Source organism: Calidris pugnax, unplaced genomic scaffold, assembly GCF_001431845.1.
Source record: "Calidris pugnax isolate Ruff unplaced genomic scaffold, ASM143184v1 scaffold18, whole genome shotgun sequence".
NCBI classification, from domain to species: Eukaryota; Metazoa; Chordata; class Aves; order Charadriiformes; family Scolopacidae; genus Calidris; species Calidris pugnax.
Window position 1 is genome coordinate 16,825,554 of NW_015090812.1, and position 116,080 is coordinate 16,941,633.

Here is a 116,080-nt window from a genome sequence, read left to right on the forward strand (position 1 = left end):
GGGTTTAATATTTTTCCTAGAACTTTTTTTTTTTTTTTTTTTTTTTTTGGGTGTTTTTAAAAAAAACTAAAAAAAAAAAAAAAAAAAAAAAAAAAAAAAAAAATTAGGGAAATAAACAAAGATGGTGATAAGAGTTAAATGAGGATGACAGGATATAAGGAAAAAAGCTCCATTGGCTTCATTGAAGATGGCTCATAAGACAGATGAATATAAAATAGCAGTTTTGAGGCTGGTTAAGAACATACTCTTAAGGTCTGTTATCAAAATGAGGTAACTGCCTTTCTCAGAATGAAAGGCAGGCACATGCCAGTTCAGTAAAGTATGACAGAATTGCAGGAGGGAAACTGAGCTTAAACATGGAGAGAGGCAACCGTTAGAAAAGCACATCAGTTAATAATATATTTTGTTTTGTTTTTTGAAGGCATGAGATTATACCATATTTATATAGTGTATCAAAAGAAGTGAGGAGACTAAGACCTAATGTAAAGATCAAGAGAGATCAGCATGCATGGAATGAGATCAGCAGGCAAGCTGGGCTGCTACCAGAAGTGATAAGAGCATAAGAGAAGACAAACATCTGCTTTTGTGGTAGGGGCAGTGGAAAGGACACTGTATATTCATCATTTTTCTCTTAGAAAAACTTGCTGTCGAACCAGATGATTATAGAAAAATTGCAGTATGATATAATCATAGTATTACAGAAAAACACAAGCTTGAAGGGACCTCCAAAGGTGTCTAGTTCAACCTGCTAAAAACAGAGGTAACCTCAAAGTTAGGTGAGGATGCTAGGGCCATATCAAGGTCTATAGCATGTAAAATGGTAATAAAGACAGCAGACAGGAACTTGGTGCTCACCGCAAGTAGTTATTTGAGATAAAAAATATAATAAAACTACTTTGGGTATTGCTGGAAAAGATTAGTAATGAAGTGCAAGAAATATGGCTTGTTTCCAATATTTTTAAGTTCTGGATTATGTGTGATCAAACTGTATGTGTTTAATAATCTTATTCCACACTTTTTAAAGTTTTAAATTATTTCAAAATTACAGTGAATTTTTGAGTTTGCAAATTTTATTATTATTATTTTGGAGGAACTGGTGGGCAAGAGAGCTTCCCATGTTTCTCACACAAAGACTGTCCATAGGATCTGTTCCCTTAGCACTGTCTGTCTCAGCTTCTTTCAGGGGATATGTAAAAAAAAAAAAAAAAACCACACCTGTTCTAGGCACAGATTGCAGGAGGCGATTTAAAAAATTTAGTATATATTATTGCCATCTGGAAGATAATTAGTAGCATGTTCATTCTACTTTGTTCCAGAAAATCTAAACCTTTGCATGAAGGAATTTAGAACTGCTATTATACTGTTCATCTGTTGCTCAGAACCAGGACATTTAAGAAGTTGCCTGATTTTGCTTCCACTAATGTCAAAGGAAACACTCCTGTTGACCTCAGCTGAAGCAGGTTCAGGGCTTACGTTTGTTAAATGCATGTACTAGAAATGCTATTTTTCCAATATATCTATTTCATAGTTTTCTAGTTTTACTCTACTGATAACATTGTACAATTGTAGATGTGACAAATTGCAGCTAGAAAGACTTCAATTTAGAAGTCATAATTGTATGTATTTTGTTAATATTTCATGAATGGGGTGATTTAACATTTGTACATTGATAGATGACATTCTTGCCGGGACTACACAGAACTGAGGATAAAAGAATGAGAAGCAGCAGCTTTGTTACAACAGATGATTCCATAGAAATAGGCTTTTAGATTTGAAATCCAATATAAGCTTTCATCTCTTGCAGAAAATCCATACTCGTTTTCAGCTTTATCTCTTGAACGCAAGCTATATATACTATTTTTGAAAAATAAGCTTTAATGTGTTCAATTTTGGAAAAATTACAGCTGAAATCTATTATTTGGCTAATTTAAAACCAACCTATCAAAAATTACTATGTGTGTTTAAGGAAACTAAACCTGTAACAGAGGAAAGTGATTTGTATAAAAAGGGGGTATCAACTTGGGGAAAATACTGGGTTTGATTTTTTTATTATTTATTTTATTTTCTTAACCTTTGGTAATTAATAACTGAAGAAGCTATACAGTCCATGCATGCACAGACACCTGTTTATTTCTTGCATTTGACCTTCCTCTTATACTTTGCTTTGCAATCTATACTGTATAGTCAATTAGGCCACTGTTCTGCAAACATGGGAGTGAAACCACTTAAACATGTGTGGATTTGCTTTCAGGTTAACATTCAGTTTCCAGAAAGGGTAATGGAACTGGCACTGGGGGCAGGCACTGTGCATACTTGTGTTTTTATATGGTACTCAACTTAATGAGATTCTAATCCTGATGAACCATCTGGATGCAGTTAAAGTATGAAATAATTAATAATGGAATTCCATTAAGTTGCTTCCCTGTTCTCCTTGATTCTCAGCTCAGAAGACTGCTCCACTAGAGAAATCAAAGTCCTAAGAAATCTAACTTTTTGCATTACATGCAACAAAAGCTATTTCACTATTGCACAGTGAAATATGAATACTGATCAGATCTTCAATAAATGAAGCCTCAATGTTTGAGGGGGTTGACTATAACTCAGTAACTAGATATAATTAACAAGGACATTGATGGTCAAAATAGGCTTTGTATGTTAATGAAACATGACTGTTAACTGGATTAAAGTGAGTACATATTCTGGTGAACCTGAACAGAGGCTCACATGTACAAATTTGGGAAATGAGCCCAAATGCATAGGTAGTCTGTCAGGTTTTATATTTATGCATGCTAGTAAAAGTGACTCTGACTTTTTCTCAGCTCCCACTGAAATTAGCGTGAATTGTATCAGATCCATATTTATAAAAATCAGGATATTTTTAAATGTCTGAACAGAAAGACTGGTAAACAGAGTAAAAAATGTTGGCTCATGTAGCTTACTTTATAACTGTGTAAGCCAGTTTCAAGACTAATCTCATCAAATTACTTCAATCTACAGCATCCTCATTTATGCAGTCCATATTTAGTCATTTGTATGATTTTCTTGTGTTTAATGAAAATATTTTATTTCTTCACTTCTTTATTTTATAACCCTCTTTTGAGTATGGCGTGGCATCCTGCCTTTTAGTAGAATTATATCAATATGCTTAAAATCAGTATAAATAGGATAAACTATATGTACATACCAGATTCAGCATAAGCAGCGTAAAACTTTTTGTTATCCTCATAGAATGAGGTAATTTTCATGTCCATGAACATGAGACCCACCTATAAATCAAACTTCTTACCTGTAACAAAATGTCCTCCTGTATCTTTGTTATTAGAGAAGGAAACTTCAATCTCTATTTTCTGGATTATCGTGTTCTAGTAACCAAGATTAATCCTATATATATATATATTTATAATGGGTATATATATATATATATATATATAATGGGATGCATTTGGAGAAAAGTTTGAGTCACTAACTGTAGTCTATGGCTTTATGGTTCTAGAATATTTTGACCTCTCAGTCTTTGTTTGAGAAGGTGAAGCAGGGGGTGTTAAACTCTCAAACTGAATGCTTGCATGTTTTCCACTCGATTGCTTTTCACACCTAAATAATAGGCTGGGGCCTAAGTAACCATATTTCAAATGACTCCTTGTGAACATGGTCTTCTTCTGTTTCCAGAATCTCTGTACAGTTGCATAGTCCCACAATCTTTCTTCCCCATGCTACATACTGAAGATTCTTAGTTGATTTCTGTATGACAGAAAATAATAAATGCTATGTGTAAATTAAATGCTGAGTCATTGTACTTCATTGAAATAGTGGACTGCTGCCATCAGTTTTTATTTGTGCTCTGTAAACTGTGAAAAAAGTGTTATTTTCTCCTCAATCTGTTTAGTGGACCTTCACACCTTTTTCTTCTCTAAAAGGAAAAAACCTACTTTTTATTGGATCATGTCATCGGAGAACAAGACAGGTGATGTGTGTGAAGATGAAAAATCAGTTTTCTCATAAAAATCCATAGAGAGATACCAGATACCTGTGCAATTGCCCTAGAAAATCAAGAAATGATCCTGATTTAGAACATACAGGATGTAGCCCAGGAGAGTGTAGAGAAACATGAATTTGATGAAAGATTTTGCCTTGTCATAAAGTAGTTATTCATCCACATGTTTAAGCCATTATCTTCATCATACGGGAGTTCTAATCCCAAAGTCCTTCTATCCCTGCCTAAATGGGGTTCTCTGCTCTGCTCCCAGGAATTATTTGATATGCTGCCAGAGATATCCCTGTTCTTTCTCTCTCTTGCAGCTTCACCTGTATGTGAAAAGTGCCATGTAAGTATGTGGAAAAGGGATGCTTTTGAGATTAAAAGCGAAGACTAGAAAATGTCAGAAACTGTCACAGCGGAGATAACTGTAAGTAGTGAAATAAATTTAGCTCATAATACCAGGTAGGACAGCATTCTTCAAGGTCACTTTTTGAAAGGGAAACTACTGGGGAGAAGAATACTCTGAAGAATATGCAATCCAGAAAAGCCCAAGCTCTCTTTAGCTTTCTGACAGTAGGCTCATAAAAAGAGAAAGCCGTGGTAAGATTCAGATTCAGACTTAAGTGATGTTGCAAAACAAGCTACTAGCCAATTGTCCCTTAAGCAGTTCCTAGCCTGGGGGCTCAGCATGTCCCATTGCATAAGACTTGGACCAGACCAGTGTTAGGCTGGGGTGGCTCTTACACAGGAGGTAGTGGGGTCTGTTCCTCTCAGAACTTTCTCACTCACAAAGAGTCTTATTTTTATTTCAAATGTGAACTATTGTCAAATGTAGTGACAGGCAGAAATGCATTCAGTCAAATTTCCAGTATAACTTTTTGCCAACTGAAATTAAGATACACAGAATTTACCCAAGTTAAAATACAACAACTGGAGTCAAACTACTGACAGGAAGAAGTTTCTGTTAAGGTTCTGTTTTTTCTCATTGTCCTGTACTTAACCATCATTATATTTTGGTACCAATCAAGTGGCTCAAGGTTATTTTGAGTTGGGGGGTGTTCAACTTCATGTACCATAAACAGCTATAGAGGAAAAAGGCATCTGCTGGTATCCCAGAAGCCTAAATCCAGTGTTTTTCTGTAATTTTTTGTAATGTAATAATTTATCCTTTCTTTTATGTACCATACATTTCTAACAGTATTATACTGAAGGAAACAAAAGTCTACTCACCTGTTAAGGATATTTACATTATGAATTGTCTTTTTGTTCCATTCTGTTCCCTCCTGTTATTTTTTCTCCATCTGAATTGTTGTAATTCAGTTACTACATGTACATATTAGACACATTCCGAAATATGAATTCAGATAACACAATAGTGCTATAAATCAAGTATAACCACTACAACAAACCAGCTCCTACTCTCTACCACTGGGATTTCTCTAGTACTGAAACACAAATTCATTCATAATGTGCATGAATTCAAACTTCGTGTCGTCAGATGTCAGTGAGATCATCAAGCCTCATTATAAAGCTGCCTTATTATTTTAGAATTGTATTTTAAAATAATTCCTGATGTTCTTCCTGATTTTGGTATGCAGTCAGAGCATGTGGCTCCACTGTGTTACAGGAAACAGCTTCATAGTTTGTTGGTCCTGTCACAATTCGCCAGAACACTGCAGCCAGGATACCTCATACATCTGTTATTTTCCTTTAATTTGCTGTATTTCATATTTATACTCCACAGAAACTTAAAAATTCATTAGTAGAAATATCTGACTTACTATCAAAAGTAGCGTGACGTTTCCATACCCTTACAGTGAGAGGTAACTGTAACTCAGATGCATTTGACCAACAGAAATAGATCAGATATGAATCCACTTCGTATTTGTCTGAAACAAAAAGAGTCATCTTTAAATCATTAGGATGTCTAATTCTTTCTAATCAAGCTAGAAAATTTGCTATGTAAATGTATCATTTTAATATATAAGCGAGGTCAATTTCTTGTATTTCAAAATGCTCTAAAAAGAGTTTAAAAAGGAAAAGCTTTTACTATAGTTTCAGATTTTCAGTAAAAATACTGGTTTCAGCAGATAGTCATGAGCCTGGATTCTTCTGGATGAAGAGCAGAGATTGAAATCAATGCTCTTTTTCAGCTCTTTTAATGACTCTACACTCCAGCTCTTCTTTACCATATAAAAGAAGCACTGTTTCCTCTTACGTGACAAAAAAAAAGAAGCTCCAACATTCTCAGTATTTCTCTTTCACTGAAAGTGGTGCCAGTTCTTGTTTCCACATTTTTGTACTGTATACCTTCTATATTTAGAATGTTATACAAAACAATTTGGAGTATTCTTCTCCAGAAATAGCTGCAGAATTAGCTGTCCATTAACAACACTCCCTCAAGATTATTTTTTTCGTATGCAAAAGTAGACTTATTTAACGATCATTGTTTATTATGCCCACTTGTTCTGCCTGGTGCCCTTCCACATTTTTGTCCTTTCAGTCCTTTTTATCATCTAAAAATGCCACACCATCTACACTTGTACGGAAGCAGTCTCTCAGGCCAACACCCAGTTTCTGGACTACTTTTATGGGGACACTTACAAGCAAACAGGGCTTTCAGCAGCATCCCAGCAGAAGCCAGTCCCTGTATGCTCCAGGGCAACACAGAGGAGCAGAGAGATGCTTCCTCACTTTCCACCAAGGCCCGAGTTTTTTCTTAGCAGTAAGTGATGTGCAATTCATTTGGGTGTTGGGAGATTTTGTTTTCCATCTCTTAATTCCTCAGACCTGTGAGGCGAGGTTGGTGAGGAGAAGCTGTGGTTCCTCCTGAGGGCCATGGGAAGAGGCCCTGGCCACCAGCCATGCCGAGGACAAACCCGCTCCATCCTCTGCGGCACCACCTGATGCCGGAGGGCTCCGTGCCCAGCTGCCAGGCTGTCCTGCTGTGAGCAACACAGGATTCATTTCTCTTTCGGTAATTTTACTTTTCAGTAAGGTCTCTTCTAACACTAGAGGAAACTGCATTTTTAGAAGACTCTAGTGTCTGAATTTGTGAAAATATTTACTTCATAGCCAGCTATCATATGTGCAATTCAAGGTCTTGGTGTTTTTGAGCCTTGCCAGGTGCAGGGACGAGGAGGAGCAAGACCCGGGCACTTGACCCAAGCTGGCCAACAAGGTTATTTCCTACCTTGAACATCACATTCAATATAAATTACAAAGTTTGCTGAGAAGTTCCCTCTCTTCCATGATGGCTGCCATCCGGAGAACTTCTTGCCCCAGTGCCAGACCCCTGAGGCCTCCCCTTCCTCCCAAAGCCATAGCTCTCACAATGTCTGACAGTAAATTGTTGTGGGTTCCTCAAACCGTACCACAGGCTGAGACACCAGGGCACTGGAGGGCGGGAAGCGCGGGATGGGCGGTTGCTGGCCCCCACTACTAGGGCCTTGCGGCCTTGCTCAGGCTGAGGCCGCTCAGGGCTGGGCAGGAGGCCTGGGGCTGTCTTCCCAAAAGTACCGGAGTGTAAAAGGTGCACAGTGACAAATGTGCCCTTTGGAAGCAGGACAAATTTATATTGGGGACCAGCTGGCACAAGGGTTTTGTGGAACCCAGATCTCCCGCCCCCCGGCGCCTCAGGGCTGTGAGGTGAAGCCTGGCCTAGCCCCCAGCTGACCTGTGCTCTTGCCAGGGAGCTTCAGTGTCCCCAGCTGCACCACAGGAGCCTTACTGAAATAGAAATGCCTGTCAAGCTGGATATCCAGGAATATTTTCAGAAGAGTGAAATGCAAACGTAGATGAAAAAAGCTAGTGCTCAGGCTGAGGCTGCTCAGGGCTGGGCAGGAGGCCCGGGGCTGTCTTCCCGAAAGTATCTGAGTGTAAAAGGTGCACAGTGACAAAGGTGCCCTTTGGAAGCAAGACAAATGTTCCTTTGTTGTTTTAAGTTCTTTTAGGAATGTTTATCTGAAGTAATTGGTTCATTATGCTGCTCTCTCTGGGATTCTGCCTTTCAGATGCAGATTCTTTAAAGGCTTTAGGGGTCTAATTGCTATCTTAAATTAGTTCAGTGGAAGTGGGCACCTGTATACATTTTGGAGAATTGGGTAGTGCCCTAGGTTTAATCAGATCTTTAATGGAGCTGTGTGCCTTAAACATTTCACCTCTTTAATTGGCAGGTAATATTTGTCATCTTTCCAAGCTGTTGAGAAGGTGGCAGCTGAGATTTCACTGCGGAGCCATTAAACCCTTGAAAAAAATGACAGCAAATGGTGGGCAAGAACAGTCAAGATGGATAACAACAGTTATTATGAGTACAGCTCTGCAGGTACAATACCACTTGTAAAGAACAGCACCTGACTCACTAAGAAACACTGAAAGAAGCATTTCCTCCAGTCTATACATGGAAATATTTTATGCCATGTCAATGAATATAGTTTTTTGAGCATAAAACAGTGACATTAGTCTGAAGTTGTTTCTACTATAGTACTGTTTCTTCTTTTGTGTGTGTAGTTTTTCCCCTAGCAACTTCTGAATCTACTTAGTATTCTTGCCACCTGCTATTCTGAGTTATATTGCTTTAGGATTGTCCTCCTGACTCATCATTTTTGCACTGCACTAATGCTGTTTTCAAATTAGCACTATGAATAATTCCATCAGAAATGTTTTTAAGTTTCTGAATTTCTCCCTAAACACTTTATTTTCTACTATACAATATCAACATCGGGGTAGATGATTATTCAGTAAGTGTGCAATTCAGTTTAAAATACTGGGTCTTACAGATACTGAAGTATATTTATATCTGTTAATTTCAGAAGCCTGGACTGTGTTTCTCAGTAAAGTGAAAGGGTATGTCAAGGAGCTGGTAATTATTTCCTGCAGCTGAGACTAATTTCATGCCAGCTGGGGAGAATTTACAGGCAAGAGGGCTTTGATTCATAGGCAAGGATATCTTAACGTTAGCTTGGCTGACAAGGTTATCATTCCATCTCCGCTGTATAAATGGGTGAATGGTGGTAATTCCTGAGTCACCTCAGTTTAAAGCCTGTTCTTATTTGCCTGCTTGTCTTGGAATATCAGCCTGCAAACTGTTCCAGTTTGGGGACTGCTTCAAGAGCAACTTGATCCATAATATAGTGAGAGGTATTGGAGGGCAGTGATCTCATTAGCTATGCCAGCATAACTCACTCCTATAAATAAGAGCCCCAGCTCTACTCAAAACTACTGCTGTTGGTAAGGTCTCTCAAGAAGCAGAGACATAGAAATAGCTGAATACAAATCTAAGATGGCTTTTCTGTTACAAAGGCATTGCTTTGTATCAGTTTTGGTTATGAGCTTTCTATTTTCCCTGTGCATTTATGCTTTTCTTATAGCTGTTATTTATATTTGTGCATTAAATAAAAAGTCACTGTCAGCAGTGGCTTTGAAGCAGAGAGTTTTTCCAAAATTGTAGTTGTACCTCATAAGCAGCTGTCATTGAGTATTCCCTTCCCAGACCAATTGAAAGCATAACATTTCTGGTTACTGTCTCCTTCAAGGTTCACTTGCTGTCCTAACTTTATTTTGTACTCTTCCACTAAATCATACTTCCCTATACAGACAGGTAGGTTATGTTTTAAATGGGCTGGTTAGAGAACACACTACTAGCTAAAAAGGATTCAGTGATCTAATCTTTAAAATGTGTGTGAGCAGCTTCTGTAGAACATACTGCAGAAATGCTTTTTGCAGGCTGAAAAATATATCTAAACCAGCCTCATTCTGTAGATGATTATGTTGCATAGTGCCATGTTCTAGTTTTCCTGACTGAATTGCATTCAGTCAAAAAGCTTTAACCATGTTCCATACAGATTTTCTGAACTGGGTTCCAAATGAAATACCCCTATCTGTGAAAATAATGCAGTTTAATTAACTGGAGTAATACAAACACACTACTGTATCTTCATTGCTTCTCCAAATCCTCGTTTAGCACATCTTACAAAAATAGACTGTAAAATGTTTGAGCTTCTTTATGTATTATGCAAGAGTTTCCTGTGGCAAACTGAATGTATGCATATAAAATTGTCATTCAGGGTATGATAAATTCCAATGCAAATATTTAAAATTTTCATTTGCTGAAAAAGTTTAATTAACTTTTTAAAATTTATTTAGAATCATGAAATTTCTACAATTCTACAGAGGCAACAACACCGAGTTCGATACTCAGAATCAGTGGAAACTGGATCTGTGATTTTTTCTCTCTCTGGTAAAGTACTTTGAAGTTTATGTTTTTAAACTCAAAAGCTGTAATGAGGTACAAGATCAGGCCCTGTTGTAAGCTACGATAAACTGAATAAAAGGTACCTTTTTGGAATGTCTTGCAATAGTGGAAGGAGATGTGCTGTCATTGCACATAAATCAGAGGCTGGAGCAGAGAACTCTGAGGATGAAACATTTTCATTGGTTTATACTTTTTTTGGATGTACTGTAGAACGGCTACATGAGATTTGGTGACATTGTTAAAACGTTGAGTGCTGCTAACATGTAAGACAGTCATCAGGGTTTTAAGTATTCATGGCTGTAAACACAAGAGTGAACCAGGACCCTTGGCTTTCATCTTCCAAGTTGAGTTTGCAGACCTGGTGATAGCAGAGGAGTTAGGGAAAGAATTCATGAGCAGGTTTGATTAGGAAATCACTGAAACTGCAAACATGAAATATCTACTCTTCCTTTTTAGAGCAAAAGATGCTTTAGGCAAGCAGATGAGATCCTTAAGCTGAAGCATTCCTGAATTATAAGGATTAACGAGGCACACATTGGCCTAGTCTTTTGTATCCTCCATTGTTAAGTTTCCTCAACATCAGCTGCCTTAATTTTCGCTTTCAGATTAACTTAGTTGATGGGGTTATAATGGTTTTCATGGTAGATGGTTAAGCTTACTTTTAAGATGTTACAGGTGTGTTTGTTTATCTCATTTAGAAAAGGGACTTGCTGAGCCCTTCAATCAGACTTTGCATTTGCCCTAAATTCATTCCATTATAGCAGTTGCTTACTCCTGAAGCATTTGCTTTCAAAGGCATTCAGATGTCTGTACTTTGAGTGGATTGAACAGTTGGGTTTTTTTGATGTTATGGTCAAAAATAACCTCTGAGTTATTGTAGTTTTATCTTAAAAATACTAGTCATCACTGGCCAAATCTCAGGACTGCATTTCGCTGTCAAGATGTGTAAATTCATTCATGTGTTCTGTTCCAATTGCCTTTTAAACTGAAGTTTGAATAAAAATTCTGCTTCCTGGTTTATGGTGAGAATTTAATCACGTTCTTGCCATCATGTATACATTTATATCAATTTCTTCAATAGGTGTTGCATTTATACTGGCAGACACTCAAGACTTGCTTATGACAAGGGAAGAGATGTTTTTCAAAAGAATTCAGAAGTTCATAAATATTCATCGGAACAGTTTTTTGGTTTTGTCAGCTGCTCGTCATGGACCAGAAGAATGGAACATCATGTTTAGGATTCAGAGAAGGTATGATTTCAACATTAAACCAAAATTTTTATTGCTAGGGAGAAATGAAGTAGCAATCTTAGATTGGGCAATGTTATTTTAGGAATTATTTTCAGGGATATGAATTTTCTTTTGCCAGTGCACTGGAAAATTATTGAAAGCCTACGCTTATTAATGGCAAATGAAAAGTGAATCAACCTGACATGTCATAGGTAATAAAAGGGGACGTTCCTCAAAACGTAGCAAACAATCACTTTAGGGCTATGGAATAGAATTGTTTTTAAAGTTTTCCCTTGAACTGGAAAATTAGGTAGTTTTCTTAGCTCTGTCAGTACCTTTTCATGGTAATTTTTAAAACAGAACAGGCAAGTTTCCTTTATGAGAAAAGGCTTTATTGAAAAGTACAGATTCTTTACCAGCTTTTAAAATCTGTTTACTTGGAGCAGTCTATTATACAGAGCTAGAACAATTGAAATAATTAATATTCCTTTACACCAAAAGTATGAAACTGGACATTAAAACTGGTTTGTTTAAAACTTTATCTGTGCTTTCTAATGAAGCCTGAAAACTTGCATGGTTCAGTACAAAGCTGCTGACAGCAGTTATCAGGTTGTGCTCCATTCTTGTAGTTAAAACTTTTTCTGTAGGCACAGTAGGCCTAACTGCAGTTGATTTTCACTCTTGACATCAAAGAAGCGACTATTCTAATGGAGTCTTTGATCTTTACCTCCTTGAAACTAGCACCGGTTTCGTTAAATCCTGGGCATGCTGCCAAATGCTGATGAGTAGCAGAGTGTATGGGATGAAATGTAGGAAATCTATTACCATTTGTGCAAATTCCATAAATTTTCATGAGAGGTCGTAAATGCTCTGCCACTGTTCAGTGAGAACATGTTATGCAGCTGATGGCAATGCTAATTTTCAGTCATCTTTGTGGTTATGTACAAGGGGGTTTGTGCACGTGTTGATCACTAACAAATGTGATGTTTTGAAACTATATTCCATTTGCTAAGACAGTATTTTTATTCAAATAATAGTTTTTTCATTGCAGGCCATACCAAATCGATGTTGACAAGGCGTAATTGTATTTTAGATGCATGTGCTTTGTTACTACCTGGCAGCTTGGAGTTCTGCCAGTGTATGTACATCACCGACTGAGCTTTTGCATTGGTGGGGTTGAAACTTGTGCCATATTCTCTCAAACTACAAGTCACCTGTTGGACTTGTTAAAAAACAAAGTCCCTTGACATGTTACAGGATTGTTGTTCAACACTGTAAACACTTTATGTAAGGCTGTGTATATGATGGGAGAAGGAGGAGAAAAGCAATCTTTATCATCACAGCTCAAATGAGCATTCCACTAATAGGCTCAGTAAATCCTTATGTTAAAGTTTACACACCTTGGAGCAAAAACCAGCCTTGTGTTCTAATGGCCAGTATTCTGCCCATTGATCAAATTAATTTTGATAAAATACAAACTAAATTTAGGCCTGCTGTAATTAGCAGGAAAACTATTGATAGAAATTGATTTTCATGGATCTAGGTAAGTACATGTAATTGTTTCTTTGTTGTCCCTTGTTTGCTCACCCTTTGCTTAGCCCACTGCTAGCATTAGCAAAGTTGCATCTATTTATTTCCCAAATCCCTAAATGTAAAACAGTTTCTGCATCAGATTTTAGCAAAACTGTGACCCGAGTACCTGCTCTTAGGGAAGGACACTGCCTATTACATTTATTTTTGCTAATTAGAAGAATGGGCAGCCCAGCTTAGATCAGGCATCCAATCAGCACAGGTCTTAATGTGAATGAGTCCAAGTCATCAAACAGATTGCGGGAAGAACAGGTGGTAGTCACAAGGGGAGGTCACAGGGGAGTATGCAACTGAGCAGCTGGCACTTTCTTTGGATTAAATTTTTGATTAGTTAACAACAATGAATGAGGAATTTTAAGTCCCTATCACGTTTCAGCTCTACAACAGTGAACGGCAGCAACGCTAACTTTCTTGTCATTGTTACAACACACTTAAGGTACAAGTCTTAAGGAAAGGCTCTGTGCTTGCCTGAGCTTTGATCTCTCTCTCTCTTCCACAACTGCACTGAAGGGCAACTGATGCTACTATTTTAAATCTTCAGATTCCGTTCTCAAGAATGAATGCATATGAATAACACTATCTGTAGAAAGAGATTAAATTTTAGGTTAAATTATTTGAATGAACAAGTCTTTCATTAAATTCTTAGCAGAATTATCCCATTATCCTAATCACATCTGATGTACAGACTGCTATATTTAGCTAGTACGCTGCAAAGATTTAGTTCAAATTCTGAAGTATTTTTAGCACAGTGTTTATAGATAATTTCCTGTGTTCTTCCAAAGCCACAAAAAAACCCAAACGTTTTTTTACTGGCACTGAGAAAAGTCAGTCTTCAACAATATAGCATTAGAGGGTTTAGTTCTCTTTGAATGTACACGTGCTTAGGAAGTGTTGACTGACTGATTGCCAAAGAGCCCTAGAAAAAGAAATGAGCCCTTCCAAATCCCACCTAAACAAGTGGTACAGAAATGGGACAGATGGTTATACAAACAGCATGAACTCTCCAGTTGCCTTTAAAAATAAAAGCAGTCTTCTATGTACTTGTGGTGATGGCACAGTAAGAAGTTGTTTATATCATATGGGAATGCTTTTTGGTTTTATGGCATAACAAATTAAACGTGCATTCTAAAAGTAATCTTAACCTTTATTTATTTTGATGTGCAGATTTCTGGGCAGTAATTTACGTATCATACCAGTTCATAATACTGCTGAAACTGTTAAGTTAATGCTAACCATAGCTAAGGTAAGTCTAGTTGCATATACTTAAAAAAATTAGTTCTTCAGAAATATATTAGCCAGGAATATCCAAGAACTATAACATATTTATTTTTCTTTAATGGAAACTTTTGGGTCATATTGACCGCATCTATCTAATACATTGAGGTAGGACTCCGATGCTTTAGCCAAGTCTTTAAATTATTCTTAAAGGTAACTTTAAAAGCTCTTAATAGCATCTATGAAGACAAATTAGATGACCTTTAAAGGTCCCTTCCAACCGACTATTCTATGATTCTAATTCAGCTCTTATTTACCACTTCATTTAGTAGCGCAGAACCAGAATGAAATCTAAATATGTAATAACTTCAAAGTAAAAATGCCAATCTGAAAACTCTAGTTACTTGTGAATTTTAATGATGTACATACTAGTATATTATTTCTACAGCTTAATAAGTGTAATTTGTCTGTGTATCCGCAACATACTCTGTATGCATCGACACATTATTACTGAAATCTATTTATTGAACCTCTTTAAAGAACACTTTTTCTATGAAAATTCTAACTTAAATACTAACTACAATAGCACTAGCAGCATCCCATGTACCAAAAATGAAAACAGGAAGGTGAATGACATGTTAGAAAACAATTACGAATTTACATTTTATCCTTTCCTGAAGTGGGCATCTCAAAATAATAATCATTAACCTATTCAGAGTATTCATCATTTTAAAAGTGTGTAAGTTACATCTTGCTTATTATATGGCAAAAGCTCTTAAATACTTATTACAACGTTGAATGTCGTACATAAACTTTTTATGGAATCTACTGATGTTTGGCCCAGTCTCTTAATAGAGCATTAACCTAAAAAGCTTTTAAGATTACTGCTGATCCTATAAACTTGAATTTTATTTTATACTTGTTCAGAATGATTACAGTGGATTTCAACAGGAGAGCCCTGAAAGGAGTGATGATAGTATATGCCACAAAACCGTCAGTTGCCATTTCATTACTTCTTACTGAAGCCAGTTTAATGAGCTCATCTTTTATCAGAGAATCCCTAACTGGTACAAGGCCTAAATACTGACATTTCTGCCCCAGGTTAACAGACATGGCTAAGGGAGCAACACCACCCAACTAATTCTGAGCTGCCCATATCCAACTCTTGTTGAAATACTACCCAGATAATCAGATGCAATGCTGGCAGGAGTGGTTAGTTTAGGACTGGTCTTGCACCTAAAGGGATACATCCAATCACCTCTTTGTCACCCTTCCTGAATATCTATTTCAGAAACTATGACTCAAATTTCACTGCTGAATAATTTTACATTTGTACTATTTGAAAAAATAAGATGTTGAATAGAGTTATTGTGTCCTACTCATAATATTTTTCTTTCCTCTAAGGTAACTTCCAAGCCACAAGTAGATGATATTCGTTACCAAATGGCAATGACAAAAGCCCAAATAATAGAAAACAGTCCAGTTTGGAAGATGCTTCAGGAGTACCGGTCGCACTGCAATTAATTTAGTATTTGGGGTTTTTATTCATAAATAGAGTGGCTACATTTTAAACAAAATACAGAATGTTCTTAAAAATATAATTACATTTCAAAAGACTGTATATACAACTTATGACTTTGGAATGAAAATCTGTATTAAATAGCTATACAGTGAAAAATAGCATACATTATACCAAATGTACATTCTAAGAAAAAACCAAAAGTCATCCATGTTTGGCCAAAAAAGCCATCCTTGTTTTAACTTGATTCTGAACTTAGGAGCTCATATAATAATTTCCCAAAACATTTAATATATCTTAAGGAAAATTTTGTAAGGATGATCAAAATAATGCCAAAATACTTATGCATATGCATGGCTTTTCCATGCATAAACAGGTGTATGTATGAAATCTTATACACTGTGTTTCTTAAACATAAGTGTTATCTGCTGTTTTACTAAGTTTTAGCATCTTATTTGGCTCCAAGTTGATGTATTTTTCTTTAAACCTGGTTTCATTTGCTATAGCGTTTCTACTGTTATCTTTCTGGAAATATGGAAGCTTGTTTGTCAACATTAAAAAGTGCCAATAAAAAATACCTTGTGCTTAAATGGTTCTTTTTAATTAATGGTTCTCCAGTCACTTTATAAAAAATTTTTTATAATTCACAGCACAAATCAGCAACTATTATCTAACAAATTTTGAAGATGAACAGAAAAATAAATGCACAACCATACCTCCTTGCCACAGCATAACAACAAAAAAATCCCCTTGTTTTTAGTTTCTAAACTTAAGAAAAAGCATTGAATTCTGAAGAAGAGTACTTTAGTAAATAGGTCATCTCTGTGAATTACACAAAACAACAGCAAAAGAAAATAAAAAAGAACAGCAACAAGACATGAAGAGCAGCATTTGCAATTCTTCTAGAGGCCACTCTAAATTGCTCTTTGGTTGGTAGGCTCCTTTTCAACTAAAGTCGGAGTCAAAATGATCTTACAATAAATACGTTAATTCAAATACTTCAGCTGACCTAACTGTTTTCATCCATTCCACCTTTTATTTTCACTTCAATGAGTTCTTCTACTCGAGCTAGAACACTTTCTATTAAATCAAATGTGAAGAGTGCTGAGTGTAAAACCTGAAATGACAGAAGAGATTAATGTTATTTTTATTAGAAGATTTTTTTAATTTTTTTTTTACCCACCGTACATACATGTTTGTCTCCAGATTGATAAAAAAAATTCAATACTTCTGAATAACTCTGAAGGAAACGCAAACTCACCTGAAGCTGCATTTCAGTAGTCATTGCAGGCATCTTTTCCCCACTAACAGTTACAGAACAAATTGTCTTCGAACTTTGTGCCTCTGCAGAATAAAATAACCAACCAGAGATCAGGCTGCTGTTTTATGTAAGTTTTAGAATGAAAAAAAAAAATTAATATGTTTTTAGACAATAACTGTGAAAACCCACAAACTTAAGAATTGACCAAACATAGAAGAGAAGGTGCTGAACCTTATGAGGAAGACAGTTTGAGCTGGATGCTATCACTACACTTTCTATATCCTGTTATGTCTACATTACAGAACTGGCAGTATCTGCAATTTAAAAAAAAGACATAGCTAAAACGCTCCTTAAAAGAAAAAAAAAAATATTAAATCTGATTGATTTGTGATGCATTTTTAATATTTCCACATCCAGAGAAATTGTAGAAGGTTCTTTAGCTTGACTTAATGAATCCAGACATGAAATACATATTTAATTAAGAAAAGGCTGCAGGCTCCTCTGTTTCAGGCAGATTACTTGCAGCAGGCAAAACTACAAGGACAAGTCTGAAAACTAAGGGAAAAAACTCTTACATTCAGACAACATGTTTGAAATTCAACATAATGCTTACAAATACACACTGGGGGGAAAAGGCTAAAGCATTTACTATTACGAGTTAGATGTTGTCTCCTGAACTCGCCTCTTTGTGCTTTTTCAAAGGCTGGAGAAATGTAAGAGGGACTTAAAAACAGAAAGCTTCCCGATTCATTTTAAAGGATTCCCTTTAGAAAGACATCCACAGGTTGCCTTTAGAAAAATTTCCCCTTCTCTGCCTCATATAGTTTACAATAACAGAAGAGGATAAGACCAGGGGCCAAAAGCCATACTGACATTTTTGGTAGAAGCATCAAGTTCCTTGGGCTGTCTTAATTATACTGGAGACCACAAAAGAGCAGAGGATCGGACATACAGAGAGAGCCTAAAGCAGCTATAGCTCTTATGCCCTGTGGAATGTGTCTGCTTAACCCACAGCAGAATCTGATTCTCTGTGTCACATTAAAAAAAAAAAAAAAAAAAGTAGTAAAAATTCCAGAATGTAATTCTTCAGGCTTTAAGACAGTACCTACTTGCTGTGTGAATTCTTTCTTTTCTTGTTAACCTCCCTACATCTACCATGAAACCTAAGGGCTATATATTCACAAAGATAGCTCCTGTCTAACCTTAAAATCAAAAGTATAAATGCAGAATAAGCTTTGAAGATCTTCATGTGACATTTTACATGTGACAGGTTTACAAATTCGATGAGAGATAAACAAGTTCAGTTTTTTCTGACCAATTATGAAAATTATTAAAATACAGAAACTACTGAATTTTTATTTGTAATTTGGAATAGCGTCAACAGTTAAATAAAACATGATCTATACAGCACTCCCCAATTTTCTGTTTCCAAAGAATTTCCAAAGTTTCTAAATATGAACAAAGCTAAGGAAAAAAACCCAACTAACCTCTTCTGTTTTCTTTCTTATTCTTTATTTCTGCTTCATAGTGTGCTTTTGACATATTGAGTCCTACGTGCAGTGGTTTTAAAAAATTTTGCTCGATCTTGGCAAGCATGGTCCATACACCGGTCTATTCAAACAGAACAGAGAAGGTTAAAATTAACTTTTGACAGAGCATTGCAACGCTAAGTATTTGAGCAGAAGTTTTTTAGACTAGTCTTTATAACATTCAATTCTGTGCTAGGAGAAAAAAAGGCTCATCCATTTCAGCATGAATAGCAGCATGATGGACATTTAAGCTCCTCTCTTATATTTTCAGCATGGTTTGTCAAAAATTTGAGTCAAAAAAAAACCCAACAAAAGGAGGGAGCCAAACTTAGTACATAGGCTCAGAAGCACAGCAATAGAAACACACATTGTCAGCTTGTTCTTGTAAGCAAAGCTGAAAGGATGCTGGTACGTGTGAGGGGGTGTACCAGCCACCTTCTCAGGCTAGAATCTCTACAGCGAGTAAACAGCAGTTGTAGATTCTCTTAAGATAATTCAGCAGCAAAATGGCACAACTATTTAAATTCACATTCCCAAATTAACACTGTATTGCATTGTCAAATGAAAGGTCCGATAAATGTCATGCTCCCCAAATACATAAGGGTCTTGTCTATACAGCATTCGGTTTAAAAAGCAAAAGTAGGAATGTTACTGGGTATGCTACTACCCCGTCCTTAGGCACAGCAGCCCAAGTGACACATGAACTTCTCCCCAATTTGACAGGGGTGAAAGAAGGAGTTCACAATAACTGCACTCAGGAAGCAAGAAATACAAGGAAAAGATGCTCAAGAACAAGGCTGTTCAAGGTTACACCACCCAAAAAGAAAACTTCTCTGCCTTGGCACCTTAGAAGCTTGTAGTTACAAAACTGCTGTAGAAGGAAACAAATATAAATCAGTCTTTGTGCCTTCAGATATAGGAGCCATTTAAATGACTCCTTTCTTCAGGCAGTATTCTCAAAGGGCGGAGTAAGGACAATAAAAATAAGAATTCTCAATGTTAAAGAGTACTGTTAATTACAGCAGAAAATTCAACAAATCTCAATGCTAAATGACACAAAGTTAAGTGGTCAAGTAAGAAAACTGGTAATTACTTCCACCAGAACAGGGCTAAAAATGAAGAAATAACTTTCCAGAAAAATACTTATTTTTAAACTTGATTAATGAAAGTGCTTGTTATTCAGCAATCAAAAAATCTGAACTGACATGAAAGGAAGCATTTTCTTTCTGCATCACTTGCACTCTATGAAGGGAGACGGGGAGGAAGTCAAGAACTGGCAGTGGTTAAATTTAAGGGAAAACTTCAGAAGACGTGATGTTATTTTCTCCTCAAACTGTAGGGACATTCTTTATGCCAGGTACTAGACAGCACTGTTACAGCAACTTTGTGCTACTACAGATAAATTTTTAATAATAATCAAGAGGAATACTCTCTATTTTTACAAAGCTATGCATTTACATGAAACTGAGTGGACGATAATGAGCACTTGAATAGTAATCACTCTGTAAATCTGAGAACAGATACAGTCTATCAATACTAACTAATTACATAAATAGTAACATAGAAATGCACCAATTGAAAACTATTTTTACTATTCCTTTTCATTATGGTTTGGGTAATCAGTGCAAGCCATATTATTATTCTACTTAGACTAGTAACATCATTAGGCACTTATAACACTTGTATTCATACATCTCAGTGTGGTCTAAAAGTATATCGGATTTTTTTTGGTGTATTCTAGAAAACAGAAAATTATATGCTGAAGTGTATTACTTCAAATCATAAAGAAAGTCAAGGAACTAGAGGAGAACAACAGAATGCCTCAGAATACTTATTGTGGGTTAGAATATTCCTCTGACCACGATACTGCTTATTCAAGTCAGGAAAGGCTTTACTGTACTTGAAAACTGAAAAGCAATTTTTCTTTAAACTGTGACTAATTTAAACAAATATTTTAATGCAAAAATCAAAACATTTAGTACTAAGGAGAATATTTGGGGTTGGAAGGGACCCTCAAAGGCCACCTAGTCCAACCACCCTGCAATGAGGAGGGACATCTTCAACTAGATCAGTTGACACTTGTTCGCCACATGATACAGTGGATAAAAAGCTACGGAATTGCATAAATTAGAGAACAAAATGATTTCAAAGAGTCAACAGAAGATGCATTTTATTGCATTGCACTATTAGAATAAGCAGCCATTTGGTAGTGAAATGTAATTGGAAAACTAAACACAAATAATTCCATTGGCTCTTCAATACTATAATGACATAATGCAAGTCAGAGCACTAATAAAATAATATTATAATAAAATATTATATTATTATATTTTTATTATAAAAACAGCTGGTAGAATATGGAATCCATATATTAATCCAGTTGTGAAATTCAAACAAGGTTCCCCTTGAGTATCCAAGAACACATTTTCATCAACTGCAGGTGGATGAGACCAGCTGTACACAAAACCAGCAGATCCATCGTAATATACGAGACTGAGAAGCCATAGAGCAGTCAAATAACAAGTACAGTTTGCACTGATCTACCAGTAACAAATGTTGTTGACTGCTTCCGACAGAAAAGAGCTAAACAAAACGGAGAAGAAAGAGGTGGGGATTACAACTAAAGCTGTAAAATCCTGCTTTAAACTGAGGTAGCATAATATTATATGGGTAAAATACATAAAGGCAGCTTTACATTTTTCATATGCTGCAAAGTTTAAATAGAGTATTTCTGAAATAGCTACATTCCAACACCCACACACAGCAGAAATGAAGGTAAAGAGGTATACCTATAACACAACATAGGTAAACTGCAGTGGTGGGCAGTTTGGGCTGGCAAGTTATGTTTGTGCATAAAACATTCCACTCTGTATCTCGTAAAGCAATGTAGCAGAAAATTGCACTGGTCTGGCCATTCCTTTTGTTAGTTCAGCAGATGGATCTTACAGACAAGAGTTTTTTTGATGCTGATTCCTAGAGAAGCTTTTAACATGTACCTATCATGTAGCTGCACAGTTGCTGTAAATATAGCACACTGCTTTGCACAGCTAAAAGCTATTTAAATACGAGTATTAAATACGTTTGAGAAATCGTAATACTACTAACTTTTAGTGTATCACACAAAAATTATTTGTGTGGATTATTATTATTATAAAGAAATCCACTTGGATGCTTGAGGTATACCACCAAATAAATTAGCAGTATTAACAAGTACTTTTTTCTCCTGGGAATACTTGATAGAGATTTTATTTTATGGTGACATACTCTAAAATTATGGACATAGACCACAGTTCATCAGGCAGAGTAAAAGGATTAGCTTGTTTACAGTAACAGTCAAGCATGAATGCAATCAAATTTCATCAAAATAAAATATCACATATCTCCTGATGTAGTTAATAAAAACATCGTTTCTGCATTACTGACCACTGCAAAGAAAAATGCAAAAAACATGTTTTTGAATCAAAGAAAACAGCTTTCACATGAATCCAGCCCTCAGCCCTTATGTAACTGATCATTTTTAAATCAATTAGTACTTACTTGATTATCACTTTCACAATCCTTAATGACTAAGTATCTCAGTAGATTGAGTGACGCCATAATCCTGTGAATAAAAAATACACTATTATTTAGAACACAGAATTATATTACAGGGATAATAATTTAAATTGTCCATTAGCTAGCCATCCTAAAAATATTGATTTGTACAAAAGGCAACCACTGATGTGCTGAGCATTATAGCTCAGCCTAGAGCACCAGCGTGCAGTAACGGCCATGTTACAACAGTTGACACTCTGCAAGATTAAAACTGTCAGCAGATTGGAGAAGGCTGGTGATTGTGAGGGAAAGTTCTCTGAAGAGAGAGAACCTCATTACAGAATTTGTAATATACGTCCATCACTGGTGACCTAAAGTTGATATGAAACTAGCGCCAGTTTGCTTTATTACTGTATTGAATTTTTGAGTGTTTCTTAAAAATACGGGTTTTGCTTTTGTTTTACCATCCATTTTAGCAGAAACTCTCTACTGCTTTTTCCAGATAAACAGTAAAATCACAGATCACACATCCGGGTTTTTAAGTAGTTATGTGTCCAACCTGGATACTACCACCCTACTGACTTAGAAGCCCAACTTTTAGTCATGATATAGGAAGAGCTTGTCCTATACAGGAGACTTTCAGAGACTTTTTCAGTAAATGCTATATTATTTAATTACAAGTATTTGTTGTTCAGGTGGCTCTGTATTCCCACTCATGAGAAACTGGATTCCCAGCAGCAATCTGTAAAATAGCTTCAAAAAGGCTGTGCGCTACAAGTTGTATCTGATAATTATTATTCCTCTGTGTCACATAAGACAATATACCACGTTTTGTTCCTCCAATTGCTTCTGCAGAAAGCTGACAAACCATACAGTCATAATGAAATAATGCTTTACCAATTAGTTTGGTAATCTGAGATCTGAGGCCTTATATCCTCAGGGAATGGAGGAAGAACTCCTTTCTTATTGTTAAAAATCAATGCAATAGCACTGTGACATTCTTCTATACATTTAGTTGAAAGAATGGCTGAAATAACTGATCATTTCCATTTTTAGTTCCAAAAATTTAAAATACATTGATGCTGTCATCTCATTAATTACATGACAGCATAACTCCCATCGTAGTAAGGTAATTTGAAGTCTTTTTGAAAGATTAAAAAAGGAGAAAAGCCTCTAACTGTGATTACAACTCACCTATCTGAGTTTTGCAGAAGATCTGTCTCAGCACCTTCTGGAAGTAAAAGCACTAAATCTAGAAGGGAGATCAGGTGATGTCCTGTAAACCAAATGTTGTCACATGCCTTCTGAAAAAATAACGCAAGAAGTATAGCTGAGTGCAAAATTTAAATTTTAAAGATATCTTAAATAAATCTTAAATAATTTAACAAATATTTGGGGAAAACAGAAAAGCAAAAGACAGTAATAATCAAACACTGGAAGAAATATTTTTTAATTACTACATGTGATTGATGTATACAAACTAGCCTTTTCATAATCCTCCCTACTTCATGCCAAGCTGTTCTTTTCAGTCTCATCAGAATAGATTCTCCATCATACCACCATTTATACAGTTAATATTTGTTTACATAAACTTTGCATATCATACTAGGGACTCTTTTTTTTATATTGAGTTATGAAACAATTAGCTATCTTTACCAGAGCCTCTGTTCATTTCATAATAGCACCATCACAATTTTTTTTACAGATGATCAAGTGTTTTAAGTTTTCTTTCCTTATTCCTAAATCCACAACTCCTAGCAATGCTTGTAAGTAAAGCACACCTCCACCTCTATGGCTCTTTGACAGGGGAAGGGCATTCAGTTACTTTCTTTTGGAAGAGGGGAAAGGACAGAAGGGAGAACCATTTAAGCATAAGATGGAGAGTACCAGGTTTTGAAGTGGCAGAACATAATTACTCTGATGCCCTCCGCATCACAGACAGACCACTCACTATTTTCACAAAAGTTCCCCTAAATTACAAAAAACTATGAAGAAGTGAGGAAGGGCAAAACAACAACAAAACCTTCTCTCACTTGCTTAGCAGAAGTTTTTTTTTAAAGCCTTGCAGCTAAGACCCCTGAAAATTCTCTCAGGGGTATGCCCATCATTCCCAAAGAGCAAGTGAGCACACTCCTCTCTGAAAGTGTCACGGCCTCTAAAAAGAGGCTATTTCATGTCAGTACAATGAAGCTGAGAGCATGGAGTTGTTGCAAAGATCACCTGTTGGCAAAGTCCTTATCTTTGGGATAAGATAAGGTAGGAATAAGGTTGAGAAAAGAGGGATCATGCACAGGGCAGAAGCCAGACAAGAGAGGGAGCAGGGACAAAGCCAGGAATGGACTGGAAGGAACACTGATACTAAGTAAGGAGACAGGAAGTGTAACTGTCTGTTCAAAGTCATCAGATGAGGGACCTGGAAAGATGAAGATTAGCAGGGCGCAAAAACTAAGATGAAATAAAAGGATAGCAATTGGAAATTGTTACCATTATGTCGGTAGCAAAATTCTTTGCAACAAACCTAGAATATTCAAATTAATACAACATATTTTTCAAATTATTTATCTTTTTGACAGCCAGGGAACTCTACACGGAAGAAATGTATTAAGATAACTCTGAAGCTGCATAGTCAAAAAATTAATTACTAAGGAAATTTCAGAATATACCTTTACTTATTCAATTTTAGCGCAAGCCCCTTTTGGAACAGTTTTCATATTATCATCTTCTTCACCCGTGCTGATTCAATATACAAGACAGACTATGATCTAATAAATAAAAATTCACTGCTTTCAAACATAACTATGCTAGCATAAAATATGCATAAATTTACTATATTGTCCTATTTGACAAAAGGCAGTATCCTCAAGAATCAAAATTTGGTTTCGAAAGGTCCTAAGCAGTTTAAAAAAGAGAAAGGGCAGTGAGGAAAAAAAAAAAAGCATGAATAATTTATTTTAATTATTTTTTGCAACTTTCTGGTATAAACCCGCCTGGATGCAGTCCTGAGTAACATGCTCTAGCTCTAGGCAATCCTGCTTCAGCAGGGGAGTTGGACTAGATGATCTCTATGGTCCCTTCCAACTCTAGAAATTCAGTGAAATTCAGTGAAATCATTATAAAAAAAGAGATTTAAATGGCTTTGATCTAGCTCAATCCTTTCTGATGAATTAAACGTTTGTGAAGCACTCATAATGCTGACTGTCATAACAAAACCAAAAAAAATTTAATAATTCTGTCTGGACTTTTCAAGCACAGAAAAGGCAATAATAACTTCTAAGAAAAATACAATAAGATTGTGCAACTGAGAAATACATTTTTAAAATAATAAAAATACATATGCAGAAAAAGCCAAATTAATATTTTAATTAGATAATTGCCCAATCTTAGGGTTTTTTTCCAAGTAGATTTTTTAACACACCACTCAAAGCTTAAGCTGTACACATTTTTTCAATATAATACTAGTAGAATTTTGAGATGACAACTTGTTTTCTGGTGGTAATAGACTCACCGTCAACGATAAATGAATCTGATCTTTTATATTTTTAATAATGTATCCTTCCACACCAGCATGGTTGCTTGTCTTCAGTAAACACCTTCAAAGAAAAAAAAAAAAAGCTCTTATCTCATTAAGGCTGCCTAAATAGCTCAAAACTTAGATGACATTATTCACTTATTCGCTAAGTGGGAGTTTTACCACAGAAAAATAAGATAACTATGTAACCTTTGAACACTGGCTTATGTAAGACAGATGATTTTATGTGAGGCAATTGGAATTCATTATTTATCCAAAAATTATCATAGTAAAATTAACGTGGTTTACCAGATAGAAACTGTCAGAAATCATTAACATCTATGCAATTAAGCTGCAATAAGGCTGATATTACACAATCTACAGTAATTTGGATGCATACCTGAATAATGTATATTTTCCCTCTGCTTCGAACTTGTCTATGAACAACTGCAAAATATTTAAACTCTTCTTTCTCTAAAAAAATAGAATATGTTAATTAGATTAATTCTAATTAAATAAATTCAGCAGTTAACTGATTCTGTAGGTCTCATTACATACCAGATGCTCCATAGGACAAAGGGTCATAACTTTCACCAAAACCTGCAGTTGGACAAAGAAAACATAATTTCTAATTACATACAGATTACATTACATCTGACCAAAATCTACTCAAGACATTAAAAAAAAACCCAATCTCAACCAAAACCAAGAACCCACAGCCCACAAAACCAAGCCTACGTGAAGATTCTCATCAGAGAAATTCACATCAGCTTCACTGGTTGAAATCCCAGGGCTGATACGCAAAACCACTATTCTTGTACTGTTGGGACCAGATAAGAATGTAGCCAAACAGCAGATTTGGAGGGAAGAGACAAAAATGACCAGGCATCACCTTTCAACTAAGATCAGTGCCCACCTGCCTCAGTGGCCCGTACATACACTAAGTATGTTTCAGTTGTCACTGAAACTTAATGCTGTAGCAGGTAGAAAAGACAATTCTGTATAGAAAGACATTGAAAGCTTCAATTTAATGACACAAGTGTATACAGGTACAGTAGCATGTCCTCTCTCAAACACCTAGAAGACAGCTAGGTATTATTTATAATCAAACTTGAGAGATTTTTGTACATTGCTTCTTATTACCTGAGGCACGTTAATAAAATCTCTGAATTCTAAATACTGATGTAGAAGGCTATTGTCTTCCATTTTCAATAAACAGCTCTCAAACAGATCCTGCAGGTGAGGGAAAAAAAAACAACTAGCCTTTTCATAATCCTCCCTACTTCATGCCAAGCTGTTCTTTTCAGTCTCATCAGAATAGATTCTCCATCATACCACCATTTATACAGTTAATATTTGTTTACATAAACTTTGCATATCATAGTAGGGACTCTTTTTTTTATATTGAGTTATGAAACAATTAGCTATCTTTACCAGAGCCTCTGTTCATTTCATAATAGCACCATCACAATTTTTTTTACAGATGATCAAGTGTTTTAAGTTTTCTTTCCTTATTCCTAAATCCACAACTCCTAGCAATGCTTGTAAGTAAAGCACACCTCCACCTCTATGGCTCTTTGACAGGGGAAGGGCATTCAGTTACTTTCTTTTGGAAGAGGGGAAAGGACAGAAGGGAGAACCATTTAAGCATAAGATGGAGAGTACCAGGTTTTGAAGTGGCAGAACATAATTACTCTGATGCCCTCCGCATCACAGACAGACCACTCACTATTTTCACAAAAGTTCCCCTAAATTACAAAAAACTATGAAGAAGTGAGGAAGGGCAAAACAACAACAAAACCTTCTCTCACTTGCTTAGCAGAAGTTTTTTTTTAAAGCCTTGCAGCTAAGACCCCTGAAAATTCTCTCAGGGGTATGCCCATCATTCCCAAAGAGCAAGTGAGCACACTCCTCTCTGAAAGTGTCACGGCCTCTAAAAAGAGGCTATTTCATGTCAGTACAATGAAGCTGAGAGCATGGAGTTGTTGCAAAGATCACCTGTTGGCAAAGTCCTTATCTTTGGGATAAGATAAGGTAGGAATAAGGTTGAGAAAAGAGGGATCATGCACAGGGCAGAAGCCAGACAAGAGAGGGAGCAGGGACAAAGCCAGGAATGGACTGGAAGGAACACTGATACTAAGTAAGGAGACAGGAAGTGTAACTGTCTGTTCAAAGTCATCAGATGAGGGACCTGGAAAGATGAAGATTAGCAGGGCGCAAAAACTAAGATGAAATAAAAGGATAGCAATTGGAAATTGTTACCATTATGTCGGTAGCAAAATTCTTTGCAACAAACCTAGAATATTCAAATTAATACAACATATTTTTCAAATTATTTATCTTTTTGACAGCCAGGGAACTCTACACGGAAGAAATGTATTAAGATAACTCTGAAGCTGCATAGTCAAAAAATTAATTACTAAGGAAATTTCAGAATATACCTTTACTTATTCAATTTTAGCGCAAGCCCCTTTTGGAACAGTTTTCATATTATCATCTTCTTCACCCGTGCTGATTCAATATACAAGACAGACTATGATCTAATAAATAAAAATTCACTGCTTTCAAACATAACTATGCTAGCATAAAATATGCATAAATTTACTATATTGTCCTATTTGACAAAAGGCAGTATCCTCAAGAATCAAAATTTGGTTTCGAAAGGTCCTAAGCAGTTTAAAAAAGAGAAAGGGCAGTGAGGAAAAAAAAAAAAGCATGAATAATTTATTTTAATTATTTTTTGCAACTTTCTGGTATAAACCCGCCTGGATGCAGTCCTGAGTAACATGCTCTAGCTCTAGGCAATCCTGCTTCAGCAGGGGAGTTGGACTAGATGATCTCTATGGTCCCTTCCAACTCTAGAAATTCAGTGAAATTCAGTGAAATCATTATAAAAAAAGAGATTTAAATGGCTTTGATCTAGCTCAATCCTTTCTGATGAATTAAACGTTTGTGAAGCACTCATAATGCTGACTGTCATAACAAAACCAAAAAAAATTTAATAATTCTGTCTGGACTTTTCAAGCACAGAAAAGGCAATAATAACTTCTAAGAAAAATACAATAAGATTGTGCAACTGAGAAATACATTTTTAAAATAATAAAAATACATATGCAGAAAAAGCCAAATTAATATTTTAATTAGATAATTGCCCAATCTTAGGGTTTTTTTCCAAGTAGATTTTTTAACACACCACTCAAAGCTTAAGCTGTACACATTTTTTCAATATAATACTAGTAGAATTTTGAGATGACAACTTGTTTTCTGGTGGTAATAGACTCACCGTCAACGATAAATGAATCTGATCTTTTATATTTTTAATAATGTATCCTTCCACACCAGCATGGTTGCTTGTCTTCAGTAAACACCTTCAAAGAAAAAAAAAAAAAGCTCTTATCTCATTAAGGCTGCCTAAATAGCTCAAAACTTAGATGACATTATTCACTTATTCGCTAAGTGGGAGTTTTACCACAGAAAAATAAGATAACTATGTAACCTTTGAACACTGGCTTATGTAAGACAGATGATTTTATGTGAGGCAATTGGAATTCATTATTTATCCAAAAATTATCATAGTAAAATTAACGTGGTTTACCAGATAGAAACTGTCAGAAATCATTAACATCTATGCAATTAAGCTGCAATAAGGCTGATATTACACAATCTACCGTAATTTGGATGCATACCTGAATAATGTATATTTTCCCTCTGCTTCGAACTTGTCTATGAACAACTGCAAAATATTTAAACTCTTCTTTCTCTAAAAAAATAGAATATGTTAATTAGATTAATTCTAATTAAATAAATTCAGCAGTTAACTGATTCTGTAGGTCTCATTACATACCAGATGCTCCATAGGACAAAGGGTCATAACTTTCACCAAAACCTGCAGTTGGACAAAGAAAACATAATTTCTAATTACATACAGATTACATTACATCTGACCAAAATCTACTCAAGACATTAAAAAAAAACCCAATCTCAACCAAAACCAAGAACCCACAGCCCACAAAACCAAGCCTACGCGAAGATTCTCATCAGAGAAATTCACATCAGCTTCACTGGTTGAAATCCCAGGGCTGATACGCAAAACCACTATTCTTGTACTGTTGGGACCAGATAAGAATGTAGCCAAACAGCAGATTTGGAGGGAAGAGACAAAAATGACCAGGCATCACCTTTCAACTAAGATCAGTGCCCACCTGCCTCAGTGGCCCGTACATACACTAAGTATGTTTCAGTTGTCACTGAAACTTAATGCTGTAGCAGGTAGAAAAGACAATTCTGTATAGAAAGACATTGAAAGCTTCAATTTAATGACACAAGTGTATACAGGTACAGTAGCATGTCCTCTCTCAAACACCTAGAAGACAGCTAGGTATTATTTATAATCAAACTTGAGAGATTTTTGTACATTGCTTCTTATTACCTGAGGCACGTTAATAAAATCTCTGAATTCTAAATACTGATGTAGAAGGCTATTGTCTTCCATTTTCAATAAACAGCTCTCAAACAGATCCTGCAGGTGAGGGAAAAAAAAACCAAAACAACTGCCAACACTTTGCACATATATAAGACACCAGTCTATATGACTAACATTTCATATGTTACAACCTTCACTATAAATGCTCATTTGCATGTCTAAAGTTCCTAGGAGCTAGACATTTACGTGATAATGGCAATTTAAACATTTATGAATGTATGTAAAGTTCAATAAATAAAAGTGTTTGTAAAACTAAAGAATACCTAATTAAACCTCAAAATATTTCTGAAACTATTATTGGAACTATTATTTGTACCTTTCTTAGAGAGGGAAAATAAAGTTTTACCATTACTTTAAACTGAAAAAAAATAAACATTCTAATATTGAAAATTTGATTAAAAGAAAACTTACGAGTCCTTTAGATAACATAGATTCTTCTGTTCTACAGAAAAAAGAAACAGTATTATATTTAAGTTGTTAATTAAAGGGACACTGTTGATAGCTCAGAAGAAATACCAGAACAGAGATCAAAAAGAACTTTTCCTGCAACAACTTTCATTCTATTTTCTAAATATAGTATCTGCATTACTCCTTTCCAAGATTTTTTTAGGATAAACTGGCTGGTGAAAAGTTGAGAATTAGAATCATCTCCTCAATATTTATAATTCTGCCCCCTCCTCAATATTTATAAATGCTCAAAAGTAGCATTTCATCTCACATGTATCAAGACACCGATCAACAAAGAAAATTAAATTTTTCCCAGGTGATTCCATTTGCATAGTTCTGCAAACCTAAATAAAACACAGCAGATCCTAGTCTGAAGAGACCAGAAAGTTTTGTTTAAATTTTACTAGGAAATAGTAAGCAGTCATAAAGGGAAACTTCCCTTTTATAGCAGTGTTAGAAACTATGTGGTCAACACTGCTGCTTATGGAAGGTAAAGTTATCACAAGATATATAGAAAAGTCTGGTTTTCTTTAGAAAGCCTGATCTTTATTCACTTAAAAGTGCATATACTATCAGAATACACTCAAATAAATATTATCACAATAGCCTTCTCTAGTAATAAACTAACTGTTACAGAAGTACAAGTAAATATAGGCTCTAATTATTCTGCATGTGTTTAAATGATATTAATTTTCATTTCAGAATAAAGTTTCTAAAAATAGTATCACAATACAAGCTGAAAACAATAAATGTTTAATACAGCTTTTTATACTTCTTAGTAATAGAAGCCATCCTGTTGTGGAACTTGCCATTTTAACTCTCAGGTTTAAAAACCTACTTTCAACTTATCTGCTATATTCAAAATTTGATTCTAAGAATTACTATAAAAGATCACACCTACTATCCAGAACTCCAAATACCGTAAATCCTACCTTTTCAGTAGCACTTCGATATGCGTCATATTGCATTGCAGAAGGTATGATGGACTAAAAGAGAAAAATTTACTTTAAACTGCATAAACCATATACATTTGCACATAGTTAATATATGACAGGATTAGTCTTTTTAAAACAAATATTAAAGTATCTTTATTAAATCAGTAATTTTGAAATAGAAACAAAATATTCAAATTGCTGTTAATAACTCCTATGTGGAAACTGTCCATAAATGTGTGATTGAAAATCTAATACATATTAATTTTCAGCATGTAACTAATCCTATCAGTTTCTCTAAAAGCACAGCTCATCTAAAATGAAACCATTCTAGAGTAAACTGTAGGGCTGGAGTACATTCTCATGTATATAATATAAGCTACATAAAATATAAATGCCTATTGACATAAAACAAATAGTAGTGAAATACACAGTTTTCATTCATAACTATTCACAAAGCTTTCTTCTGCTCGGAAAGAATCTTCAAAGCACAGTTGTATGATAAGTGAGGAAGAAGAGTTCTTACCTAAACACCACTGGAAAGTAATCAATACCAAAATGCTGAACAAACACCAAATATGACAGACACGCCAGAGAATCTGCAGAATTCTTTCGCTCTATGTCTGCGAACTCCTCATTCTCCCAATGTGGACTTTTGCCTTTATGATGTAAAACCACCAATGGTATCAATTCTCTTATATTCCACAAAATGTCCTAAAAAAGAAAGATAGATCGCCTATAGTTGCCTTTAAAAGATCTATATGCCAACTAAGTTTCCAAGATTTAATTGTATTTACAGCTAATTCTCTTATATAGCATATGTATATGATATATACACATACACAAAAAAGACCCTGCAGAAAAAATAACTACTGTTAGAAAAATATTACTAAGATAGCAAAGACAAGCACTCAAAAGTTAGCAAAAGACAAAATAAAGTCATCCTGCAACACCCAAGTTTGGCTCCCTTATCCACAATGCTATAAATAATGACAGCTTCATGATCACATTATGCCACAGGACACCTGTGTTTTCCAGATCACAGAATACCAAGTGTTTTCTGCTCACTAATCAACATGTAACACAACATTTATCTGCTGAGGACAAACCCTGCTTTAAAGTTAGAATTACCCTGTGTGGCCTTTCTTTCCAGTGATGCACAACACAGTGACACTTGAGTATTTCACAAATACTAGTGTGGTCTTCCCCCCCAAAACACATTCATGTGAATTAGGAGGTAGTGTAACTCCTGTCGTACATACTATGAAGGAGCAGCAAGACCAAGGATAACTTTCTGTTCCAGGGTTGTCCAAATTGAATATCTGGGATCACACTTTTTGGAAAAGTAGGATTACACAAGAAGTCATATAGTCAAAGCATGACTTTACTGACCTTAGCTGCAGCTCTCATTACTCAATTCCACAAACAGCAGAAGTTAATTTCTTGAGAAAATGAAGAAAAGGTAATTCATAATTCACATAAAAAACATGTTCTCAGACTGTACCCAACAGGAGAGGCAAGATAAAAAGCCAGTTTTTCAGAGCACCTTTCAACTATCTTAACTATGAGATAATCTGGTAACCCCTGCCTCCTTCACTGCACACCCTAAAAGTCCTGCAATAAATGAAGTAGAACTCTCAGAGACAAGATTCTCTTTCATTGCACAAACCTGGTTGATCCACACAGCAGTTCCATCCTATGCTGAGACATGATGTAGAAAAAACTGGATGTGACCATGACAGAACACCTAATTATGGTTGAAAAGCAACCAAAAGTTTTGCTAACTGCTTGGTGTGCTTCACTTTACAATCTTAACATTTGGATATAGAATTTTCTGTGCAAAAATGCTTAGATTTTGGAACACAAACAGGAAAAGAAACAGAGTTGCATCACATGGCAACTTCCAGACTTCCTCTGCATGCAAGCACCTTTGCACACACTTACATGTAGTACATTTCTGTGTGCTTTCCTCATCCCAGCTGACTCCAGGTCTTCCTTCTGAAACTCACCAAGTCTTGGCATGCCATTCCCTCCCCCAGAATCATAGAATGGTTAGAGTTGGAAAGGACCTTAAAGATCATCGAGTTCCAAAACCCCTGACCTGTGCAGGGACACCTCCCACTAGAGCAGGTTGCTCAAGAATGGTACCTTAACCAAGTTTCTCTGTTGTTCTGGGACTAATTCCTTATCTGTATCACCTAAAAATCTGTCTTTCTTCTAACTCCAGTTACTGTTCAGTGTTACCCAACTAATGGCCCATTGGCTATCCTGAACGATGACTCCGTTCAGCACTGAGAATATTTTCTACCCTTATATTTTGTTATAAAATTTACCAGCTTGCTTCTGAATAAAGCGTTATAAAATAATCCAGCACTTGGCTGTCAAGAAGGTTCCTTCATTTCATCAGCACAACACAAATAATTGTATAACCATGTATCTGAAAATTAGAGACAACCAATATTTACCGATATTTATATTTTAAATTTGGGTCTGGATGGCGTGGAGTTGATTTTCTTCATGGCAGCCCGTATGGTGCTGTGTTTTAGATCTGTGACCAAAACAGTGTTGATAACAGACCAGTGTTTCAGCTCTTGCTGAGCAGCGCTCACACAGCATTGAGGCTTCTGTTTCTGACTCTGCCCCTCAGCGAGCAGGCAGAGGGAGGGTGGGAGGCTAGGAGGGGACAAAGCTGGGACAGCTGACCAGAACTGATCAAAAACATATTCCATACCATATAAGATCACGCTCAGTGACAAACTGTGGTGTCGTGAAGGTAGTATTTTTCAGATTAACTGCTGTTCAGAGACTGGCTGGGCATCGGTCTGCTGGCAGGAGGTGGTGAGTGACCTCATCACCTGTAGGCATCAACTGGGTTTTTTTCCTTTGCTTATTAAATTGTCTTTTTCGCAGCCCATGAGTTTTTCTTGCTTTTGCCCTTCAGATTTTCCTCCCCATTCTGCTGGGGGCCCTAAGCTAGTGACTGGGTGGGGGCTTAGCTGCCAGCTGGTGTCAAGCCTCTACATTTGGATTTGTGCAAGAGAGGAAATATTCTTTATCACATTCAAAACACAAAGCACAGCTCAACTCGCTATAACCTTATTCATCACACCTAGTCCTATTTCTGAAAACATACATGTACTGTGTGTTCCAACATATGCATGGACTGTACCCAACTATCTCCTTATAAGGCTTGGTTTTGCTGCAAATGTAAACAAAATTATCTATATCCACAATAATCCTGCTCTAATAAAACACAACTGCTACGCAAAACATTACCAGAGTAACTGCACTGGTAAGATGGAGTGGACATGTTCCTACTGCATTTCCAGCTATAGCATCAGCAGCAAACACCAATTTATATTCTTTAACAATCAGCTGGCACCGCACAGGCACATTAGAGGTTTCTCTCTGTGCAACACTTTGATTAAAGGTAACATGTAGATTTTGCCTCGATGTAATACCGCAGCAAAGACAATCCTTTGTGTAATAAATTCACACATCACCAAGAAAAAGCAGCAGTTACAACAAAGTAAGGGCTGCTGATTTACAGAGCAGTCCAAGCTGGTTTATAATGAGCAAAACTATGTCTGCAAGATTTGTAATTTCCAGAGATGGGACCTAGAACCATTCTAGACCTTTATCCACCTGCACTATTTACAAGGCCCAGTAAGTCATCCCACTAACCAATAAAGGAAGCAAAATGAGCTCTAGAATGAATTATAGGTGATTCTGAAATAGACCACTGGTTTTGCAGACACTGTAATTAATTTTGACTGCACTTACTATAATTTCAGTTGCAAAACGTCGAAAGGGGTGTTCTTCAATGCCTTCAAGTTGCTCAAGCTGAGCTGTCAATAACGGGTACTTCAGGCTTTTCATACAGCTGAAATAAAAATGAGTGAAACTAAATGACCAATAATGTCACAAATACAGACAGATACAGGCCACAAATAGGGTCACTGATGACCAAGAATAAAGTCTATATTCATATTAGCTGCTGCTCTCCCTGATATTCCAAGGAGAACAAAAAAACCCAACCAAAACATCTCCCAAAGAAGCATTCCTTAGACTTCATTCCCAGAATATGATTACCCTCACTGTTGTAAATTTGAGAAGACGACTACCAAAACAGCTTCACAGCAGAGAGACTGTTATTTCTTTACCATTTCCCTGTACTAAAAAAAATAATTGTTTTGACCTTTCTTTTCTCACTTCATAAATATGTAAGGCATGTTTAGGGTTTTTCTTTTTCGAAATATCACATTAGTTAATATAAGTTGGCAGCATTATAAAACACTAATAAGATGATTTATGTATTGCCTATGTAATAAATGCCTACTGTTCATTTTGTTAAGCTATAGGAATTTATTACACTAACATAAAATGCTCACAATTTTAATAATTCTTCTTTCAGCTCCATGTCATTGTATTCTGACGACTTTTCCATGTTTTTAACAACTTCATTCACAAAAGGTTTAGTAAAGTCCACCACTGCATTACAACATTGACAGAGGCCAAGTTTATCTTCTTGTATTTGTTGTTTTGTATAAGGGACAGGTAAGGGAGTAAGCTGATTCATAATCATGGCCAAAGATAAACCCACTGAGTAGGCCTTCTTGTTCTGAAGTTTCAAAAGCACTGAGAGAAACGAAAAAAGAGAGAGAGAGAAGAGAAGATTTTGAGACATTAAGTTATTACTTGCTTAGTAGAGGAAGACGTGATGAAAAACAATGATTACATATAAAAGCCTTTATTTTCAGGTAAGGAGGGACTGATACCTGAAAACACACGAGCAAATCCAGGAAGACTAAACATCATCACCTAGTTTAATATGCTCTAATTAAGATGACTATATATTTGGGAATGACAAATATTAAAACAGTTGTACATTTCAACACATTCTTCCTTTCTCTGAAGCACCATGATGAGGGCTGAAAAAAAAAGGTCTTTCTAGAATTAGTCTAAGTGAAATAATATTAATTTATCTGATCTGGGAAACTGATTTATTCTTGCTTTATTGCTTGGCAAAACCAGAGACAATGGCCTTTCTGCTGAGATCTGACTCCACCTGAAGCAGCTCAGAACTGTTCTATACTCCATGGCAGAACCAACAGAGGGGCACTGACACCGAGGCAGGAGCACAAGCGGCTCCCCACTTAAACTGCACTCAGTGCAGGCTGACTGCAGATGGGCTACCCAGAAAGCCACATACTTCTAATTACCAAAATGCTTCTCATGTTAATTTTTAACATAATTCACGTCTCAGACTGCTATAATCAGAACTTAAACTTGATACAAGGCACTTCATTTAAACTCACATATCAAACCAGAAACTACTACTTGTTACCTACTTAGTGGGTGTCCAAACCCAACATTTTTAGTTTTTATATGTAACCAGAAGAATGCTTCCCCCTACATCAATCAAATATTTCAACCTGCTTCAATCTGAAATAAAAGCTTTATGCTATGAAAATACAGAATTGTATGTTTTAAAAGTTTGTTAATGAAGAATTTCACAATTCTTATCTAATTATCTGTAATTATCTATTTCTGTAACAACAGCATGAATGGTTCACACCTCTAAATATAACTGTCAGAAAACCACATTCTTGTAAATGATGAAAAATATCTGAATATTACTTTTTCAACTGGTGCTATTAATCCCATCTAAAATCATTTTCTAACAGGCCAACATAAGCATGTAAATTACACCTTGTGTTATTTTGCAGAATAGAATAGTCTGCAAAGCCTATTAGGACAGACATTCTGAAACTATTCCAGCAAAAGCTAAACTCATTGAAATGAGTTAAATTAATGAGAAGATAATTTAATTCGGAAATCACATGAGAAAGTGCATCTTACCTGTCTGCAAAGGCTGAAGCAATAACATGACCGTTTGGCATACTTGCTCTCCAGAGGTCTGCTCGATCTGCTCGAGTAAACCCAAAAAAAGTTCCTTTGGATTGCATAGCTGCACAAGAGGAACAATGCGTATTTTTTTAATCACCATGGTCATAAGCTAAAAAATTCATTACTAGCAAACTACAATACAGAAGTTCTTGAACGTTAAGAAAGCAGATCTGACCATCCAAGATAATCTTTAAGGAAACAAATATGAAACACTAAGTACTTCCCTACAATCAATGTCTTCTATAGAGTGTATATATGTGTACACTTTCATACAACCTGAAAACATACCATAATAAATAATGACACTAAACTTGATTTCTGTGGTCTACAAAAACCTCACAGTACCTTAGCAATGAAATCCTTATGAGTAGAGAGAAAAGAAAAACTTCAGTGTGAATTTAAGTCAAACTATCAAGTTTGCAAGTTGATTTTTAAGTACATGAATGGAAGGGAACTGGTTTTCTAGTGATTAAAACTTTTTTCCCCTACTACTCCATCAGAATCATCTGTTACTTGTTTTCATACTGTATCTTCTGTAAACAAGAGGCAGTATTGCTGTGGCTGCTCTGACTGCAGCAGCTGCCTATCAAAATCTTTTTAAGTTCTATCCGCCTATTTCTCCTATGTCTCTTTGTTTTGCCCAGTTACTAACTTCGTAAGATTTGTAAGAGCTTAATTGTCTCTGAGAACACTAAACCTATGTCTACTTCAGATGAAACTGGCCCATGAGTTTAAAAGGTACAGGAAATGGATAGAAGAACCCAGAAGTATTCATGCCTTGTTTTCTTTGGAAATCAGAGGGAAAATCAGGACCTCTCCCTTACCTACAATTACTGTATTATATTTCAAAAACATACCTGTGCCAACTGATCTAGTATCTTCAGGCAGTGTTCTCGCTTATCATCTTCCTGTTTGTACACCAAAATACATCTAACAAGAGGACAGATGAGATTCCAACCCATATTCTTGATGATAACCTAAAAAACAGATTTCCAGAGAATAAACCAAACCTGGATGTCTTCTAAACTCAGAAAGACCAAAAAAGGCCAAAAAAGACAATAGATCAATGTCTTGGTTGTCCAACACCTTAATAATGTCACTAAAAATTTAATATCTATTGTGATAACATTCTGTACTTGATAAACATCGTCTTCTCTCCCCATACCTATAAACATGCATTTTGTATATTTTTCTTCAATGTATTAATTTTAACATGTTAACATGTACAGAGTATCTCTTCCATCAGTTCAGGTCACCTGTCCCAGCCATGTCCCCTCCCAGCTTCCCTGCTTACTGAGATGGCAGAGAGAGAAATGGAGAAGGCCTTGGCAGTGTACAAGCACTGATCAGCAAGAGCTGAAACACTGGCATGTTATTAACAGTGTTTGGTTACAAATCTAAAATGCAGCACCATAGAAAGAAAGTGCCAGCCAGACCCAATACACCATCTGAAATCTGGTCCTGCAAAAGAGGGACGCTGACACTTTCTCTTAAGTGAAAAGAAAAGACAAAAGCATAATTAACTCACTGAAAAACAGTTGTTAATGGTTTTGTTAAGATTATCGTGACTTGGTTTCCGTGAGCTACCTGAAGTTACATGAGAATGTGCACTTAACACAGAGCAGCTTATTAACTACTCGTAAGTACAGCCTTGCTCCACAGTGGAAGTAGCTTTCCCTTTTTAATAAGCAGTTTTATCTATTTAAGTGTGTTAGTACACAACTAATTTACAGTGCAAACTTGAACTTACCTTATTTTTCTCATTCTGAATTACTTCTAATAACTGAGCTGCATACCCATCTTCTAAACATTTCTGACCTGCTACCTGAAACAGATTAAAATCTTCTCCTTTGAAATCAGCTTCTTCCAGAACTTGCTAGAAAGAAAATATGCAAGTTTAAGTCCATACTTATAAAAGGCAAATAAAAAATACGAAAATCTAACTTGTCATGTAAATTAAATGTAGTGTCATTGTAACTTACCTTTTCTTATATAACACCTTTCACATATTAAAAAAAGCTATCAAGAGCTACTACAGAAGACAAAGAAGTATTTCAATAGGACTTTCTAATCTAGATTACCACATGTTGTTTAGAAGATCTATTTTCACCAACAATCTGCTAAGTTTTTGTTACTTCAGACAGGTACTGTTAAGTACAAGAACACTTCTTTCTCCAAGAAGCAGAAGTTATCAAGCATCTTGGGATAAGCACCAGAGAGAAGTCAAAGAAACACGGAAGCAGAACTTAGCTGCCCAATGAGGAGTTCTGCTAACAGCTGTCTTGTGTTTTGTGGTGACTCTGGTTTTAATTATAATATATGAAGAGAAATGCACACCGCTTACATGTGTTACTTTTATGGAAAAAAACCTACTTACGCATCTTTGTATTATGGCCTGAAGTTCATCAACTGCCATTGTAGTTTGATTTTCTTCTTCTGGCATTGAGAACTATTATAAATTGAAGAGTACTGTATTAAAACACATGAAGTAAAAACAGAGACTGAAAAATAATCACAATATCGAGAAAAAATTCCAACAGAGGAATAAGAACAACCTGAACCGACAGATATTATGAAGAATACACGATTAAAAAAAACACCAGGAAAAATTCATTTTTAAGCAGGGTACACTATATTATTCTACTCCCCATATTTGCAGGAGAGAGTATTACAGACAGGATATGTACAGGGAAGCTATTTTTCAAGTAGTATCAGGGCCATCTTGAGAAGACAGGTAGCCTCAGCTACTACCTTGGACACATACATTGAAAACTGCAGCTAATACTGAGCAAGTCTGGACTCACTGCATACCAAGCATGGGTGCCTGTGATACATCTTTTACATTTTCTGTGACTATTACCACAAGAGAAGCTCCTGCTCAGCTGTGACTGGAACACTCTTAACTCAATGCCTGGGATGTGCAGAACTGGTCCAGCCACCACGCCTGTTTATATCAGCAGTCCAACTAAGATTACACACACAGCATCATTTATTTCTTTCTAATGTCTAGGTTGGGCTAGTTCAGTGGCCTTGTACCTCTGTAATTTAAAACTTTCTTGCTAAAAACAATTAAGTTAAACATTTGAGTAATGTTAAGTGCATACAAAGTTTAAAATAGTCAGGACCACGAATGACAAATAAAATTAAGCCTGGTTATCCATGTGATGCATCACACCAGCTATCACAATCTTTATAGCTTTCAGTAATTCCATATGTCTAAACTTGGTTATATGACCACTATGAGTGTCAATTACTTCTACACGTGGATAATTAGTTAATTATTCATCAAAAACCCAAGTTCCATATTTATACAGACATAATGTAAAGTCCTCAATCTTTCCTCTAATGTTTGACCTCAGCTAAATCACACAACATCTAGATAATTAAACTGCCTGGACGCTTACAAAAAGCAGGCAAAAGGCATCTGTGTGTGAATTTTCTTATTTAAAGAATAAACAATTCGCCTTCTATTCTCAATGACCTATTTTAAGATATTTATGTCCCTGCAATCTAGTAATGTATCCAGCCTGTCATTTTAATGTGGTCATCGCCATGTACTTTTTTACAATACTTTGTATTACTTGAGCTCTTAATTTTACTGGATGTTACTAATCCTCCCAAAACAATTTAAAAACACTTTCGAGCGCTAATATTCTTGCACTTTCAGCCCCCAGTACCTTCACGCCGTCCTTGCAGCCCTGGAACCTGCCCCGAGCACCCCCCGCGCTGCCCCGGGGATTAACCAGCCGAGCTCACAGACGCTCTCTCAGGCCTTAATACTTAATCCAGTTTCTAATTAAGCCTTTTCAGAGGTTCCAGCGGCAAGCCCACGGCACCTGGGCCGTGTGAAACTTTCCACGATTAACAAGACTCGCCAAGCTCCCTCCTGTCTTACAAACACACGCCTCAGCCCCTTCCCCGGGCGGGTACAACACGCAGGCCGGTACCAAGAGGCGGCCACAGTAAGCCTTTAACTCACGGCTGAATGAGAGGAATCACACGGTTACCCGCCCCTCACCTCAGCGGGCCGTCAGTGGAGCCAGGTCCCGCTCCGCGCCCCCTCAGCGCCGATCGGCCCTACCTCTCCGCTCCCACCGCTCCACAGGATCGCCCCGCCGCCCCTCCCCGCCGCCGGCCCGGGCCACGCCGCCACATGGGCTCCGCCTCCCGGGTGAGAGGTCGGAGGGCGGGGACGAAGCGGGCAGCCGCGATGATGGCGGCCGGGAAGCCGCAGGGCGGCGCGAAGGGGAAGCCCAGTCGGCGGCGCGCAGGTAAGGCTCCGTGCGCCGCTCCCCCTGCCCGGCGCTTGTGGGCTCTCCCTGTGCCGTCCGGCCGGCACAGCGGACTCGTCCAACTCACTGTGTCCAGGGGGGAGCACCGGGACGGCCGCGGTCAGCGATGCGACCTCGGTGGGCCTCGGGCGGGCCGGGCCAGCTGCGCGGTCGGTGCCGGCGAACAGCGGGTGCCGCCGGCGGTGGGGTCTGTCGCCCCCGGGCGGTGGGCGGGGCTGGGCCGGTGTCCCCTCAGGCTGCGCGGGGGCTGCGCGCCTGGGTTCCCGCAGCGCCGGCAGCCCGCCCCGCTCCGACCCACAGGCATGACAGCGGCCGTGCAGCGGGTCGGAAGGCTGCGTCCTCGTGTTTTAAGCGAAACAGTCCGCTATTTTCCCTCCCTGTCGCTGAAGGGAGAGCTGCCCGAGGGCTCCGGGCCGGTGGCCGGGTGCTGGGGCAGGCCGGGAGGCGGCAGACGCCGCTGGGTGGTGAAGGTGCCCGGAGCAAAACCCGTCGGTGGGGAGGTGGAAGGGACAGCCTTCCCCAGCAGTGGGGTGCGGGGGTGAAGATGGGCTGGAGAGCCAGGGTGAGTGCGACTGGCACAAAGTTACTGTCAGAATTATTTTTCCTTAGCTTTCATGATGAAAGGGTTGGGCCTCTCTGCCCTCGCGCTCATAAAAAGCGTGTCTGACAAACTGCTGAATGGCTGCTGGCTTTCTGAACTCACAATCAGCCACCAAAAGCAAGTTTCTAAGCAGTTCTCTTGATTGTGCTTACAGTTTAGAGGTTTTACTGTTTTTCAGGTTCCAGTATTTTCCACTCAAAGGAAGAAAGTACACTAATTTCTGTATTTTTCCATTTGTGTATTTGATTTCTAGGAAATAAGCATTCAGCTGCTCAGAATACTGAAGATGCTACTCAGAGGTATAATTTCTAACTAACAACGTGTGGCATTTGCGGTTTTTTGCCTCACTTTGAAATCACATTCTCTGCCTCGTGTTTTTTTGCTTTCTCTAAGTACCATGACCAGCTTCAGGAGGTTGCCAGCATCAACATTGTGCAGCCTTGTTTGGAGTGATGCTGTGTAACTTCTAACAACATGCACCTATGTGCATCGTACAATATGCTAAGAGTTTATGAATCTAACCTCCACAGTTAAATTTCCTTAGCCTGTAGTGCTTGTTCTTGCCATATTAACTTCTTTGCATACCTGACATTTTTCTTTAGTTGCTTTAAAAACCAAACTTGAGAGGAAAAAACACTTTCTGCCATGGACAATTGCCTAAATATTCATTTGACTCAGTAGCAGACCTAGACTTCCAGGTGAATAGCATAGACCTCTGTTGGTTAAAACAATGGAATAACTATACGCTGATAGCTTCTGGGGGGGAAGCACTGCCAAGTGGAGATTGGAGACACCTAAATGGTTGTTCTCTGGGTATTTGCTGATAATAGAATAGTGGCAACACTTGGGAACACTCAGGAAACCTACTGTAGTGGTATTTGATTTATTCCATTCTTTACTTTGTACCCTCAGAGTCTTGTCCCAGTCCTTTTTTCTTCCCACTCTTCATGTCTCATCCACCTCCCATTCTCCTGGCAACATTCCATAAATTAATTGTCCTAGGCTCTTTGTCCAGCCAATTCTAGGTTTCCCTGTCTTGCAAGTTGGGTAACTTTGTGTAGAAGTATTGCAGTGCAATAAGAATCAATATTTTTCCTGACTGGGGTGGAAATAAAGCAAACCAAGGTTGGAAACTCCTTTGTGGTTACTACAGAATTACTGGTCCAGTTACGTGTTGCTTTGTTTGGCTAACATGGTGTGACACAGAAAAATATAAGCTACTGTATTTCAGAAAAAAGATAAAGATGCAGTTAGAGAATTCTTCATGGAAATCTGCCCTTTGTGTCATTCAATGTTGGTTTGTTACAGGAAAGCAGCTCTGGAGGCTGCTCTGAGAAAGAAGATCGAATTTGAGAAAAAAGCATTGTATATTGTTGAACAACTCCTGGAAGAGAACATTACTGAAGAGTTCCTTCTGAATTCTGTAGGTGTTGCAAGTTTTTATACTATTTTGTATCTTAGTGTTCAACCTTTTTTCCTTTTTTTTTTTTTTTTTTTAAATTCCTGGAACAATTTGCTGCAGTTTAAAGTAGACAAATAATTTCTTCCCTCTCTTATTAGCTGTGATGATGATTGCCTCATTTTTTCAAGGGTTCTGCAGTGAAAACATGCCCTAGTTTTGCAGAAGTCCATGCATTTATGGACTATCCTCACTTTATTACCACAGCCTCTGTTTATGCCTCAGTGGTTCTGGACTGATAGGTGAAGTATAAAAATTAAGTCCACATGACATCATCTGTGAATTTAGACAAAGTCTCAGTAGTGCCCTACAGTTTATCTGGCAGCAAAGTTTTTCTGGAACGGCATAATGATTACTCCTTGTAAGGTTGAAAATAGCTGGTAAACAGGTGGACAAAATATGTAAATAGAGGGAAATTATGAAAACAGGTGCAAATAGAAGCAAAATCATGAGGCTTTTCTATATGTGAAAGGAAGTGCCCACATCTGTCTTCTTTCCCTGTTTACCCTTTTACCATTTTTACTGTGTGGGGCCTAAGTGGTGTTTATTAAATTTACTAAATAACTATTATAAAATTTAAAATATGCATTTGTTTAGGAGATGTTTTGAGTACAAAAAATGACAGATTTTCCAGTATCTGTTGTTGAACTATTTGCTTGTCATTTTAGGGAAAATGTATTACTCCATCTCACTATAAAGACATTGTTGATGAACGGTCTATCATCAAACTATGTGGTTATCCTCTATGTCAAAATAAACTCGAAAATGTAAGTTGCTTTTTTATAATGCTGTTATCATAAGAATCGCTTCACAATTTTTACTCTCGTGCTAAACTTACAATATTAAACATAGATTAAAATACTGCTAAGTAATGGGCCAGGCATCAGGTCATTCCATTTCAGTACAATCCTTCTGAAGTAAAAGGTAAAATTTGATCAGTTGAAAGCCATTACTATGTGACAGAATCAGTTAGCATCTACTTTGACAGTAATAAGATGAATGAGATATGGCTTCATAGCCTTCCTTTGTGCATGCTGAAGCTTTCTGATCTTGCTCCTTCTTCAGTGTAACCACGTATTTCTGAAAAGAAAGTGTGAGAAGGGAAAAAATAATACGATACAGGAATATCACTATGTCAATGTGTACACATCTGCTCTAAAAATGTACATTACTTGTGTAACAATCATAGTCACACTTATTTAAGTATGGCATGTCAGAACTTAAGCAGAACTTGGAGTTCAGTTAGATAACCTGTGATTTAATACCGGTTGTGGTGCACCTGATTATCTAAAAAAAAATCTATTTGAGCACAAAGAATTTTACTGTTATGGACTTCATGTATCCCCGCAGAAATTCACTTGGAAACTGTATTATATTATTATATATTACATAAGTTCCTCTCTGGATTTGTCTGGGTGGTGGTAGTGGTCTCTGACAGTACAGTCTCATGTGTATGTAAGTAGATATGGATTAAAGAAGGACCCGTCTGTAATTTCCCAGCACTTACACATGAGTAACACTTCTGTGTGGCAGCTCAATTGTTTTATGTTCAGTAATGGCTTTCTTGTAGATCTGAAGTTGTCCTCTAGTGATAATGAGATGTAGATGATTTAAGGTGCCTGTTCTTACACCTGAGAAAGTACAATATCAAAAGAATTGGGAGAAAAGGGGATTGTAGTGTGCAATTCAGTTAAAAGAGAACATACTACGCATAGTAAAATATTTGAATTAAAAATGAAGTTTTCTGTAAGGTCATGATGGAAGTAACAGTCTTGCTGATGAAATTCGTTTTAGGTGCCAAAACAGAAGTACAGAATTTCAACAAAAACGAACCGAGTTTATGATATCACTGAAAGGAAGGTATGGCAACAACTCTATTTCTAAAATGCATTTAATACTGCCTCAACATCAGAAATCCATTTTGTAACAGCATTCATACAGTGGCTTGATTCAGAGCTAAGATGTTTGGTTCTTACAAAAATCATTTTTATGAACTGTTAGAATATGAAGTTTTTCATGCATTTTGGTTTCTAGGTGCTCTTTTGGACAGACAAGGACCCACTTATTTTATGTCCTAAATTTAAACATAATATGGAAATTTTTATTTGGATAGCAGTTTGAATGACTACCTTTAGGGTTCTGTTTTGAGAACTTTTCAACATAAAACCTGTGTCTTCTTTCTTTAAGTGTATTCATGTGTGTAGTTGCGTAAAAGTCTTTGCCTCCTCACAGGATGCGCCATCACCTACAGGTGCTTATACACTAAATTGTAGGATAAATGTTTCTAGTTCCAGAATCAGTGTTGCTAGTATACGTTCCTTTCCTCTGGTTACTACTGTGGGATACACAAAATTCTGGGAATTGCTTTCTCAAGGTACTAAGTGAGACTCCAAGAAGAAGAAGTGGGATGTTTTGTCTTGATCCCTGATGCAAGCGTGCAAATTAATTTTTCAATGATACTACAAAATTGTAGGTGGTGTCCTGAGTATTGCAAAATATCCAAGTTCTGTTGCCAACAAAAATTTTCATTATTAAACTCCTGAATTTTATTACATGTCTTTATGATCATCTTCTTGGGTTAGGGGTTGCTCTTTGAACAGTTTGGTGGGTTTTTTTAAATTATTGTTATGTAGAATTCAACACTGGTTTACTTCTCAGCATGTAATAAAAGTGAAAAAAGCAGAAAAGTAGGAAAAAAATAAGCTTCAAGTGGCTTGTGAAGAATGGCATAGACCTATTTGATAGGTTTGGTGTCTCAGGGGAATTAAAAACCTGGTCATAGGCTTAAAATGAAATGTGAATTTGTACTTAAATTTTACAGGCATATTTGCCTGTAAACAACTTTAAACAACTTTGTATGAGTATTAAAGTTGTATTTAGTTGTATTTTCTTGCTTTCTTTCTCATTTCTAGTGCTTTTGCAGCAACTTTTGCTATAGAGCATCTAAATATTTTGAAGCTCAAATTTCCAAAAGTCCAGTATGGATGCGGGAAGAAGAAGAGTAAGTATAATCTTATACATTCGTTGCTCCTTTTGAGAATATTATTTTCTCTATCCAAGCTGCAGTTCATCAGAATGGTTAAGCTGAAGCAGAGGTAGCTGATGTTAACATGTTGGCTAAGCATGGTGTTCCTTTTAAGTATTGTTGCCATATCAATCACAATAGTTGACGTGGCTCAAGACCGCGTTAGTTTAGAGGGCAGACTAGTCATAAGTAATAGTTAACTCCTATTAACTTTAAAATGTAGCTATTAGGATTGGATTTACTAAACCATATAATGTACAGGGTGAATTAATCTTATCCAACGTGTTAAAAGAGATTTTCTAATTTTAGCATAGCACTTGACTTTGGTCTTAAAGTTAGACTGTGAGTGCTTGCACCTGAAAGCAGATTATAAGGCAAAGAGGTTCTTTATCCTTGCTAAAACTCCAATTTCAGATTGCCTATTTTACTGCAATACACATTTTGGAACAGTGTAATGCAGTGCACGGTGCTAGCTTAGGAAGCAGGCTTGCAAATAATGAATTGGGCCAATGGGTGTCACTGTTTAACAATAAATACTTGCCTAGAGAATGTACAGCTGAATTTATTCAGCTTTCCTTCTCCATGATGCTACCCTGTAGTCTCCTGGTTTTCAACAAAATAAACTAGCTGAAATGATATGTGTGAGCTTGGTTTCACAGTTCAGATCAGTCATATCAAATACCTGATCAATGAGCGAAGTTTAGAGCAGCCTGATCTGATGGATTCTAGCAGGTAAAACTACTCTCTTCATTTAATGTTTAAGTTAGCTTACCAGTATTCTTATGTTCTTGTTTTGCTATCTTTAAAAAATGTATTTCTAAAATATCCCTTTATTCTTAAGATCGAAAGTGTATAGTTCTGATATACCTGATGTGATTATTTATTTATGCTGTGGGGAGGTGGTATTTGCAAACAAACGAAACCCCAGATAGTTCATGGCTAGGTATGTCTGTTTGCACAACTACATGTGTGTGCACACACTTATACACGCCTACCCACTAGGATATCTGAAATCCTTTTGACAGAAATGACTACAATCTCCACTTAAAACTCTGAAGAAGAGTTATATGGAGTTAATAATTTAAATCATTGTATGTTATCACCTTTAGTTTCCAAACTCAGTTCATTCATATGAGTGGTATAGATTTCATCTTTTTAAACATGTTGGGGGGGGTTGAATACTGTCTGACGGGTGAGGATTTCAATATTTACTGTTGGATAAAATTAATATCATTATGATGATGCTTCATAACTGAATTGAAGCAGATTAACTGCAAATAGAGCTTTGGAAAGAAACCCATCAGAATTTGTTTAGTTATGGTTCTTAGAGTTTCTGGAAACCTTTAAACTCCATCTTCTTAAAGTAGTATAACTTGATAGTCTAATTTTTAACAAAGTAAAATTTTAAATAAGTAAAGATACCTTGAATATTCATATTTTTTGCATTGATTTGGAGCATTTTCCTATAAATGGTCAAGGGTCGTTTTTACTATAGGAGCTTTGTGACCTGTGAGGATCTTGGCATGTTTACTTTGTTGAAGAGGAGACCAAAGGGTGGTCTGAAAGTATTCTACAAGTACTTGAAAAGAAGTTACAAAGATTACAGAGCCAAACTATTCTTGATTGATGGCAGAAAACTTACCGAGGGGTGAATGGCCAGAAATTACTGCAGGGATGATTTAGTTTGGACGTGTGGAAAAGAGTTGCACTGAGGTTATGGTGCAATGAAACAGGATACTCAGCTATGTTTTGAAAGGTCCATCTTTGGAGGTTTTCAAGATTTAAGCTTCATGAATTTGTGGCTGAGCTAATCTAGTGCTGGTGACACTTGCATTACAAGAAGGAGGTCAGACTAGTGACCTCCAGAGGTCCTTCCTGACTAACATTTATGTGACTTGCTGGTTCTGTTAAGCATTGCTCAACATAACAGCATGGCATTGCAGGCAAGTGAGTCACGTTCTGTGAACACATATGTATAAACCTGCTCTCACTAACCCTGCTTTGAACGCAGGGTGTTGGACTAGGAGATCCTCAGACATCCCTTGCAACCTCAAATATGTATTTTATGTATTAACATGTATTTCGGAGCATTGATTTAGCAGGAAAATCTTCATTCTGTATCTTCTTTTTTTGCAGACCACCAGATATAGAGCTGCTGAAGGAGGGACAGAGGTACACTGGACAATAATTTTTTTTTTTGTTGTTATATGCACTTATAGTTAGACATATTGGCATCAGGTGAAAGGGGAATCTTTGATTTCCTGTGTTACAGACAAGACCTTATTAGAACCTACACAAAGGATTATTTGACTTGTTTAGTTTTTCCCTTTGTGATTCTAAACCAGCATGTTTGATCTGTGTGATTTAGTGTACAGCTGCTCTTGGCCTGTATGTCTTAATTGAGCCTGTTGAAATCTGAAACAAATACACTGTTTGTACTTTGCATATTTTATACCATCTATTCTCTATAAAGAAAATGGTACCAATTATATGTGATGAAAGCTTCTGTACTACTTAATCTAAAACATCTACATCAGCTAAAATGAAATCATGCTATTCTGTCATCTTTCTGTACCCTGCTGTGTATTGTGACTTTTTGTTTGTTTTCTTTTGCAACACGTGGCCATTAGGTGGCAAACTTACGTATGCTAAAAACAGCTCTGCTGTCCCTCTGATTTTAGGGTATTATATTCATATATGTGTTAAGATGCCTGTCTTCATTTAAAAATTGCACTGTTCATCAGGCTAAATGTGACATTATTCTATTGTCTTTAATAATACCTTGTTTATGTTTTCTAACTTCCAATAAGCAACTGAGAATTCACTTGGCCTAATCGTATCTATACTTATCGCTTTGATTGCAGGATATTACAGTTCTTTGTGTTCAAGAAGACTTTTAGAAGAGCAGCCATGATTCTTAAAGCAAAAAAAGTACATTTCTGTTATAAGGCAAAGATACTTTGTTTTTCTTTCTTGTACAAGAAAGAAAAGCTATTACAGGTAACGCTCATTTCCTACTTCATTGATAACTTGTGTTTTCTGTTACAGTGGGCAGTCTGGAGAAGAGGTGAAACTCTGTGATGAAGTAATTAAAGCTTCTGACATTGAAAATCCTGGAATAACTTCAAATCCATGTGAATCTGGTTCTCATGACACAGCCAGTGACAGCAGTAGTGATGCTGAACAAGAATTTGTTTCTTCTGTGCTACCAGGAAGTCAGGGAAGTTCAGCTGATTTTGCACAGCAATCGCACAGAAACAGCATCCTCAAAAAGAAGCATGCTCAGAAAGCCTGTTCTGGCCCTAAGACTGAAGACTCGGATGTGGTAGAAGCCACTGAACGACTATCTAATTGTAAATTAAATGCTCAAGAAGAAACATATGCTCGATCTGCTCATAATGAAATAACTGCAACACCTTCAAAAAATACCACTCTAGGAAAATCAAGTGCTTCAGAAAACTATGGAAACACCTGCAGTGGTTCACAGATAGTTTATCTAGGTGTGAGCAAAAGAGGGGCAGAACATCTTAAAAGGACACTGGCTAACTCAAAAGAATATAAACAAAGTGAACTGGTGGATCCAGTTAATTCCAAACGCAGTTTATTAGAAGTGCTTCAGCAAACACTTACGGAATGGAGAACTGAGGAAACTTTAAAATTTCTCTATGGCCCAAACTACACTTCTTTATACTCATCAGAATGTGTATCATCTGCCAACCAAGAGAATGATGAACTTGATGAGGATGACTTAGATGAAGCTGATGATCTTAACACTGCTGCTGTAGGAGAGCCTGAAAACAGTTTGAACTATTCTTTACCTTTCAAAAGCTCAGGTGGAATAGTTAAGCCTGTGCCTAGTTATGAAAAGTTAAAAGAAGAAACAGAGTTCCTAGAACTCCGAGTAAAAGAGTTCTATAAAGGAAGGTGCATCTTGGCTGAAGAAGCATTGACACATGCACAAGCAGAAGAAGATCCAAGCAAAGACAGAGTAAGTGTCCAGTGGAGTAGCGTCAAGGCTGTGTAAAGCCGGTCTTCAGAGAATTATTACAGGCTCTTTGTTTCTGCCATCGTAAGCAGATATGGCCAAGGTAACATCAAGCTATTAATGTAAAATAGTAAAAGGAAAGTTGGATAGATTCATCATGATTTGGTGGTGATAAGGTTGAGGAATCATATTTTAGGTTGGTAAGAATGAGTCTGCATGACTGTTTGGGGCAAATTCAATTCTGTTAGTTGTCTTTCAGTTTGTGAAGCGTGACGGTAAGGAAAGTTTACTTAGGTGAAACAGTCTGTTGTGAGACAGAGTAGGCTTTGGGTGAGGAGGGAACATGTTGGGGGTGTTTTTTCCTCCCCCTTTGATTCATTAAATGAAAATTTTATTTAATGACTTCTTACCTTTTATTCATGACAGAGTATGCTTGAGATTGGATTCCATTCTTCTCTTGAGTAAGACTAGATCTCTGGCATTACTTCGTGTTTAAAATTCTCTGAGTTGGAACCTGCTGATTTTTTTGGATATGTTGCTGCAATCTAGGCAATTGGGAAAAAGACCTCAGGAGGATTTGTAGACTGCAAGAAATAGAGGTCTGAGGTTTTACCCCTTCCAGGTCAGACAAACCAGCTCACAGAAACCGGGTCTTATTGTCACTACTGTAAAAACATCATTGCTGACTAGGCTAGGTAGGTTGGAGTTTGTAATGGCATGTGAAATTGCTTTTGCTTTTCAAGTGCAAGTGTTATATTAGCATCAGATTAGATATTTTCGTAATGCTGCTTCTTGTGTAACAAAGCTGTTAGATTACTTCTTGGGAAAAGTTTACTCTGACTTAAATTTTGAAGAAATTTACCAAAAGTTGAATTAAAGTATCTAGCATAAGGAAGGGGAAAAATAGATTAGCTGCACACTGTATGTTGGGTCAGATTAAACAAACTTGTCCATTAAGAAATTACTTTAGTTTGGCTTTTTTCTATTCAAAGGTAAGAGTTTTCTTGTGTTTAAACATTTATTGATAAGCTGTGACTATTTTGATGCATTGACTGTTTGTTGTCTAATACAGGAGGATCTACAGGAAGATCTCACCTTCCCACTTGTTGATTCGAATGCACAAATGCAGATTAGAAAACGAATTGTCCTTGAAAAACTGAGAAAAGCGTAAGTATCCTTTACTTTGGTAAATACCAAGCTGAAGCGTGTGCTCATTCATCATCATTTTAAGAAACAAACACACTGTGCAAGGACATTCTGGCTTTTTCTAGGTGGCCTTAGTCATAACCTATACCTGTTACTGCCCTAAACAACTTACTTATTTCTGAGGTAGTCATCTGGGTACAGTTGCGTATGACAGTTTGCACAGCCTGCTGAGGTGGACGTCAGAAACTCATTACTAAGGTGTCCTCTAGAAGAAACCTGTCCCCTCCTGCTCCTTCAAATTTTTCCACAACTTTGTCAGTCATTTTCAGCTTCTAGGAAAATTTCTGTTGAATTTAAAAGTCTGGTGCTCCACAAATAGAGGATAAGAAAGACAGAATATTTTTTTCCTTAGTTTCTTTAAAGGTTTTTTTTCTTGACTATCCCCTGACAGCTAGTTAAACCATAACTGTGACTTCTTGTGTGCTCTAACAATTTTTAAACAGTCAAGTAGGGAAGTAATCTGTCTTTTTCTTTCTTTTGAAATTTTCTGAGTATCGTATGTTGCATCTACATGAGTCTGAGGTCAGCAGATTTCTCTGCAAACCTGATTTAGACATGTATTGTTATTTTTGAACCAAACCAATATAAATATTTGAAACATTTATGAGGCCTGGAATTCTAATCCTCATAATGTATAGACTTTGGGTTTTTTGGTAGGAATGTTTTGTCAGAACTGAAATGTGAAGTTAATAAGAGTACGTGTATTGAATTGCTTCTTCACGTTAACACTGGATTAGAGCTGCTTTTTTTTGAAAACAAGCTGTTGTAATGTGAAGGTGTTGCCCTAACACCGCTCAGTGGAATCTGAAAAGTAAACTACAGGCCTGATCTGTTTCACAAAAGGCAATCTCTTTTTATTACTTCCATGAAATTTGGTGGAAGTCCTACTTGAGAAGAAATGAGAAAGAAGAAAATGTACATTAAAGGGTGTCTTTTGCCTTCTAGATTACCTGCAGTTTTGGGCCCTCTTCGGATTACTCCAGGTGATGTTTACACAGAGCTAAAAAATCTTGTCAAAACTTTCAGGTGAGTATGGGTCTTTATTTAGAGATTCTTCTTGGTTAATTAATTAAACATGCTGTTGTATGATTTGTGATTTGGGCACAGAGAGGGCCCCATTGCAGATTTGCCCTTTTCTAGCTGTGTGTTCATGTAGGTAATGTCACGTTCCCTGTGGACTAACAAGTCATCCCTTTCCCTGCTCCTGACAGTGGCTAGGTCACCAGGAGTATTTGTAGATTTTTAAAAACTAGGCCAGTGGTCTCTGGAGGATGATGGTGAGTCTTTTAAAGGTTCTGCTACCTCGTCACCTCCTATTAAGCGTGAGTTTCTGAGATCTGTCGCTTTCTTTTGCTCTGGTTCCCTACAGCCAGGCTAAATGGTTTTAATGTGATTAATAATTGTTACCACTAACTTCTACAGCCAGGAAGAAGGTCCAGTTTGACCTGTCTTGTTCCTGATTTAAAGGGGAAGTAAATCTAGTGGACTCTTTATCACCACAGTTCAGAAGCACTAAAGACAGTATTTGGAAACATTGGGATAAGAAGGAGGGAAAACAGAATGGTGGTAACTTCTCTGAACATTTTTTGGTTTTCTTTGGGACATGACATTTGTAACTTTGATCTAGATCATGTCCTGCATCTGGAAGTATTGTTCAGGAAAAGGAGCAACAACCGTTGGTAACTCCGTGTACGTTGTCACTCTTGAAACTTCCCCCCCCAACATCCTCAACCTACAAGAGGTTTACATGTAAATCTTCTGAAACTCATTCATGTAGCATTTGCCACAAGGAGTTTAAGCTTTAGTGAATAGAAACACAGCTCTACCAGATTCCTTAGGATTTATCTGACATCTAGAAGGACACCACTAAAGCACAGATCTCTATATGCAGGGTTTCTTACTGTTGAAAATACTCTTTTCCTTTCTGGTGACTGTGCACGAGCTCTTTTATTTAAAAGAATTGTTAGTGCTTGAACTTGATTCTGTAATTGCAATCTTTAACTTGTAATTAACCTTTTATTTTAACAACAACACTGAAACCAAGGAAGATAATTTTGGTTATATTGTAGCAGCCAATAACTGGCTCATGTAGCAATAATTTATCTTATTTTAAAGTCTTCCCTGATCTATTTCTGATCCCTCAGATAACATTTCCTGAGTTTATTTTTAAGTCTTTTTTGTTAGGATGTAAGTTGAAGGTAATGGTAGCAAATTCTTGGGGCTGTCTTACTGTGAAGATTACAGATAAATTGCTTAAAAATCCAGCATTTTGGGCAGGGGATGGCTGAAGATAATTGTGGGCACTACACAAGAATTTGTAAGTGCCTTTATATAGATATATGTGATTTTTATGGTCACTGATCGTAAAATAATACAAAAATACAGGAAATAGGGAAGCAATAAAAACCTTTGAAGGGAATACTGAAACACAAAAGGTAGCTCATGAATATTAAGATGAAGGCCTAGGTTTGAATCTCCAGTTCTGTATGTAGCTTTAAACTTACTCAATATGAATGGTCTCTCTGATTTTAGGTTGAGTGCTTTGGCAGGGGGACCTGGGATAAAGTTTAAATGTTATTTATTGCAGGGTATAGAAATTTAACCACATTATCAAAAAACCTAACGTTTAAAATGCTTAATGACTATGGAGGCAGCACCAGCAAATGTTAGTGCTCTTTCCTGCTTTTTGTACTGGAAATATTTCAGGCTGAAGAACTTGCCAAAGAGGGTAGGAGATAAAACACATGGTTGTAGTAGAGCTTAACTGAAGAAGGGTAAAAGAGCATGTGGTGAACTAAGCAACAACAATTTTCAGCTCCATTGGTTTTTAAAGGAACACTTGCAGTTCAGCCTCCTTTGGGCAGCATTTTATTCAATCACCACTGCTGGGAAATGCACTAGAGGCATCTCAAGAGACATTTTAGAATGGTTAGAGCTCTTCCCAAATAAAGTCCCTCAGTGCCTGTAAGCTTTTGTTACGAAAACTGAGATGTCAAATAATTCTCCAGAGTACGTAAGAGCACTTTGTTAAAAGATCAAGAGAAAATTAGCTATTTATATATAAATCAAGGCTAAATTATTGTATTTGTGAATGTGTAGGTGGGGGTTTTTTAAGCATAATATTTCATATTGAAAATGTAATTTTGTGTGTATCTTACAGTTGCAAGTATTTCATTTTTGGGAGCTTATCATTGACAGTGAACTCTGTCAGTGAATATGATACAGTGTTCAATGTGTTGTAATGATGGTTCAAGGCTTTTTATTTCAGCTTTGTCTTACCCTGTTTCCAGGAGAAGTTTTTGTACAAGGCAGTTAAGGATATGCTTAAATCTGCTGCCACTGTTTAGAAATCAGGTGATCATTTGCTAATGTAGTTTTGCTAACAAAATTTGCAGCTGACGGTAATTAAATGGACAACTAAAGGAAAAGAAGTAGAACCAACTGTGTATGCTCTTTTTCTCTCATTTTGGGTTTACTTTTTTTATTACTGGTTACTTTAACCTTGGACTTCCCTGTAGTCCCACAACTTCTGTGTCAGAGTTCACTTTCTTTGCACACTGGGCACTAGTTAGTTATTGGGAGGTCATTTGGGATGGAATTTTTATGCATATTAGTCCTTAATCCTGTCAGCTTCTGCCACTTGGATCCATCCTCTCAGTCTGAGCTCCTTCATAGAGTATTAAAACTGCGGCAGGGGTCCTGCTGCCCACTGGATGGTGGAAGCAGGCAAGTCCAGCTGCAGTGCATCTTGCTGGGGCTCATGAGCCACAACACCATAAACAAAACGACCCACACAGTTATTTGGGATCATCCAGCCTTCTTGGCTTACCTGTCCTGCCCTACAGAGGCCAAGAAAGGAGAGACATTCTGTTTTGAAATTTTGCATATTGTTTTCTTTCTTTGGGTAGGTGAGGGAGAATTTAGCCAAACTCTAACAGAAAATATTTCACTGCAAAACTGAAATCACACACCCAAAGTTTTGTAGAGTATTAACATTTGCACATTATATGTTTATGACAGAAATCTAGTGACCTCTCTGTCCTGGATTGTTCTGAAGTAACAGTTTTGGCTAGAGGCAAGACAAAGAATTAATGAACCGTTTTTACCCAAGACTTGCAGTTCCCTGTTTTCTGAAAGCTTTGCTCTTCAGAGGCCTTGGTGTTGACACACAGCTTGTTTTTGAAAGTGACTGCCCTTCCACTGCTCCTTATTATTTAAGGTTTCACACCTGTAGGTTGCTTGCTTTAGTCTGATCTGCCTGAAATGTTGGGGTTTTTCCCAGCTGCCCAAGTGCTTTAGGACAGGTGTTGTACTAAAAGGTTACTCATTGTGGAAGCCTGACTTGACTGTTCATCCAGTCCAGTGACAGTAGTACATCAGCAGATCCATACTGCTGTATCCTGCTGGTTATCTGTGTCTTTTGACTACCTCCTTCATAAATAGCATATTGATGGCAATGACTAGTGTTCAGACCTTGCCAATCAATACTAACATTGAATAAGAGTTAATTGACACACATAACTGCATCTCTCAGTTTGTGTACAAGAATGACACCTTCCTGTGCTCTAATCAATAATAACTCCTTGTAGAGCATTGAAATAAAGCGGCTTTCTCTATTTGACAGAGTTTTCCCAGGTGGCTTGGAGCTGTCTCTTCCATTGTGTCTCATCACAGCAGATTAACTGGAATGTTACATATGAATTGCTTGTCAAGATGATTCCATCAGACATTTCTTGGTAGTGTTTATCCCTGTCATCAGTACTGAGTCAAGACGTTCAGCCTTTGTTTTGTCTCTTGTTCTATAGCCAGAAAAATGTAACAGTTTACCAAGTACAAGCTTTGTTGCCAGCTAACACCATTAACTATTTCAAACAGTAATTGGGAAATGTGAATCTTCTAATAACAAAAATAATCTGTATTTGACAGAACTATTGTTTCTAGTTTGATGTGACAATTCCTGTACACATAGTGCAAAACATTGCTTTTCCTTTCATCAGTTTACAAAACTCAGGCTGTTGAGACACACTTTGAGTAATCACTGCTTCAAAATCTTACTTTGCTTGGAAGATTTGAAAATTTGAAGCAAAAAATAGGGTTGCTTTAATAATTGCTATAGTCAAATAAAAATGTAATTTATACAATTTTATACAATAAAAAATTGTCTCGATTTTTAATATCTTTCTGAAATAGGGAAATAATCCTGTAAAACATCTTACTCATAACTGCGTTTTAATGAACGTTTTGAATATAATTTTGAGGAATTAGTTACCAGAACTTGAATTTAAACCATGGCAAGTAAAAGTACTTTTGTTTTTCCAGTTCTTAACACTTTTGGGATAGCTATACACTTAGACAAAGAAATTAAAAAAAAAAATAAAAGAACAACTTACTTGGGAAGAAAAGCCTGAATTTGAATTTTTTTGCCAGATACTTCATTGTAAGCAACATCCCATCTTCACCAGTGACTGCAGAAGTGGGTTTAAATGACAGTGTAGCTTCATGCTGGGTTTAATTTGTACAAGGCTGCATAGAAGGGAAGCTGAGAGGAAGAATGAAGCAAACATAGGGAGGCACTCGCCCCTCGGTATTTCTTTTGAATGGTGCCATGTGTCTGAATAAAATTAATTCTGCTGGCCTTTTGGGGGGCCTTTATAGCCACAGCCACAGCTTCATTTTTAGCTGTGACTTGCCCGTGAGATCGCTTGTCTTGAACACCGTGGGTCATGCCTAAATTCAGCCATAGCAATTCACACGTGAATTTTTTTAAGTCAGATTAACATCTGACTTAAAGCAGGTACGTTTTATTATGACATTCAGCCAAATGGGTCAGCAGGTATAAAATGCAGCAGCACTTTCGTTGAGCACCCGTGTGTTTCTCGATTCACGCTTTGTTTTCTTGCTCTTCTGTCTGCACTGGCTCCTATTGCATAAGTTGGAATTCTGGGTTTCCATTTTAAAAAGAAGAATCATCAGAGAATTGTCTCCAGTATCTTATAAAACCCAGTCTGTTTACGCAACATTAGCTTTTACAGAAAATCTGGATCTGAAGCCAACAGGGGGGAAACTAAGTGTAGGAAAGCCCAGCTTTTCAGAAACGCATGTGCAGTTCCTGAGAATTTCCCAGTGGGTACGAGCCAGAGATGAGCCCGCAGAGCAGCCAGGCCTATTTGTGAGCTAATTCAAAGAATTAGCTTCCATTCTATCTTCCCCATCCCACTTTCATGTAGAAAAAAGATACATATTTGGAATTCTGCAATTCCTCCATTACAGGATAAGACGAGAGGGAAGCCTGAGAGTTAGTGAATTGCTCAGATACAGTTGTAATTGCTATGTTGTAACTCAGCATATTAAGTCTTTTAATGGAAGAAAAATCAAAATTCAGCAGTTAAAATCTGTGTACTTTTACTGTGAAGCACTCTGATGTCTTTTTTTTATTATTTTGCAGGTTAACAAACAGAAATATTATTCACAAAATGCCTGAGTGGACTCTAATTGCTATTGTTTTGTTGTCTGTGTAAGTACCCTTTAATGTCAAATATTCTTATGCACAACTGTCTTAACTAGCCTATCAAGACAAGATTTAATTTTTCAGATAAAAGGAGGGAAAGATTTCTTTAAAATAACTAGGGAATCATTTTTTCATGAACTAATGAAACAAGTTTTCTTGACAAAACAGGATTGCCACACTTGCAACATGTTAACAATGGACAAACAATGTTATGTTAAAAAAAGTTGAGCTTTAGGGATTCTTAAAAAGGGCTGGTGGGGTGAAGGACTGTCCTTCACTCTATTCCATTTGCTGCTGAAAGACATTGTTTCCCTCTCTGACAGTAGGACAAAGTGTCGTGTGTATTGTATTACTTGGATATGGTGGAACTGTTAAACTTTTCATTTCTCATTTTACCTCTAATTTTTTAAAAACTTTCACTTCACAATTAAAGTAAAATTATTTCCATAAATGTATGGTGTGCTTCTCAATATGCTTGTATGAATATTCTGGCAAACTTCTTTGAGAGGGGAAAGCTTTTTTACCAACTCTTAAATTTCTGAAAGGAATACTGGGACCCAGTATTTTATTTTCATGAGGATTAGCTTTACTTAAGATTATGATACCACAGTGCTTACAGTTCTCTTTAGTTGTGTTCTACTTGCTGTAGAATTAAATTCTTTCCAAAGGTTTCCCTAATGGAAAGCTTGATTTTTATTATCATGTCTTTCAGTAAACTTCTACACAGAGGCATGATCTATAAAAGCTGTACTCATATGCATCAAGTGACTTCCTTGATTTATATTTTCCAAATTCATGTATGTTTCTGAAGTTAAAGATACGAACTTTGCAGTGTGTAAAACAGGCTGTTCTCTCACAAATTTCTATTAAACATTTAACATTAGTTCACCTTTTAAGAAATCACTGGTGGTTTCACACAGTGTCAGGCCCTGCCTTTCAGTAGGGTTAAACCATCAAGCAATCTTTGTACGTCTTTCAGCTTGAATTACAAGATTGCAAAAATCTTATTCCAGAGACCGTTTATTACCGCACTGCTGCTGCTTCTTTTGGGTTTCCTGGGTCACTGGAGCCTGTAGGACAGAGAAATACTTACAGACATTCACAGGTCAAGAAGTGTTGTGGGCCAGCCTCATAGCATCCCCAGCACTGCACTTAGGTGCCTTGATATTACTGCAGTCTGACACATTGTTCTGGCTTCACTGTCCCAAGGAAGGCTGTACCAGCAGGCATTAGAGTAGGCTTCAGCGAGCCTTACATCTGTGTCACCCAGCCAGATACCGCTCAAACGATTCATTAAATCAGAACACAGAAAGTAACTTTACTTGAATGCCTTGGCATAAATTTTTTATCAACTATAAGAACAAATCTTTTGTCATTTTTACTATATATTCTTATGGTTGAATTGGTAATTTGTGAAACAGATCTTATGAATTTTTCAGGTAGTTTCTGTACATTTAAGGAAATGATGACTCTTTTAAACAGAAGTTAAAATATGTTGCTGCGCTCTCTGCATGTGATGAGCTCTAAATGTTTACATACCTAATGATTGTTTTACAGTTGGTTTAAAATGTACAAGTAGCGGGCAATCGTGGTAGCCATCAGTAGAAGCAGAGAACCAAGTCTCTTTTTACTTTTGCTTTCTAGAGGTCCGCCCCTAAACAAATGAATTACATTTGATGCTAAAATTGAGTAGATTTTATTTCTAATATTATTCTAGTGAAATAATGAATAAAACTCTGGTTGTCTTCAGTTTATTGTAAGTTTCTTGAAAGCTTATGATCTTCAGATTTTGAACATCTTCTTTCAGCCCCCTCTTAGGATAAGATGTGGAAGAATGTGGATAGGGTAGAAATAGTGTTAGGATTGCTCTAAGAAGATGATCAGCGTTATATCATTTCCAGAAAGATTAAAACAGAACATTTAACTATTGGGGAATTCTAATCAAAATTGAATATTTAGTGGAAGCCAGAAATATGCAGGGAAAAGCTACTGAGGACCTGGGCAACCTGGGACAGGTCCTCAGATTGAGGCCCTTTCTCACCTTCTGCAGTCTGCCAAGGAATCTTTCGTATCTTACTAACATTGCTGGTAAAAAGAATTGCACTCTGTTAAGTCCTCTCTGGCTTTCCCTTAGCTATATGGAGAGATGATGCATGTTGTAGCACGTATAATGTCATTTAGATTGCCAAGTTGTATGGGACCTGAGTCAGAGTGGCTCTTTACTAGCTTTTGTCACCAAAAGATGAGAACATTTTCAGAATATGTATTCACGGGTCTTGACCTGGTCACAGACACAGGGTGGCTTTTTCAGTCCTGAAACTAAACAGTGAAGTAGCATAAGCAACGCCTTGGAAGACGATAGTGCTTCCTTTTTGCAGGAGGATGAAAGACCATATTACAGTACAGGGGTGCAGGAGACAGACTACAGAAGGCAGAACGATCATGGGATTTCAGGGTATACCTCAAAAGAAACTACTTAGACCTCAAGTATTTTTTGTTTTGTTTGGAAGGGGACAGGGTCGTTTTGTTTGAAGAAGCAACTGTTGGACTTTGCTTGCACCCCGTTTGTGCATCGATATTGTGGCTCACCACTTCCTTCTCATACATGGCTGGCCTGTGCTGAGGGCTCGAGCGGTGCACCCAACTTCACAGCGCGCTTTCAGAGAGACCTGACCCTTTTTGTGATACCCTGCTGTACTGAACGACTGTTACTGCTGTACTGAATTTAAGTGTCATCACTGCTTAATACATTGTACTATGTTATGAAAGTGCTGTCCTCTCTTCACTGGAGTGTGCATATTAACTCTTTGTAGGATACAGCACGTTGGGTAGTCGTAACACCTAATTTTGCTGCTTTAATTAGATCCCTTTATAGTCTGGTGGTCCTCAAGAAGATATTAAAAGCACTTATGTGCCCTTGAGTCTACTGACTATTAAAGAAACCTGGGTTTCTAATTCATTGCTCTGAGATAAAGTGCCTGAAACTAGAGAGTGTGACTGTCTTTCTCGAAGTATAAAATGTTGGGGATCGCAACAGTGGAGCATTTCTTGTTCCTAGTGAAGAGCTGGATTTATTCAATCAAATTATCATCTAAAATATGAAGAGCCAGTCTCAGCCTTTATTGAAAATCTAGCCTGAGGCACTCCTATCTTTGACCAGCACATTCAGCAATGCTGCTTCGACCTTCTTAGAGTACGCTTTGACAGCCAGAGAATTATGTTCAAATAATTGCATTCATGCCTAGCATGGAGTGGGTGGCTCTTTAAAATGATCTGTACATCAGATTTCTTACTTATTTGTCATTTGTAGTAATTTTGGCAGTGGTTGATTTCTGTGTCTTCCTGTTGCCACGTTTAGTATGTTAAGCCGATTTTTTTATAGTAGTAGCTGCTTTATAATGTACTGTAAACTAAAATACAGAAGCTGCATCTTTTTTCCCCCCAAATAACTTTGCAAGATACCAAATGAAGCAGATAAATAGATACAAATACAGTAGTTCAAAAAAGAATAGAGAAAGCAGTGGGAAGATTGGTTGCTGTACAAGCATGGGCACTTGCTGTTTTTAGTGTATACCCCTGGTACAGTCTAATGGAAAGCTTTCAAGATATTTTCAGGAAATGTCTGCTTTCATCTTACTTATCTGAGCTGGCTGGTTCCAGTGAACTGTGGTCAGCTTCATCTACAAAGCCTATACAAGAGGTTCCCCTGCTAAAAGCTTTGAAGCATTTCAAAATGTTCTGGGATTAGTTTATAAGCATTCGGCTGCAGTATTCAAACAAACTCAAAATGACCATGATCACTAAACAAAAGCCATCATTATATGTGTGCAGCCACTTTAGATAAATGTGTCATGTGGAGATGTACTCTAGAGGTTTGCTCTCTTGGAGATAACAGTTCAGGAACTGGAGAATCTTGGGTTCAAATACGTGTCTTTACTTCTTTGCACACGAGAGCACATCTATTGCTCAACACTGACATTTCTAAATTATTTTAAGAGGAATTCAGATGTTTGCGATATCACTACTCTGTTCTTGTCTGAAAATGTCTGAAATGTGCAGATCTAATGTACAAATACATATTGGATATGAGTCAGACTTGCAGAGTGACTTTTTTTCCTACAGAAATCACATACAATTCAGCTGGATGATCTTTTGTTCAGCAAGTCTGATGATAGAAGATTGGTTCCAGGTTTCAGCTGAGAAAAATAATTTATCGTTAAGCTAGAAATATAATTATTTCCTATTTTGAAACAAAGTGTGCAGGACCAAAAATCAAAAAAGTCTTTCTTTTTATAAAGTGTTTGAATGTGGTCATAGTATTGTCTCTGCTCTTGATCTCTATCTGTATAGTTATATTATTGTGTGACACAGAGAAGGCAAGTTTTTCTTAACACCTTAAATTAAAAAGTATATTCTTCTCTTTTTCTCTCTTAATTTTATGTTGTCATTTAGTGAGTGTGAACTCAAATAGGTTTTCTGTTAAGCAGTTCTTACTCATCAGCACTTTGCAAGCAAATCAAATCTGCTTGTTTGGCGTATTGTGGAGGAGATCAGTATTACTTTACTTCCTCCCAGCATGTTCCAGTGTTACTTAGGAAATATATATAGAAACAGTATTTTGAGGAATTTGCAGTGTTGCTAACCGGATCATGATTCAAATGCCTGCTTTAAAATTAATTAAATATCTTCATCATTCATAAGGGCGAAAATAGAAGAAAAACCTTAGTTTCCTTACACAAAAAGCCCCCCTGTGTTGGGTAGTGCTGTGAGGTGGGAAGGCGGCACTGGGGATTGCATTGCAGCACACAGAGCTGCAGCCTTTTTCTGTTCTAGTATTTATCATGGACAGTCTTCTGAACAGGAGACTTGGGTGTGCTCTGTAACTTCATGCACAAACTCTCTGAGGTGCGCCCAGGATAATTAGTTCCCCTTTACACTTCTGGTCCTTGACCTCATCAGCAGGAGCGGAGCCTCAGCACGTGCTGTCTCCTGGACTTGTGTCGCATGGAGTTGTTGGGGGCTGGCTCAGAAAGCTGTCTTCTCCACATCTGCCAGTTTTGCTGCTCAGTGCGAGGGAAGAGCAGGGCCATGGCTTTCTGCCAAGTGCCTTGGAAATCCCTCCAAGAGATAGAAATCTGCATGTTCTCAGCAGCTGTATGTGTGGGCATTCAGACTGAAGTCATGCCCAACTGTGCAGAGCTGGTGTGCAAAGGGCATTGCCAGTTATAAATTGTCTTTCTTGGTGGTGTTCTGACTAATTGTGGAGCTTCTGCTTTAGTCACCCTTGGGAGTTTTATATTCCAAATGTATTTCTGAATTAAGAGTATGGTAGTAGGGAAAGTACTTTCCTCTGCCACTTCATTTTTGCCTTTTGTGTGAATAAACGAGATTTTTGTTGCAACCTCTGTTTCAACCCTCTGAAAGATAGCATGCTAGATTTCAGAAGACTGCTTTATCATGTTGACTCTTTGGGGAGCTAACTCGGTCAGTAGAGTTCATGTCCTGTTGAACTCTATGCCACAAGTATATGCTGATCAAGCAGATGGAAAAATTGTCCAGAGAGAACTGTTTTAAATCTATGTTTCTTGAAAAGGAATATATTTAGAAGATTTCTTTTGTAATGTCATGTTTTTCCTCCCTCTGTAATCCCTGCATACAGCTTTGTTTATTGGAAGTTGTGTCATAGGGCAGAATAAGTTGTACAGTTACAGGGTAATATAGGCAGTTCTGAACTAATGCTGCGACATGTGAGTAATCCACACTGTTAACAGTTACCCTAAACTTAGTTTTAAACTAAATGTATTTTAACTTCTCCCACTGAGCAAACTGAACTGTTAATTTTGCAACTGAATCCTGAAACTGTAGCTCTATCAAAATATACTTGCTTCCTTATTAATAATTAATCTTAATACATTGCAAACTGCAAACAGTTTTTTATCATGAAACATTACCCATCTGTTAAAAGAAAAACATGACTTTGACACACTCTTGCATCTCTTATTTTCGGAGTTTTAACTTTATCTTAGTAAGCTTTCTACAGAACAGCCTACATTAATGGGGACATGACACAGAGGCAGTGTTTTTGACTTACAGGAAATTTCATCATAAGATGAAAATCAGTGTTGATTTGGCTTGTTTCTGAACCAAGAAAAACTTAGAGGTACACGTCATTGGAAAGGTTACTATGGCTTTCTAGCATATGATTCCCTGGTGTTTTGTACCAGCAGAATTTTTAGCGTGACTTCTGGATTAATTTGTTTGGTTCTATGCAGGCAGTCATAATAGTACCTCTACTAGGCTAAGTGGTGTGTCTTAGTCTTATTTAGTACTGCAATAAGTTGTGCCCAAAGTAGAAGTGTTGTATTCCTTAAGTGTCAGTCCTGACACGCTGGACAGTATTTTTGCTATGAATGTATAATGGTTTTTAAGGAGGAGGAATCTTGAAAGTTATTAAAAAGAGCTTAAAAATCTTGCTTTATGAACGCATTATATGTTAGAAAACAAAATCAGTTGAATAACCGAGTTAAGTTATAATTTGCTTGGACCAGAACAGTGGCCTACAGACCTACTTGAAGGTCATGTGTCAAAGATCTATGTCAGTTAGGCAGAAATAGAGACATGCATTTTATTAGCTTTTATACCGATAATCTTATGTTGGAGAACATTGTAATATTCTACAGTGACCAGGGATAAACTAAATTACTCGGAGGCATGAAGAATTTGGAGGGGAGAGGAGAAGATTACAACTAATTAATTCAGAGGAGAGGCAAATTATTTCTTATGTAATAATTGAGAGTGGGAAGTACACTAATGAACTGAAGACTTGTTTTCATTTCCTAATACAAACTTCCTTTGCACTCGATTTCTAGGAATGCGTTTAGGTCAGTGTACTTTCACAAATCAGCATTAATAGTGTTCTTCCATTATAGAGATGGTAAAATTGAGATTGAGAATTGAAAAGTGATTTACTGGAGGTCATCAAGCCAGTAACAGATACTGAAATAAAATAAACAGGAAAAGGGTTTAGGTGGTTTGTTTGTTTGTTTTCTTTTTTAAACCTACTGTGAGCTGGCATGTCCGGGAAAAAGATGCTTAAGAATCCTTGGAGGATTTGGACCCTTTTGAGATGTCCAAACTGCACTGGCATTTGTTTTCAAAACTGGGAAAGGCAGGTAGAAAAATATTGAGGTTCTTATGTTTAATTTCTGGAAAAAAAAATAAAAAAATTTGGACACAGTGGAAGCAAGCCTATTCCTGGCAGGTCTCTTTACTCAGCTGCATTATTCCAGGTGTTTGATCTGTATATTGGACTGCAAGGCAGATAATCAAGTTACAGTGTTAGAAAGTTGTGAAACTAAACTATGATCAATTTTATGATCATTGTTTCCATAGTAACTGACTACAGGTGAGTACATTTTATAAAGTCAAGTATCAACAAATTATTTACCTAGGCATATTGAATTAAAGCTGTTTTAACTGTAAGACAATATATTTTATTTAATCTTTATTGGCATTTTTTTGCATATCACTGAGATAATGAATTGATAGGAATAGATTACCAGTCTGTGGCAGCAAAAAAGTCCAGCAGTTGCATAAATGGATGTATATGAAACAATGTTTAATTCATAAAATGTACCAGGTTTGTACATAAAGGCATCTTTTCAATATTGAATTTTCCCACTGTATGTGCACAATAATTTGTACAACAGTGTATATTTTACAAAGTTCTTAAAAGGTTCAGGCTCTCAAAAGCTTGCATCTTAGCATTTTTTAATCTTACAGAGACTTATACCTGTGCTTAATTTCATGTAGTGAAGTAACCCAAAGACTTCAATGGCATAGATTCCAGTATTTGAGAGGTGTCACAGGAAAACTTTGTGGAATATAAAAAGTAAGGAATAGAAAACTGAAAGGGATGAAATGATGAATTTAAAAATAAATTTTAAATTTATTAAATTTAAAATTTTGACTAAGTTGAAAAAGAAGGAAAAATGGGAACAAATGGTAGGACTGAGAAGTACCTTTGATCTGTCAGCTGGTTAGCAGGAAACAGACTTCAAACAAAAGGAGCTCTTTAAACAAGGCCTGTCCTTGAAATGTGTACCTAAGAAACTTGGATTTTTTGGAGAGAAACAGCTGATAGTGATTTCTTCTGGGTTTATAATGTGAACGTGTTTTTGCCTTGGCTTTATGCAGATAAGTGACCTAAATTGAAACCTTTTGGGACAAATCCCTGTATGAATGTAAGTGCATCAAATGACACACAGTATTGTAGAAGTTCTGATGTTTCATGTCTGTGAACTAATGCTGTAGTAAAAACTTGGAATGTGGCAATGTAAAGGTGGGTACCGTGCTCTTCTTGTCTTGCTAGAGGTTTTTCTAATCCACTCTTAAGGAAATGCGGAAACTCTGTTTTGCATATGATTGCCCAGGTAATTGGTTTTCGGCAGACCTGTATGACATTTGTGTTGATGGCAGTCTTGGTAGTCAAATAAGTGTTTGAAAATAGAGTTCCTAAATATCATTGTAACAGGAGGCAAATAGAACCATTACGTATCGTTGCTAGAGCTTTGAAGGAGTCACGGGTCCCTAAAATGTTGTCCCTGGCGTTGTGACACCAGAGTATTTCCGTAGTGTTGGCCGTCGTCTTTCTCACTAGATGGGCTAAGCCTGGGTCAAAGCCAGGGATCCCCAAGTACTTGATGAAGCCAAGTGCTTGGTGTTACAGGATCAGCATAACGCTACCAAGTGCTTGCAGAGATTGTGACGTCATTTTCCACCTGCTGAATGTTCTGGAATGTGGAGATCCTTTCCCGGACAATTGCTGAGGGAACTGACTTTATTTTATGTGTGCGTATCTAAGGTCAGGAAACTTGCTCAAAGGCACGTTATAGAAGCGATACTGTGTGAGAAGAAACTGTGTTGATGCTTAAAATAATTGTACAAAGCAATAGGCTTGTGAATTTTCTGTCAGCTGAACAGAAATTGTTGCTACCGTATTTATGTGCTACTGGTTGCCCACAGGGAACTGAAATACGGGAATAGTGAGAAATGCCATTTTCTAGTTACTTTCTGAGAAGAAATGTATTATATAATTAATTGTGTTGTGGTAAAATAGTATGAGTTACATGAACCAAGAGCTTCAGATATTTAATTTTTGAGGCATTTTAAATTTAGTCTTTTTAGTTATTTGGATATACAGTGTACATTCTAAGGCATGCTATCTTCAGTGTACAGAGCTGACACAAATAGCACCAAATGGCTATACTAAATTATTACATTTGATGAAATTTCTCACCATAGTTTCTTTACACATTATGTATTTTCAGACTTATTTTGGGTGTTCCTTTGCACTAGAATTTTATTTTGCCTGTAAAATTAATTACTGACATAATGATGTAAATTGAATTAATTTTTTTATATAAGAAAGTGTTTTACTCATTCTTCATTAAAAATCAAAGTTCTTCTATCTTACAGAAGGTAGTATTTTGAGGGCAATCTGAATTTAGTTGAGTTTTTTCCTTTTCTGTATCTTGCAGTATCAATGCAACATTATTATAAAATCTTTTGATTGTAGGATCTTTGAAGCTATGCAGCTGGCTGTTATAAATAACAGCTGGCAGCTGATGGAGTGATCCTGAACTTTCAGGGGAGAGGAAAAAACTGGCATAAGCAATACATCCTGCTATTCATGCAAATAGTTTGATCGTTAGGGTAAAAAAAAAAAAAAAAAAGAAAGATCCAGAACATTTGCATTTTGTTAAATCCATTTTAAATAAACAGTTTCTGTACCTGATAAGGTAGCTGGAAGGCTGTTTCCTCAACGCGTCTCCCCCGTATAGTACAGTTAAAACATTGGGGTGCCTTTCAAAATACTCCCTTAGGCAGCCTAATAGAAAACAAAACGAATACTCATATGGTGCATTCGAGTAGAACCAGCAAAGGGTTTTTCAAATGTTCACTCAGCTCCAAAGCCCGTGTGAGAGGAGCACGACACGACGCACGGGAACGCGGCTGACCCCACTCCCTGCCCACCCTCCCAAGCTGGGGGGTTTGGGATGGGGCAGCTTTAGGTGCACCTCAGATTGGTCTCTGAGTTGCCAGTTGCCCGTTTGGGTAGAAGTAACTGATTGGAGGTGGGGAGGGGGAGAAAGCAAGCAAGGAGAGAAAAAAAAAAAAGCAGCAAATCCATTGTCTCTCTTTCAGTAGTTAGTAATAAACCCTACTCACTGTAGGCGTGCTTGCCTTTTACTGTTAGTTGTATCCATCCACCTGCACCACAAGCCAATTTTGGGCCCATTAAAAGGGAATGGAAGTTGACTTGTGTCTGGACACCAACTGTATGAAAAGGGTGTGTGGAAGGTGAACTTTATACTTGCACAAAATATTTTTTTTTTCTTCTTTTATACATGAACTTGTATCAAAGAACATTTTTCTTGAACCAACTTGTGGAAGCTGCATAGGAAAAAATGAAGGCAGTGGAAATAATTAAGAAAGTTAACTTTTGAATGAACCTTAAGTTATACTGTATACTTGGGTTATGTAGGAATTCCAGTCGTTGATTTTGAATCAGTGTTTGTAGCATTGATTGAAGTGCAGTGGACAAAAATTTTAAACCATTAATAATTTAGTTTCTGTTGCCCTCAGAGGATTAAAGTGTCTGTGCTGGATTCTGTGGACAAGTCAGTACACAATAATGAAAGGAAGTTAAATAATGAATAAAATATAAGTTGCACTTTAGCTACAAAATTCTTGTATTTATGATGAGAATAGGATCTTCAGGCTATATTTAAAACTAGACCAGAAGTAGCTTTTTTCCCCCTCAGTAAGAAAATTGGATTGTTTATTTCTGTCAGTTGTTATAATTCAACACTGTGGGCTTTAGAGTGTTTTATTTTTCATTAAGAAGATAGAATATAGGAATAAATTTGGGGAGATTAAAGGTAACTGCCCCTGAATGCTGACTTCCCTCTTTGACCAACAGTATATGCTAAAAGAGAACCAAATTAGCGGTTGCTTTAATTTCAGAGCTGCAAGTAACACTGATCGTAATTACTTTTTTTTCAGCACTAGTACAGTTTAATTTAAAAGAAGATGTATTTCCAGGGATATATTTAATACTTCTGTATCTTGTTTGTAAGTTAGATGCTTCCAGTCCAAGATTGTCTGTCAAATATTAATGTGTTCTAATGGAAAATGTTCACTCTAGAGAGAGTCTTTTGCTTTTAAGGTGTGGTGTTTTTTTTAAATGTTGAGCTTTTTAAATCATGCTCAAACTAAAGTTGCAAGAAACAAGTGGGGTTTTTTTTATCTGAAACTGTGAACTGTAACAGATAAATTACATAAGTTGAGGCTGGAAAGTTTTCTAATTTCTGAGTGTATATTAAAACAGTATGATTGTCTAACCACTTAATTATACCAAAGGTTATAATTTTTTTAAGCTCTCTGCTGTTGCATCTTTAATTTACAACTACACTCACGTTGTGCTTCAGATAAGCTTCATGTCTGATACTAACTTCTCCCTGCTGCATGCATTATACTTGAAGGTCTGTGGAAATCCCTGCTGTGATTTAAGAGACTTAACTAACAAAATTGCTGTCCCCAGACACATGTAGTGTATCCAGTGATACAGAGGTGTGTGAGGGACTCTGCCTCAAATTAAGCAAGCACTCCGTGTGTTGTGCAGAACATTCAGAACTGCAGTGGTGCCTTCACTTACTCTGAGCACCTTTCAGTGGGGACGAGGAAACGGGTAATCCCGAGTGTTTCAGTTCACCCCATCAACCGAAGCGCTGTTGTTAAGTGACTGACACCTTGGCGACACTCCAGTTGTGTGTACAGGCAGATGGTCTACGGGCTGCAGTGCACATCTATTTCAATGAGTTTTATTGCTGGCCTGTAACACTTGTTGTATTGACTCAGTCTAGCCATTTGTCTGAAACAAAACAATTGCTTTTGTTTAATCAGTTGCGTTGGGCACTTCCTTCATAGGAACATAATTAAAATGGAATCTAAGACCACTCTATAAAACTGCTGTATTAAAAGAATGGCATTTCTGATTAATAACATTTTTACTGCATTGCTAAGCCCATCAAATCTGTAACGAGTAGTACAAATATATTTGAAGTATTTTAGAAAACCCACAAAAAACCAATAAAACACAAACCCAAAACACTCTAGTCCTTATAATGGTATGGTTGTCTCTGTTCATTTATTTAACGCGGTTTTGTGTATTTCTGGAGGATTTTTAGCACTAAAGGAGGTGAGCTATTACTGACAATGACCTGCTGTATTATACTGATTTATTTAGTTTTTATAAATCTGCTCAAATGTTTATTTAAATCTGCGGACGAGGTTTTGTGCTTTTTTTCTACTTGCAATGCAGGGAGTAGGAAATCTAGAACGTAGACAGCTGCTGAAGGAGTCTTGGGCTGTTGATGAAATTAAAGTACCTTGTATGGCTAAAACCACTTTAGGGGCTCCTCTCTGAGTAAGTCCTGGCATCCTCTCTGGTGCTGTCCTGTAACCTGCCTGCGGTCCAGGAGGTGGTATGATACGCTGAGGTTGGCTGCCCACCTGCCCAGTGCAGAAGGGCTTGTTCTGGGACCCTGTTCACCAGGCTTCCACAGGGTCTGTCTGAAAAACAGCCCCTCTCCTGTCAGCAGACGTGGCTGTGTACAGCCTGGTTTGAGCTGTGCGGTACCGTTCCGGTCCTTTATACCTTGTAGAAGCAATCGGAGATGATTTCCCTCATGATTTCAACTCAAAACTCAGTACAGAGCTTAGAAGAAGAGTGTGTTAATACTTCTTGTAAATCTCAAAAGCAATTGATATTTAGGTAGTACTGTCCCAAATGTTTAAAAAAAAAATGTGGAGGGGGAAAGCTGAAAATCTTGTGGTTTTATGGTGTTGTAACTTAATTCTTCTAAGTACCAATTAATTATTCATAAACATGGGCTGTCCTACATTCGTTACTTCATTTTTCCAAGTCTGGAATTGACTTGTAGTGGTTTTGCGAGTGTGAGTTTTGAGTGAAAATTTGACAGACTTCCAAATTAATTTCCATTATCTGTGACCCCCATGATGGTGGTATTCCCTGCTTCTCAATTAAAGGCTTAGACTTCGATAAACTCCTCTGCTTTCAGAGCCACTTGATCACACACACAGAAAGAGCACCAGTGCTTGCCAAATCCCAGCAACACACCGTGATGTAGAGTTTCCTTTAAAATATTTGTCATTTGTCTAAATATTTGCAATACCCTGGAAGACTTTTAGAATGAAGTGGTTTTCTGTTGTTTCTTTCTAAGAAACACTTTCTAAGTGTTTCTAGAAGAGGTGGGGTTCTGTTTAATGCTTTACTGTAGTAGTTGGCAGGCAGTGATCAGTGGCACTCCTCAGAGCGTCTGTCTCCTGCATGGTTACGTTTCTACATGGTTTTTTAGCATTGTTTCTCCTAAATCAGTCCCTGTTAACAATGTGACGTGACTTTGTCACAGCAATGGAGCAAACAGGCTTTAGTGTAGTGCTAAGGGCAGGGTGCTGGAATGGCTGATTGATCTCTCGGAACCTTTAATAGCTGTGTGAAATCACCCAAACTGATGTTGGAGGCGGGTAAGCACTTTCAGTCTTTGCTAAGTGTACGTAGTCCCTGTTCCCAGACCTTCAGCCAAAACGCTTGTGGGATGAGAGGACGGGATTGCTCGTAGCCAGAGTCCAAGTTGGGACTGTCCAAAACCAGAAAAAACACACTGGACTTCCTTGCAGGTAGGGACCCTTAGCAAGAGTCTTCTGACGGCACCTCCATCAGAGGCTTGTCGGCTCCCTGCCTGTAGCACATCTGCAGTGTCTCTGTCTCTGTGGGTCTGTTGGGAAAGGAAAAAGAAAAAAGAAAAAAGTGCTGCCTAAAGTTGCTGCCAGCTCGTTGCCACGTTCTGAAATGAGTGTTCAAGAAACTTTTGTGATCAGTAGTGCAACTCTCTCATTCTGATAGAAGAGTAGTTATCAATCATCCCGGTTATGATGATCTTAAAAAAATAAGTCTAAAACAAAAGGTAGAAAGAAACTGAGAGAATTAAAAAAAAAAAAACCCTTCTGTGTTTTGATGATTATGTTAACAGTGTTATTCACAGTGCTTAAATGCCTGTAACTGCCAAAATGCTTATATCCTGGAAGACAGGTGGTGCTCGCCTGTTCTGTCATTCAGCTTTATAACTCTGTTCTCCTTTGAGTTCCAAGCATCCCGAACAAGGTAAGGCACTGAAATAATTGTGTTCAGATCAATGGCTTCTGCCACAATCAGCAGCTTTTCTGTTTTTCTAAGCTTCTGCCGTTAGAAAAAGCTAGGAAGACTGGCAATACTATTCCTTTTCTAGGAGGAGCTTAATGTTATTTTTTTGAGAATAAGCATATGGTTTTTCTTCATGAGTATACAAGTGCTTTGCATTATATTGGGTAAATTTATGTACCCTCAAATTCTCGACCCTTTCAGTGTAATTTTAAGTGACCGATTTTGCGGAATGGAAAGGAACTCGGCTCTTGGGTAGGTGTGTTCTTAGCCCCATTTTCAGGCATGTATTTCAGAGAGCTATAAGCGGCTGATATCACTGTGCTGGCATTGAAAATTTAACATTTTTCAAAGGGGATCACAGAATTCATCTTAAACAAAAAGTCCAGAGAGGTTTCCCTGAGGTCCAGTATCTGAGGGAAGGATGTTACTGTACAATTGCTTTTCTTTTTAGAAAGGATATTCATGTCTTTGGATAGGAAGTGCCAATTAGAGCTTTTAACTACATAAAAACACTACTGCACCATCATCTGTTCTGAATGTATTCAGCTGTCTTGGTTAAGGTATGCATAGACCTAAGAACAAGTTGCACACACTACTATATCACGTAATGAAATTTACTTACACGTGTAATGTGACAGACTTCTAAAAATATTTTAACTTAGGTTAAACTCCTAAATATACTATGTCAAATGTTTTTGTAAGGCGACTAATCTATAGAAAGCTTGGGTCTTGAGTTGAAGCACTGAAACTACATAAACGTTTTGTGGTAGCCAGATGTTGTTTAATAGCTCAATAATAACAGCTTAGTCTTAACATGAATTTCACTTTTTTTTCTTGAACATGTAACATATGTGGAATAGCCAGCAAGTACGAATTTTTATCAATCAGATATAGTTTTACATTTTTAACACTTTTTAAACTTCACAAAGACCTGATTACCATATGGTGTAAGTGGGTGTGCAGGAAACGACACTGTTTCATGAAGTCTGATATATACTGCACTACTTTTCCATGAACTGAACATGAATGTTTCCTTTTAACGGGTGTGCTGAAGGCAGCCTTTGAAGCATGGGTGTATAATCTTGGACAGTAACGATTATCTTTGGGTGCTTCTGTAGGTGATAGTTTTAAAATCACTTAATCCTTTAGCTGTTCTTATTTTTATTTGACTTTATTCACAAAAGTTTGTTCCACGTTGATGTTGCAACATGTGAAAGAAGTAACAGAAAATCGGAATTTATATTTTTCTTTTCATTGTTGCAGTAGCCAGTTGTTATTATAGTGGTCCCGAGGATCCTACTTCCTCTTTATATCTGATGTCTTTTGAAGGTGCTGCAGAGTTTCGAGGCAATTCCTTGATCCTTGCACTGAAATCCTGTTTATCATTAAATTGAATTAGTCGTGATAGTTTCTTCAGAGATAGGGTCATTGCAGCATTCAATTACTTGAAGATAATTGATTCTAAGTACTGCTCTGGCTTATTTGCATACAATTATGTTTTAATGCTATTAGCATGTCATGCCCTTAATGGTCTGTTGTGCAGTACCTCGAATATACATTGGACCACTGTTACTCAGAGCATGGAACTGGTTTGCAGTGCAGACAAGCAACTTGTGCTTACTCCTTTTGCAGACAAAAGCTTCTGCTTCTGTTTCAATGGCCACTTAAAAGTAGAAAAGTACTTGCCAATAATTGCTTTTCAAATGACAAGTTAAAGCATCATTTGAATGCCAAAATGACAGTTTTCCAAAATTAAAGTGTGTGTGTATATATTCATAGATGTATGACATGCCTCTCTAAAGTTTCTTTTTGATTTAGACTCTTGCTTATAGGATAATTAGTAGCTTAATTAGTTTTTAAACAAAGTTCAGGTAAGGAAAAAAAATTGATCCACAGCTAAAGTGTAACATTTGTAACACATGAAACTATGTAATATCACAGACTGTTGTTCCAAAAATAATTAAACAAATATATATATATATAAAAAATAGACTGCTTAGTGTATGAGCTTCAACAGTATAAAGATTTTAGTTTTAGAATATTACTCAAAACTGCACAAGTTTTATACTCTTTTGGAAGAGTAATGCCCTTGTTGATGTCCTCTTAAGCCCAAGGCACGCAGCTAAAAATGCGTGTAAATCTACAACATTGTGAAGAGCCTTTTGCAACGTTACAGCGGCCTGGCACCAGCTCTCAGGAAGTCATGACTGTTCATGCCACCAGTCTCTTTTCACATATATCTGCTTAATCCCGAGAAGGGTGAATTGAAGACTAGTCATAATGCATCTCCAGGGCTTTCTGCCACTATCCTTGTCTCCAGACACACGCTCTGAAATGGTCACCCTGATGGTCTATCAGCACTTCCTCTGCTCCCCTGCTGATAGAGCCTCATAATGCAAAAATCGGCCCCCGGGTCGTCAGCCCCATGCAGAGGCTCTCTGACCAGATTCAACAGTAACCGCTGTACTTCTCACCAGGAGAGAAACAACTCCGTCCTGCCTGTCGTGAAGTGCATGACAAAACCGAGTGGACTCTGTCCAAAAATCACAAATGCACCCGTGAATACCTCTCTCTGGTGGGAGGGTTTAATTAGCAGCGTTTGTGCGTGTCTGTTTCTTTCCACACCGCGTCCGAGCATCTCTTAAAAGTCCTTCTCGCCGTGTCAGTGCTTCATAGTTAAAATATTTAACTAAATGTACATACTGAAATGGAATCTAAAAAGAAGTGGAAAGTAATTTAACTCATTAAAAGTCTATTAATCATAATTTTTTGGGGTAAATTTATTTTTGTATTAAGGGACTCTATTTACTGTGTCTTGGACGATCCTTTGTTTGTGTTCTATCGCTGTCTTTGCTTAATTCTTTTATATGCAGCTTTCTTCAAGTGCAGATGGTCTTTATACCAGTGACTGCAGGATGATCGCTCTCAGTTGTTACTCACTTAAAGGCTCTCTGAGCTGTGAAGGTTTTAGGAAGCTATAGACTACCATGAGTTTCTTATTAAAAATATATCATTTCCCAAATATATTTTAAAGTAACTCTTTCCTATATGGTGTCAACAGTACTATTTATCTAAATACAGTATTCGAGATGAATTAACTGCTGCTGGGATATGAGCTGTTGTTAAGTGATCTTGTCAGTAATGTTTGCTGTTGAAGTTATTTAACATTCTACATAAGCTTTAATACTTGATTTTGTTCATTAAAGATTTTTTGTTTTTTTAAATTGTGCTTAGGAAGTCGATTCATCTATTACTACCTTTGCAATATTTTGCAATAGAATTATGAGTAAGTGAAAGGACTTTAGGATAAAAATAGATTCAGATAAAATTAAAGCACAAGCGAAAATCAACAGCTCAACATTTCCCCTAATCTCCGTACAGAACGTATGTATTTTAGCAGCACTTTGCATGTTTGGTTTTGGATCCTTCAAAGATTACACCTTCTGTTGCTTTTCTTGTTGATTCTGGAACTAAATGCAGTATAACAGTGATGGGTGCCTTGCAGTTCCAGTGATTTCAGAGGACAAAAAACAGTCTCTTTGGGGATGTGCACTAATGCCCTGTTTATTTCCATTGTTCTCATGCAAATTGTAATTTCTAAAATCAGTGGAAACTGAAAGAACTCCATCTACTCAGTTCCGAAAATCAGGCCCAAATAAAAAAAAATCCTGGAAAATGTTGATGCTTAATAGCAAATTTGGAAAGGCCAGGTATTGCTTAAAAGCTAAAATTCATGAGCTGAATTCTGAAATATAATTTCCTTCCCCCCTTTCATTCTCTTATTTTTCTGAAGCACTGTAAGACTGCAGGCACTTCGAGACTTGAGCATTTAATTTTGTTACCAAAACAAAAAATAGTTTCAGTGTAGCAAACCTTTGATGTAGTATCAGCTTTAAAACTGAAGTTTAGTATCCCATATAAAAACTTCTCAAGATTAAATGAAGCTTTGTTCCTGTTTTGTTTGGCTTTCTTGAGGCCTATTTTTTAATAGGCCTCAGTGTCTAAGAAATATAATTTAAACTGTTTTAATGTACAGACTGTCAGAACTAAGGAATCACATTGCTCTGATTACTCAGATTGCGCCTCAGTTTGAGAATTTAATTGGTGTCTCACGTGCCCATGTGCGTCAAGTAAAATTAACCCAAAATGCATCTAGGAGAGGCTTCTATGTGTTTGGTGAATTCTCAGTTTAAAGCAAAATGCACTTGCTATTTTAACATACAGTGTATTTTATGGCATACAGAACAGGGGGAGAACCATCCAAGTGACCCTCTTGCGTGTCTTTATGGAGTTTGAAGATGTGTGACTTCCCAATTAAGTACAACTTCTGTCAAGAAGCCCTGTTAATAATTTATAGTTAAAATATTCCTCTTGGTAACTTTAAGATAGAATTTTATAGCTCTTATATTTTACTCATGCAAAGAATTGTACCACTTTTACATGAATGTTGTATGTAAGAATGATTAGGAGCTTTTTGACAAAGAAGAAAATAATGACTGATATCTTTCCTTTTTTATGTATAATTATATAACATTTTACACTGTTCTGAATTTTGTCTACATTATATAACATCACTTTGCAACTGATGAGAGGCATACAAACTACTAGCCCATTTTTTTCTAATTAGATTTTTTTGTAGTTTCACTACATCTTAATAAAAATTCATAATTCAGTACAGGTCATATTATATATGATACGCACAGTCTTATATACCGTAATGAATCTATTGTGACATTATAAACTGACTTTCTTCAGTAGAGTTGTTTGAACTCATAAGCTTTGCTTTTTTACATCTGATGTTGAAAAGTTGCTTTTCTGTATCAAATATGTTTGTTTGGGTTTTTTTTTCCCAGATTGTCACAAACTTCTCCAGTTTTCAAGAACACTCAGACAAGCCCAGTGTATACACAGTTCCTGACTACGTTGCTGGAAGAACTGCATTTCAAAAATGAAGATCTGGAAAGTTTAACAAGAATATTTGGAAAGGACTGCCTACTTGAATGGTCAGTCAATTTTAAGCTATTTTGTATGTCATAAAACTAAACCAGTTAACAATGGGTTTAATTTTCAGCATTTTGTAAGTATGTACAGTAACTACAGATTGTATCAGCCAGAGTAGAAAATGTGTGAAGTACATTTTAAAGTAAAGAAATATATATAGTATGGAAATGAGTGTCATCATTTTTTCACTTACAGTAAATGCCAGCTTCTTACTTATCACTTTAATCTTTTGAGAATGTATAGTTGGTTTGCTGCAATTTTGGGAGGAATTTTTACTCAAGTTCTACTACAATTTATAAAAAAAAAAAACTGTGTGGCTAAGTCTCTGCGGGGTTTTTTATTATTAAAATGAAATGGTTATGTTCAGTCTTTGTGATATAAAATCGAGCTAGAAGCTGTGTACTTTTTTGCATGATACTGAGATTATATTTTGCATTCTGGGTAGGCTGAAAAGTTTAAGCGCTTTACTTATGCTGATCATGTTCAACTGATTCAATGAACATAGATAGCATTATAGTATTTAATTAGTGTATTAACATTACTGATCATTCTCTTTTGTTCCCCACAGAATACGGTGATCATCTTAACATGTCCTACTACCTGAAATAGTGGCACAGAGAACAAAAGAACACCTTCAATTGTTGGAACTTTTTTTAAATGAAAAATGAAATTTAGTATTAATTGTACTTCTTGCACTTCTGCTTTTTCATTTCCTTCCTATGAATAAGAATTTTGAAGTCCTGTGGAGAAGCCGACTATAATAGCAGTTGTTCAAGGTACGCATGAAAACTAGATAAAATGTGGATTATGTGAAACCTGTCTATTCACAAGCAGCAGAAAGGAATTTGGATTGGTTTTGCTTTTTCTTGCTTTGGAAATTTCCAGCCAAAATTTGTCTACAGGAATTGAGGAGAGGGGTAACAAAAAAAGCCTATTAGCCTGGAGTGTTAAGAAGACTGCTGCTGACATTTTTCCAGTAGACCCAATGCCTGGAGCAGTACTCTAAGAATGATGGTGACAGAACACAACGGTGTCTGAGCTATAGCCTGTTCATCTTGCTACATCTAAGAAAAGGGGTGGTCTTCAAACTTGTGTCAAAGTTATTTTTAAACAGCCTCTAATTGTTACTGATTTGGACTTTAAAATGTATTTTAATAATTAAAAACTTAATTTTTGGCTTTCAGTAGTCATTTGATTTAAAAGAGTTGCGGTGTTTATACTGAATGTGTTTAGACTTGCTTCTGTCACTAACTGGTTATAAAATGCAATTTAAAACTAATTCACTAGTAATTGTTAATGATTCCATAATGTGATTTATTGCATAGTTCTCAGTTCATAGGACAGTGTCCTTTGAGACTGGAGAAGAAAGCTGGAACTGACAGTGCTTAGTCAGCAGCAAATGCCAGCACTGCTTAAGGCTGAAGCAAGACTTAGCAGGGCTGCTACGGAGCAATTCCATTCTAAAAACAGAGTTTATTCCTTTGTCTTGTTTCTGTAATTGGACACCAAAAGGGAACTCTGCACTTAATTAGTTTATTGCTATGTAGTTCCTTCATGATAATCAGGATAAATATGATGATTGCCCTTGACACACAGAAGCCCGTGCAGCTTTTCCCTGGAAGCTTCATTGTGCGGTAGAGTTTATTTAGGTGATGCTTGACTTTTCCTGCCTTACCTTGTACTGGGAAGTTATGTTTAGTGTAACTTGTAAAAGCAACAATTTAGAATGAGGAAGATCTTTAATGCAGAATTTTTCTATGCATTTTTCTAAGTATGCAATAGGAAAAAAATACCCATTGTGATCAGAGAGTGTCTGGTGTCAAATTCATAAGAATGCGTGATGTAATCTGGATAGAGATTACGTTGGTTTTTTGGCATTATGGAAAACATTTTACTTGATAAATATGCAAAGAAGGGACAAGACCTCACCAAAAGACAAACTTAAAAAAGACTGAGTAATAGGTATGATTCGCTGAGAAAAACTTAAGCCTGGAATTTATATCAGTCTGCTTCTGACTTTCACTTTGAAAGAAAAAAATATTTTTAATTTTAGCTAGCACTTTACTGTAGATTCTGAGCAAGCCCTTGTTCAGTTCCATGTACGTTTACCTTGAGGCATAAAGGTTACAACTGCCCCAAGACAGTGCTGCTACGCTGAGTACACTTAGAAGGCTTTACTAATGTACATCATACCAGGAATATGACTGTTTCATCAGGTTCGATGGCTCTCATTTGGAAAGTTTTTACACTTCCTGTCAGTTTAGTGGTGTGATTTTTGTTAGTTATTTTTAGGCTTGGTCTTCAGCACTTACTGTGTAGGAGATGTATGACTTTGTACTAAGAGTGAATAGGTCACAGGCCCAAAGACCTCTTTATCAGGGTTCGCTGTAGCTGTTTTTACTGTCTTAGCAGCTCAAAAAAGTAAGTTTTGAGGATTTTTGCACCTCATCCTTGGCTGCTGTGTAGTGAGCTCACTCATTCTGTGCCTTGCCCTGAGAGAACAAGGTCTTTCCATCACCACCTTCACCAGTCCAGAAAAGACTTTTCTATAATAGGGTGGAAATGCCCTAAAGGGATATTCTTCGCTTACTGTTACGATTTAATCTCCCTCAGATGTGAGTAAAACACATGTAAATAAATGCAGAAAGTATACATATACCCATTACTTTTGAGTAGGGGAAAGGCTGTAGACTCATCTCAAAAGGATCTTTCATACTACCAGCCTTAGCTGGTTGTACAAAGAGCAGAACTTAAGCACGAAAAATTAAGTTCATTTATGTAGTTTTCTTATGAGCATGTTTTGTAACAGCTTAACTGCTTAGAAATGGTCCAATCTAGACCTCATTTATGAGCTTAAAGCTAATTTCTGCCACAATTATATGTCCTTTAAGAGAGTACTCAGCTCACTTTTTTTTTTTTCTTCTCCCTTCTCATTTTGGTTGTGTTTGCAGGCACATTGTTTCCTTGTGCCCTTGCTGCTGTGCTTACTGCTTTTCCTTCCTATGTTAGTTAAGCAGGTGCGAACCGTCGACACTCATTTCAGCAGTGGCTTTGAGCCTTATCTCAAATAGGCTAAATTTTAGTGACTTTAGCAGTGAGCTGCAGGCATGGAGGGTCGTTATGATCTGGGGCTTAGGGTAGATGGGACGTAAGCCTCTCCTTCTGAACAGCACTATGAAGGGGGTGTGAGTTTGGTAAAGCTATCAGCTGCTTAGATCGTAAGGATTATAAAGTCATAGAAAATTCCACTCCTTTGACTGTGTAAAGCATCCAAGTCTGTCTGGCAGTGGGCCCGTAGCAGGGCAAATATGGTATGATGTGTTTCTTTTAATAGCAGGGGGTAGGGGAGAAAACCAGACTTCTGTGGTGATGTTCTTTATTTCTGATGCATGTAATGGATATAGTAAAGAAGAACACTTTTGTTTACAGCTTAAAGCAAAGCCTGCTTCATGGTGTTGCAGCTTCTCAGCATCAAAGGAGAAACGTGTGACCTGCACCTGCATAGTGCAGGTACAGATTTCTTGAGGAGTTTTCTATAGATGCAATGAAGTAATCTCAGGAAGAGAACAGTGTTAATAAAACCACATACATAGCGAAAGCCAAATTGTTCACAGTTATTCAAAGCAGTCTTTGTGCTAGCCAAAGAGGATGGAGGAAAAGCTTTTGTGTGTATTTTCACACCAAAGTTCAGTTCACAGTCCTGTAAATGCTGTCAGTGTAAGTATTGCACTCTGTAATACTGGATTTCCTAGTGCAGAGCCCTTCACAGCTGCTGGTCGATTCTTTGTGCTCATTGAGCACCTTGCTGATTTTTCTTGGATTTTGGAGGAAAGAAAGGGGTTCAGAGGGGTTCTCTTGATAATTACTATTTCAAGAAAGTGGGCAAGTCATAATGTAACCTATAAAGGATCAGGTTACCCTGCATCTTTGTAAAGTTTGCAAATCATGTTGTGCTTGTATATGGTAATGCAAAATTCTACATTAAAAGAAGCTGAAGGGAGCTTGATCTATTTTATTGAAGACTGAAAACAAAAGAGTCCCTTGGTAAGCCTGGAGCAGCATAACTGACGTGGCTGTGCTGGCTGAACCCAAGACTAGAAAGTTACATTCTACCCTGCCTTTACAGAGTGATGCAGGGAGCAACAAAGAGCATGGAACATACATGAGATACATCTGGGGCCTCAAAGGCTGTGTCCACCAAACACACAGAAGAGTCACCTGTATTTTCACTATTCAGTCTCAGCGAGTAGTTTAAGTGGGGCATCTGTTGTGGTTTTAAGGGGGGAAATACTGGTCCTGCAAACCTGCATGTCCTACTCTTCTCTCCCTAGTCTGAGAGAAACTGGACTGTACAAAATACAGGAGGGGATGAGCAGCTCAGCTGGACATTAAGTCTCAGCTGATTTTTAACTGCTGGAGAGAAAAGGACTAACACATCAGTGAGAAGAAAAAGGAAGGGAGAAGGGGAAAGCGGTATTCACACCTTCTAAATTTAGGTATCCAACCTTAGGTACTTGCTTGTCTCCTTTTACTTCAGAGAACTGATGCTCTTAAATATGGTTTTCCAAATCGTACCTTCGTGCAGTGTATGAAGTGGGTGGTGTTAATCCCTCTGCCCCTGTTCCCTGGTGGCAGAAAGCAAGCAGGTAAATCAGCTGACAACGCTGACCATAGTAGACTGGCTCTCCCTGGAGCAATTTGTTTATTACTAAAGTGTGGCAAAAAACTGAACAGGTTCCTGCCCCTGTGAAGTGGGAAGTTTCTAAGCAAATTGAGCCTATTGTTTGGTTATTTTGATGGCTACTACTTCACACAGAATTTTTTTCTTAACCCGTAAGAGTTAAACTAAAAGAATTAAAGTGAGTGGCAGTCTCTAGGAAACGAAAAATAATGCCAGTATGCTGGAAGTACATCCAGGAGTTTACACTCTAATTCTACAATTTGTCTCTAAACCTTCCATACTGACTGTTTATTTCTGCAATTGCTTACGAACATCCAGTACTGTGGGTGGAGTTTAGCTTGATCTCACTGGAGTAGCAGGTAATGCTGAACTGTCATGTCCAATGAGCATTAAATATTGAAAACACGGAATCAAGCTCTCTTTGGCAAGTCTTAAGTTTCCATGAGCAGCAGATGGTATACAAGGCAGGGCTAGGGACCTATAAAGACCTCTGTTTCTCAACTGCATATCTCTACCACCTGACAGCCAGTGGTCCTCTGATTAGAGTCAGAGGAAGTGGGTGTGCCTTCCATAAGCAAAGACAGAAAGTAATACTGCTACAGACTTTTCCTCTTCAGAGCTTTCTTTTTGTGACTCTTCATCTTAGAACCACTTCTCTGCCCCAGGTGCAGGCAGCACTTTGGGAGATAGGCTGCCTGAAAGGCACTGTAGAACGCAAATTGTGGCATTTGTGGTGCTAAACAGGATTTGGTGAGGCGGGGGGAGAGAGAGCTGGAAACCTATGTGTTCAAGTAGCTCTCATTTGAGCACTGTGGTTTCAAAAAGCAAGTGAAAGCATATGTTGCCTCGGTGGCTGATCTGGACATGTGTGATAGATGTTAGTCATTCAGTCTTGGTTGCTTGCAGCTGTAGAGCAAGGATCAAGGCAACCTTGAGTTCTGAAAAAATAGACAAGACTAGGCAAAACCAGTAATAATTAGCAAGAAGAAAGGTAAGAAGTAAGCACCACCCTTTTAAAACTGTTCTTGCCCTGGAAAGTGGGCAATATTGTGAGATCCTTTTGGGCATCTTACTCAAAATAGTCTCAGTAAAGCATCGCATTTGGGGCAGTAGTGGGCAGGGCTGGAAAGGCCAGGAACAAAAGCCACCAATTTTCTGACCAGTGTTTCTGAGATCTGTGAGCCAGGTTTATCTTCCCTCTGACTTTGCCACCATAGTTGAATGTGCAGACTTAAGTTCTAGACTTAGGAAGGCTTATCAATCAGAATAATGTGGTCAGTGTGGCCCCTGTAACACTTCAGGTGTCCACCTGTTTGTTGGTGCTACTGTGCTATCCTGCAGTTATCCAAGACAACACCTCCTAACGAGTCCCTTCTCCAAGAACAGTAAGGCAATTGCATCTTGCCACTACAAAACCCCCTCCCTTAGAAGTCAGTCCCCAGGATGCTTTTGGTAGCCTATACTTTAAAGGCAAACTCTTTAGTACGTTTTTGCCCACTGTGATTACCTGCAGGAGCTGCATGCAAAGATCAGAGAACAAAGGCAGTGGGGCTACTGACCATGGTACATCCTGCATCATTGCAGGCTACATCAAATCAATGCCATTTCTGACACTTTTTAGCCTCTTGAACGTCATGGGGTACATAACTGAACGCATAGTGGGACAGCAGCAGCTTCCTGGAGAGTCCTAAAATTGGGTTAGAACTAGTAATCGCTACGGGGAGTTTGAAGGGACTTTGGATACGGCTTTAATAAGCTGCAAACATTTAGATCAGGATTTACATCATAAATCTTTGCTTTTTGTTCTACTCAAATAGGAGTGTCTACAAAACAGGTTAATAAAATTTAACAGTACAGTAGTTAAGTAACAAAAAGATCATAACTGGTAGCATTATCTAAGAAGCCAGAACAACCCTGCTTACAGCTGCCAGCTAAGATCTGACTCATCTAAGGTATTTTATAGCAACCATATGTTAGGCATGTCTATCTCACCTATTATGCAAAAAAAAATGATAACGTTTCCTAATCAAGATTTGCCACTGAGCAGGATTTTCCGTAAACATCTCAGTATTGCAAGCGCTATCCAGTCAGGAGAAAGCCTTTTGCAGACACTTCTGATTTGTTAATTTAACAAACCGAATAAATGGCTACAAATCTGTGGCTGGTACTGATTCAGCAAGGCTGGCTGTAGTTCAAAGTACAGCTATGTTTCTTTGGCAGTTGATGTGTTAAAAAAGCATTTAGGAATTCTGTGTTAGAAGGTAACTTAAGAATACCTGCAGGCTTTGTGCAAAAAAACCCCCAGCTATTTCAAATCGAAGCCATGGTCTCAAAGCAGGAGTGCACACGCGGTACGTAAAAAATACTTCACTGAGTCAGCACCAGCAAAGTTGTGTTGGTGGCATAGCTAGAAGAGAGAGGATGAATTCGTATGAGTACAGGAGAGAAAGATTAAAAATTAAATTAGAAAATAATAAGGTCTTTTGTCCTTCTGTGTGACAGAACTCAGAGGGTTGCCATTAATGGAGCGGGGTCAAGTTGGAGGCCTGTAAACCAGCGGTGTCCCCCAGGGGTCAATACTCGGCCCAGTCCTGTTCAACTTATTCATCAATGACCTGGACGAGGGGACAGAGTGTATCCTCAGCAAGTTTGATGATGATACCAAACTGGGAGGGCTGTGCCACCATCCAGCGTGACCTGGACAGGCTGGAGAGCTGGGCAGAGAAGAACCTAATGAGGTTCAACAAGGACAAATGTAAGGTCCTGCACCTGGCGAGGAAGAACCCCAGGCACCAATATAGGTTAGGGATGGATCTTCTGGGAAATACTACAGAGGAAAAGGATCTGGGAGTCCTGGTGGATGGCAGGCTCTCCACGAGCCAGCAGTGTGTCCTCATTGCCAAGAGGGCCAATGGAATCCTGGGCTGCATAAGGAGAAGTGTGGCCAGCAGGTCGAGGGAGGTCATTCTCCCCCTCTACTCTGCACTGGTGAATCCACAACTGGAATACTGTGTCCAGTTCTGGGCTCCCCAGTTCAAGAGGGACAGGGAACTACTGGAGAGAGTCCAATGTAGGGCAACCAAGATGATTAAGGGATTAGAGCACGTCCCTTACGAGGAAAGGCTCAAAGAGCTGAGGCTCTTTAGCCTCGAGAAGAGAAGACTGAGGGGAGACCTCATCTATGTTTACAAGTTCCTAAAGGGTGCGTTGAAGGAGGATGGAGCCGGACTCTTTTCAGTGAGGTCGTGGTAGTCCCTTTCTCTGGAGATTTTCAAGACCCACCTGGATGCAGTCCTGAGTAATGTGCTCTAGGGAATCCTGCTTTAGTGGGGGGGTTGGACCAGATGATCTCTAGAGGTCCCTTCCAACTCTGTCGAATCTGTGAATAACAGTACAGTTGGTTAAGCTAGACTAATTGTTGTATTTTAACAAAGGCAGACACTGCTGTAAAAGCCCTTTGGCTGTTGATTTTTGAGCAAGTTTTACATCCAGTTGACTTCTACGCAGAAACGTGCCTAAGCCTACACCCCTCTGCAGTCTGCCTTTAGTCCTTCTTGCACAAAGAGTGGTTAAATGTCCATCAGCCTTACCTATTCCTAGGCTCTTGCTGCAGCATCCCAGCAGTCTAAGGAAATCACCTCGGGGGGTGAAGCTGCAGTACCCACACTCCCTTCTCTTCTCAAAAGGGCAGTTGTTTTATTTCTTAAAGCTCTGACAACAAAGCTCCTGTTAATGCAAATGAGAGCAAACTGTTGTCTTGGTAATTATATACCTTGTTTAGGAATCACAATATCTCATTTTTAAAGAGAATCTTCACTTAAAAAGCTTTTTGAATATATTCTTTTTTCTAAACTGTGGGCTTAAAAAAAGTAGATACTTTTGCTGCTTAAGATCCTTGGCTGCTTATAAAATCTCACAATGAGAGATGTAGTTAAAGTGTTTCTTTCTTATTTAGATAATTTCTCCAGAGAGCATTTGAAAATTTGGACAATAAATGATTTTACAGATACTACATTAGCCCTCAACAGCTCTGGGTCAAATACATGTCATCTCTGCTAAGTATTCATTTCTAAGATCCTCCCAAGCTCTGCTTTTTTGTACACTGAACATCTGATGCTTCTTGTTTTGCTTCTATAACCACAGATGTGCCCTCTTCAAAAAACTCACAATCTCAAAATACTAAACTGACAAGCTGAGTGTCAAACCACACACCCCAAGCAGCAAGCAGTGCTGAAGAAAAACAGAATCACGCTTGAAGAAAAACAGAAGAAATCACACGAATTGTTTCCAAAGAATGAATCTGAAATGTTTTCAAGTCGGTGCAGGCATTGTTTCTTAAGAATGCAAATGCCATTTGATGCTTTTAGTTTTTATGCTCACTTACTGTATAAGCAGCGGCTGCTGCTCTCAGAAGGGAGAGATTCATTTGAACAACGCTTTATATTTTCTGGTTACGATGAGTTTCATCTCTCTTGGAGGTAAACGGGAGCATTGCTACGGCACCAAGATGGGTCTCCTTGTTTGCCAAAAAGCAGCACGGTGTTCCAGTGCTGGCTGAGTGACACACTGGGGTAAGCGAGGCCCCTGCAGTGGGAACGTGTGGTTTATGTGCGCCACGGAGCCTCTCTGCATCAGAGCCCCCATGTGTTGCTCGCTGAGAGCGCAGCGGAGCTGGACAGGAGCTGAGCAAAGCTCCCAGGGTGAGCAGGCAGGCCCACAGCTACCGGTTTGCTGCAGCAGGTACCTGCATTACAGAAGGCTGTTTGAGCACAGGGCACTGAACTGATTTGTCCAGGCCCTGATGGAGAAGCTATAGCAGGACCCACGGCTCTTTCAGCCACGGTGCCTATCTGCAAGCCATCCCTCCTCCCGCTGCAGGGGCTGATGCAAGGAGAGACTTGGTCCACAGTGCTCTGTGCTGAGGTGCCAAATATTTAAAATTCGGCTTAGCAGTAACGCTGTGACTTACCTAAAAGGCCTCGTCATACTGTCCTGCGAAGAATGACATGTAGAAGCAGTAGAAGGGGTCATTTTCATGCTGAAAAAAATGTGAGACCAGCTAGCTGGTTTCTTAATTAAACTGTCGAGCACCCTTCACACTTTCAGCATGCATCTCTACAGTCCAAAATTTGTCATAGCATTAAAAAAAAAAGTTAAAAAGCATAGCTGCAAACATGTACTTAACTGCCTTGAAGGCTCTCTGTCAATATGCAACTGTAAGATGTGCTGTTGTGCAGGTTTCACTGAAAGAAACATCCTTTTTTAAATCTGGTGATTCAAAGGTAAAACATTGACCTACAGTTTTGGTACTTGACTGCTAATCTTCTGTAAAGATCTTTTACAGAGAGTAATGCTGGATTCTGGGTTACATCATTTATATTTTAAGTGTTTGAGTCAAAACCTGTATTTTCCCTAGTTCATCTCTATCTGATAACTTTGAATACAAGAGAGATGATGCCTGAGGCAAAGCTGATAAAGTCACCAGTACTAAGAAGCATGTGTGTTGTGGGGGGAAGCACAACAGCATAGATACATATCTTCACATCCCTATTTCCTTTACAAATGGAGGAAGGAAGTTCCCTGCAGGTTAGCCCAAGAGTATCCGCTCTTACAGACTGACAGCCAGCAAAGTACAATTTCCAAAAGCCTTTTTAAAATATTGACTTCAGTATTTCACAGATAATACTCTCTTCATCAAGTTTTTTCTATACCTAGTGCTACTGAAAGCCTTTTACTAAAAATTCACAAGTGGGTGTCACAGCCACAAGAGTTACAGTCACCCCACCCTGTTTCCTCTCTCTGCTCTGTTCCTGTCCCTTCCCTCTTCTTCCAAATCTTTCCTATTCTTCCCATCCCAGTGCCTGGCCGCTCCTTTCCACTTTACCCCTTCACTAATTCCAGCAGCCAGCACTCACCCTCCTGCCTTCTCCCTGTCCCCTCCTGTAAAGATCCCACCCAACAGTCAGTTTTCAGGGCAGGAGACCCCTGGGCTTCCCACCCCTGCGCCCCACAAGGGGAAGGGACAGCACTACCCAGGGAGGGCCACCTGGTGCCTCCCACCCTCCTGTCCACATACTGAGCTGCTGCAGGGAACCTGCTGCAGGGCTCTTTTTTTCAGCACTGGCCATCTCTCCTCTCACTCCTTGAAAGGGGCTCAGGGGTGTCTTGGTTTGGTGCCCAGTTACTCCAGTGGCCTCTCTAAGGAGCAGGACGCTGCCCTGGGCCCACACAACTGTTGCTGGACAGACAAAGATACTCATATAATGATTCTTACAACAGCATCTATAGATTATTATGAAACTTGTCTCTAGAACAGATATGAATCACCCAACAGCTACAGCAGTGCTGCTGTGCAGAGATGATTAAGAATTTTTATGCAACTTCTTTAATCAGAAGAGGCCTACTTGGCTGAAAATGAAACCTCTGCAGGAAAAGGTTGGTTTTGATTAATTTCTCAACTTGAAAAAGTGTCCAAATTGTCAATGTGTTTCACTTCAACATTTCTAAACACAGAGAAAAGGAAAACAAATTAATCAAGTTTACAGTCACTTTTCATTTTAGGGTGGGTTAAATCTCAATATGATCAACTGGTATCCAGCCATTTTAACACACTTTACACCAATAACTTTTTGTTTGCAAAAATTTACATTTTCAGTTGTCCTCCCAAATTGTTTGTTGTAGGTTAGACTATGAGAACACTCAAATATATTTTTCCTTCTAGAAGTACAGTATTTATTTTTAAAACTAATGTGGAGGAGGAGTAACCACTTTGTTCAGAATTTCTTGCTGTACACGAATCCCCAAATAATAGCCCCTGTATCTCTATAGGCTGTTGCCTATCAAAAGCCATTATGTTCCGTAATGCAACCTCTGGGAAGAGTTTATTGCTGAAAGAAGAGATGCATTCCTACTTTTAAATAATTGTTGTAAGAAATTGTCAAGTTTCAGAACTTGGAACAAAAAATTCACCACTAAGATGGGTCAAACTGATCAGTGATTACACAGGATCATGCTTATTTTTAGTTGCTAATTTTTTTGACCGGGCTAATGGTCATCTTTTGTCACATTTACATGTATTGAGGAGAGCTCCTTATCGTTTGAGGACTCTTTTAAGAGGACTATCGATTAGCACTTTCATCATCAATTTCAAAGCATTTTCCAAAGATAGGTAACCCCTTTTCACAGAAAAGGAAAGTGAAAGGGGAGCAAAGTGACTCATCCAGGCACGTGGGCTTTGTCAGATGCAGAGCCAGAAATAGATTCTGAGCTCCTGGTACCCACACTTATGGCCTGGGGACTAAGGTGGCTTTCACCAAAAGTGGTAGCTGTCATCCCACCATTTTGCAAAAGAACATTTCTTTCTGGTAGAACATCCATTTCAAATTCAAAATATAGTTGCTTTCTACTGGCGATACATGCTGTAATAACTCCCTTACCCTTTTGCCTAACCCAACCCAGAGCTGAAAGAAAAATAAAAGTTCATTGAGCATATTTTTCTGTATCAGTTGCTTTGCCTTGATGTTGCTGATACTATAAACTTGGCTCCAAACCAAACAGAAATGTTACAGCTGAATTGGGTCAGATTTTCATAAGTACTCACCATCAGATTTGGGTCATATCTGTAGATATACCCACTGCAACCCTTAGACTTGGTGAAGTATGTTGAGGCCAGACACTTTAAAATAAAAAGAGACTAAAAGCAGGCCATTTGCTCTGGCCTCAATTGTGAATGCTGAGGTCTTTGAGGAATCTGGGCCACTTTGTCTATCTTCTTGTCTATTTATAACCTTCCTGCCCATTGAAGAAGACAAGATGAGGCTACAGATGTAAGAGGGAGCAGATGGTTGGGACAGAGCTACGTGGGGGATGTTTGGATGGCATGAGACAGGAGCACCACAGGGATGAAGAGTTTGAGATCCTTTGGCTCAGTGCTGCTCATTGCAGCCACCTAACAATAAACTCAATGGCTTTGCCCAGGGGCTTGAAACCTTGAAACTGATCTCAGGGAGAAGAAAATGTGGCCACTCTGCTACAGTGGGCTATTCTAGGCTATATGAGAAAGAAACCAGGAGGATGTTGTCCTTTTCTGTGACACTAGATGGACTAGACCAGCTAATGTTAGTTTTTAAGAGTCTTGCCAAACAGGAGTACATTTGAAAGCAGCAATGAATTTCAGTATGTTTCCAGTAGTAAAAGATGAAAGAGGATATGATAGACAGTCCAAGGAAGCCTAACCCATAGTTCTGGGTTAATTTGGGACCACAAAGGAAGAAACAGAAGCAGAGGGGATGGACGTGAGTGGAAGCTGTTCTTACAAATTAGTAAGATTGCAAATCTTGAGTTTTTTCTACCAGGCATACTTATTAAAAATAAACCCTTTTATTACGGAGAAAAAAAAATAAGAGGGACACACATTAAGTGTATTGAAAACCAGCTTGCTGATGAATCTCAGAGCAGAATCCAGTAGTAAATGGGGCTGACTATGAGCAAAGATTTCAAGTATTCTTGGTGAAAATGCTGCTTTTGGGGGGGTTTGTTGGGGGATTTTTAACTTTATTTTTTTTAAATCCAGACAATCAGTGTTGAGGCATTTTTCATTCAGTGAATTGCATCAGCACAACAGGCAAGATACACACAGTGTGTGACAGCAAACCAACAGCCCTTGCTGAACTTGCCAGCTTAGAGCCCCTCACTAGCACTTACTCAGAGAGAGGGATAACAAAGTGCCAGCACCAGGTGCTGCATAGAAACTTCAACAGCATGAGCATAAGAGGAGAGAAAACCTCAGCAGAGGTTTAGGGAACAGAAGGAAGATGACAACAGAGGTTTGGTAGATCAGGAGGGAGCAGCAGATGCGCTCACAGTGAGGAGGAGAAAGGGGTGTGGGGAAGAAGCTTCAACACTTGAAATCTGTAACAGTAGAACTGGCAGAGAACAATAGAGCATGTGGAGCCATAGAGTGATGAGGAGGGTAGGTCAGTGTAACAGTGTGATCTGAATCACACAGTCACAAAATGTGTTTTAACACAATCAGATGCAAAAGAACCCACCTGGGAGAAAAGAAAGCAAACTCCTGTGAGAACCTGCCTCTGAAAATAATAAAATCAGCCTGGACAACTAAATCTTCAGCGCAAAAGCCTAATTATGTTTTTAGCATCTACGTCTCAATGTTATGTACTACTTATCTCTGTACAGATGTTTCGTTAAGTACAGTTGCAATTATAAATAGGAGAACGACCACAAAATCAGCACAAGCATCACAGACCTGTGAAACCATTGCAGAGACAAGCCACGTTGCAGATGGTGACATACAGTGTTGTGTGGGAGTTAACTATTTCCACACTAACGTTATTCAATCACAGTGGCCCATTTTCACACAGCTTGCTGAACTTCAGAAAGTTTGCACAAAGGTTAAGGTTTGACATTTTGAGACAGAATAGCTTAGTCCTCTATTCCCTGGTGAGAGCTACAATAAATAATCAATAATAGAAGAGAAACACAGACCCTTACTTCATCCCTTTCCAGGGTGGAAGCACTGAAAACATACTTTTTTTGACACAAATGCTTATTCTGAGGTCTTCGTTACCAGGACTTCCAGTAAAATTGCCATAGGCAAGAAAGCACTTAATCTGACTGTCACATTAGGCTTCCCGAAACCACATGTAGGTGCAATTGCGAGTGAAGGCATAAGAAAATGTCCTCAAACTTCTAATGGACTAACAGAACGATATTTGTATCAATATATAAGGATGTGATGAGGTTCTACATAAAGCGTAGTCATTTAGTGTGTTAGGATTTCTTTTATTTTTTAACTGGCGTGACTTCTGTGTTAGTTTATGCAAAGCATGCCTCTAAGAATGAAACAGGTTGAGACCGGGCATAACGCCTTGTTCACAACAGCATAATTCATGACTGCACTCAGAAATCACTTCTCTCTTTAAATTTAGGTATTAGTTCAGAAATGCTTACTTCTAGAAAGCAGCATTCTTACTGAAACCCTCAGTTCTACAGATCCCTAATCATGCGTTTAGCTAATTTATTGCTGCTGGACATCCGTTATTTCTGGAGTACTGGGTAGATACAGCACATCATCTTCCACGTTACTACCATCACAGAAATACCATATGTGTAGGTGTTTGCACCACTTCTTAATCAGAACTTTCCAGTTCTAACAGAACTGGTGCAATAATTCACTCCTAACACCTAAACCAGACATCCTTCAACTGGACAATTTTCCCACCAAAAGATAATGCATCCTCCATCATAGTATGCTTAGAGGTAAACTGTTGTCTTCTGAAATGGTTTCCACCACATTTCACTGCAAGTTTTCTTGTCCTCCCTTAATGCTCACAAATGGGGCATCACATATTTGGCTGTTAGGGACATTCTCAGTTTTCAGAGCTGAGGGCACAGAGCACACATTGCCCACGGCAGTGACACAGTTGGTCTGTGACAGAGCAGAAGCCCAACCTGACCATAACAAGCCATGCAGCCCCTCCAAACGCAGAGTAAGACCAGGCTCTGCATCACACCAGCTGCTACAAAGCCTCCATGGCTTGGTGCTGCTCATTAGCAGCATGACTGCTATTCAACCTTCCCACTGCATGTGTGAAGGAAGTGGTACCCTGTAAAGTTTCCCACCTTTCCCACTCACATACCCTGGAGGTAGGCTGCCTGCTCTCACCTTTGCCTCCTGGACGGAAGGAGCCGTCTTACGGAAATGTAGCTGGAGACCTTGAAAGTCTCCACCAAACCTCTGTGTGGGTTCACAGCTTGTCCACAGCAGGTTGGACAGATGTAGAATCCTGATACCAAACCCAAGATCTCTGCTACAGCCTTGATCTCAACGTCCTGGAGTAATGAAAGCGCAGCAGAGGTACCAAACTGTTACCATCACCAACACAGCAGGAGTCAAAAGACCTTGGTCTGTGTGCCAGTGTCAACTCAGTAGCTGAAGCCAGCTGCACAGCAATTCCCTGGTACGTAGCTGAGAGTCACTGCTTTGCTCTAGGAAGGGACTAGAGCAAACCCAGTGGGGTCATCAGACAGCACTCACAGACATGCAGGTACAAGCATGAAGTATAGGTAACTGGCAGGGTCATTAAGAAAGGTCCTACTCCCTAGTCTCCCCAGGTATCGGTCCCATTTCCCTGTCACACACCTTGAAGTGAAGGAACATCAGATTGAGAGGGATGAACTTTTTCAGGTGCTTTTTCCCCCCTTAGGACAAAGAAGTTCCGTGGGGACCCTCTAAACAGGAGTGTGGAGAGAAGGGAAGACATCCCACCCAACATGCCACGAGAGGGAACTGCAGCTTCATAAAGAGGAGGGCACAGAGCCAGAGTGACATTTCCCAAAGACCTCGTTCTCAGAGATTGCTGAACCACAGTGACTGCCTGTAACCCAAGCAAACAGCAACGTAAAAGTTCAAGCACTGACATAAGGGAGTTAAACCTCCTTTGTTAGTCTGACAGTTACAGGCAAAAGAGAACAGGGACCTTAACACCAACTGTTAGGCAACTTCTAAACATGCGGTGTTTGTGTATGTCCTATAGTCAGAACATACAGCCATCACCAGGAATAACTTCTCTTAGCATGTAATGACTGCTAAGTCACCCTCAAGAAAAAGCAGGTAAAAAAACAGCACTGAACAATTCTGCTTTTTTAAATGCAACGAAGAGATCAAAAAAAGGCATTTGAAGTAAATACCTGCTACAAGAGGAGAGGACTTGTCAAACCCTGCTCTGTATATTCTGCTAACTGGACCAACCAGCACCTCAAACCACAGAGCACTTAGGCAGGGTGTAATCCCATGGCAAGGAGGCTCCTGTCACACAGGAGTAACCTCCCTCCTCCACTGAGGCAGGTTTCTGACTGGGAATAGGTTCATCCTTAGCCCTGGTTTCTGAGAATTAATATTTTGTGATAGCGTTGGATATGCCACTTCCAGTTTATGCAATGAATTTCAGGCTGACCACAATCTGGTGTGCAGCTACTGAGCGCAAGTTCCTTCTCCAGGAAGGCTTAAGAGTAGCCCTTAGTGTTATGTTAGTTCCCGGCCTTGAGGAAGAGCAGAGTGGAAACCAGATGCTGCCATAAGCACAAACCCAAAATGTGCTGAGCCACGCAGAATTGCAGCGGAAGCACTGGAGATAAGAGTAACGCTTACTGACCTACCACTTCCAATAGTCAGCAGTGACCAGGAAACAACCGTTTTCCCCAAGAACACCGACCGTTGCAGAGTTTAGCCTGCAGAAACACCCCACCAGCACCAGTGAGACTCTTGCTGCATCAGTTAGATGCAGTCCATGTATTATATTGACAGTGTTATGGAGCTACAAACAGGTTCAGTTCAGTTTATAGCACAGACCACTCAGATTTACCCTAAATATGAGAGATTAGATGTAGGTCATCCTACAGTCAGGTTCTTGCTCTTTGATTTCAGTAAGATAAATCTGTCACATGTGAGTCAGCTCCTAGATGCTCTTGGGGCAATGGGAGTCTGCCTATATACAGAATCATGTAAATACCAAAAAAGAAACTAAAGATTTGACCTTTGTTTAACCAAGAAAGTCTCAATTGACCAAAAAGCAAGTCAGATTTTAATACCATTTCTAGGATTGATTCAGCTCTGAATTAGGCCACACTTCCACATCTCAACTGCAAGTACAGCACGTCTGTTGGCAGGAAGCCTACACAGAGACTGCAGTGGCACCAGGAACCCGCAAGTCACACAAAATAAACAGTTCGGTGCAAAAATCTGGAACAGGAGCACTACCAGCATGGCAGATTGCACTGATTTATCACCGCCTTCACTCCAGGAAGGAGCCCTCTGCTGCAAATGTCTCCACCAGGTCTGGCTGCCCCAGGGGAACACCCAGCAGGTTGGAGAAGGTGCACAGCAGTGCCAGTCCCCCAGCAGCACCAGTGATGAGTCAGGCTCTGTCTGCATGAGTCATCAAGGGCGCCATCAGAAACTCTCACTAGCAGCAGCAGGGTAGGACCAGCGGTGTCAGAGACACCCTGTCACAAAGCTCTGGGTCCCTTTGCCCACACATAAAGTCAAGACCAATCCTCAATGAGGGCACTTTTTCCTTTAGTCAGAACTTCATGACCATCTTTGTAATACCTTGGGCAAATATTGACTCGGATCCAACAGACTGAAAATATTTGGTTTGCACCAGATGTGGTGCGTATGTATCTTTGAAACATTAGCTAAAGGAGTGATTTGGGAAAATAAAAATTCTAGGTGGATATGTTTACTTTGCAGGGTTGTTTGCCCTGTGCTCAGATCCCAAGAAGTGTGCGTGAAGGTTTTAACCACAGGAAGAGAGCCAGCTGTAAGTGCCACAACGCACAGCAAAACTGTGTGCATGCACGTGCATTCCTGCATCTGCAACTCACCCACATCACAGATGAAGGGCTGAGGATCACTGGTGAATACGTTAACGAGTCCATACATTCCTGCCCTGACAGGACCCGAAAAGGTCTGTCAGGTGAAGAAATTACTGAGCTTATTGTTTCAAGACAGGTCCTCCAAAGTGCTTAATATCTAGTGCTGGCCCTGCTTTTTCCAAGAACTTGGGCACCATTTCGTGGCTCTCAGCTGACAGCAACTTTTGGAAATCCTTACACTGTCCCAAGGGAAGGGAAGGGAACAGAACTGCCCCCTCCTATCCCATTTCTCTTGTCCCAGCTTATTAGAAGGAGTTCTAGTAAAAAGCACATATCTAAGCAGAGAATTAGCTTTTGTCAGAAGGTTGAAAGCAACAGAGAGGTAGTTTGATTGGCTTATGTTGCTTCAGTTTTCAATTCTTAGATCCCTCCCCTAAGTGTCAATTCCCTGTGTGTGTCCACTCTCTCCTGCTAAAAATCATCAGTCAGGTGTGGTTTAGCAGTTGCAGCGCTTGCATTTCGGTAACCAGGGAAGGGAGGGAAAGTAACATGGGAACTAGAATAAAGCACTTTACTATTCAGTAACCTATGGGTATTCCTTTTGTCTGGTAGTTTCAGTTTGGGAGTCAATGCACATTCGTTTGAGGGGACTTTCAGAAAGAGCAGAGTGTGAAAATAGGTGCCTTTCCATATTTACCAAATAAGCACAGAAGAAAAGGAAAACTAGACTTCTGTTTAATACATTAACAGGAAGAATCCTAGTGAAATATTTGTTTTCTGGACAACTTAGGGCCAAACTCAATAGGCAGATAATTTTACAGAACAGAATTATTGTTTGGAACTGGTGGACTCTATAGCAATGCTCTTTGACCACCTCTCTTAAAATAATCCTCTTTGAGTCTGCAACACATCCCAGGCAGCAGTTGAGAAGAACAAGAGTAACATTTTGCTGAGACTTCTTCCACAAGTAAATCTCTTCATCAGATACACAACACCTGACACCTGGGGCTCTTGTGCCCTCTGAGCAGTCAACAGATATTGCCCAGAGCAACAAAAACGTGCGAACCACACACTGATCTGTACACCTACCTCTAATGGACTGCCTCTCAACCCCACTGGAAATTCAGCGGTGTTGAAGCTTTCCTGGTCATGAAAGACCACCACAGCAGCCAGCCCCTCCTTCCAGACAGCTTACCTACAGGATCGCTGTGAATCCCTGTCAGTAACTAACCCTGAAAACTTTACTCAGACACTAAGCTTGCATTGAAATCATATAATGCTTGGGAGCTGTAGGAATATCACACCCCCAAAAGGGGAGTTACAGTTTGGTTTCAACACGATGATTAGTTAAAGAAGCCCTGAAGAGATTGAAATTTTGGCCATACATTTCCTTGAAAATGTTCCTTTGTGCTACAAGTTGACTACCAGAGATAAAGACATTTCAAAGTAATATACTACAGGTTTGGGAACTAAGAGTATTTTAAAGGAGTCCCTAGAAAGACACTTCTCTATACTCATGGTAAGGTAGTTAAGCTGAGGCCACAGTGTCAGAGCAGCACACAGAGCCTCCTAACACAGCTGTAAATCCAGGTTTTCCCCTGCCGAGGAAACTCTTCAGATATGTTACAGTCAACGTGCCTCATACCTAGAGGTTTCTGAGCCATCATCCCCACCAGCAATGCTTTCCACACCCCTCTCCCCAGCTAATTATTGACGGTCGAGCATGCTCTTATCTCTGTGTGTCTGAGGGAGTTCAGCCTAGGTTTCCCTTCCTCAGGATCACAGCATGTATTTGAGTATTCCATCTCCCAAATCATATTCACGTTCATATTCCCCTTTCAAGGCATTTGAAGCATTCCGGTGAAGGAATCAAATCGCTCCAGCACCACCTCACGAATCCTTATCCTGACCTTTCTGGCTACAGCTGCCTACAGCCTGGACGTGCCAGAGGCACTTGCCGCACACACGTTTTCTCTCAAGTGTTGTGGCGGAGTTTCCTCCACCTCTTTGTCAACCACTGTTACAACATACAACCAAGCACCACCGTTAGCAAGATGTGCAATTACCCTATTTGAAATTTCCAAGTTTATAGGGCTGCAAATGCAGAAGGAGTCCTGAGCAGTTCTCTGCTGCTGGGGTTGGGTGGAGTTAAACACGGATCTCCCCTGGCTCATGGCTTTCTCATATGGAAGGCATCTTCCCTACTCCCCTTGCTTCTCTGCCCTGACCAGCCTTTACACAAGAGGGCATTTTAGTTTGGTTTTGTCCTGCATAAGTGAATTTCACTTCTCAGGGCATCATATAAAGCTGTTAAGTCAGATTCTCAGTCACACGAAGACAGCCTTGTATGGACCTAACAAAAAGGATCTTTGAAAAGCCCTTTTGCTGTCATACAAGGAAGTAGGCCCATGTCACACTTGTTTAAGTTGACAAAATACTATGTTATGCTGTCAACTATATGAAACCTCCCAGAAGCGTGGCTGAGGCAGCTGCGCCGTCAATGTGATGGGAGATTATGCCATGTCCCCTGGCTACTGGGAGACGCGCTAAAGGGCTACTTTAGCTTCTTTAGCCCATGTACCTATTTCAGTCACCACCCTTTATTCACAATAAACATAAAAGCACCCCTTTGGAGTAAATCGACTGAAACAATAGGCACAGAGCACCCAAAACACAGGTCAGATGCGTGGCAGGCCAGGAGCAGGCCTGTGCGGTCACAGGCCTGTCCCTGCCATGCACTGGCCTGGCTGGCAGCCCCCATGCAGGAGCCAGCTCTTGGCAATGGCAGCTGCCACCAGCCCTCCCATAGATGTGACTCCTGTCTCTCATGCAGGGTGTGTGTGTGTGTGTGTGTCAGAAAAACCACACAGCACTGAATCACCCCACAGTGGCAGCGGAGAACAGGCACAGCAACGTCCTCAGCCCAGCTAGGAGAAAGATAAGAAGCAGTTTTTGGGGCAGGAAGCAAGGCCTGGTATTTGTTAGCTTCTACAGCATTCAGGAAAATAAAGGGCAAGGAAATAATGGGGGTTTATGTTGGAATTTTTTTACTTTTTATCTCCCACAGCAAAACAAAGCCCACCAGACTTACAGCATTACCAGGCCACTCTCGCCAAGAGGCAGTGGTACCACCATCAGAGACTTCATTCACCCACCAATACTTGTGCCCTCAGGGAGCTTCACTGATTATCAGCTGGATTCCCACCACACAGCTGACCCAGGAGAGGGGCTGGACAGAGGGCATTAACATTTACCCAGGAGACTCTCACAATCAGCAACAACAGACACCTTCACGGTAACACACACTACACACCTAGTCACACTGCTTAATTGTAGCATTTTCCCCAGTTCAGATGAACAGCAGCAGAACCCAGCCCAGCTAGTGCAGTTGTCCTCCTGTGCTATTCTTTACTGTATGGCATCCTTAGGATCCAACACACTTTCCAAGTTTAGAACCATGGCTCCTTAACCATGAGGTCCTTAACCTTGCCAGAGCATCAGTACAAAGGCGGTGGCAGTCTTCTCAATCATGTGGAGGCACACAAAAAAAATTGCTCAAACATGAGATTTCAGCAACCCAACATGCAGAGGAACAAAACGGACATCCAAATGGCAAGTGGAAAGACCCACAGTTAAACCAAACCACAGGCATCTCAAAAGAGAGAAGTAACAGTCAAACATCTCCCCCTCTGAAATTATTTGGTGCAGTTTGAGGCACTTCACACTTAGGCAGGCACGTGCTCCTCCATGGCCCCGTGTCTGGCTGGAGTCGCACTGTGAGAAGTCTGAGAGATTTCATATAGAGGTATTTAGAGTTTAGGGAGGACAGAGCCCACTCCACTTGCATAAAACCCCTTCCTCCCATCAATGCAACCGTTCTTTTCCATCCCTGCAAGCGTTTGTGACGCAACTTGGGCTGGGGAAACCGGGACGGAAGCGCCCACTGGAACATTGCCCCCCCTCTCCTGGAATGGAGAGGTGGCAAACGGCCTCACCACCTCAACTGCCCACAGAAATCAGTCCAGAGATTGCCAAACCCCTGTAGGAAACAACGGCAGCAAGCCCTGCCAGAGCCAGGCAAGGAGGGAGTGAGGGTATCCAGCTCCTGGGACAGCAGAGCTCACAAGCAAAATGTCTCAGCCACAGTGGAAATACCACAAAGGAAGGAGACTCTTCTCAGTTGCCATTAATGTTAATTTATGCTACCGAAAACACAAATAATTCCAAAACCAACCGAGAGCAGATACACAGATTACGCGGCAGAGCTGAGCAAAGGTTGTGCCACGGCAGCGAGCACAAAGCCTGGCGCAGGCACACAGGAAGACCCAGCTCCTTGCTCTCAGAGCTCAGGGCGCCGGTGCCCTGACTCACACCCGCTATTACTCAGGGCCAGCAAGAGCATCCTGGGCCAGCGGGTCCCAGCTGCCCGACTGCCAGGTTTGCAATGTAAGGGATGTCCATGCTCCTGGAGAGCCTCAAAGAGCTGGAACAGCTGCCAAGAGATCAGGATCAAGAAAGGATCAGGACCATTTTTCATCTATTCCCTTTCCGGGAGCTGGTCTCACCCTCCTTCCCGCCTGTCCATGTCACCGTGTTTCAGAGAGGCAAAAGGCAACAGTAGACGCAGCACTAACAGTTTGGGAAATTGGGAATTCAGTGGGTATAACAGATAACATAAGATGCCTTGGCTTAAATCAGGGTTAATTAATCTGTAAGTGCAGCCACTGCAAGCAATTTAGACCACATAAACATCTATTCTCTTCTGGCTGATCTCTTAATGAAATACAACTAATTTGTTGTGGCTCTTCACTGCAATACTTCATCTTTCCTATACAAAACACTGAAAACATCTATTTTGCCTCTTTTCTTGTCAAAGGAGTGTACTCTTTTGAACTCCGAGAGTTCAGCTTTGTGTCTCTTCACTGAATTTCACTGAATTTTAGAGTTCTTGCACCAACACCTCTTTTTCCTCTTTGAACACACCTGCTGAGTCTGTCAGTGAGTTTTGGGAATGTATTATTCATAGGGAAAAAAATAAAGTGTAAAACCTAAGTAGTATATATCATATATATCATGCAGAACTGTCTGTCACCTGAGGATTACAATTTCCCATTAATGCCAGCTGGCTACATTACAGTAAATAAACAAATGGAATATATTGGCTATTTTAAACGTGTGCCATGCTGCGCTCCTGCTACTGCCCTTGGCTGACCAGCCACCTCCATCCCATACACCAGGACGAGCCAGCAGCTGAGGTGGCTTTTGGGCTGCCTGAGTGGAGGAGTCCAGCATTGCCACCCTGACCTTGGCAAGCTGGGCCTGGTCAAGCTGGGGGTGGATGTCCCCCACGCACAGGAGCATCCAGCTGGCTGGGACGATCACACACGTGTCAGAAAGTTGGCTGATGGTATTAAAAGAAGGAAATAATGTCACATTATTTTCTTTCTAGGTTTGTTTTATTCAGTATTCTTTTGTCATGTCATCTCTACTAAAAAAAAAAAAAATCCAGATGAGAAGAAACATGTTGGAACAAGCACAGAAAAGTGGTTTGCTTTCATCTTATTTGAAAGATTTATCACATGCTGCAGGTTAATCCGTTAGGCAGCATTATTCTAACAAGGTGTGGCCAGCGTTTTTATAACGTATGAAACATTTTCTTCCAGATTTATGTGCTCCCTCTATTTATAGTCCATATGCTGTGTATATTACAAACTGGTGTGATAAAGACTCAGGACATTTTCTGAGACTCATGTGTTGGGTTTGTTGTTGTTTGGGTTTTTTGTGGTTTTGTTTTTTTTTCTTCCCCCAGCAGGGAAGCCAAAGACACAACTAGGTACCCGTACCCAACGCATATTCAGACATATCTGCAGCTTTAGATGTGCAAATACCTTTTCAAATCTGGTTCCATCACTTTACATGCCTTATAATGCATTACAGACACTTACATGCCTTAAATCTATTTAGACTGCCTTATTAATTAGAGGAAAAAATACTGGAAACTACCACTATCCTATTAGCAATTAAAAAAAAAAAAAAGAAGAATAAGAAGAATAACCCTTAGCATTCTCAGAAGCCACTTCCACTACAGGTCAAAACAGAAAGATAGAATGTGGCTTAGCAATGGAGTAAGGTCTAGGATTCAGCAGGGAAAATCTCTGGTATTTTAACTCTGAGCAGGCATCTCATAAGGTCCCTACTAGACAAGCACTTCATTGAGTTGCATGCATATTTCAGTGCTTTTCTAAATCAGAATTCCCTCAAAGGGCTGTACGCTGAGCTATATTTCACTATGAAGTTTAGAGTAAGACCCAAATCATAAATAAAGGCAAAATCCATTCCTGATGTGAACTGGGGTTATGCTGGAGATGAATTTGACACAACTGACCCGTTTGTTTTTTCTCTCTTAAGGAAGGAAAATGCAGAGACTTGAGGAGCACTCCTTTGTCAACATGCAACAGCAGCACAGCTTGCAAATACAGTTGCGTGAGTCTCGCAATCTTTCACCCAGGGCTTATTCTAGAAACCTCTTCCTCCCTCCCCCCCATCAACTGCAACAAAAGTTTTGCTTGAGGAAGGAGCAAGACCCAGAAGAGTTGCTCTCTCCCTTGTGTTGCAATATTCAATCTGAGTGTTACTATCAGCCTTTGGAAACTGACTGTATAGAAAACACCCATGATGTTTGCATATTTTAATTTTAAACATCTCTGCTCGGCATAAGGATGGAACCTAATAAGTTGCTTTGTTTCTGCCTCATGAATTAATTCACCCTGCTAACTGATTTGGATAAAGCATTTTGATTCCAACTAATAAATTTGTTTTCTGGGCAGGCAAAACAACTTCTGGAAGCAAAGTAACAAGTTCGTTAGCTTGCCAGAAGAAGTACTTCTTTAATATCTATAAGGACTAGACTTTTTCTTTTTTTAACCCACTTGTTCCACCCATGTCTTTTAAATCAATCAGATAAATTCACCTTGTTTTTCAATGCCCTGAATCCTGATAGCTCTGCACACCTGATAGGTAATTTAATCATCGTTGGCGTGGATGAACACAAGCTCAAATTAGCTTCTGAAAGGCTTAGTCCTCCTGTAGATAGCTCTGCCTTTCCACTTTTATGCAGGAACTGAGCTTCACCAACTGGTTAGCTAGAGGCATCATTAAAAATTTACAGAAAGAAACAAAGGTGTGCTCCAGCATCTCTCCTTACCCTTTCTACTGTTACTCTGGCAGACAAAAGGTATGGAACCTGCTTCATGAATAATGAGTCATGTAATATGCATAATGCATTTTTAATGGCACACAGTAATAACATTGAGAGAGATATTTCCAATCTTCAGACTTGCACCAGGGCCTCTCAGTAGCCTGTTCTGATTCTCCTCAGATAGATCTTCTTTTCCTCCATTTCAAATTCCCCACCTTAAAGCCATGCCTCTTTCCCAGAGGTAGCCAAATTTCGCCCAAATCAGCAAGCAGGGCTGGTGAGATGGGGAGCACCCTCCCATGCAGCCACTCACCGCCATTTCAAAGGGGTTTAGGCCTCAGCAACGGCTCAGCTCCAGTGCCCCGAGGTATACCAGTAAGTTGCGAGAAGACACAGGGGGAAGACACACTTAAACCAACAAAAACACCTTCTAAATTTCTTCTCTTGAGGAACAGCCTTACCACTCAGGCTGTCAATGCTGGGGAGCCCTCCTGCCCTGCCAGCAGCTGCCTCCCCAGGCCACCCAACCCCAGCAGGTCAGCACTGGGCTCCAACCACACCAGTTGTCCTGTTTGAAAAGGAGACGCTCTGGGGGACAGGCACACGCTGCTATTGTAGTTTGAAAGGCAAATGGCAGTAACTGAGCCCACTCAGGGCCTGCTGGAGTAAGGCCGGCCTGCTTGAGTAAGGCCAGCCTGCAGGGCAGAAGGCTATGCCTGGCAGGAAAAGGCCCTCATGCATAGAGATGGGCTGGGTCCAGCTGCTGCGCCCCAGCCACCCCAAGCCTGGTACCCCCAGCCAGCTCTCACTCCATCCATAGCATCAGCTTCCCTGTAAAATAAGTATTGAACATTGCTCCAGAGACAGCCCCGAGCCTACCTGTGCCACCAGCTGAGCTGCTCCTCAAAGCCTCCCCTGGTCTGGGTGTGGTCTTCCTCATTAACACTCAGGCTCCTACACTGATCTGCATTAACTGACCCAGCATAATGGTCTTCAGAGCACCTGGCAGCTCCTGTGGTGCCTTATGCCACAGCCTCTCACCCTGAGCACTGTGACTGTGTGTCACGTTTCTGTTTAATAAAGCCCCATCTGTGAAGCCTTGGTGTGGGCAACCATGTGTGGAAGAGCTGACGTGCTGGGTTAGCCCCGCGGAGATACGCTTCAGCCACAGCCTGTGAGGGCGATCCTGCGAGGAAGGGGCTGTGGCTGAAGTTCTCAGATATTGTAGAAAGCAGAAGCACGGAAGGACCTGGGTGGCACCATGGCAGGTGGAGTGCCATGGTCCTCAGGTGAGCAGGTGCCCCAAGGGCTGGGCCAGCCTAGTGGGCCAGAGAAGGCCTCCAATCACTGGTTTTATCTATAAGGCTGGAAACAAGAGTATATATCCACATGGGCACACAAGGTTGTGTGCAAGTGTAAAAGCCTAGGCTGCCATGCTGTGCCCTGCTGGGAAAAGGACAAGGGCCGCCTCTGTCATTCTCCTGCTTCCCTTTGTATGGGCTGCGACTGCCAGATGGAGAGCCCTGCTGACGAGGCAGGCAAAAGGCGATTCTATGAGCCCCAACAGGCTTAAGTATAAATGATGCACCTGCTGCTCAGGTGTCCCTGCAAACTCCCAGGCACAGACATTTAATCCTGCAGGAGGACATCCAAGTTCCTCCTGGGCTGAGCACGGACTTCTGGCAGTGTACGTTTCCAAAGCAGACACTTAAAACTCCTGTTTCCTCTGTAAACCCTTCTATGGTGATAGTCCTAAGCACTGTATACCCCGGTCTTCAAAAGTGTGAACTGTTTAACTGAAATCAGTGGGAACTGGACAGATAAATATGGCAGTGTTCTTTAATCACCAGAGCCCTTGTGCAAATTCTGCTGTGCCTGCACTCCCTCCTCAAATGCTGTAGCCCCGACCATCACTGTGGTGTATCGCTGTTAATGGCTGATGTTCACAAATGTGAAGTTGCGTATTAAATAAAAATCACTCTGAACCATCCTCAATACTTTATTAACTTAAAACATTGTTCCAATAAATATGTACCAATAAACATAAGACACTCCATAAAACCTAAATAAGAACATTTACAAACCTCAAGAAAGTAAAAACAGCATTTCTTTAACTGAGGTACATGCAGGGTCATTTAAGGCAAATTCAGTCAATTATACTTCTATAATGATTCCTGCCCACCTCAGCCAAGTTTCCCTTTAAAAATTAAAAAACAAAAACAAATATACAAATGATGCTATTGAGTAGCTGTTTTCCAGTTATTAGAACAAGCCCAGAGTGCAGAAGCCAGTAATAGTTCTGGACAGAAAAGTCTGTGCTCCTGCCCTCCTTAGACAGGATCACTTGTTGGATGGGTTTCTAGTTATAAGGCGTAACTCTGTGCTTTGGCTTTTCCACTTGTCTTTCACAAGCTTCCTTCTCCCCAGTGGATGTGGCAAGAAGTAACCCCACGCCTCAGACACACATGCGCACAGCTAGGCCTTGCACACACAGAGAGATGGCTCTGGGAGGATAAAAAGGGCCCTTCTATAACTGTTAATGCAGCTCCTGATTTGCACCAGAACAAGTGAGAGCAAGATTAGGCCCAAGCTGGTACCTCTGCTTAAAAACCAGCAAGAGGTCAAAATTCAGAGTTCAGCCCTGACCCTCCAGGTTTTCCTGACAGGAAACCAAGAGTAAAGCCATTCAGCATTGGAACTCAACCAAGGCAAGCACTCCCTACACCACATGCTGATGGCTCTCTGTCATTACCGTGTAAACACCGTTATGCCCATGTTTCCCTGCAAGGTGATTCAAGCTACTGAAAACTTCAGGGGGTTCATCTTGGCCGTGGGAGAAATATTTTCCAGCTTAGAGATATTTGGTAGCTTATCCATCTTTGGAGTATCAGGCTTCATATCTAAAAGGCTTATTTTCCAGTGTTATTTCAGAAACAGAGAGAGGAAGAGAAAGAGAGAAACCCCAGCCTTTAATTTCCGCTTTCACAGTCATTCAGGTTGAGCTGTCAATGTATGGCCCTGTCCTCTTCTTTCCTCTCCGAGCTCCTGGTCAGAAAGGTAATGCCAGGGTCTGTGCTCAGGACAGGGCTTGGGTACAGCGGGGAAGCCAAGGGAATCTGTTCTCATAGTGTTGTAGGTGCTTTCCATATTGCAGCCAGGACTCATTTCAGGCCGTGCTGTGTCTCTCGGTGTCTCCGTAAATCCACCTTTCGCTGGAAGCCTTTGCCACACAGATCACAGCCAAAGGGCTTGAAGCCTGTGTGCTTCCGACTGTGGGTGATGAGGTTGGAGCTCTGACTAAAGGCTTTTCCACACACCTGGCACTTGTGAGGTTTCTCACCTGCAAGCAGAAGGCCGGGGAGAGAGTGTTAAAGAGGCAACATGCTGCTTATGCAGGACCAGAGCAAACAGGAAATATACACCAGGCCTTCAAGCTAATCAAAGGGATTCCTGTGTGATTACCAAAGAAGTCGTTCTTATAAAAAACATGCAATTTGGAGCCCTGAAGCATTAGGTGAGCCTGCCCTGCAGCTGAGCAGGCCTGGACTTGGCTGCACCTCCATAGGCCCAGTATAGTCCTGGGAGTGCTATCAGGACCCCATAATATGTGGATACATTTGGCTGCATGGGCTCTGCACTATTTAAACTGGCTTTATGTCCTAGAAACATCAGAAATTCCTGGAAAGGACACCAGGTCATGCTGAATCCTAGTATCAGTTATTATAGCAGGTGGAATAGATACATGGAGGTTGTTAAGCCAAACCCAGTGAGCTGCAGTCTGTCCCCAAAGGGGGTATGAGGGCCCTTAAGTGAACCCTGAAGGGCAGAGTTCATCCAGATCTGCTCTTCTTTCCATTCCCCACACTGAAATGCCAGCAGTCACCCAGAGACAGCCCTGAACTTCCACTGCAGGCAAAAAACATAAATGGGAATAAATGCAGCCTCCAGAACTTCTATGGAAGGGTCAGTGGCAAAATTCCACTGGCCTCCAAGGGAGCAGGATCTCAATGCATTTTCATAGTCTTTATTATCAAATAACGCATAAAAGGGAACCCAACCACAAAACCAAGCCTGATTTTCAGAGTGGCTTTGCACCTGCAGAGCCCACTGACTTCAGCTGGAGCAACAACTCTTTGCACGTTTGAAGATCAGATTCTTCGAAACATAAAGTAATACAAAATGTGCTGGAGGCTCAGTTCATAAGTGTATGCTGCATATGAAAGGGATCCCTGATTCTGTTAAAGACCTGTTCTTATGTTAGCAATTTAAAAGCCCAGGCAGAGTTTCATATCTCACAACAAAATAATGGTTTTGACTTTTCAAAGAATTTCAGTATTTCAAAGATTCAGAATTTGGCTGAAATTCTACTTAATTGAGCCTTATTTGAAAAAGTTACTATGGAAATACTTTTTGTATTAATTCCTAAATAGTTCATTTTCATCCAAAAAACATCTGGGGGAAAATCTTTGTAACATTTGTTGTTCACTGCTTGTCATGTAGAAAAGTCACAACCAAGCAGCGCTACATATAATGCCATCTTTCTACACATTTGCCACTTTTAGGCTTCACCCTTGATACCTGCTAGTGGTATCAAGAAACAGGATTTTGGTCATCTGAACCTTGGGTTTAGTCATTACAGCTGTTAATTCATGTCTGCAAATGCTTCTGTATCTCACACATCATTCATTTCCCTCTAATTTAAGTGAATGGTGCAAGATTTTCTTTTCTGATAAACCTGCCTTCTCACTGAATGGTATTTAAAAAACAAGTTCCTTTGGTGATTCACCTGCACTTTATTAGTTTCCATGTTTATTACTAACAGTGAAACTTGAGAACTCTGCACCTCTCCTTCCATTCTGCACAAAACTGCAGACATTTCTCAGAAAGTCCGGGTGGAAGCGCAGACAACCTCTGAACAAATATTTAGACTAAGAGTTGGACCTTAGGCTCTCCAGTTTAGTGTTTGATCTAGAGGAGGAGACTCCTGTTGTTCCTACCGTAAATTGGTAGATCCTGTGAAAAGAAATGCTGCAATCAAATTCACCTGTCATTTTCCAGGGAACTCAGTTGTAAATCAAGGCCACAAGAATATAATACTCTACAAATCATCTTACACAAAAGCCCTTTGAATAAACATTGGTGGATCCTATTAAGGGAACACTGATTGGATTGCGAGGATTTGGGTTATTTTGCAGCTGCTATTCATGAAACCACATTCAAATCACCCTCCTTTGCATGAGTAGAGCTCAAATAGCATTAACAGCAACAGAGCAGTGAGAAGCACGGGGAAGTGCACATACTGTCACAGCATGGACTGCTGCAGAGAGACCCCTTCAAGCAACCTGCTCCTACAGTTGGAGATGAACACCAGCAGCTGCAGGGCTGACCTGTGTGAATGAAGGTGTGTTTCTTCATATCAGATTTCTGGTGGAACCGCTTCCCACAGTACTGGCATGGATAGGGCCGGGTGTCCGAGTGGATGAGCAGGTGGGTGGACAGAGTAGAAGATCTCTTAAAACTCTTGCCACAAATCTTACAATCAAAGCTGCGTTCCTGCAGAGAGAGGAGCCAAAACACACAAATGTTACATCATACCAGTGAGCCCACCAGCAACAAACTGCCCAGCAGCACATCAGTGTTACTCCACTTCTCCAGAGAGCAGGACTGGCCTGAGGAGACACTAACATTGGCATGATAGCACCACGTGATAAAAAAAGATCACCTTCTCCCAATACTGTGCACCACTCCTCACAAAAATATAATTGAACAGCTCTTCCTGCTGGCAGGAATGGCCAGGTGGGAGCAGCCCTGACTGACCAGGCAGAGCCTGCCTGCACAATACAACAGGGGCCCAAGGCATGATCACTCCACTGGGAAGCCCAACAGCTGCAGCGCTATTCAGAGGCCAACCCTCCACTGTACATAGGGAAGTGGGTGCTGAGATCTGCTGGTCTCTCCCGGGAAATCTGTGGCAGGCTGACTTCTGCTGGTAGGGTAACAACTAACTGCTTATTTGTAGTGCCATTAAAATTCAAGTGCAAGGTACCTAGAGCACCTGGGGAAAACAGTTTTTTGGCTTACTACTTTAACATATCACAATAAATGCATTAAGACCTTGCTGTCTCTCTCCTCTCCTTCACACACTCCTCTCCACCATGTTCTTCCACCGTAAATTATCTCTTCTTCTCATCCCTTAACTACCATCACTACCTCTTCCTGCTATGCCTCTTCCTGCCAATTACCTTAGTATATTGGGCTTTTAATGCACTCTCGCTCAAGTGTTGTCCCCTCCATGGACACAATATGCCATGCTGCTCTTTTCATCATTTTTTAATGGATGATGAGGTATTTCCCCTCATTGTGTGCTTTGCTGTTGCACACTCATGAAATTGTAAATGAAACAGATAGGAAAAAAACCATTGCTGTAACTCTATCCTCCAAAAGCAAATCTGAAGAAGGAAGATTTGCCAGGTCAAGTGGGTGGGTGAAGGGGAAATGTGGCACAATATCAGCAGGTGGAAAATGTTACAAGTCCTCCTACCAAAATTAACTACCATATTCTTTTGGTGTGTGACTCAGAGAGTGTCGAGACGGGTGAAGTCTGTGTTCTATACCTGACTGGTCGTTCAGATGTTCCCTGCACAGACACAATGACTACAAACAAGGGAGACTCATTTCTTTGGGGGAGGGGAAGAGAGAGTGAAGAGAGCTGCATCGAAAGAAAGCACAGTGCATTGCTTTAGCTGTTAAAAAAAGTCAACATCCGCATTACAATTTCCAGCTCTGAGAGTGAAAATTTATTATTTATTATCTGTTACTTCTGGAGTGCCAGAAGTGCCCTCTGCTTAATAGAGATGCACGCAAGGTCTGGGGAATGGAAACAAAGCCTGTGTTCTTTAATTTGTTGGCATGCTCCTTTGCTCACTAGCTGCTCACTCTGCCTGCCACCATATTCTTCACCCATAACTGCCCACTGCAGCCCTACCATGTTCTCTTCCTCTCCTCAGTTTAGATGACCACCTACTGCCCTGCCCAGAACCAGCTGAAGCAAGCGGCTGGCCCTGGCCCTTGGACCTTCATCCTGGCAGCGCGCCCCGCTCTCACCTGTGAGTGCACGGCCTTGTGCTGCTCCAGGCTGACTGCATGGCCGAAGGTCTTGCCACACATGTCACAGGCAAAGGGCCTCGTGCCACTGTGTGAGCGGCGCACATGTACCTCAAGGCCATGTGGTGTGGAGAAGACCTGAGGGGAGAGAGCACATAGGGTCAGGCTTGCCAGGGAGAAGGGGCTGGGGAAGAGTCATAACCGGTGTGGAAGAAAGGAATCCCTACCTTGCTGCACTTGACACACTTGTAAGAGCCAGTGCTGATGAGCAATGGGCGGCACAAGAGGTCCGACTCCACTTTGATACCACCTGGCCCCTTCTCTTGCTGCAGCCCAGGTTGTGTCTCAGCATAGAGTCCAGGTGCTGCTGCTGGTGGCCGCTCAAACAGCCCCGGGCCCGGGGAGCCGAAGTCACCATAAAGTCCAAGGGAAGAGCTACACTCTGCACCATAGAGGGCAGGCTCGGAGCCTCGCTCGCAAAAGAGCCCCAGGGCTGAGGTTCGCTCCAGCGTGGGGCAGGGCCTGTAGCTTTGCACGAGATGCCTCAGCTCGGAGCCACCCAGGCTGTTCCACATGTACGGTTTGAAGGGCACCGAGAAGGGGGGTGCTTCGTCTAGGGATGGACACACAGATCGCTCCGAGGCTGTGGAAACACAAGGGCATGGGAATTAATGCGCTTCATAATCCAGCCACTGTCATGGGGCAGAATCGTCTCAGCACTCAGACTTGTGCCCCGAGCCAGACCCCTGTACTGCACATTAAAGCTCCCATTTCTAATGGGAGGACATTTTATACTGCACGGTAGGGTCTGTGCTTTCAGTACTACCTACTCACCTGCTGTCCCAGCCAAATTATTTAAAGCAGCCACCAATTTTGTCTACCTCTATCTCTGGATGCCCAGGTGCGTACACACTGATCTAACTGTTGACACATTAAACAACTTAGTCTGCAATTTCCTTTGGTTTTATCTGCAGCTTCTCAGAAAAGTGTATCTATTATGTCCCACGATGGGCATCACAGCTGACAGTCCACATTTAAGCTCTGATGTAAATCCCACACATCCACATAGCAAATACGACATTACAAAGGTGCCAGAAGGAGCAAGCATGCTGAGATTTACCTGTTCAACAAAACTGAAAACTGCTTGTTGCATAATTTAACGCCCAAATCTAGTCTCTCAAGTTCATGCCACAACTGTCCGTAACTATACTAGCATGATTGAAATAAAGAACAACTTCTGAGGTGCCTGCATATCATGCCTCACTTTCTCAGAAAAAAAAAAAAAAACTAACTAAAATCAGTCCTCATCTGAAATAAAATCATGGCTGTTTCAGATTGCTTTGAGTTTCTCCAAGTAAAGAAACTAAGCTGAGTCCAACCAAAACATAAAGCTTTGCAAAATCATTGGTATAGGCTGCATTAAAAATTGAAGACACAAAAAGATTTTCCTAGCAGTAATAACCAAAGCAATCTTCCACCAGGACAAGCTCAGATGCCTTCAGCTGGCTCTAACAAGCTCATCTTTGGCAATAGCATCTGACCAAGGCAGTGGGCACCACAAGATGAATCACACATAGCAGTCTGATGCAATGGCAGGAACATTGCCTTTGAGATCAGTGTCCAAAGGCACAAACGCTCAGGGATCTTGCACAGAGGAAAGCACAGTTTGGCAGGGAACTTGAGGTACCAGACCCCAACTCTGTCTGCCAGAGATGCTGACTAATGCCTGCGGTGCTCTGCTTTCACTCTTCATCACAACAGGCAGCAGTGGGAGAGTCAAATATCCCCACTGGATTAAAGTTTTGGTGAACCAAGGAAAAGATTAATTAGTTAACTGCTGAAGTGCCGATGCCTTCACAGAGACATTGGCATCCCTTACAACTTGGGTTTCCACAATAACCTCCGTTACTCAAAAACTTGTCCACCCACAATTACTTGCTTGCTTTTTGTCATTCCTGTCAGCTTCGCAGCTCCCATGGCTTTCTCAGCCTTTAACAAACCAAGATAACGAGGGGTGGGCTAGGGAAAGAGGGCATGATGTGTTAAGCTATCCATTTGGATAGGCAGGTGGTCACTGAGACTTACAGGACTGGGAAATGAGGTGGAAATTGAGCTTTGATGACTATTTCCTACCTTTAACATAATTTCAGATGTTAGCAGTCTCTGTTGAAATTAGTAGTCTTTTGGTTGGAAATATATGCGCATATACCAATTGGGACATTTGAACATAGCGATGAAATCAAATTAGCTGACATGGTGCTGAGCATGATTTTTCCTGTTCTGCACTGACTGCAAAGTTGTGGTCAGCATCACATCATCTATCTTGTGTCTCTGCAACCAGTTTCAGTGTTGCCATCTCTCACGATTTTATCACAAGATTCAAAACTATCTTAAAGCCCCAGCTCCTGAAACTGCATGATTTCAACAGGCCCTCAGCTGTCCTTTTGTTTTCTTGTTCTTAACTTTTTTTTGCTGTTAAAGTCAACGTCTAGCCTACACTGTTAAGAAAAGCATGAAAACGTAAACCCTCCATATTTCAACACTAGAACTGAATATCCATAAGGTATTACTTACAATCTTGATTTCTAAGCCAGTCTGTTGAGTGAGAGGGAAAGCTGACCTGATTTTTGAGCCCTTGGAATTGGCAAGACGGGACACGGAAAACACTGTACCACAGATCAGTTTGCGTGCAATGTTCCTTCCATCACCTCACATGCATTGGAGACCTCTCAAGCACAAGTGCACTATACTTCTCAGGGGGAAGCTCAAGCCATCCAAGGCATGTGCCCAAGGCAACCTGCAAACTCTGCTCTGCCACACTGCAGGGCACTTCTATGCCTGTCTCTCCTCCACCCCACAGCATTTAGACCTCCAAGGGGTGAGCAGGGAGGGACAGATTCCCTCCTCTCCCCAGCAATTTTGTGCAGCCTTTATATAGACCACTTCTGGGAGAAAAAAATTTCAACGCTCTTTTTGAAGGCAAGACAAATTCAGCCTGAGTTTGTGGGGAACAGATTGATACGCACAGCAAAGAAAGATTCAAGTGTCCTCCTCCAAAGACCACGTAACACCACGCTCTTTGCATAACTCCATTATACCCAGTAAAAGCCTCCCTTCCCACCAAGACTGCAGCTTCAACAAGCTTACCAGGACATACTAATATACTGCTGCACTGAGCTATCAGACACCTTCTGTATATGCAAACGCGTGTGATTACAGAAACATGTAGAAAGTGAGGTTAAATAACAAAGTGATTTGCACTGATGGAGTCAATAATGTATTAGAGTGTTAATAGGTATCGTGTCTGCGCATGCCCACCTCGATTGGCAGCACAGCACTCACAGACAAACCTTAAATCTGGCTTTCACTGCGTACTGGAGTGCAACCTGCACCTGTGTTCACTTCTAGGGATAAGGGGGTGGCAGTACTACTCACTGCACCTGCCCTGAGCATGATTTAGAAACATCATTTCTCCTCTGCCCTGCCTCTCAAAGCACAGAAACTTTGCCCCACCCAGATAAACACAATCATAGAAATCCAGTCTCGGGCCAGTGCACCTTGCAGAAGTGACTGAAGCACAAATTCCAGCTTTGCGCTGAATCTGACAATGCAGCTGTAAGGCAGAGAGGTTGGGGAGAGCTGTGGAAGGAAGCCCGACTATCTGATCTTGCTGCCACTGCCTTCATCATTAACATAACAGCACCTTTCTCAATACACTGACGTTCATTTAATAAAGCACTTTCCCTACAGTACTTGGAGTCCCTTACCTTCCCGTTCATCCTGTGAACAGGATCGGGGGTGCAGTGGTTGGGGGATGGAGCAGTCCTCCCCCAGCACCCCCAAAAATCTTGATCTGGGGATGTCAAGCTCATTTTGCAAAGGCACCTTCCCTGGGTAGCTGGATGGTTGGCTGGGAGATAACGAATCCCACAGCAGGGGAAGAAATAAGTGGGAAGGAAGAAAAGGCAGAGCAGCCCTGGTAAATACCTGCTCTATTTTACATCTGTCTTTTAGACACCTTGTGAAAACAGTCTGTTTCCCGTGCAGAAATTGTAATTACTTGGGGAAGGAAGAGCAGGAAAAATTCGTTAGAACAAAAATTATACACATTGCTACACTCTGTGCAGAAATATTAGCAAAACACAAACTGCTGCATTTGGTCCGGTCTGTCATTTGCAGGCTGAAACTGTCCCCTGGCTGGCCATGTCGGTCAGAATTTTCAATGTCCCTTCAAAGGGATTTAGGTCTCTTAAAAGAGGTAGAGGCTTTAAAAATGCAAACCCACATCATTACAATCAGCCGTTGATATGTAAAGACACTATAAAGACTAAGTGGGAAAATCGGTGGGTAAACGGGGCTAAGTATTTGTTTGCCGGAGTCTGCTGTCAGTTGGTAAAGCTGAGACAATTTTTCCTTCCCTAAGACAGAAATTGTTCTTTTTCCAGCTGTCACTTTTTAACCGAGGCAATAAAAAGTGGTTTTTAAATATACGTATTTTTGTTATAAAATGACACCATTGTATTTTTAAACGAGATAAGTATTCGCGCCAGGCTGGGGACAGCATCTCCCACTGCTCCAACCACATCAAAGGCAGGACGAGGGAGCTAGAGACAGGCGCTGCAGCCATAAGTGTGAGTTTCCTGGATTTGGGGTGTTTAAATCTGACTGTCATTATTTTCATCTGTTTTTTACGAATGCGTTTTTAGAAAAGCAAAACAACAAAAAGAGAGAGAAGGAGGGAAGGGAGGGAGAGATCCTTTTTATAGGCAAGAGGCAAGAAATAACCTGAAAGGGAGTCAGGGAAAACATCTAGCAGGTAGTACAAAACACAAAGTCAGCGCTGTTTACCACAGGTATATGGACAGCCTAGTAGAAATTTCTACCATCTTAAAAAAACATCTAAACTCCGGGTAGCACAACCCTATAGGAAAATGCCGGGATCTCTAAAATATAATAACCAGCTTGCTTCTAGCAATTAATCAGAAACCAAATAATCAACACCCGATGGCATAACAACTTTCCAACAGCCTCTCACCCACTGCTCCCTCAGCAGCGGGAGACAGGCTGGAAAATCAACCCGAAAAAGATAACCCGAAAACGAGTGGAAGGGAACAGATTTGCCTTTTCCCACTATGTGGGAAAAGGCAAATCTGTTCCCTTCCACTCGTTTTCGACGGCGGCACCCAGCCATGAGCTATCGCCCCCCGGCACCGACACAGACACGCAGTCAGCGCTGCTCGTCCCGGTCCTACCTGGCGAGACAGAGGGCGAGGGAGGTCTCCAGAAATCCTCAAACTCGGACACCCTGTCACAGACGCTGCCCTCGCAGCTGGGCGCTGACTCGGAGGTGCCATCGGCAGCCTCGGTAAGGTGGGATTCCGGGGAGAAGCGCCCCTGGGAAGGCTCTGGATCGGACAGGACGGTGCGGCCCAGCCCCGCGTCCTCGGGGATCTTGCTGTCTGCAAGGCAAAAGGGGCGAGGGGGAGCCTCAGTGCGGGTCCGCGGTGGGAGACGGCCACCTTCTGCGGCGGCCCCGCTCCCACCAAGCTTTGCTGCCGGACTCTCTCCAACCCCGCATCAGCCCCTCCGGCGTCCCGCGGGGGCTGCGATGCCGTAGGGGGCTGCACAGCTACCGGCCAGTGCCGGAGCCGCTGGCAGCGGGGAGATGCGGGGCGGGGAGGCAAGCGAGGCTGCGATCGAGGGACTCCTACCTGCACAGATCTGGGCTAGCACCGTCTCCAGCCGCAGGCTGTAGTCCTCGTCGGCGGAGCGGGGCTGGTGGTAGCTGTGCGCTTTCTTGCTCTTCACTAGGAAGGACCTCGGCATGGTGGGGTGCTGCCACGGCCGGCGCGGCCGCACTCCCTCTCCAAGCGCCGGGCACGGCGGCAGCGAGCGTCACCCCCGAGTCTCCCGCGGGGCGGCGGCGGGGAGGCGACCTGCGGGGAGGCG

General features: G+C 39.6%; 4 protein-coding genes across 5 annotated transcripts; 2 read left to right on the top strand and 2 right to left on the bottom strand.

Annotated features, from left to right (window-relative positions):
• The first annotated feature begins 8,234 nt into the window (after positions 1-8,234).
• Positions 8,235-15,804, top strand: LOC106886435 (chromosome unknown open reading frame, human C1orf146). Its single transcript, XM_014939395.1, has 5 exons — positions 8,235-8,303; positions 10,124-10,217; positions 11,314-11,482; positions 14,216-14,294; positions 15,671-15,804. The coding sequence occupies exons 1-5, from the start codon at positions 8,235-8,237 to the stop codon at positions 15,788-15,790; spliced, it is 531 nt and encodes a 176-aa protein (XP_014794881.1). The 3' UTR covers positions 15,791-15,804.
• Positions 15,787-41,518, bottom strand: GLMN (glomulin, FKBP associated protein). The gene is made up of 19 exons (XM_014939396.1): positions 41,408-41,518; positions 39,767-39,838; positions 39,140-39,265; positions 38,247-38,366; positions 37,342-37,450; positions 35,871-36,117; positions 35,263-35,362; positions 32,006-32,193; positions 31,480-31,533; positions 30,512-30,542; positions 30,047-30,136; positions 29,462-29,503; positions 29,304-29,377; positions 28,901-28,985; positions 23,304-23,413; positions 22,113-22,176; positions 18,534-18,657; positions 17,047-17,129; positions 15,787-16,902 (listed from the first exon to the last, which is right to left on the bottom strand). Exons 2-19 carry the CDS (start codon positions 39,830-39,832, stop codon positions 16,795-16,797), a joined length of 1,821 nt encoding a protein of 606 aa, XP_014794882.1. The 5' UTR covers positions 39,833-39,838; positions 41,408-41,518; the 3' UTR covers positions 15,787-16,794.
• A 9-nt stretch (positions 41,519-41,527) lies between these two features.
• On the top strand, positions 41,528-78,932 carry RPAP2 (RNA polymerase II associated protein 2). Of its 2 annotated transcripts, XM_014939394.1 has the most exons (13): positions 41,557-41,660; positions 42,536-42,581; positions 43,591-43,705; positions 44,410-44,508; positions 45,536-45,601; positions 46,654-46,742; positions 48,903-48,938; positions 49,815-50,754; positions 51,824-51,918; positions 52,903-52,983; positions 58,403-58,471; positions 77,606-77,755; positions 78,322-78,932. In XM_014939394.1, coding segments are annotated over exons 1-13 (1,848 nt in total). In that variant the 5' UTR covers positions 41,557-41,599; the 3' UTR covers positions 78,323-78,932. The 2 variants fall into 2 exon arrangements, with proteins under 2 accessions (XP_014794879.1, XP_014794880.1); XM_014939393.1 differs by lacking the exon at positions 78,322-78,932 and having other exon boundaries at positions 41,528-41,660; positions 77,606-77,789.
• A 26,129-nt stretch (positions 78,933-105,061) lies between these two features.
• On the bottom strand, positions 105,062-115,971 carry GFI1 (growth factor independent 1 transcription repressor). Its single transcript, XM_014939048.1, has 6 exons — positions 115,843-115,971; positions 115,384-115,590; positions 110,359-110,774; positions 110,132-110,269; positions 108,415-108,580; positions 105,062-106,367 (listed from the first exon to the last, which is right to left on the bottom strand). The coding sequence occupies exons 1-6, from the start codon at positions 115,955-115,957 to the stop codon at positions 106,189-106,191; spliced, it is 1,221 nt and encodes a 406-aa protein (XP_014794534.1). The 5' UTR covers positions 115,958-115,971; the 3' UTR covers positions 105,062-106,188.
• Between the last annotated feature and the right edge of the window lie 109 nt (positions 115,972-116,080).

Coding starts and splice junctions, on each gene's coding strand:
- GLMN (XM_014939396.1), bottom strand. CDS start 39,832: ATGCCAGAAGAAGAAAATCAAACTACAATGGCAGTTGATGAACTTCAG. Junction 39,266..39,766: donor AGGCCATAATACAAAGATGC/GTAAGTAGGTTT, acceptor TTTTCTTTCTAG/CAAGTTCTGGAAGAAGCTGA. Junction 29,504..30,046: donor ATTTTATTAACGTGCCTCAG/GTAATAAGAAGC, acceptor GTCCAACTGCAG/GTTTTGGTGAAAGTTATGAC.
- RPAP2 (XM_014939393.1), top strand. CDS start 41,543: ATGGGCTCCGCCTCCCGGGTGAGAGGTCGGAGGGCGGGGACGAAGCGG. Junction 43,706..44,409: donor AAGAGTTCCTTCTGAATTCT/GTAGGTGTTGCA, acceptor TTGTCATTTTAG/GGAAAATGTATTACTCCATC. Junction 48,939..49,814: donor CTGCTGAAGGAGGGACAGAG/GTACACTGGACA, acceptor TTTCTGTTACAG/TGGGCAGTCTGGAGAAGAGG.
- LOC106886435 (XM_014939395.1), top strand. CDS start 8,235: ATGACAGCAAATGGTGGGCAAGAACAGTCAAGATGGATAACAACAGTT. Junction 11,483..14,215: donor ATGTTTAGGATTCAGAGAAG/GTATGATTTCAA, acceptor TTTGATGTGCAG/ATTTCTGGGCAGTAATTTAC. Junction 14,295..15,670: donor TAATGCTAACCATAGCTAAG/GTAAGTCTAGTT, acceptor CTTTCCTCTAAG/GTAACTTCCAAGCCACAAGT.
- GFI1 (XM_014939048.1), bottom strand. CDS start 115,957: ATGCCGAGGTCCTTCCTAGTGAAGAGCAAGAAAGCGCACAGCTACCAC. Junction 115,591..115,842: donor GCTAGCCCAGATCTGTGCAG/GTAGGAGTCCCT, acceptor TTTGCCTTGCAG/ACAGCAAGATCCCCGAGGAC. Junction 110,270..110,358: donor AGTGTGTCAAGTGCAGCAAG/GTAGGGATTCCT, acceptor CTCTCCCCTCAG/GTCTTCTCCACACCACATGG.